Consider the following 105,767-nt stretch of genomic DNA (forward strand, 5'->3'; position numbering starts at 1 on the left):
AACAAGACTTAAAATAATCCAAGTGTGTGTGGGGGGGGGTGGTGGTGGGTGGGATGAACTGGGAGATTGGGATTGACATGTATACACCAATATGTATAAAATAGGTAACTAATAAGAACCTGCTGTATAAAAAAATGTATACATTCAAAAAAGAAAAGGTACATGGGAGGGTATTTTCATCTGTCTTTGTGTCTGATTATATTTCTATTAAACCTTTATTCTACCTTAAAAAAAAAAAAGAGTACCTTATGCTATGATAATTAAATATTATGTTTTCCAAAAAAAAAAAGAATCCAAATGACTTGCCCATAATAAAAAGCTGGCCGTTCGCTGAGCTGGAACTCGGTGCTGGACCTGGGCTCCAAGCACTGCGTTTCTGCAAGGGGTCGTCCTTACCAAGGCCTGAGGTCGTGAAACAGAGGCAGATGTGTCTCATCACGAGCTTTCATACTGAGGCAGGAGTGAACATGAAGCCGCATGTGAACTTGACGTCTGCGGTATTAGGGGACAAAGGTCACCGCAAACTTCAAATGACCAGGAGGCAAGTCCTCATAAGATTCCAGCCTGCGGATGCTGAGAGGTCGGAGGTACGGGTGACACCCAGACAAAACCCCCAGAAAGGGGACTCCCCACACCAGGTGCCAAACACAGAACATGGTGTTCAAGCTGAAGCTGGACAATTTGGGAATAAGAGAAAATAAGGACAGTAAAATATTACAATCCACTGAGAAAAACAGGAACCCGTAGGTCCAAGCTGAGGATGATAGATAAATACAGACATTCGCATAGACATGAACCCACGCCTGACGGGGAGGGGACCCTTGCTCAGAGCCGGATGCTGAGTAAGAAGCCTGGAGGGTGCAGCTGTCGGAAGCATCACCCTCCTCAACCATCGGAACGAAGATGGATTCAGACGAGACTTATCAGTGGGCGCTAAAATCCGGGTGCGAAAGCGCCGAGGAGCGGGGTGTTTACATGGCCCTAAAGTGCCCCCGCAGATGGTGGCCTGTGAGCCGCACAGGGACACAGAGCGGCTGCCCCGGGTCGCACGATGGAATTCAACTTCCAGTGAAAGACGGTGGGATATTGTGCTTCTGGATGTGCCCCCCGGGGAGGCCACCGCACCCTGTGGTAGTGGGCAGACTGATTGTGTGTGTCACCTGGGCAGGGCTGAGGGATACCCAGAGAGCTGGGAAAACAGTGTTTCTGGGCGTTTCTGTGAGGTCGTGTGTCTGGACGAGATCAGCATCTGAACCTGCAGACTGAGTGAAGGCCATCCTCCCAGTGTGGGCGGCCTCATCCAATCCACTGAGAGCCCGGACAGAACAAAGAAGCCGGGAAAGGGAATTCGACGGTCTGCGTCCGCCCTCGACTTCGGAGCGCCTTTTTCTCAGGTTTTGGACTCAGACCAGGAACCCCATCTGCCCCAGATTCTCAGGGCTTGGGACCCAGAGGGAATTTTACCACGGCTAAACAAAAATGACTAAACTAAAAATTAAGCAAGTTCTTTCTAACTAAATAAAGGCCAAATATAGAGAAATCTGCCTGGGTCTACCCTTGCCAACAATGTTCTCGGAAACACTGGTGGACTTTGCAGTAATAAGAAACTCGGCAAAAGATCACCTGTACGACAGAAGAGGTCAAAATGATTCTAAAAATTCGTATCGAGACTCACAGAAGCCTGCTCAGCTGGCTGGCGTCATGAGGGATGTACTTACAATTCAGGATTTCTTTGATTACCTTAGGAAAATATAATCCAATGTCATAGAGTTTGGATTGGCCTTCATGACACAGAGAGAGAACATTCTGGACTCTCAAAGCTTTCTCTGTTACGGAACAATATGTTTAATACAAAACTAAAATACGGACATAGGATTTTTATGCCAGAGGAATTTCAGCCTCTTTCCAAAAAAGGGAAAAAGTTCAAAGAAAGGATATGTTCACCCCACACATTTTTAAATCTTCACCAAGAGATCTTCTGCAAACACCCAAGTTTCGCTTTTCCCCCCATGACCACTACTGTGATTGTTTCCAATGAGTTTTCTTCCCTTCGAAATGCCTTAATTAGCACACTCAAAAAGCATGCAGCCGTCTATGTATTTTGTTTTCCTGACAATGATTTTACATCCCGTGGACATTTCTAAGCCCGCATGAGACGTCACCTTCCCAGTCCAGTAGCCTCGGGCCCAAGTCCTGACGGGGAAGCTGCTGGGGGCAGCGGGCTGTGCTGGGAGTCTGGTCCCCGCCCCAGGCTCCCCGCTCGGGGTGCATCACCTGCTTGTTCCAGCTGTGAAGCTGCACTGTGACCCCTAATAAAACAAGCCAGAGGGGAGCAGGCAGATGTGCTGGGGACGCGATGGTACAGGAGAGACACCGCAAGTTGCCTTTTAAAGTTTTATTCACCTGAAGCAAGAGAGAGCTGAGAGTATGGAGGCACACACGCTATCCCACCAGCATTTCAGAGCCCCTAGGCCTGAGGGCACTAGAGGGCACGACCCCAGCGCAACGTCAGCTCACCTCCAACCCACCCCGTCCAGCGCCTGCAGACACAGCGGTGCAGCCTCCCGGAAAACATCCGCCTTTCAGCTTAGAAGGACAGAAACCCCTAATCACCAAACCTGAAGACTAAAACCATAACGCACGATTGACTATCAAGCCACGCTGTACGCCGCGGGCCCTTGTCACCTGCTGGGAACAAGCACCCGCGCCGTCTGGCTCCTGGGCCACCCCTCACTGGGTGGGCGAGGACGCGGACGCGGGGAGGAGCTTGGGCTTGGCCTGCTGGGGTAGCACCACGTCGGGGATCTTCTCCCCGTGCTTGTATACGCTGACCGTCACGTCGATCTTCTCGCCCCCGTACTTGTTCTTGACATGGATGCTGTACTTGCCCGAGTCCTCGGAGGTCACGCCCTTTATGGTCATGCTGACATACTTGGCCTGCTCCACCTTGACCAAGAAGTGGTCGCTCAGCTCGATGTCCCTGTCGTTCTTGAACCACATCACTTCCGGGTCTGGGTTCCCGAACACCGTGCAGGTCAGGTTCAAAGTCTTGGGGGGAGGGTGGGCAGAGAGGGGAGAGTTAGAGAAAGAAAAGCCTGGCGGCCTCCGAGCAGCCTAGGCCCTCCACCCACTCGGCTATTGATCTGCCCTTCAGGATATTTATTTAGTCAACATGCTCTTTACATATGTAGGCACCACACTAGACACCAGGGATCCAAAAAGAGCAGGAAGTTCACAGCTTCCTGGGGCAGCTGGAGAGAAAACTCAAAGGTAATCTTTTCTATTTGTTCCCAGACCTAATCCATGCGTAAGTTGATTAAAGAATTTCAAGGCAATCAAGCTCTGGGTTTTTCAGTAGATATTTTTAGCCTGGTTCTAAATTTCCTTTATATTCAGACTCATGGATTCCCTTTACCAGTTCTTCTGGCAAATCCAGAGACTGCGTTGTCTTATGATAAACTGCATTGTGGACACTTAGCAAAGCATGCTTTCAGTCCAGGATAAAGTAAAACTACTGCTAATCCTCAATCCATGACCTGCAGGTACAGCTCGCCAGGTTTCCCTCAGCGGCTAAAGAAAAGGGCTCTACGTTTTCGTGTTTTGGCCTAATAAAAATTCTCTCAAGTAGCTATGTCCCCGTGACACTGAGATGGAATCACTCAAGCGCCCAGAGAAGTACCAATTAGATATCAGTAATTCCAGTGACAGGTGACCGATGATAACTCCAATAAATGGTTTCCCTTATACACCCCAAAATGACCTTGACAGCTGGAGCGGAGGTTGCTCTTTTTATTTCACACGAGGCGGGTGGGTTGCGTGGGCGAGGGTGTGGGTGGGGCCCGCCTGCCCCTTCATTCACGCCCTCGACCAGCCCCCGGGACCTGTGGCATCAGAGCCAGGTGGACACCGGGGTTGGAAACACCGGGTGTCACAAACACACCATGTAATGTGTCTCCCCGTGATGGGAAAGGTGCCCTGTGTGCATGCGGAGGGTTAGACTAGTCCCTCCTTTGAGGACACAAGTTTCCCAGCAGGACCCAGGACGCCCCCCTCCACACCGGCTGCTGGCACTGGGCCTGCCGTGGGGACCCCCCGCTTCGTTGCCTGCCCTCACCTTTCCCTCCATTATGGTCACCACGTCGGGTAAGCCGCCGAGCACCTTGCCGCGATCTGCAAGAGCAAAGCGCCTCTGCTGAGAAAACCGTCCACGGGGACGATCCCGGGGGTCGGGCCCCGGGCTGAGCACCGAGGGGCGCAGCAGGAGCTGGGAGGGGAGCACTGGCCCGGGAGAGGACACAGGGCAAGGCACACCGTAGCGGGGACCCGCGCTAAGGTGCAGGGTGGGAGCAGGGGGTAAGTGACTCCGAGCACGGGGGTCGTGAAACGGTCGAGAGGAAACGCGGCCGTGAGCCGGGCGTGAGGAGGAAAGTCTCAGCAGGGGCTCAACACAGGGCAGACCCCGTCCTTCTGTAATTTAGTTTGGGAACTGGGGGCCTGGCCTCTGGAGAGGGGATTTTGCAGGGGGATGTATTGCAGGTATATTTTCATTTTCTGTCTACTGTGATGCTCTGACATCTTAACTCCCGCCTGGCTGGGCAGAGACAACCCCCCACCAGCCAAGGGCCCAGCCAGGAGCCCGCCTGTGACCTATGCCGACAGCCCGGCCAGGCCCGGCCTCCTCCGCCTGCCCCGCCCCCGGGGAGGTGACCCTCCTCTGCCCGAAACACCCGGGCCGGGTGCCCGGCGGCTCGGGGCAGCCCTGTCACCCAAAGCCCGGCAAAATCACTAAAAGCAGCCAATCGTATGTGTTCCCCCCGCCCCGCCTGCCTTTCCTCTGGAAACCCCAGTAAAGGCCGTGCCCTCAGTCTTTCCTCCGTCCTGTCCTCTGTCCCCTGACCCCCTGGCCATCCCCCCACGTGCCCGGCGTGGCCCTGCCTCTAGGACCCAAGAGCCCAACAAACTGTCCTTCCTGGGCCTGTCCTGAGCCTCCTCCGGCGGCCGCTCCTGACTGACCAGCTCGTGAAAGGACACAGAACAGGTGGTGGAAGGTGAAGGCAGAAAGGAGGCCGGGGGGGGGGGAGGGGGCGGGGGAGCTGGAAGGCAGGCTGTGGGGAAGCTGGGGATGAGCAGCTGAGAGCAGCAGGGGCTGTGGACAGTCCTGAGGGTTTCCAAGCGGGCGACAGGGTTTGCTGTCTATCATTCAATGCACAAAATGAACACCCTTAAGTACAGACCCTCTGCCCCACCCAAAATAATATTTTGTGCTTGCTATAATCTAACATGTACTTACTTTTCTCTGCAAAAGCAGCTGCCCTGAAAATTAAAGGGGGGCAGAGAACAGAATAAAAGAGTCATGAGCAAATGCTATCAACCAAAAGCATCACACATTTCAGAGGTTTCTTAGAGATGAAAGCAAAATGAACGAGGAAACGTGTTTGCTTCTCCTAGAAGAACACATTCGGGTCACAGGGTCTGAGGACCCGTATGTATGTACTTTTCCTGCCGTTTCCCACTGCCCTGTCTTCCAGCTGATAAAACTCACAGAAAAGTTTCTTTTTCGCCAGATTACGTTGGAGATTTTTAGATATTTTTGAAAATGTTGGTATTTGATTTACCTAAATCGTCCATTCATCCATTCAACAAATATTTACTGAATAATCTAGTACGAGACAAAGACTGTTCTCCATGTCGGATGCTCTAAACATTACACACATGTTTAGAAATCCCCACTTATTCTTTAAAGTTGCTCTAAACACTGGGATATTGTTCAGCTAAAAAGAAATGAGAATTTTCTGTACCTTCCTCTCAATTTTGCTGTGAACCTAAAACTGCCCTAGAAATATAAAGTCTTAAAAAAGAACCTAAATATATAACATTAAAAAATTGCTCTGTGTGATGTGTTGCTACAATTATACCTATTTCAGAAATTCAGCATTTAAATTCATTTAAATTAACCCAGGGTTGGGCTTCCCTGGTGGCGCAGTGGTTGAGAGTCCGCCTGCCGATGCAGGGGATGCGGGTTCGTGCCCCGGTCCGGGAAGATCCCACATGCCACGGAGCGGCTGGGCCCGTGAGCCATGGCCGCTGAGCCTGCGCGTCCGGAGCCTGTGCTCCGCAACGGGAGAGGCCACAACAGTGAGAGACTCGCGTACCGCAAAAAAAAAAAAAAAAAAAATAACCCAGGGTTATTATAACTCTAAAATTAATTGATAGATGCATTTACAGTTTAGAAGAATGCCTTCTTCTAAACACGGAACGGCTTAAATTGTTATTTTTAATCCCAGTTCCTAGGAAGATCACATTCCTTGGGTCAGCTAGGCGTCCACAGATGTTCCCACACCCAGCCAGAACGACACCACGTCATCTGGACCCCAGACGGAAACAGAATAGCCAAGCATGCAAATCTTACTTGAGCTGCTGGAATTCGGCAAACGCTTCATCAAAAGCTGCAAGGAAATATTTTGTACATTAGTAACCGTTTGAACGTGCTCGGCTTTTACTCATTCCCTTAGCTGCCCTGCTCGTGACTTTGCTTCATGAAAACTGATTGGTTTGCTTAATGAAACAGCCAAATGAATGAAGTCATGTTCTCTGAATGAAAGTGGTAAAATCAGATAGCTTCCCTCTCAGCATCCTTGATCACTAAGGTCATCCCTAAGTACAAAATTACTAGGTGCTAAAGAATAATGATCTTACCTTGACCGGACAGGTCAAGTGACCGTTGATGGGTATCTTGGCCGTCAAAAATCTCGAAGGTGTATTTCCCTTTATCCTTCTCAGTGGGCTCGCAGATCTTCAGCCAGGCCATCTCCTCACTCCCACCAACTCTCATGTGCTCACCCGATGCAATCTTAGCATCCCTTTGAAAAAGTCACAGGGACATACTCAATTTAGAATCGCATATTATATGCACGATACCTGTGGGGCAATATTACATATCTTTCAGGGAGAGCCTCCTCTAACCGGCTGGAGCTGGTGTCATCATAGATTTTTCTGGATATTATACATTTACTAACTACATCAGCAGCTCAGCTCTGAAAACCTTCTGAAATTAAACCTGATACTTAGTTTTTAAAGATACCTTGTGGTTTAACATATGCTTATTGGTAATAGGCAATAGACTCAAATACTCTTGACTGTATGGCATTTTTCTGCTCAAAAAGTTAAAAATAGAGTCACCACGTGATCCAGTGGAGGCACACCCAGAAGAATTGACGGCAGGGGCTCGAACAAATATTCGTACACTCGTGTTCATAATAGCGCGACTCACAGTAGCCAAAAGGTGGAACCAACCCAAGTGGCCATCGACAGATGATGGATAAACCAACTGTGGCCCATCCCTATAATAGAATATTATTCAGCCTTAAAAAGGGAGGAAATTCTGACCCCTGCTACAACATGGATGGGCCTGGAGGACATTATGCTGAGTGAAAGAATCCAGTCGCAAAAGGAGAATGACCGCGGCATCGGCTCAGCCAGGACGAGGAGTGAACGCTGCGCTAGAGGGGGAGTCCACCAAACGCCAAACCACACGCAACCCGCTGGGCGCCCTTCTCAGAGCCCTAACCCCACCTGGGCTCTAGCGCAGGAGCCCACGGCCCCCTGAGCCAGCATGTGCACCGCCTGGCGCGTGACCCTGAGCTCAGCTCCAGAAAGGAGCCACCCGCCTTCCATGCTAAGCCCTGACCTGAGTTCTGACCCCGCCTCTGTCACAGCCCCGACGCCTTGCTGGACTGGGCACAAATGCTGTTCCCAGACACCATGTGAAGCTACCCGCCAGCAGAGGGCCAGCAGCAGACACCCCCCCACACACCTGGCTCCCCCTCCCAGCTCAGAGCCCCCAGCCTGGCTCCACCCCTGGGGTGAATTCCAGAACCCTCCCTGATCAGCAGTCCCACCCTCACCCTACACCCGCTAAGGCTGGCTTCTGCTGAATTAGCCAACTTATAAGAAGGCAAACAAGTCCTGGTAGCAAAGCACAGCTGCTGGCTGCACTGAATCTGTTATCACTGTTACCCCCAGACAGTGACTTTGCCTCGAAGGACTATTTGTTATTGTTTTGGGACTTAAATGGGCCAAGTCGGATAAAACCTCTTCCTTGGTTTTATTATTGGATCACAAAACATGCCCAAATCCCTTCACTCCCAGCTAAATTTAAAACATCTTATGTTAAGGTAAGAAAGAGGAGGATGGAAGAAAGCCTAGGTGTGTCTGCTCGTTTGTGCGAAAGAAACCCAGGAGATGGGTCCCTGCAGGGTGTGGGGAGGGGCTGGAGGAGAGGGTGGGAAGGGGTGGTGGGCGCACCTGCGCGGCTGCTCCACATCTCCCCTCCCCCAGGGAGCTCCAGGCTTCACTGAGATTTCAGGGGCCTCTGCATGTGAAATTTCCCGTTTGAATTAAAATCCAAAGCGTTTTCTTCTATAAAGAGGCCATGTGGCATCTTCAGTGGCTGTGATGCTTCTAAGTCTTCAGTGGTCCATACTTAGCAATTGGAGGTCTAGCCCTTTCTCGATGACAGAATAATTTCACCTTCGAGCAAGAGAACAAAATCCTTTTGCAAAGGGACATGTCTGCTGAGTTCCCCTTCGTATGCTTCTAACTCGTTTGAGATAGGTTTCAGCATTTCTTCTAAGTGGCCCTCGAAGTCTTACTCAGCATTTCGTCAAAGAACAATCGGCCTTGCTGACGCCCCCATTTCCCCAAATCCTCACCATTCTCTATTGATTTCTCGCCACCCACTGGCACAGAATGTTCAGGACCACAGCTCGAGTCTCCCTTGGGCGTCCCTGACTCTGTTAGGTGGGCCATTTAGCATCCAGCAGCACATTGTATTTCTTTCTTTTTTAAAAAATAAATTTATTTATTTATTTATTTTTGGCTGTGTTGGGTCCTCGTTGCTGCACGCGGGCTTTCTCTAGTTGCGGCGAGCGGGGGCTACTCTTCATTGCGGTGCACAGGCTTCTCCTTGCGGTGGCTTCTCTTGTTGTGGAGCACAGGTTCTAGGCACGTGAGCTTCAGTAGTTGTGGCACGCGGGCTTCAGGAGTTGTGGCACACGGGCTCAGGAGTTGTGGCTCCCGGGCTCTAGAGCGCAGGCTCAGTACCTGTGGCGCACGGGCTCAGCTGCTCCACGGCATGTGGGATCTTCCCGGACCAGGGCTCGAACCCGTGTCCCCTGCATTGGCAGACGGATTCTTAACCGCTGTGCCACCAGGGAGTTCCCGCAGATTGTTATTTCAACAAATGTGTTATATTATTCTCTATTTTTCCAAGTATTGCCTCACAAGAACTTACTTAATAGTGAAATAGTGAAAAATAACCAAGGTTATATTTCGGTGATAGAATATAACTATAAAATAAAGTTTAACATAGCATTGAATACTATGTAATAGTCAAGTAGTAAAAAATAACTAAAGGTTATATTTTAGTTATTAAAGAACTGAAGAAATACTTGTGTTGATTCTGCTTGGAGAAGAGAAGGCATGGCAACAACCATGCTCAGGAGTCCGTGGAAATCTGCAACACGACTGCGAGCTCTGTTGGTCTCTAGGGATGGTTTCTTCTGATACAACTTTTTTGATGAGGCAGACGTGTGATCTGAGCCCTTATCTCTCAGTCTGTCTGTCCGCCTGCAATCAGTCCCCTCCTTTCGGCTGGATGGCCCTCGGCACCGTAGTGGCCAGAATCAGACCAACTAGTGTTCGATCCCTGCTCTTTCACTTACTAGCTGCGTGACTTTGAACGAATGATTTATCTTCCGCTTGCAAAACCTCAGTTTTCACATCTATAAAATATGAGTATTAATACCAAGCTCATGGGGCTTTTGTGAGGGTTAAATGAAATCATGTGCGTGAAGTGTATAACACACGGTAACACAACATACAGGTACCCGCGTGCCCAGGCACGTGTTCCCGCAGGATGTGGCATGTATTTAAACTCTGCACGCCCGGCACCCAGCACAGAGCGAGCCGTGCCCTGGGAGGCAAAGCTGGAGAAGCAGCAGCTCCCTGCAGGGGACAGACGCCTTTACCAGGGAAGATAAGACCCTTATCACAGCTGCACACAACTTACTGAAAGATGATAGGCTGTAAATGACAAAGAAGCCCAGAGAAGGAAGTGATTCATTCTCCTTTTCCAGGAGAAGGTCTGATTCCGCTAGAAATAGACATTTACTCATTGGTTTTAAAAAATATATCCTTATCAACAATTACATCACAAAACTACACCAGAGTTTCAATCTTCAAAGCTCCTGTTGTTGGAATCCTCCAGAAAGAGCCACTTCCCCACAAACCCCTTAGTATGGGACCTGCAGTGACTGCACCCGATACAGATTTCCATACTAACTACCAAAAACAGAGATGCAGGATTCCAAACACAGATGCACTAAGACGTCAGTACATCTTCTTAGTTTATGCTTCTGATCATAACTAACATCTAAGACAAAAGCACAGCACGTCAAAATGTAAATAGGAAAAAGACATCCCAAGACATTTATCCATTCAGCACTTCGGTTTACTCACGAATAGATTCACCTCAATAATGCTTTTACAAGTAAAGTAGTCATAAGCATGAAGTTTGCCTCTTGAAATGTTAATTAGGGAAAATAACATCTAAAGGCACGACGTGGACACTCTGAGGTCCCAGTCCATGGAGGAGCAGACGACTTTGGTATATGGACATCACTGAAAACTTGGCCTGCAAGTGTTGATCATGTCCTCAGGTTAGAGACAGACACCATGGTCCCCGCTCCATCCGCCCCCTTTGACGGAGTGCATTAGAGATAACCCTGGGGGGATGGTCGGAAGGGCAAACTCCAGGGGGCTGGGGGCAGGCACTCGTCCACATGCTGTGACCATAATGAGATTCTCCAGTGTTTTAGTAGCGAACATGCCCACCTGGACAGGCAACCAGCAGCAGACATGAAATACAGAGAAAACCTGCTGTTTGTACAGGGTTTCATCCCTCTCGCTTTCTTCTTTTACGTACAATTAAGTTTGTTTTGGTCCTTTTCTCTTTAATCAATCTAGTGAGAAACCAACAGACTGGAAATCTGGAGCACCTTTTCCAAATATTATTTTTCCATTAGCTCTGCTGGATTCCAGACAAAATGTGTGTCACCAGTAAAACCACCTTTGTCCAAACCAAAACCCTGAAGAACTTTGTCTCCAGTACCTTCAGGCACATCTTTATCTTTCTCCTTCTCCACCCCCCACTCCCTGCCCCCCCAGTTTCTGTGATGGTCCCTCCCCGAGCCCAAGGCTGTCATCATTTCTCAAAACTACAAAGTCTTGAGCAGACTTGGCTATGAACGCGTGTCCCAGCCGTGAGCCCTGGGCACCGCCCCATGGATGGCATGGCCACAGTCCACGGCACATGGACACTTACTTGTGGTACCAGTTCACTTTCATTTCTTCGGTGAAATATTTCATGAAACACTGAAGTCTTATTTCTTCCGCGGTGCAAAGTATCTTCAGTGGAGAAGCAGAGGCTCCTGCAGAAAATAAAACATACTCAGATCTGAGGAAAGCCGTCTGTGCTGTGTGAGGATGGACAAGCCCTGTGGCCAGGTTACATCCTGCTGTAAATGCATCCTCACGCATATATTCTAACATCCGTCAGCCACAAATCCTTACCATTTGCCCAGGCCATGTTCATTCATTAAGTAAGCTTTTGCCACACCAAAATTATCTGAAAATCTCTTTGACAATAGCATCAAGGAACTCAAATGGCCCCAAGAAAATATTCCCTAAGGGCACTTCTCACATCCCTGACCACTTCCATCCCGTCATTACCACAGGAATCAACTTATAAATTAGACCACACACAAGCTTCCCATACAGATGAGATTCCAAACTGACGGGGTCTGCCCTGTCTGCAAGATTGCATCCACCTTCTTGCATCTCCCCACTCCTTCTTCCTGGCATTTGCTAAAATAACCTTTCCCCTGAAGGGAATGGAGCCCCTAGGCACTCAATCCCCTATAGAACTTTCTGGAAAATCCATGTAAATGATGTAGGGATGGGAATCCCCTCATGGAGCTCCGTGGCTGGAGCCCGTCTAGCTGAATGCCCCACCTCCATGGCCTCTGGCGTCCTCTTTCTCTCTACTCCTGCCCAGAGAGAAAGGCAGAAAATGATTTTTATTCAAACCCCTTCCTCCGCTTTGCTTCTCCCTACATGGGGGAGGGCAGTGGGCTGACCAGATGCAGAGGGTAACAAGCTGCCCATCCCTGAGCACAAAAATACGGAAATGTTGCAGTCTTAAAGAGGCCAAATAGCTTCAAGTCGAGGGTCATTTTTCAGACTACACTCGCAGTCGGTAAATGATCACAAGCCCACAAGGTTTTCCAATCAAGCGGGGAGGAGGGAAAGGTACCATCCGTGAAACGGACAGACAGGAGAGCAGTTCTCAGCTCAAATGCAAGGATGGTGCCTGGCATTTTCCCTAAATACTGAGAATCAAGCCCTGCACACAGAATTAAATGCTACCCCACAGAACCAGATGGGTTTCATTTCAGCTAGAAAATCAACAGATGATTAACTTCGCCCACCACAGGGAGGAAAGGGTGGCAGGATGCATGTTCCAAGTAATCAGATCACAAGAGCCTGACTTCCAAGAATGACGCTGACCAGGGCAACATGACCTAGGAAGCTGTAGCCCTATTTTCTGATTTTATATCCGCTGCATCCTTACTGAGCCTTGATTTTGAAGGCTTAAGGGGCATTTATATCTTATTAGACAAAATTTAACCAGATAGGTATTTAATCTACACAGTCGCCACACCGAAAGTAAGTTCTGCCATTGGTATTTCTGTTTCACAACTGATTCTTAAAGTTATTTGATTAGACATTTCAGAGTTCTATAACTATTAAAAATCAAGGTATACAGTTTAAGCTTGGCCCCCTTTAGGCAAAATACACCTTAGACATTTTTGTAAAATTGAAGGACTGCCAACGTTAAAGAGCTGGGTGGGTAACGTCTTAGAATACACATCTCGTGATGAGGGGGGAGTTCCGAAGTGCTGTAGAAGGAAGGCTGGACTCCTAATCTAGGGACATGAGAATACTCTGCTAGTGGTTAACTGAGTGACCCAGGACAAGTCACACAACTTCTCGGTGACCAGAGTCCTCATCTAGATAATGTGGGTCTCTTCCAAGGTTCTGCAAAAATACAGAGTCCCTCAGCACGTCTTGTCAGATACAGTTCATGGAGATGCCGAAAACCTAACCAAGGACTTGGAGTCTCCAATTGTGCTTTCTCCATCTCAAAAGTCAGCATGGAAATGAAGAGGAATGTCAAAGGCATGCACAAACATACACAGAAGCACGTGCACGTTCACACATACACACAGAGCATCATCCACGCAGAGAACTGTAACTTTGGCATCAATTTTTATAACGCGTTTGTTTGCAGCCAGAGAATTACAGAACTTTACATCTGGATGAGAACTTGGATGTCGCCTTGTCCAAATTCCTTATTATAAGGATGAAGAGGTTGAGGAACCCTAACTCTCTCTATAACAGCAGGTTTGCTTCACAGCCAAGCACAGCCTTTAACCTTCGGGACACGAAGAACAAACAGTTCTGTTCTGTGGGCTGCTAGCTGACCCGGCAGGAAAGCCTCCTACACTCTGCCACCCACAAGCCGCTGCAGGATCCTCTCTGTGGGATCAGGGTCGGGAAGGAGGAAGCCCGGGAGGCTGACGTGAGGATCCCATATTTATCCAAAGCCTCTAGTTGGCCCTGAAATTCGAACAAAATTTGGGGGGGGGTCCCCAAGAAGAGCCACTGATTGCTTCCCAACATGCAAACCTCAGAGGCTGTTTGGACTTAGAAGCTCCGGGAACACTATCTCCCCACACCGCGCCCCCCCCCCAAGCTGTGAAGGGAAATTTGGTTTAAAAGCCAAGAAAACGAATAGGGAAACGTTTCTGTGCTCCAGGAAACAGGAAATCACTGTTCTGACAGCTCTCTACTTGAAAATTCAGAAGTACTCCTTACAGCAACCCAGTATTACGTCTGACGCTGCTCCGTGGAACTATAGAGTTTGACCCAAAACGCCTCTCCCGGGTGGAGCTGGACCCTCGTTCAACAGGCAGAGGCCACCAGGCACCCAACACGCGTGGCGAGACCGTGACTCGCGTCACAGCGTCCACGTGACTGTCAGCAGAGCACGGAGGACGCATACCCATCTTCACTCCGGCTGTTTCAGGAGTGGCGCGCTCAGCGCTGTCTGCTATTGGTTAGACCAACTTGGGGCTGCATTAGGTCTAAAAAGCCACTGATTGCAGGTGACAAGAGCCCACTTGGAACCCGAGCAGGAATCATGGCGTTTTCAAGGATTAAGAATATTCCTGGGGGGCGGGGGGGCAGGTGGAGGAGAAGTGAGGGTGTGTGTACGTGTGAGCATGTCTGAGTATGTGCTTGGGCGTCAGCACCCCCAAGGGCTCCCAGAAGACACAGAAGAGGCAGAGGCACAGCTTCCCTGAGGTCAGAGGACAGAGGATGGAGGTGACCGAGGTCCCTGATGGATGCAGCAAGGGGACGTGGGAAGCACAGATGTCACACCCGGACCGACACCCCAGACGGCCACGACACCTCAAGGCTGCGAGGAGAGCCCACTGCAGCCTGAGCGGGACGGCCGGGAAGACGGGTAAGCTCTGGGATAACGGGGCGCGCACGTGGGCTGCGGAGAAGCCCCCGCTTGCTACTAACACAGCCACCTCGTAGATCGGGTAACGCTTGCTCTGCTCCTTTCCGGCTGCAACAGCACTGAACACGCAGCGTCCAGTAGACCCAGGGCCTGGCTCCTCGGGAGGACAGAGGCTGAAACGTGATGCCGTGTGTCCCGTGCCTTCTCTCTGCCCACCACACTCTCAGTAAGACACACGTGGTCCTTCCAGGCTCGGGCATCTGGGACCCAAGATCACGAGAATACAATAGGAAACTACCTCTGTCCCCTTCACTGGTACCTTCACTTTTCAAGACACCACGACCACTCGCATCACCAATGTTACAGGTCACATGATGCTTTAATGCAAGGTCATCCCATGGAGCATAAGCGTGAAGCCGCCTTTCAAGTGGCTTCATGTACCTGCGCAAAGTGGCGTGTACACCATGGAGTGGCATTCGGCCCATTAATAATCATCAGCAGTAAAACTCATTCAAAATGTGGTCACCTACGTGACAAGCAAAAGCAAAGAGGAACAGTCTATCTTACGGGGACGTTTTGAGAGAGTGATGAAAAAATAAACGTCAGAAGTTTTCCAGAAGAATGACCGAAAAACCTTACGGGGCAGCAGCTGAGCTCAGACCTGGGAGAGATGTGAGCTTCTGGTCCTGACCGGCTTCCAGAGCCCCGTGGTTAAGCCACCTAACTGCTCCGGGCCTTAGCTGCCTGATCTGATGACATCAATTAGGTCACCTCTAGAAAGCCCACAGCCGTAAAATTTTATTATCAGCAGAAAGCCCTTAAGCTATTATTATCAAATTAATAACCAACATCTTTGTTCTCACAGTTTCCATGGAAGGGTAAATAGAGAGGAAGAATTTATCTGCAAAGCTAAAAAGTGGTTTAGTATGTATGAAACCAGACACAAAACCAGAGGCTTCAAAATTCATTATCGCTATTCAGCATTTGTAACGCAGACGCTGAGAGCAATTATGGACAAAGCATCATCGGAGTTGACCTAAGGCAAATTATAAGAAGCGGCTAATTAGGGAGTCCAAACTGAGTTTGTTTTGTCTCTCTTTTTTCTTTTTTTAAGAAAAACATATTCTGCATATAATGCCGAAAACCCCCTTAAAAAGCATCACCGAGGCGGTCAGGTAACTGTTCCGCCGTTGAATCTGGGGCCTGTCCACAGGAGATGCACTGTGGTTCCATTAGCTGTGGAAAATGCCCTTCTCGGGAAATAGCAATTTTAGCACCAAAATGACTTGAAAGTTAGAAGGCATTTACTTACCACAGACTCTACTCATGGCCAAAATCATATCCTCGTACACTGAAAGGAAGAAGGAAACGTACCATTACGGTGTCTAATTTTATCAGCAGCATTTTCATGTTTAATTAAATTGATACAGGGAATCAGGATGTTCATTTGAAAAATGAAACATTAAAATGGCAATAGTTATCCATAAAGGGCTCACGTGTGGCGATAAATCCTTCTAATCTATTCACTTTTTAAACAAGGAACATTTTGCTCGACATAAATCCGACCATACATTTAACTGAACCTCTTCATCACTGTTTCAATCACTTTAATACATTTGTCACAAGATAGAACTTGGCTCCTGAAGGTGAACTAAGACAGCATTTCATTGAAGCCCAGAGTAATATCATACCTTGTTCTAAAACACTCAAACAGCTTTGAATGCAACTCAAGTACAAATCTGTTTTCTCTTCCTGTGTCCCCGCTAAAGAAACAATATGTACTAAGGATACAGACGCTGTGCCTTTATCACACAGTTCATCCTGCTGGCGAAGTGGATTTCCTTTTAGTAGAAGGAAGAAGGTTTTATTCTACCTTTGCCAGCTATCTCAAGGACAGACACATCTTGACCTCTCTCGTCTTTCAAGGTTGCCTTATATTCACCATGGTCCTTCTTTGACAACTGCAAATAAAACACATCCCATATGTACATAAAACTGACGCCATGATACAAAAGGTAATACAGGCTGATACGTTCTCTTTGCAAACCATGGAAATTTAGGAGGCAAACTGGGAGATAATGCAGAATTCACAGGTTGTTTGAGAGAACTTTCTTATCTTGTTTCTATCTCTTTTCTTTAACACAATGTACCTTTGGTAGGAACAGCTCACAGACCCCCTTCTCCAGATCAGGCAACTTTTCCGGTTCATACAGAGCATCATCCTTTAGCCATTTGAAAACGGTTTCCTTCTTGGTGTTTGCAACCTACAAGACAGGAATCTTACGTTGAGTATGTGAATCGCTGTGGCTCATGAGAAAAAAGTCTACTCTGATTTGAAATCACAGACCTAAAAAAAAATCAATTTTTTTTATAGACAGTCTCAGACAAATGCACATGGGAAAGCTGTCGGTTCTAATAATAGCAAATACATTTCTAAATTTCAGCTTCTAAAATAATTAAGCCCTGACAGTTCCATTCGGAAGAACAAATGATTCTTCTTCATGCTAACCCATGAAATTAGACGGTGCGAGGTTTTTTGGTTCATGTGAGATGTCAATAATAAAGACAAGATGTAAGCAGTGTATTTTAAATTTATAAATAATATAAAATATCATTATTGGCCTATAAAACTGTTGAGTGACTGCTTTTTTGGCAACATGACATTGCGGACACACAGACGCAGGGGAAAGAAACTTTAACACAAAACGAGCCCACTGGGCACGAGGACTTTCCTGCTACTAAAATTCCTCGAAATTCAATCTCTGCCATAAGCCTGAACTCGAAACTCAGCTTTGCAGAATTCCAAAGATGAGTAAGGATCTCAAGTCACATGCTCTGACCTACACGTCCCACAAAGAAGAAGAATTCTGGCTCTGTTGGAGCGGAATGTACTGATCACACTGAATTGTGTGACACGGACCATTCTGCATTCACATCCCATACAGACTCAACAACAGAGATGTCAGCGACAAAAAACAAATTACCAACATTGAGAGCACGTGATTAGTTCCGAGAGTGTAGCAGTGCAACGTATTTTAGACTTCCCGTAGCAGCTACGTCAGTTGCTGTCGTTGGTGACAGCCCTGGGGGACAATCCCCAGACGGCAGGGCTCCGGAATGTTCTACTCGCACTCGCACACGGGGCACAGCAGCGTGCCCGATACGGAGAATAATCCCATAAATGTTTCAGAGTAAGTGCAGGGCTGTCTCCCGCTGGTCTGGGAGCTAGGCTCTTCCTTCTGAAGCCAGGACCACGTGGTGACAGTCAGGATGAAGCGAAGCTAAGCAATTCCAGCAGACGATGTCCTTTGTCCTAACACCTCAAAATCTCCCTTGTGTCCGTTTCCACGCCAAGCCAATCCCCGACTCTCTCCCACCTTAATTCAGCACTGCTGCCTCTTACTCTCATTTTCCAAGGTATTTACACTGTCGGTCCTTGGGTGCTAAATAAAAACCTTTCCAATGACCTTCAGCCTCTGTTCTCTAAAACCTATATCCTCAGTTACTTTATTTGTCCTGTAGCTCGGGGTGCGGGTGGGGGTGAGGGGGGGTGTCTTCTGTCCCCAAATAACTCATTTGTCGCTTCTCTGAACTCTCTTCAATGTCTCTACCACTTTTTCTATTTTCCTCCCTCCTTCCTTCCTTCCTCCCTCCCTCCCTCCCTCCCTCTCTTTCTTTTTGGCTGCGTTGGGTCTTCGTTGCTGTGCGAGGGCTTTCTCTAGTTGCGGCGAGCGGGGGCTACTCTTTGTTGCGGTGCGTGGGCTTCTCATTGTGGTGGCTTCTCTTGTTGCGGAGCACGGGCTCTAGGCACGCAGGCTCAGTAGTTGTGGTTCACGGGCTCAGTAGTTGTGGCGCGCGGGCTTCAGTAGTTGTGGTGCACAGGCTTAGTTGCTCCGCGGCATGTAGGATCTTCTCGGACCAGGGCTCAAACCTGTGTCCCCTGCGTTGGCAGGCAGACTCCTAATCGCTGCGCCACCAGGGAAGTCCTCTACCACTTTTTCAATACGCGCACCTCACGTGCACGTAAGTATCTAGGAAAAGGTCACAACACGATCACTCCTGAGACACGGGGCCCTGCCCGACTCTCACAGTGTCTGAGGGCGCTCTCCCCAAAGCTTTACTGGAGGTGTGTGAGAAATCTCTCTCCCAGATCTCCTTCCGTTCATGACTGAGGTTTCTCTTGTCTTAAACTTTTCTTTTAAAAGATGGTTTTCTGTAAAGTTATAAGATGAATACGTCCACACATTGATTTTTCTCCATGTGTTTTGTTATGTAAGTAAATAGAACCATAACCACCTGCCAAAGTATTATTAGGCAAAAACCTATGTGGAAGAAGGGTTCACGGAACCCCAGGAGTGATGGGACATGAGTACGCAGGCTAGGTGGGTTAAACTGCAAAAGACTCACCTCTCAAGCAATAGTTATTCAGTTTCTCCAATAGCTGTGTTCAAAGACTTATGACTCACTTTGATCAGGGAACTTAAAATATTATCAAATATTCACAGGAGGGCCTACACCATGTCAGAGCACATGGGGAGCCTATCTGTCCCACCGCCATTGTGAGCATGTACTCAGGACACCCTCGTCAGAAAAAAGGCCAACTGACTACAACATAGCCGCTGCCTTAATTGACATTTACCACCATGTATGTTTAAGGTGTACGATGTACACAACTTGATACACGTATATATTGCAAAAATGGTTCCCACAATGAGGTTAGTTAACACATCCTTCACCTCACATGGTTACCACTGTGTATGTGTGAGTGGTGAGAACACGCAAGGTCACTCTCTCAGCAACTTTCAAGTATATAATACAGTGTTATTAGCTACAGTCACCACGCTGGGCATGAGACCCTAGAACTTACTCATTTCATAACTGGTAGTTTGTACCCTTTGACCAACATCTCCCCCACCCCTTAGCAACCACCACTTGTCTCTTTGCTTCTATGAGTTTGGCTTTTTTTAGATTCCACATAGAAGTGAAATCATGTCGTGTCTGTCTTTCTCTGACTTACTTCACTGAGCTTATTTCCCTCAAGACCCATCCATATTGTTACAAATGACAGAATGTCCATCTTTTTTATGACTGAATAATATTCCTGTGTGTGTGTGTGTGTGCGCGTGTGTGTGCGTGTGACATCTTCTTTAGCCATTCATTCGTCAGCAGACCCTTGGTTGTGTCTACGTCTTGGCCATTGTGAGCAATGCTGCTACGAACACATGGTGCAGGTGTCTCTCCACAACAGTGACATCACTTCCTTGAGATGGACTCCCAGAGGTGGGATCGCTGGATCGTAGGGTAGCTCTATTTTTTTTTTTTTTTTTTTGCGGTACGCAGGGCTCTCACTGTTGTGGCCTCTCCCATTGCGGAGCACGGGCTCCGGACGCGCAGGCTCAGCGGCCACAGCTCACGGGCCCAGCCGCTCCGCGGCATGTGGGATCTTCCCGGACCGGGGCACGAACCCGCGTCCCCTGCATCGGCAGGCGGACTCTCAACCACTGCGCCACCAGGGAAGCCCTGGTAGCTCTATGTTTAATCTTTTGAGAACCTCTGTACTGTTTTCCCACAGTGGCTGCACCGATTTACATTCCCACCAACAGTGCACGAGGGCTCCCTTTCCTCCACAGTTTTGCCAACATTTGTCATTTCTTGTCTGTTTGATGATGGCCATTCTTCACCCTTGATTTGTCTTCTGCTTTCCCACTCAGCGTCTAAACATGATTGAATGTCCCCATCCAGCCAGCGGGGAGAGAAGGACTTGACCCCCACGTCCACGACCCGCTGGGACTCCCAGGCTGTGATGGGCTCAGCTCAGTCTCCACCCATCTTCCATCCCATCAACCAGCGCCGTTCGGACTCCCAGCCCCCGGCCACCAGCCCACCCGGACAGGCGGCAGGCCCCGCGTCAGCCCTCGCCTCACTCAGGACGCCGCTGTGCGGTCTTCACTCCTTGAATTCCTCACCTTCCTTATTCCATGAAGCCGCTTCTTGTTTCTCCTCTCACTTCTCTGAGAACTTCCCCTCGGTAATTCCCTTAAAAATCCTTCTCTCCTGTTCTACTCTGACAATATGATATTTTCCAAAGTTCTCCAAGTTTCCGTTATCTTTCTGTCTCCAAAGGCTGCCCTTCAGCAAACCTGCCCCACGGGCGTCGTGCTCACCGCCACGCGTGTCCTGCTACCTCATAAGCCTCCACAGCAGAGCTTCACCTTGCTGTGAGGGCCAGGCTCACGGTGCACTGGTTATACCATATCGCCTGTGCTACAGGCGTAACCAACGAAGTACCTGCAAAGCTGAATTTATCCTCAAAATCCTCAGACTTGGTCCTGCCCCTGCAGTGCCGGTTAGTATCACAGCACCACCTGGTCTCCAAGACAGAGACCTAAGATCGTCCAAGACACTGTCCTCGCTCACATCCAATTACTCACCGACTCCTGCTGGAACCATAGCTCCCCAACAGTCTTCCAGTGTATCTCCTACTCTGTGCCCGTGGCCACTATGCTCGTCTGAGTTCCCATCTCTCATTGAGCCTCTTGGGCAGCCTCCCCTCCGGCCTTAAGAAACAGCCAGAGTCATCACGCTCCTGAAAACCCCAAAGGCAGGCTCCCCGCCGTCTGCAGACCAGAGTCCACCTCTGCCCTGCTGGATGCCCTCTGGTCCAGCCCCCAACTGTCTTACCAACCTTATGTATTTCTTATTGTGGTAAAATACAGATGACATAAAATTTACCATCTTCACCATTTTTAAGTGTACAGTTCTGTGGCACTACGCACATTCACGTTGCTGTGTAACCATCACCACCGACCACCTCCAGAACTTTCTCGTCTTCCCAACCTGATACTCTGTCCCCATTAAACACTGACTCCCTACCCCCATCCTTCAGCCCCTGGCCCCCTCCATCCTACTCTCTGTCTATGAGTTTGACTGCTCTAGGGACCTCACGTATGTGGAATCATACAGGGTCTGTCCTTTCGGGTCTGCCTTATTTCACCCAAGGGTCATCCGTGTTGCAGCAGGTAACAGGATTTCCTTCCTTTTTAAATGGTTGAATGACAGTCCGCAAATTTACCACATTTGTTTATCCATCCATCGATGGGCACTTGGGCCACCTCCACACTGGGTTATTGTGAATCGCGCGGCCACCATCATGGTGCACACGTATCTATCTGAGGCTGGGTCGTACCGTAATTCCACCCATTACTTCTGAGGAGCTGCCATACTGCTCTCCACAGCGGCCGACTCATAATTCACCCTCTAATGCTGCGGCTCCTAGTTTCCCATGCGGCTGTTTCACAGTTCAGCCTGTGGGAGCAGTTTCCACCCTCGTCGACCTGTATCCTTCTCGGTCATCCCCCCGCACTCAGCTCAGGACCACCCTCGCCGACCTGTATCCTTCTCGGTCATCCCCCCGCACTCAGCTCAGGACCACCCTCGCCGACCTGTATCCTTCTCGGTCATCCCCCCGCACTCAGGTCAGGATTCACCGCTTTGCTGACTTGTCTGCTTGTTTTCCTCTCTTGTCTGTGAGTAGCTTGGGAACAGAAATGATGCACGATCGCGCTTTCCCCACAGCCTCTTCTTCTACAGAGACAGCCATACAGCAGGGGCTCGTTAACTTAAAGTCTGTTCCCCAAAATACAGGTTTTTATAGTTAGTAGTGATTCAGGCTTACTTTATGACTGAATTGCTCCAACAAAAACTTAAGAGCATCTTATTCCCCAAACATACCTTTTATTTCCTAAAGAAATCATATGAGCAGCACAGAAATTACCAGATACATTTCACCATAGCATTCTTTCCCATATGTTCACTTACTGAAATCTTAAATAAATATTTTATAAACTACCTACTTGAATCTTCGTTCCGTTGCCCCTGTAATCTGTCGACAGAGACCACAGACGAGACTGAAAGTCTGAGTACCACCCGCCCCTAATCCAACCCCCTGCGCTTCACCACCAGTGTGACCTGAACGTAGCTGCTCCCTGACTGTCTCCACTGTCACGAGAATGGGAGTCTCACTCTCTTCTGGCTAGAACCGATTCCTCACCTTACAGACCAGCCGGACTTCACAATCTTCTGTAACATCCCAGTGCAGAAACTCAGCGAAATGAGGGCCTGGCGGGGAAAAGGGAAAGAAGTTTAAATAAAGGAAAAAAATGTATACATATATACATTTACACACACACATACAAATGCATTTTGGGCAGAAGAAAGTAGCTGTTCAGTCTGAAACCAAGATAATTTACTAAAACTAATTTTCAGGGCTCCGCAGTCAGTGTGTGCAATACTGATACTGAAATCTCTATTTCTAGCTGGGTGATGCTGTCTGATCTCTCCTTCTCGGTGATGTCTAATAGCTATTGCTCTTTAGCAGGAAGAATAATGAAATATTATATTTTTTTCTCAAGACGTGTGTCTAACAACATCCAACAGCATGGTATAAAAAAACGTTAAAATAGGAGAACTAATTGAGGTAAGATGAAGAAAAAGCCATTTGATCTAGCAAGTATGTCAACACATGGTATTTATATAGCATTTGAAATCAAAGATTAATTTATATATCTTTCAAAAATATCATTTTTACTTAATATAAATGCAGAAGTCATATGCTAATAATACATTCAACACAAAAATACAAAGCAGTTTTAGAAAGTATTTATTGATTTCTTCCATATAAATACATCCTACAAAGTTGTAGGAATCATATTGTAGGAAAAAAATCATATTGTAGAAATGAGTAAAATAAATATTTTTGACTACTAAAAATAACTTAAAACAATAAAAATAATGTCCTCATTTTATATTTTAAAAGCTGTATTCTAACTTCTTTTCAAAAACTACAGAAATCCCATATAAAAAATATTTTTCAAATAAACCCTTGGGTTGTAGTTCAGTTTCTCAAATTTATCCATTTTCCTTTGTCTCTAGTTAATATGCATTTTAATTTTTTACTTATTTATTTATTTTTAATATGCATTTTTAAAACGATATATTTAAAAAGTATTGTTTGTAATTAAAGTGAAAACATCTAAAAGTTGAAAAGTTCACACACTTTTAAGTAAAATAACAAGCTCCTGGCTATTGGAACTGGGTCTCCTGCCCTCTCTCCGTTTCTCCTAATAATCCCCCGAACTCACCCACCCCCATTCTTTATTCCTTTTTGTCACAATCACTGGACTCCATCTGGACGTGTAATGGAGACACCCGTTCCTTATGACTGCAGGAAAATACCAACACTCAACAATAGATTCCAGGGCTTTTCAAGGTAGAGGCAAGAGAAAATACCGATGAAATAAAGGGAAAGGTCAAAGAACAGAAGAGAATCCAAACTTCTACAGCTAAGAAGTGGTCTGACTTCTCGATCATTTAAAATCGAAGTTAGAGTCGTTTGGCATTAAGTAGGATCTGCTCCAAGCAAATGCTCAAATCCTAAACCTTTGTCTTGTGCTAGTGGTGGGGAAGCCAGCCAACCACCTACCTTGTTTCCTGAGAAATTCCTTTCTTTGAAATTCAGCCTCTTCTAGGACAGCCTTGAATGCTAAATCCAATATTTGAAGGGAAACAAATAGAAATGAAATACATTTGCTTCTCTCTGGTTGAAAGAATTCGCTTTGAATTTTCCTTTACAGACACATGAAGACCTTCCATGCAGCATACCGTCTCCGATGAGAACCAGAGAAGACTGACTTTTGGCTTTTCCGTCGTGAATCTGCACAGTGTAGGTGCCTTCGTTTTTGATGGTAAACTGATCCATCACCATCTCGATAAGGCCAGTTGACTTGTCACACTTGATTCTGTGTGTCTGGGAGCACAGAAGGAAGGGGAGAATTCCACCGTGAAATTCCTCCCTCCAGTTTTCTCGCTAGCACCTAACGGTTGCATCAACTATTGTATCTTAAGGGATCATGGTGCCCAAAAAACACACAAAAAGAAATTTCAGCCACTGAACCTCTCGGTGAACCAAAGAGCAAACGAGGGACCTCTTGGTGAACCAAAGATCAAACGAGGGACATTCGGCGATGAAGCCCTAGGTCTGCGTGGGGAGTGACCTACACATGAAGAACCCAGCAGAAACTCTGCACACTCCTCGGTAATGTGCACCTGATGTGAGATAACTCAGCACACGGGGGAAAGAGAACGGGTGCCCTTGGCCATGTCCGATCACAAAACCACAGGCAACAACCAACCATCTCCACAGCCACGAGGGCTTCAGTCGTGGGGACTCTGGGGACACGGGCATCACGACTGGTCGCCCCCACTCAATACCGCCACCAGCACCAGTGTTGAAGGTGCCCAGCCTCTGCATCCCCCATCCGGGCAGCCTCCAATGGGGACCCTTTCCCGGTGCCGCCCGTCCAGAGCTCACGTCTGCCTCAGACTCTGCTCTCATCGCTTCTGATGAGCTACAGAGAATGACGTGTGGTTGCGAATGGACCATGTCTTGTTATTCCACCCTTGGATACGATAAATGCAATCAAGCAGGGGTCAGGGAGGCAGAAGGAGCACATCCCAAGAATGACTCGTCTTCGATGCAGCCATCATTCAGGGCAAGGACAGCACAGGGACCGGGGCTCCCCTCAGGAACACGACTCACAACACCACAGAAGGGCTGCTTCCTCTGGCCTTGACCCCCCCAACGCTACGCCCAGAATGAACAAAAGCATGACAACCTTTGCTGGTGACCTTTCCTGCAGGCATTCCTGCTTCCTTCCAGAGGAGCCCAGCTGGGATTTACGCAAAGGCTTCCCAGCCTGAGTAATGAGCCGTCCCAGGAAGGTGGGGCTGTGGGGTGAGATGAGCGAGTCATTGCCAGTAACCTGTGGTCAGCAGCCAACAAACAGGACGAGAGGGAGGAAAGGCCACTCCTCGCCCCGAGAGCCTGCACTCCTCCTACAGCCCTTACCTTGATGAGACTATCACAAAGAACTCCTATCTGCGGGTAACTAACAGAAAATGTGGGAGATCGGCCTTTTTCTGACACATCGTGTGTATTTATTTTCACAGTGCTCTTCTTTCTCTTTCAGGTGACATTTATATTTTGGATTCCAAATGCCAGTGTCACAAGAGAGCTGAGAAGATGGATATTAGCAAAATAGCACCTTTGTTCGACATCCCTAAGCCCGTTTCCCTCAGCGTCGGGCATCGTTTCTAAACCCTCCTGCCTGACATTGGAAGCGGCACCTCTGCTGTCTGACCCCTTCCGTTTAATCCAAGTGTATTTCCAAGATGCCCTGTGGCCACTCCCCTGGTCAGCCCACCCTCCTCGCCCCCCGGTCCCCCACCTTGCTAGCTCTCGCGTGTGCAAGCTGCAGGGCCCACCTGTTCCGGGGCCCATTTTCTGCGTTCCTCCTCCGAAGGAGAACCCAGGAATCCACTGCTCTTGAAATCTCCCCTAACTACTCCAGCCTCTCCACACCCCCGCCTTCTCTGAATCGGTGCTCGCTGTACTGTTTTAACACGCTCTTCATTCTGTATTTTTTCTATATCATTCTCTGATTGAAGCTGTATTTCTTCAACTCTGGGATAAGCTCCAGGAAGGCAAGTTTACAGCTCATTTTTCTAGGCTACGGCGGACAATCAAAAACTATCTGCAGACTATAAGCTGCCGTCCACGGGGAAAGGAAGATGAGTGTCTGAGGTCCCAAGGGTTAACGTGATGCCTGAGGTTCTGTTTGATCAAATATGACTTTCAGGTTTTAAGTGAATAAAGCTCACCCCTGCCCACAGGCCCTGACTTCCAGGAAACATAAAAAAATCACCTGGAAATCGGAAACTCCAATATTGTTTCAAGTAAGTAAAGCATACACTGTGTACTTGTACAACATCGCTTAGATTTTTTTTCTCGATGGGAACTTGGGGTATATAAAGTGAGAGAGAGCAATGAACGAGAAGACATGAGCTCAGATTACATTTTGAGAGAGAGGCCATTTCAGGAGGCGGTACCGATTACAGGAAGCCTCCGGATTACGGCAGCAGGACACTGCTCCCTCCCCGGAGACTCCGGTAGTTCTTGGGGGCTGGCAAGGAACAGCAGTCTGAGGGCTGCAGCAGGTGTACCTCGCCGGGGTCCTTGAGTTTCTTTGCAGTTTTGAGTATTTGCTTTTGAATACGGGGAGCGAATTTCAAGTTGATCAGACAACGGTGCTGCTCTGGGTCTGTAAGACGCTCGCCCCCATCAAACATCTGTGAGTAGAGGCCTCTAGGAACCTGCTCTGATTAGGTCTGAGAAGTGAGAAGGAACCACGCTCAATCCAGAGCCTTCTCCATTTTCTCAGCTTCTGCACCGCAGGCTCTGGGCAGGTTTGAGAAAAGAATCAGGCTTCTAGCGATTGCCGTTATGCGGCGAGATGATGTTCAATGATTTTATGGGGGCCATAAACACAGGCTATTATGTGACTTTCACAAAACAGCATCAGTCTCCACATGGAAAAGTCACCTGTGGATTGCTAATTAAGGAAGGAAATAGTACAGCCGTATTCCAAACGATGAGCCGGGTAGCAAAGACATCCGTATTTAAGGCAAGCTCTCCACAGCAGGTAGGGATGTTAATCAAAAGATGTTCTACAAATAAAGTGCAATTACACTAAATTCCATTGCATTCCGTAGCATGATCTCTGCTCAAAGAAAATGTCTCCAATTACCTTGATCATGCGATGCTCTTCCATACACAGTATCCATACTGTGGGCTTTTTTTGCAGCCAGGAGGAAACTGCATGCTTTCTACTTACTAGCCAACTCCCCAATTTGTACAGTTCTCCAAGGATGCCATCATTCTCATGGGGAAGATGGACTGGATAAGAAAACTCGCGTAACCTTTCTCCATACACGATTTCTGCCCGAGGGACGTTCGTCTAACCAAGCTTTACTAAAAACCCATCAGACACGGAGGCCAGACTAGGGATGAGGTGCCCAGCTCAGAGGGAGAGTGAGTGGGCCGCGCACCTGGCATGAGCAATCCCTACATCTCAACCATCCCGTTAATACCCGTGCAGCAGACACACCGCTGAGGCACTGAGGACTCAGTGGGATAGCTAAATAGACACGATGCATTGGGTATCAAGGAAAAAGAGAGCGGAGGGGGTAAAGATGGTGGGATGTGAGAGACCCCAAGGGCACCACTGAACAACAAAGAAAGGCTCCATCAAACAGGTCATCTTTTAACTGGGTTCCCAGTTGTGCTGTAATAATTAGACAAGAGGACATATATGGAGACACAATGTGCCACAGGCAAAATATCTGTAATATATCTTGTAATATAATATATTACTATATATTATATAGTAATATATTATATATAATATATATAATATAATGTAATATAATATATAATGTAATAATGTAATATAATGTAATAATGTATAAATGTAATGTAATATATCTTGTAATATCTGTCAGCTTCATTCTACACAATTAAAAGTAGAAGAAGGGCAAAGTGTCTGTATCACAGCATCCTACACATTCTTCTCTGCTCAGGCCAAGGGGGCAGCCTAAAAGCTCAGGGAAGGTGCAGAAACTAATTTCCCAGCCGACGCCTTCCATGGGCAGCTCTCAGTGGGAGGGGGGCCTAGGGAGGCATTGCTCACACCAGGGCAAAAATATACCCCTTCAAAACTGTCATCAAGAGGGAATAAACTGATCCACTGAGGATAACCGCCGCCCCATGTAACCTGAACCTTTTCATAAGACCAGGTCTCTAAACGTAGTTGCTCATTTTTTAATTCCAACAGGCTTGGATTTAAAGGCCTCCTGATCTCTCACCTAACCGAGACCAAATCTCTGTACATTGCAAGAATCAACCACCTCTCATTCATGTTGTCAGCCTTCTAGGCCCCAACTTCTACAGCTCGAAAAGGGATGAAGACAGACCCAGAATACTGACTTTCAGGAACTGACCTTCCCAAGTAATACCTGGCCATCTCCAAAGCCAGAGGCCACGCACACATGAACTCACCTCGCTGTCGCTGACTTCTCTGTCATTAATGATAAAGCGGTAGCTGGCGTCTGGTGATAAGTGCTCAGCCTGCAGCCAGAAGCGGACCTGGCCCTTATCAAAAATCTCATAAGCTAATTCTGACTTCAGAGGAATTGCTACAGGGAGAAAAGAGATCACGAGTCAATAATGCGTGAATCCTTGTGAGAAGGAATAGCTGTGCACTATAGGAAAATATCAATCCTCGTTATTAAATTTTTGGAGAATGTGAAACCCCGGAGTATTGAACTGGATTATGAAAACCAAAACAAAGAAATGAGACTCTAGTTGGCCTGGCGCTGCATTCAAAGCCTCCATGCCCCGTGAAGCCTTGCACATGCACGGTCTGCTTTCCTGATGGGCCCGGTGACCACAGATGGATATATTCTTTCTGAATTCAATGTAATCCAATAACTGAAGATCCCATTTGATACAATTCTCACTTGGATTAAACAGCCACGCTCAACCCGAAATCCAAAACACTGCATGCAATGAAAATTGCTACACGTTACAATATTAGCTAATACTTGTTTTGAGCGAATTGTTGACAAGCGTGTAAAAGCTGGCGCACAAAACGAGGCCATCCTCTCCCCCGAGCGTCCCTTCCAGAGCTGCACGCGGTAACGAACATGCCTTCCCACAGCGCAATCCTGCTCTGAGCTCCAGGCTCACTTACTGGGATGTTTTATCTCATTGCTCAGCGTCACCAAACGTTCCATCTCTAAAATTAAGAGAAATATAATCACTGGTTTTGACCTGTACGTTCAGAAGCTGGCTTAAAAGCAAAGCAGAGATTAGACATCACATCACCAAGTTTAATTTGAGGCTGTGAAAGAAATTAGAACTGGGAGTTAAAAGGAGACGTGGGATGACTGTAACTTTGAATACTCCCTCCAGTGAATGGCTGCCTGCAACTAAGATCCTCACCGTTTAAAGAACCCACTTACTAACGGGACCCGTTAGGACGGGTTAGGGCAGAGGTCCCTGGGAGTGGGGGGCACTGGGGGGGCAGGTGTATTCCTCGAAGAGAGGAAGACCTACAGAGGGGGTATGTAAAGGGACCCATTTCCAGATCCTCTAATTCCATATGAACTCTTTCCTGAGATTGGTCGTTAAAAGCGTCCTGCTTCAGCACCTCTCTCACCCACCCAGAATTTCACTGTGGTGTATTACCATGAATTTAAATAATAATGATACATTAAAAAGTAAAAATGCACTGCTCCTGAGACTCCCAAGAGCAAGTTAAGAAAAACTGAAGGTTCTAAACCATTTCTTTCCTTTTCCCTCCTTCCTTCCCCCTTCCTTCCTTCCTTCCTTTCTTCTTAAAATTAGCATTTAGAAATGAGACCATGGTCACCAAGGTCTGTATGCACCTGTTTATTTGAAATGAACAATGAAGCAGACTTTCTGTGACCAGAAGTAACTCCACCTAGACGGCTGATCTGAGGGTGAGGGCTGACACCCCCATTAGGTCTCACAGTGGGAACTTCCATCCATCAAATGAGCTAACGGTGCAGCATCAAGGTTTTGCCTGAAATGTACTTGAGGTCCGTACACAGCATAAAATGTGCTGGAAATGCTCATCCTTCGCAACGATTTAAAATTAAGGTGAAAACGTCATCTGCAAACTTTCAAATGGAGCAGAGGAGTACAGCACTTGTCAGAAGTCTTTAAGGATGTTTTGCTAGTAAAGAGCTGTGTGAAGGCCACTGAGTGAGGGTCAGAAAGGGCAGCTTAAAATGCAGGTGAGCAGCTTCCGGTCCCTCCCCGCCTTGTCTGTGAGCAGTGAGCTTGCCAGGGAACCCAGGAAGCAGAGATGGTGCAGCCCCTCTGCTGTTCTACTGCTGGTCCCGTGAAATGCACATGGGCTCACCCCAATGCCCCCAACGTCTGCATGGGACCTGCGGACGCCTGCGGCCATCAGACCCTGCCCCCTCCCCACCCGTCCTAGGCGTCCCCCCTTGTATCCCTCTCCTGGGACCACACCCTTCACTGCAGCCAAGCAAGATGCCAGCTGATAAGGAAAGGATTAGACTATCAAACTTAAGGCATTTTAACTGAGGGCCCTCAGAGACTCAGAAGTTTTTAAAGGCCCAACGTGGAGTTTTGAGGGTTCTGTCCAATGCTACACAGTTCCGTCCACATCACTGACTAATCATCGTACAAACTTGTGAAACTGGCTCTGACCAGCACGGGGTGGTAGATAAGGGGTGGACACAAACATCAACCCAGGCAGTGGAAGAATCCTCCTGCTGAGGCCAGTTCATTGTCTGGGGGACTCAGACCCCGGCCCCTGCCTCAGAGAAATGGCTGCTTTTCCCCAGGTCGGAGTAAACCGACTTCCTTCACTTCTTTCTGCTGTTTTCTGTGTATAACAGAGCGAGTGATTTTAACTATGGAAATTAAATATTATTTCACACACATAAAAAATATATACATATAAATGTGTGTGTATATATATACATGTATGTGTTTTCTTCCATCATCTGATTATTCGATTATTCCATGTTGGGAGAAAAGGGAGGATTCTTGCATCTGTGCGCCTCTCATTAATTTTACGGACTTATTTGCTAATATGCTCCTTGCCAAACTAATGAAACGTAACTAAAACTCATCCCTAAAAGTACACGTGGAAGGCTATAAAAGCAATATATACAGCAAGAAATAAAATACTCCCGGACCAGTGATTTCTTTAGTGGCTAGAGTACAAACTCAAGAGTTTGTGTAATTTCCAAAGTAATTTTTGGCTTTAAAAAGGATTCCCCGCCCCCAGCCTCCTGCAAACACACACCCCTTTTCTAAGCAAATCAGTCTTTTCTCTGTTAGGGTCAATCTTTGAAAATGTTATAAAACCCCAAAAGGGAAGCCTATGTCCTACAGGTGTTACCTTTCTCATCCAAGACAAAGCTGGAGGACACACCATCCGTGTCACTGACGGACACAGAGTAAGTCCCTAAGTCCACTTTATCCAGATTCTTAAAGTACAGCTTCGAGCTGAAAGGGAAGAAAAGCCGGTATGTTAATTACTGTGTTTGCAGGCGTTCCTAAGAGGTGGTGATGGCCAACTCCAGAGTGGAACTTACTGGTCCCCCACGGTCTCGACCTTGAACCTCTCGTCACCTGCAATGTCCTCGTAGGATTTGCACCACGTGAAGTGAGAGGCGTCTGTCATCTCCTGGCAGTCAAAGCTCAGGTAGATGTCGCCTTTTTCATCCACGCCCGCGCTGATCTCCTTGGTGCCTGCAGGGCGAGAATGCCAGGGAGCATCTTAGGAACACGGTATCCTTCCGAGTCCTGTTTTTGGAGGAGGGATGGTCCAGGCGGAGGGCTTGTTTTACATCGAATCATCAGGTTTTGCCTAGGATCTCCCCAGGACATGGGGCAGATGTGAAAGAGCGAGCCCTCTGGGCAGCTGAAGGAAAGCAGGGAAGTTCAAGTTTGGGTTTTAAGTCATCACATGTCTGTCCACTTCCTTTTCTGCATCCAGCACCGCTGGAGAAAACCCTCTGGGCTGCCAATCCCGGCCATAACGATCCTTCTGCCCTTTGGGATCTGACCCTTCGCCACTCCTGGGGGCCCGGGCAGCGTGGTTAGGGCACTTGTTTCCCACACACCCGGGCTCTACTTTCTCCACTTTTTCCTTCGGGGGATTGTTTGTTTGTTTGTTCCTTTTTGACCAAGTGGACACCTGGCCCAACACAGGCCAGTCAGCATCTGTCCCTTAGGAATCAGAACTGGAGGAGAGACGCCAGCCTGAGCCAGGTGCACACAGACGCGCCCCTTCCAGGAGGACAGAGGAGCACAGAGCCGGGTGTGAGGGTATCCATGGAGCCAATCTCCAGGGAGGGGAGAAATCCAGAGATAACATGGTTTCCGGAGATCCTTCTCCCCACGTATCCCGAGAGCTCACCCCCCTCCCCTCGGAAGCACTTCCCCGCCAAGGTCCCCTCAGCTGGGCTCTTACTACTTTTAACCAAGAGGATTGCCAGCGGCTTTATAATTTCTGATCAAAACTCAGCAGTAACATAAAAGACCATCGTCATCCCTGCACGTTCTACTGCTGAAATGAAGACCCCGCCACCCTGGCAGAATGACCTCACGTGCCCCTTGCTGCCCAGGATGCTGGGGGGGGGGGCATGCAGTGGGTCTTTGAAGACATGCTGTACTGCGTCTGTCAATCCAACTCCTTCTATAAATGTGACGGGTACCGTCCATGCATCTGCCGTCCATTCACACACACACACACACGCATCCCTCCTCCCAGATCACCCTGCTGTGAGGTTTGCCCTGCTAACAGCCGAGCAGATGAGGCTCACCTGGCCTGGCCTCCACAAGTACCGGCTCTGACGTGTCTGAGGGCTTCCCCACCCCACTCGCATTTACTGCCCGGACACGGAAGATGTAGGTTTTTCCTTGGTGCAGGTCGCAGACCTTGAAAGAAGGAGGAAACGTCACATGTGAACAGACAGATGAAAATGACTTCATTCTTCATCACGTTTTATTACAGACGTGTTTTCTTTTTACAAATAGCCTATTCTTCCAGTCGGAACAGCCATACAGAGGAAATGCAGAAGGGAAAAGGAGACGGGCAGGCTCATGACCTCACTTGGCGAGAATAAACAGGGTTGCTACTGTTCTGATATATCCTCTTCTTTGTTCTTTGCATATTTTAAAGCAGAATTGAAATCATATCATCTAGTTTATAATCTGGTGTTGATATTTAACATAATTCTACGGGAGTAAATATCATTTCACATGTGATTTTTTAGTTTGTGCAAAATATCCTATCATTGGGGCAATATCAAAATTAAACCCATCTTGGGCTTCCCTGGTGGCGCAGTGGTTGAGACTCTGCTTGCCAATGCAGGGGATACGGGTTCGTGCCCCGGTCCGGGAGGATCCCACATGCCGCGGAGCAGCTGGGCCCGTGAGCCATGGCCACTGGGCCTGTGCGTCCGGAGCCTGTGCTCCACAATGAGAGAGGCCACAATAGCGAGAGGCCTGCGTACCACACACAAAAAAATTAAACCCATGTCTTATACATCTACGGATGACGTATATTGTAATCTGCATTGATAACCAAAAATAAAATGTATATTAGCTAATTTCTAACGAATTCATTTAGCTGGATTCTGAGCAGTTTTTATTCATTCAGAAGACGACACTGATCTTGTTTCATGTTGTCCAACTGCTCTCCAGAGGTTGCTGTCCATTTACCTGTCACTCAGGTGCGGCCTTTCTTTAAGGAAGCACATTGCCTTTCTGTCTAAGCCACACCCCAGAGCCCACAACCCAAAGAAGAAAGCCTCTGATGAGGGCAGCTGGGTCCCCGGGTCTAAGCCACTGTCACCACTAACCTGACCCCAGTGACTGGTGAATTGCAGGTGCTAAAAACAGAAGTACTTGGAGAAAGAGGGGACAGAGAAATTACACATCATAATTCTGTCAAATGTGTTCACACTGTGTGTACGTGTGTATGTGTGTTTATCAGATAGACGTGCATCAGCGATCACGGGAACTGAGTGAAGTAAACGTGGGCTTGGTGCGGAAAGACATAATTCTAGTCATCACTGTGGAAGGCACATCAACACAGTCCATGACCGTGAAGTGTCAGCACCACCGGGGGTTGTCAGACGGCAGGAAGCAGAGGAAACCCACCCAGATGGTCCCCACACGCAGTCGTTCCCCACGTCCACGGAGGGGCGGGCGCCTCCTGGAACCCCGCTAGCTGGCAGCAGGGGTACCCGTTCATGTGCACAGTTCCGTGGGGGCTTTGAGCTAGACCCCCGACAGGGATGAAACACGTTCCCCAGAAGACAATGCCTGAGAAGGTGTACCGTCACCTTTAGGTAGCGATGTGCTGTGGTGGCCTCGTTGACGGTGATCCACTCTTCGGAATCCTCTTCCTTAAGGTCCACGAAATACCCAGAGATGGGGCTGCTGCCCGAATACACCGGGGCCTTCCAGAGAAGCACCAGGGACGTGTCCCGGACCTCGCAGAACGTCAGGTCGTAGGCAGGACCTGAAAAGTCAGGTGAGCCTGTGGACTAGTTCACGGGTCCACACGCTAGCCCGGGACCAGCAGGTACGTCTCACAGAGAGAAAGGTGTGCAGGAGAGGATCCTGAGGTACCCGCCCACCTGCTGGGCTGGAAACCCGGGCATCACAGGACTCACCCAGGGAGTCTGACCACCCGGGGAACCAAGCTCTCACCAGCTCCACCAGCCTAGTACCCCAGGCCCGCCTGTGACAGTAACCAAGCCCAGGTCCAGGGGAGCCTTGAGCAGTAAAGGCAGGAGGGGTCCCACCCGAACCAACCACTCTAAGCCCCCAAAAGCCCCTGGGAACTTCTACGGCTTCTCCTTCCACTGACTCTTCCAAGGGGAAAAAATTAATTTCATTAAAACAAGTATCCCCCACCCCCAAAAAATAAAGAAGAAAAGAAAAAGCCACATCATCTGGCCACAGAACTGAACAGTTTCTAGAGCTTTTCAGCTTCAACTTCAGGTTCGTTGTTTCGTCTCACTTTGTTTTGTTCAAACCGTGAGCATATTATCCATGGCATTAGGGGTCCTGATGGACCGGATACAGAGAAATCAATGCCCAGTGCCTGCAAGTTTGTGAAAACAGTTTGAAAATGTGGAGCCGTGAGTAACTGCAGAGATTCTGTCAATGTTCACTTTAGAACCAGAGGCCCCAAGCTCCCATGTGCTCTGGGAGGAGGAGACCTGAGTGAAGACACAGTCAGTAAGGTCCTGCTGTCCCTACTCTGGCCCAGCTGGAGCCTCTCCTGCTGGGAGCTGGCCTCCCTCTGCCCCTTTGGGAGAAGTCCACCTGGCGCAGGCCTGCCCTGGACCCGCCTCCGGCCACAGCATCCTCGACTCGGGGGAGCAGCTGGGGGTGGGTGGCCCCACAGCCTCACACTTCAGTGCTAATGACTCCGTGCCTGTCACTGCCCTACCTGTGTGTCCACGGCCCAGACCACAGGGCGGGGCCACCTAAGGCACACCTCTGCCCCGGGCCTGGCACGTGGTAGTGGTACCAGGATCTGTGCAGAGTGACCGAAGCCTGCTGGCTGCAGAGGCTGGGAAGGCCCCCTCTCCGGCCAGCCCTGCGTGTGCACGCGAGGTACCCAGGGGTGAGTCCTGGAGAGACCGTCTTACCCGGTTCTGGCGCCGTCCAGGCCTCGCACTTGAAGAGCTCGCTGGGGTCCGACGGCTGCCCGATCCCCACGAGGTTGGTGGCAGCAATTCTGAATTCGTAGAGTGAGCCTTCTGCCAAGCCCTCCACCTATTCAGAGGATGTTTAAATTATAGATGAACCCACAGACGTAGAAAACAAGCTCATGGTCACCAAAGGGGAAAGCAGGGGAGGGATAAATTAGGAGGTTGGGATTCACAGGTACACCCTCCTGTATATAAAATCGATAAACAACAAGGACCTACTGTACAGCACAGGGAACCACACTCAGTATTTTGTAATAACCTATAAGGGAAAAGAATCTGAAGAATACATATATACACATATGTGTGTGTCTAACTGAATCACTGTTGTACACCTGAAACTAACACAACATTGTAAATCAGTCATACTTCAATTTATTTAATTAATTAATTAATAGGTGAAACAAAAGCTGCGTTACGACCCACGATCCATCGGGGGAAAGCGGGTATTCCTGGTTGATTTATAGATGGAACGGGAGGGTGAGGGACCTTGTCAGTAAGTCGAGTACGTGTCTGTGGAAGGTTATTGATCCACCTGCATGTTACAGTCACCACCTTCACCCCGACACAGTTTGCCTCATTCACTCCATAAACCCTCCCCCCGGGGATGATGTGATGACCCAGGCAGGAAGACAGGCTCAGAGACAAAAGCCACAAGGAGCCAGTGGAAGAACGGTGGGCGGGACCTGACCTCGGGCCCAGGCTCTCCACCCTCCACCCTCCACCCCCAGCGGCACCGCACCTGGGGTGTCAAGGGCCCGGGACGGGAAGCATCCTCGCCGGGGGCGGTGGGGAGTGACCTGTCTCCTCCCCGCACACTGGCTGGAGGCCCCTGAGGGTCCATTCTGCCTGGTCGGTGCCACAAAAGATGGAGGGAAGGCCCTGGACCAGACCATCAGCCCTGCCTGGCAGCCCGGCCACTGGATCAAACACAGCATCTGGATGACATTGTCTCTGAACACAACAGCTCCCAAAGCAAGCACGAGTCACGTGGAGCCGCTTTATCCCCCGGAAGGCAGGTCTGGCCTCATGGAATGCCGGCATTCAGAAAGTACGCGGGCATTTCCTCCGGAGTTTGGGACCTGACAGCCAATAGTAAGGTGTCCGGGGACAAGCGTGCACAAAACACCAGGATCTTCGCACCGAGCTTGAATTTTGGCAATACGCGTCATACACAATAAAACGCATGAGAAGTACGTATTGCATAAATATAGGTATTAGCACAGAATCTTGTACAAGACAGGGATTAGACCTCTTCTCCGCCGCCCGCAAAAAACCCCTCGCTTTACCGCGTGACTCCTGTGAATGAACAGGTGGGCGTGCTGCCCGGTAGCCGCATGAGCTACCATCACTGACCCGCGTGTTCCGTTAAGTAAACACCTTCTCCCTCATCTCTCTCACGAGAAGCCCCGTGTGGTGGCTCACGGGGAGGAGTGGGGGCTCAGGGAGGCGAGAGCTGTTGCCCGCGGGCTGTCGAGGGCTCGCCTGGAGACTTGGTTCTGCTCTTTCTTACTCCAAGTCCGTGTGGCTCGCGCTCCCTGCACCCGGATGGAACGTGTAGTTGGGCAAGAGGCTCACTGGGAAGCCTGAGCACACGCCTTCCTTGGGAAACGGGGACAGACAAGCAGAGGAGCCTCGATCGTCACCGTCTCCTGCGCATCCTGCCCCGAGGCTGAGAGCTCCAGCCTCCAGGCTGGAGGCCGGATGCCGCTCACATCAACACCTGCACCTGCAAACGACCCACCTGCCGGCTCGCCTCCTCTGCTTCCCTTCTCAAGAGAAGATGCTCCGTGACCCTAAGTTCTCATGGTGAATTGTTTCATTCATTTTTGTTTCTGTGTCAAATTGCCTAATGTCACTGAACTCTGAGACACAGAACGGGGACCCTGCCCCACAGGAGAAATTGCCTGCAAAAGGGAACGAGTCCATGAGCACCCACCGTCAGGATCCTCTCTTGGAGAGGCGAGGCGTTGACCTCATGCCAGTTTTTGTGGTGAGCCTCTCTCTTGTCTATGTAGTAACCGAGGATGGGTGAGCCACCGCTGAACTTAGGCACCTTCCAGCCCAGGGTCATGGAGTGGCCGTCACAGTTCAGAAGGGTGATCCCGTAAGGATGGGACGGGACGGCTGCAGGAAACACATCGGGAAAGTCACCCGGATCTTAGTGCAATAACCATTAACCTACCGCGGCCGGCTCCAGCATCTCAGAGGGACGGGCAGCAACGGGAGATGGCTCTGGGTGCCTGTCCCCTCTGTCCTGTCCAGGTCTCCCTGCTCACCATCTTCGCTTGTCTTTGCCTCTTCTTTTAAAGAGAGTAAGTTTTTAAAAAGCTTCTTTCATATATATTTATTGCAATTTCTAAATACATCTTCCAATACATACATCCATACATACATCCTCCAATATTTCAATAATACAAAGGCCAAGAAGGACACTTGAGACAAAAGACTCTCCTCCTCCTCTAAGGAAAACCTTGAGAGAGCTGCTTTCTCATCACGCCCATGAAGAAAGACAACCTCACCTTCCACAGCCAGCGATGACCGATAGCCTTAGGCCAGTGAGTCTTAACTTCCCCCATAGTTATAGAAACTTCAGATTAATTCAAATGAGTATGAATTCAAGTTTCCCTTTTGAACACCCTGCTCGGAAATGGACCATCTTTTCCTAACAGGTTGAAGAGGATGTGTCTCTGCTTCCCCCGCTCCCCAACTCCGAACAACCTACGTCCAATCATCCTCTGTTACCCGAGATACAGGTACCCGGGAATGAGCTGGTCTTATTGCATAATTAAAACATAAATGATTGGCTTTCATTTAGTAGGAATGACTTGAAGAGGCTAGTGGTAATGTTTGAAAGTCCCTCCTGGTAAAAACTGATAGATTATAATGAGCTTAAAATAAGAGTTAATCTTTTACTATACTACCCACCTAAGTATCATCAGATTTGACATTCCTTAGAAATTCCAGTAACGTTATTCTATCTATTGTTAGACGAGAAATCATAATTTCTGAAGATACTTTTAGATTTAGTTGAAGACAAAAATAAAAAGCAAAACATTTCTCTCAGAAGTGAACAGATAATACTATGATTCAAAATGTGTCTAAGAGGCGATCGTGGTTCTAAATCTTCTTGAATACTTTTAAGTCATGGGGTCCATTTTATATGAAACAACCAGACCAACATTACACAACACAGAGCTGCACAGATCAAGCTTCCTAGGGCCCATCACTGCAAGTTCGGCCCCGAAGTGTTCTGTGTGGTCAGAATGATAATTGTGAAAGATCACTATTTATGAACAAAGCCACAGAGTTACATAAACATTTGAAATCCTCTGGAATGACGTTAAGTTCCTTGAGCTAAGAATAGCTGAAAAGGCCATCGACGTTCTGTTTTGAACACACCGATTTTGAAAAGAGACGGTCACACCCTACAGCATACATTGTAATGGGGACACGTGCGCTTGGAAACCAGTGTGACCTCTGATAATATTTTCTATTTTCAATTTGCATTTTACTAGCATATTATCCTTTCTCCCTCTCACACTGGCATTTCCAAGCCAATTGATGAGAGGTTCCCACAGAACTGCATGTTCTCTGTTCAACAATTTACATCCACTTTTCCCCTCCGGTAATATTCTAAACGGCATCATAAAGGTTTGTTCATGCAGAAATGAAAACGTAGTGGAGAACCGAAAGCTGGCACAGAGTCGCCCATGAATTACTTACTGAGGGCGGCCTGGACTTTTATGACGTCAGACTCCTGAGAATTCTCACTCGTCCCAACAGCATTAACGGCTTTAACTCGGAAGATGTACTGCTCGCCGGTGGTTAGGCCGTGCACCACAAACCTGACAAAAACACGAATCGGGGGCGTGAATACAAGGCTCAATCCTTTTTCTTCCTACAACAGACACAGAGAGCATCTTGAACGCGCCACGAACATCCGTCACTGGGACTGAAAAGAAGTTTACTTCTTCGAGTGCCTCATGGATGCATATTAATTCCAATCAACACGCCACGTCCAAACATAAGCCAGCAACAGCCAACGACTCTGGGGCTGAAGGGAGCTGGACTCGGGGGGCGGCAGGGGCACCAGCTGCTGCCCGCGGGCCCCGGGGGGCGCGGGAAGCAAAGCCCTGGAAATCCTGAGTGACCTCACTCAGTGCCAAGGCTCCCCCTTCATTTCCAAGCCCTCTGGTTTTCTCTGCATCGAAGCTCTATTCTAAAGTAGGGTTCCTCTCCTTTCCTAAAAGAACTCACGTCTGTAAAACTTAAGGAGAAGGAGTGACACCACACTGGCTAAGATTTGGCTTGGAGACCGGCTTGGACACCTAACAGATTTTATGTCCTCAGTCAAGTTACCTAACCCCGGAAAGACTTTGTTTTCCCATCTGTGAAAGAGGATCATAGTACCTACTTCTCAGCACAGCCACCTCGCACACGGTAAGTACTCAGTAAACGTGAGCAATAGTTATTTATCTCCGAGTCTGCAAACATGTATCAGGCATTCACGAAATTCCTGCACTAGAATATTTGAGGTGTTTTGTTCTGGGAGCTCTTCCTGCACTTGCTGGCGTGGACTGTGCATAACATCTAACTTTAGCATCAGTTGTGTCTCTTCTTTTCCAGCCACAGCTTTTTCCAATTTATTGGTTTTTAAAGAGTGAAGAGGGAAGGGTGTCAGAGACATAATGGATAACCCGTCCGCAGTGGAGGATCTGACAGCTATTTTCCTAAGCGCGTCCTGCGGGAACCCTAACACACCCAGGCCTTCCCTGCAGGCCGTGAGACGGGAGCAAGTCCGTGTCGGCAGGAAAGATGCTCGGCCCCACTGCAGGCAGAGCCGCCGTCGCCCCTGCACAGGAGCCTCTCTCCACCCCCTCCCCGGCTTTGTGCAATTGGTGGCCAGAGGGAGGGCCTGTCAGCTTTGTGAACAAAGCAATTTTAAAAGTTCAAAACATCAATACAGAGAAATAAAACACCCTTCCCGTCCCTGTCGCTACTTTAACTCTCCTGTTCAGGGTAAGTCTTAAACGCTGAGTACGTCAGAGGAGATGCTCTGGGGCTTTTCTTCATCGACAGACAAAGCACTTCAGCCACGGGGTAGAACTAGCTCCCCAGCTTCCAGCTCTGCAGCCCCCATGTGTGGGTGAGGAACCCGGCCCGTGGTGTGGACGTCACAGGTGTTCCTGCCGTGGCACCTGCACCCGAAGGCCCAGTGGGTCCCGGGGGGTGTGAGTCTCACGTTTTCTCGGGGGCAAGGATGTCAGGTGGAAGGGGACCCAGGCAGGCAGCACCTGTTGTAGCCGACGGGCTTGTGGTTACAGGGCTCCCAGACAGTGGACCCGGCCACGCAGCAGTCCACGTAGTAGCCAAGCAGGTCCTCCTCATGCTTCGGCTGGTCCCATTGCACCACCACTGACGTCCTTGTGTTCCGGGAGGTGACGACGCGGCCGGGGGCTGAGGGGACCACTGTGCAGGGGGGACAGGGACACAGGCTCAACGACACGGGAGTCTGGGGGCACGCCAGAGACCCACAGGCCCTCCCGTCCGCAGAGCTTCGGGCTTTAGATGAGATTTGGACAAGGAAGACGCAAGGGGGTACCCAGGAGGTTCCGGGCAGTCCCTGTGCTCTCTGTCCCCAAGTCCCTCCCTTCCGAAGAAAGAGATTCCCATCACGGAATCTCCTGCCCCTGCCGCCCCTACAGACCCATCCACAAAGCTCGCCCAGTGACGCACGCGCTTTACTACCCGGAAAGGAACTATGTGGGGATATAAAAATAGCCATTTAAAAAAAAATAGGACACAATTCTATCAGATTCAAGGGACTCTGCAAGGGACTCAGAATCAAACCATGGATTTCTCCCCTCGCACAATTCAGAATTTCTCTAATCTGTATCTGACATCTTCTGAGAGGGAACTTCAAGCCATATGGGCAAGAAACGCGATGCATTTAGGGTTGGGTTTTTTGGGTTTTTTTTAAGTGGCCATTGCCTAAAAATATTGCTAATCCACTGATTGGTTTCATAAAAAGAAGATGGAACTTTGGAGAAATGTGACCAAAACAAGGCAGAGAGATCTTCATCTCTTGTAAAACGGAATTTTAAGGCAATTTGAATTTTAAATCACGTGCGACACTAACGTCTTTATCAGCGCAGGTGCTGGTTGTCCGACACGGGTGACGTTGTTCGGGGCCCATCCTACAGTTTGGTCACTCGCGCTAACTCACCGATGGTGTCCTGGGCCTGAATGGGGGCGGTGATTTCCGACGGGTCGCTCAGGCCATGCTTATTTGCTGACAACACTCGGAACACGTATGGCTTCCCCTCGGCAAGATCGAAGACAGCGTATCGGGGGGACCTCACGGCCGTCTGTGCGTTCACCCGCTGCCAGCTTCCGCTCCCGACCACGGACTGCAAAGACAGGGGCCTCGATGGAGCCATGCTCCCCAGACCCGTGTGGGATGCTCCGCTCTGGCCCTCAATTACACCGCGGGGGACCCACAGCCCACGGCACCTCCGGGGCCATCAATACCTCTGTTCTGAATTTTAGGAAAAGGAAGCCAATTTGGAGAAGGAGGTGAGAAACTACCCAAAGTTGGAAAGGTTACCAGAGAACATTTTTACGTGAAAGCCAATAACTTATGGAAATCTTCAGGGAATCAATACATAGGTCGTAGTTTTAGTAAAGACAGGATGAACTCTAAACAATTAGAGATAATTGAGGAGCAGACGTGTAAAATTCCATCATAACTGCTCGCATTCCAGTTTAAACCTTTTGCTCTTTCTCAGCTATTATAGTAATAACAAAGGGACAGCCACCCAAATGACCAGCAGTAGGGTGGGTACATTATGATACAAAATGACACATATACACTAAATGTAGCCGTTTAAATTACTGTATAAAGATCTTTACTCAGAGGAGAGGAATTGTATCATTTTGTTAAATGTAATACAGGATGCCAGTTGTACGTATGATATATCAAGATATAAAAACTGATGGAGAAAAAGACTAAATATGTCCCACATGTTAATAATGACTATTTTGCGTGATCAAATTATCGGTGATTTTCATTTTGTTCTATATAACATACACGTGTTTTCCAAATTTTCTACGCTACGTGTTTAAGTTTTATCATTGGCAATTACTTTTAAAACTGGGATTACATGTCTAATTTAGTTTTTTCCTATAGAGATAAGCTCCCTTTGTGAAAGGAATCCTGAGGTAGTAAAAGTTGGGTGTACACTGACCCCACTAAGGCTGCCAGAAAGGACTGGGAAAGCATTTCGAACAACCCAGGCTTCTAGAAATTAGATCCCTGTTTAGAGAAGTCTTCTCTCATTTCAGCAAAAGTGAAGTGGCTTTCTTGGACTGACACAGGCGTCCACAGTCAGAGGCCCCCTTGGGCCCGAGTATGTTCGCCATCTGGAGAGCAGGGGGAGGGGCAGCAGGGGAGCCCTGGGCACACTCAGCTGGGCCGATGGGAGAAAAGGACCCTGGGGCTGAAGGAGGCAAGACAGGGAGGGAGTGGGGAAAACACTGTTTGGGTCTTACAGCCAAGCTTCTAGAAAAGCTAGTGCCCATCTTCCAAGCAGGGCTGGAGGAAGTTCTTGGGGTTCTGCACCCCAAGAACCACAGGGCACCACTCCCTTCACCGCAGCCAAACTCTCAGCACATGAGCCCAATGTGGACAGGACAGGCCATGCGCCTTGGGCTGTGGCCACACGTGGGCTTTCCAAGCAGAGCTCACTCGGGGGAAGACGCGTGCTTCAAACTGTGCTCAGATGCCAAGCTATCAACCAGAGCGCCGCCGTTCCTAGCATCTTGTGCCTGGCCCCGACATAAAGTGGAAATACAGGACTAGACAGAGGACGCTGACTCATCCCTGTGGTTCCTTTTAGGCCTGATAGGAACCAAGGCCCCCAAAGACCACCTTGGATGGCTTGGGGCAGGACCGTCCTCCGTGAGCAACAGAGAGAGGTGGGTGCCTCGCCCGGCCAGCTCACTGGGGAGTAGCCCAGTCTAGCTCCCTCCCGGGCTCCGTGCTGCCCCTCCCTCCCGGAGTCCCTGGACACCATGGCTCCCCTCAGGCTGTCCTGGAAGCTTCCTCTCCCTGATCACACACCCTGTATTGCTGCTCACCACCCGTGGCAGCGGGTAGGGAATGCAAGGGTGCCCTCGGTGAGGCAGGCCTCTTTTTTTTTTTTTTTTTGCGGTACGTGGGTCTCTCACTGCTGTGGCCTCTCCCGTTGTGGAGCACAGGCTCCAGACGCGCAGGCCCAGCGGCCATGGCTCACGGGCCCAGCCGCTCCGCGGCATGTGGGATCTTCCCAGACCGGGGCACGAACTCGCGTCCCCTGCATCGGCAGGCGGACTCTCAACCACTGCGCCACCAGGGAAGCCCGAGGCAGGCCTCTTTTTAAAAGTGGGTTTGCTAGAGGGGGGTTAAATAGGGGAAGGGGAGTCAGAGGTACAGACCCCCAGTCCTGTAGTAAATAAGTCGAGGGATATGATGTACAGCAGAAGAAAGATGGTCAATAATACCGTAATTACCTTGTATGGGGACAGATGGTGACTAAACTTGTGGTGACCACCTCATAATGTATGCAAATGTCAAATCACTACATACTACACCCGAGACCAACATAATACTGTACATCAACCACGTTTCAATAAAAAATAATTTAAAATTTTAAAAGATTTTTAAATGCGTTTGCTGAAACTTGGTCTTTCCGGCACTGGGTAGGTGAGTAGGAAAATGTCTCTGAAGAGGGCCTGAGAAAGCGCCTTTCCTCCTGGGAGGGCTGACCACTAGATTTTCATGATGCAAAACAACAAGCTAGCACCCAGCAGCAAGAAGTTAACACTTGACTCTGCCCACAGGTAAGCCTTGCAGATAAGCAGAGAAAGCTGAGGGTCATTATACCGTCAGGAGCCTGAAAACCGTTCATTTCCATTCTGCCTTCCTTCACCTTGTTGTATTACACATTACTACTGTAGGAGACATACATGCTCACATTAAGAGTTACAGACTTTATGTGTATATTACACGTATTGGATTGCCTAGTACATTGTAATATAAGTTTAGTATCACAAAACCACAGTTACAAGATTCGTATGGTTATACAGGTTTTTCAACAATGGTCCACAGCCCAATCACAGTCCAGCGATCTGAATGACTGTGTCACAACCTGCATTTTTAGTGCAACTGGATCTCAAAGCAGGAGAGAGAACACATGGCACGGAGTAAGGATACTGTGTTTGAAATTTAGTTGGTGATGTACATTCAGTGTGTGTGTGTGTGTGTCTGCAACACACAAACTATTTCTTCCTACGCGTCCAGATCTAAGAAGTCTGCAAACCAATGATTCTGTGTAACCCTTCGCCATCTGAAGTGTGAATTCCTCAACACGATCGCCACCAAGTGGCCACTCGGCTTATGAGCAAACTGAGAGCAGGGACTGCTGTCCCCCTGCCCACATCCGGAATCCTCAGAACTTGGGAGCCTAGAATGTTCCAGCAGGAAGAAAGCTGGCGGCCGCCTCAGTGCGAGGCCCTCGTGTACAGCGGGGAGCCGGGAGCCTGACGGGCCCCCGCGGAGGGCGGCACAGCCTGAGCGGGACCTGCTCCTCGGATGCCACGCCCCTCACAGAACCCCTCAGGCATTCACAGCTCAGCCAGTGTCTGCAGCTTCACGTTAAATAACTGATCTGAGAGCTGCCCATCCTTAAAACACACGACACAGCACCATGGGAAAGCCTACAGAGATCCGCTGCTTCAGGAAACCCACCCGGGGTGTACCTTCTCAATGAAATACATCAGCGGCTCCTTGCCACGGGGGACAGGTGGGTCCCAGCTGAGGACGACATATGTCCTGCTGATTTCTGAGGCGTGGACGTTGGTGGGAGGTCCTGGAACCTGAACATCACCTGGAGGAGGAATCAACACCGTGAGCGCTGACAGGAGCCGGGTCCGCCCGCTTGCCGCAGCCCATCTTGGGAGCACGACCCTCGGCTACTTTCCAGGCATCAAAGGCCTCACGCATCAGTGTCGGCTTTTGCTTCATTTCTATTCTGGGAAAGCAAGCAAGCTGCAAGGACTGTTTTTCCAAAGCCAAAGTATAATGAACTGGTAAAGATCGTCCAATTACTTCTGTTTCCAATATAAGCCAATTCGTAAGAAAGGAATCTAACCCAAAATTCATCCAGAATTTCAGCTGGAAGTGGGAGAGGAATTTACCCAGAAGAAACAGGGCATTTAACCAGAAATGCAGCTCTGACTGTATGGGGGATTTGTGCAGAGAAGGTACCAGCAATGGTGTTCTGCAGCAGGGAAGCCTTCCACGATGGGGGCCGTACTTTCTCTAAGGGCCCTCTCTGGTTGTTTTCCTCTCATTATGCCCTTAAAGCATGGAAACAATATAGCGACTTCCAAAGCACATGGCTTCCCTTCCTGGGTAGATCTGTTCCACATCCACAAGCATTGCATCTATGTCTATATACTTAAAATTCCAGCGTGATACCAATTAGCAAGTAACTATAATAGAACAGACAGTCGCATCAAAGAAGCCCACTGAGTCTCTTCTGACACACGTCTCTTTTTAATAAAATACTAGGTGGGGCTTCCCTGGTGGCGCAGTGGTTGAGAGTCCGCCTGCCAATGCAGGGGACACGGTTTCGTGCCCCGGTCCGGGAAGATCCCACATGCCGCGGAGCGGCTGGGCCCGTAAGCCATGGTCGCTGATCCTGCGCGTCCGGAGCCTGTGCTCCACAGCGGGAGAGGCCACAACAGTGAGAGGCCCGCGTACCGCAAAAAAAAAAAAAAAAAATGCTAGGTGTCAGGCGTGTTATGTTTGGATGTGAGAACTTTTCATGAGGGGTGGAGGTTTTCCAGACGCACAGTCCCAGTCATTGCGATACAAAATATTATGAGCTTCCAATTAGATTAGCACAAGATTAAGATGGTTCAAAACGTCCCCAGGACACCTGGGAGCCCTGCTGAAGATCCAATGGTTCCCTCTGGACTGCACTGCCGGGGAGGAATTTAACAGCCGCGTGGAAACGGCCCAAACAAGCCTGGGTTTCATTTCATTAGAGTCCTGTTACCGCGCTCATCACATTTGACAGGCAACAGGGGCGCAGAGGCACAGCCGTGGGCTTACCCGGGAGCATCTGGCAAATGGGTTGGGTTTCAAACAAGGAGCGAGAGAATGTCCAGACAGGTGCCAAGTGTGCCGGGCAGAGCAGGGCCCCGGCACACCCTACACGCCTTCTCTGCATCCACCTGCCGTGTCCACACCTAAAGAGACCCAGGGAGAGGCCCTAAAGAGAGAAGACACAGATCACCCACCCTTGGGTGGAGCAGACAAGCTTCCAAACTGAGTGGCGGTGCACCTCAGAGGTACCAGATGACACAGGAGCAAACCAAGGGGGCAGAGGGGAAATGACGCACATGATAAAGCAGCGTAAGCGTGGGAACACACCAGTGCAGCGTCGCCTTTCCTGCACGTTCAGATCTGAATGCCTCGCTGTGTTTAGACCTGGCACCTAACTTCGAGACCCAGAGGAAAATGGAATAAGGAGCACTTTATCTGAGGCCAAGACAAGAAGGAAGAATCCGGCTTTTGTCAGCAGGGACTCCCCGATCCGGGAGGAGGCTTGGGTTATGCGGACTCTCCGCCCCACCCGGGGCCATGCACTAATGAGCCTTGGAGATCTGCAGATGACCCCAGCCCCGGACAGAACAAGAGGACATGCAAACTGGCCCCGGGAGCCAAGGGGAGGACCAAGGAAGTAAACTGATGTCTGTTACCGACACTCCTACCGCTGAGAGGGTCCTCAGAGAGAGAAACAGCAAATGGAGGCAAAACAAAAAGAGTGGCCACGGCCATGTGCCTTCCGGGGTGTGCTGACCACAGCACTGCTGGGGGCGGGTCCTGCGCTTGCCTCTGCCTCCGGGTCACGAGCCTCCGGGTCTGGAGGCTCCGCGTCTGGAGCCTCCGGGTCTGGAGCCCTGTTCTAACGAGCCACGTCAACACCGGATGAAGGTGGACATATGAGATGGAAACACAGCTCAGAAACGAGCTCAGGAAAACACAGTGCTTTCCCAAGATCACACAGCTAGTGGGCGGCTCTGCAGGGGTCCAAGCCTAGGCCTTCGAATCCCAAACCCAGCTTTTCGTTCTATTGACCACAGCCTCCAGAACCTGCCCCAGAGACTCGCCTCTAAGTCAGTGAAACGTAAAGTTTGTTCGGAATTGTTAGAACGCCCAAGAGGACAGAATTCAAGAGAATGAACAACTGTAAATGAGTTTGCGGCATTCAGAGCAAAGGATGAATTCAATGCGTTAGCTACAAATGAGCTTATCCAAAACAGTGCGGTAAATGCTTGGATATATAATAGTAGAACAAAAACCATCTCATTATATCTGCGAGAGCCTATTCGGGCCTTTCCAAGAATGAGGTGCCTATTTTTCCATCGAGCAACTCAAGAGAGATAGGAAGATTTGGATGATATTAAAAGGAGAGCATGGATATTAATTTAAATGTTTGTAGGAAGACACCAACCAAGAGTAAAATGATTAGAAAAGATCAAAAGAGGGACCTTCAAGATGGCGGAAGAGTAAGACCCGGAGATCACCTTCCTCCCCACAGATACATCAGAAATACATCTACACGTGGAACAACTCCTACAGAACACCTACTGAACGTTGGCAGAAGACCTCAGACCTCCCAAAAGGCAAGAAACTCCCCACGTACCTGGGTAGGGCAAAAAAAAAAGAATAAACAGAGACAAAAGAATAGGGACGGGACCTGCACCAGTGGGAGGGACCTGTGAAGGAGGAAAGGTTTCCACACACTAGGAGCCCCCTGGCGGGCAGAGACTGCGGGTGGCGGAGCGGGGGAGCTTTGGAGCCGCGGAGGAGTGCACAGCAACAGGGGTGCGGAGGGCAAAGCGGGGAGATTCCCGCATAGAGGATCGGTGCCGACCGGCACTCACCAGCCCGAGAGGCTTGTCTGCTCACCCGCCGGGGCGGGTGGGGCTGGGAGCTGAGGCTTGGGCTTCGGTCGGAGCGCAGGGAGAGGACTGGGGATGGCGGCGTGAACACATTCTGAAGGGGGCTAGTGCGCCATGGCTAGCTGGGAGGGAGTCCGGGGGAAAGTCTGGACCTGCCTAAGAGGCAAGAGACTTTTTCTTCCCTCTTTGTTTCCTGGTGCGCGAGGAGAGGGGATTCAGAGCACCGCTTAAAGGAGCTCCAGAGACGGGCGCGAGCCGCGGCTATCAGCGCGGATCCCAGAGACGGGCATGAGACGCTAAGGCTGCTGCTGCCGCCACCAAGAAGCGTGTGTGCGAGCACAGGTCACTGTCCACACCCCGCTTCCGGGAGCTTGTGCAGCCCGCCACTGCCAGGGTCCCGCGATCCAGGGACAACTTCCCCGGGAGAATGCACGGCGCGCCTCAGGCTGGTGCAACGTCACGCCGGCCTCTGCCGCCGCAGGCTCGCCCCGCACTCCGTGTCCCTCCCTCCCCGCGGCCTGAGTGACCCAGAGCCCCCGAATCAGCTGCTCCTTTAACCCCGTCCTGTCTGAGCGAAGCACAGACGCCCTCAGGCGACCTACACGCAGAGGCGGGGCCAAATCCAAAGCTGAGCCCTGGGAGCTGTGAGAACAAAGAAGAGAAAGGGAAATCTCTCCCAGCAGCCTCAGGAGCAGCGGATTAAAGCTCCACCATCAACCTGATGTACCTGCATCTGCGGAATACCTGAATAGACAACGAATCATCCCAAACTGAGAAGGTGGACTTTGGGAGCAACTGTAGACTTGGGGTTTGCTTTTTGCACCTAATTTGTTTCTGGTTTTATGCTTATCTTAGTTTACTATTTAGAGCTTATTATCATTGGTAGATTTGTTTATTGATTTGGTTGCTCTCTTCCTTTTTTTTGATTTATATATACATTTTTTTCCTTTTTTTCTCTTTTTGTGAGTGTGTATGTGTATGCTTCTTTGTGTGATTTTGTCTGTATAGCTTTGCTTTTACCATTTGTCCTAGGGTTATATCTGTCCGTTTGTGTGTGTGTGTGTGTCTGTGTGTGTGTGTCTGTGTGTCTGTGTGTGTCTATGTGTGTCTTTTTTTAGTATAGTTTTTCAAGTTCGTTATCATTGGTGGATTTGTTTTTTGGTTTAGTTGCTGTCTTCTTTCTTTTTTTAATTATTTTTTTAATTTTAATAATTTTTTAAAATTTTAATAACTTTATTTCGTTTTGTTTCTTTTCTTCCCTCCCTCCCTCCCTCCTTTCCTTCCTTCCTTCCTTTCTTCTTTCTTCCTTTCTTTCTCTCTTTCTCTCTTTCCTACAGGGTCTTGGTGCTCTGGCCTGGTGTCAGGCCTGAACCTCTGAGGTGGGAGAGCTGAGTTTAGGTCATTGGACCAGCAGAGACCTCCTGGCCCCAAGTAATAGCAATCGGCGACAGCTCTCCCAGACATCTCTGTCTCAACACTAAGACCCAGCTCCACCCAATGGCCAGCAAACTCCAGTGCTGGATGCCCCATGCCAAACAACTAGTAAGACAGGAACGCAACCCCACTCATTAGTGGAGAGGCTGCCTAAAATCATACTAACTTCAAAGACACCCCAAAACACACCACTGGACGGGGCCCTGTCCACCAGAAAGACAAGATCCAGCCTCATCCACCAGAACACAGGCACCAGTCCCCTCCACCAGGAAGCCTACACAAGCCACTGAACCAACCTCACCCACTGGGGACAGACACCAAAAACGACAGGAACTACGAACCTGCAGCCTGCAAAAAGGAGACCCCAAACACAGTAAGTTAAACAAAATGAGAAGACAGAGAAACACACAGCAGATGAAGGAGCAAGGTACAAACCCACCAGACCAAACAAATGAAGAGGAAATAGGCAAACTACCTGAAAAAGAATTCAGAATAATGATAGTAAAGATGATACAAAATCTTGGAAATAGAATGGAGAAAATACAAGAAATGTTTAACAAGGACCTAGAAGAACTAAAGAGCAAACAAACGATGATGAACAACACAATAAATGAAATTAAAAATTCTCTAGAAGGAATCAATAGCAGAATAACTGACGCAGAAGAATGGATAAGTGGCCTGGAAGATAAAATAGTGGAAATAACTACCACAGAGCAGAATAAAGAAAAAGGAATGAAAAGAAATGAGGACAGTCTCAGAGACCTCTGGGACAACATTAAACACACCAATATTCGAATTATAGAGGTCCCAGAAGAAGAGAAAAAGAAAGGGTCTGAGAAAATATTTGAAGAGATTATAGTTGAAAACTTCCCTAACATGGGAAAGGAAATAGTCAGTCAAGTCCAGGAAGCGCAGAGAGTCCCATACAGGATAAATCCAAGGAGAAACACGCCAAGACACATATTAATCAAGCTATCAAAAATTAAATACAAAGAAAAAATATTAAAAGCAGGAAGGGAAGAGCAACAAATAACATACAAGGGGGGCTTCCCTGGTGGTGCAGTGGTTGAGAATCTGCCTGCCAATGCAGGGGACATGGAATCAAAATCAAAATCAAAAACATTGATTTCTCTTGCATTCCTATACACTAATGATGAAAAATCTGAAAGAGAAATTAAGGAAACGCTCCCATTTACCATTGCAACAAAAAGGATAAAATACCTAGGAATAAACCTACCTAAGGAGACAAAAGACCTGTATGCAGAAAACTAGATGACACTGATGAAAGAAATTAAAGATGATACAAACAGATGGAGAGATATACCATGTTCTTGGATTGGAAGAATCAACATTGTGAAAATGACTATACTACCCAAAGCAATCTACAGACTCAGTGCAATCCTTATCAAACTACCCCTGGCATTTTTCACAGAACTAGAAAAAAAATTTCACAATTTGTATGGAAACACAAAAGAGACCGAATAGCCAAAGCAATCTTGAGAACGAAAAATGGAGCTGGAGGAATCAGGCTCCCTGACTTCAGACTATACTACAAAGCTACAGTAATCAAGACAGTATGGTACTGGCACAAAAACAGAAATATACATCAGTGGAACAGGATAGAAAGCCCAGAGATAAACCCACGCACATACGGTCTCCTTATCTTTGATAAAGGAGGCAAGAAATACACAATGGAGAAAAGACAGCCTCTTCAATAAGTGGTGCTGGGAAAACTGGACAGCCTCATGTAAAAGAATGAAATTAGAACACTTCCTAACACCATACACAAAAATAAACTCAAAATGGATTAAAGACCTAAATGTAAGTCCAGACACTATAAAACTTTTAGCGGAAAACATAGGCAGAACACTCTATGACATAAATCACAGCAAGATCCTTTTTGACCCACCTCCTAGAGAAGTGGATATAAAAACAAAAATAAACAAATGGGAGCTAATGAAACTTAAAAGCTTTTGCACCACAAAGGAAACCATAAACAAGACAAAAAGACAACCCTCAGAATGGGAGAAAATATTTGCAAACGAAGCAACTGACAAAGGATTAATTTCCAAAATATACAAGCAGCTCATGCAGCTCAATATCAGAAGAACAAACAACTCAATCCAAAAATGGGCAGAAGACCTAAATAGACATTTCTCCAAAGAAGATATACAGATTGCCAACAAACACACGAAAGGATGCTCAACATCACTAATCGTTAGAGAAATGCAAATCAAAACTTCAGTGAGGTATCACCTCACACTGGTCAGAATGGCCATCATCAAAAAATCTACAAACAGGGCTTCCCTGGTGGCGCAGTGGTTGGGAGTCCGCCTGCCAATGCAGGGGATGCGGGTTCGTGCCCTGGTCCGGGAGGATCCCACGTGCCGTGGAGTGGCTGGGCCCGTGAGCCATGGCCGCTGGGCCTGCGCGTCTGGAGCCTGTGCTCCACAACAGGAGAGGCCACAGCAGTGAGAGGCCCACATACAGAAAAAAAAAAAAAAAAAATCTACAAACAATAAATGCTGGAGAGGGTGTGGAGAAAAGGCAATCCTCTTGCACTGTTGGTGGGAATGTAAATTGATACAGACACTATGGAGAACAGTATGGAGGTTCCTTAAAAAACTAAAAACAGAACCACCATATGACCCTGTAATCCCATTACTGGGCATCTACCCTGAGAAAACCATAATTCAAAAAGAGTCATGTACCACAATGTTCACTGCAGGACTGTTTACAATAGCCAGGACATGGATGCAACCTAAGTGTCCATCGACAGATGAATGGATAAAGAAGATGTGGCACATATATACAATGGAATATTACTCAGCCATAAAAAGAAAAAAATTGAGTTATTTGTAGTGAGGTGGATGGACCTAAAGTCTGTCATACAGAGTGAAGTAAGTCAGAAAGAGAAAGACAAATACCATATGCTAACACATATATATGGAATCTAAAGGAAAAAAACATGGTTCTGAAGAATCTAGGGCAGGACAGGAATAAAGACGCAGACGTAGAGAATGGACTCGAGGACACAGGAAAGGGGAAGGGTAAGCTGGGAAGAAGTGAGAGAGTGGCATTGACATATATATACACTACCAAATGTAAAATAGATAGCTAGTGGGAAGCAGCCGCATAGCACAGGGAGATCAGCTGGGTGCTTTGTGACCACCTAGAGGGGTGGGATAAGGAGGGTGGGAGGGAGACGCAAGAGGGAGGGGATATGGGGATATATGTACAGGTATAGTTGAGTCACTTTGTTATAAAGCAGATACTAACACAACAATGCAAAGCAATTATACTCCAATAAAGATGTTAAAAAAAAAAAGAAGCCATTGCTAGGAGGGAAAAACAAGTATCGTATATTAATGCATATATGTTGAACCTAGAAAAATGGTACAGATGAACCGGTTTTGCAGGGCAGAAATTGAGACACAGATGTAGAGAACAAACGTATGGACACCAAGGGGGGAAAGTGGTGGGGGGTTGGTATGATGAATTGGGAGATTGGGATTGACATATATACACTAATATGTATAACATGGATAACTAATAAGAACCTGCTGTATAAAAAAATAAATAAAATAAAATTCAAAAATTCCCCCCAAAATACGTATTTTATACAGGCTGGTCTCCTGCAGCAAACATCTCTTCTAATATAACTGGGCCATTTTTTACTCACTCAAACGTCTGTGTTTTCATGAGCTGTTTAGGAGGTCATAACATCCACCTTTCCTAAATTGTTTTCTTTTGTTACTTACTTGTTGGGCATCTTTCCCAGTTTCTGAGTTTTTCTGGAAGCAGAGGTTTTAACTAAGACTTTATTTTATTTTTTAACTTTTTATTGGAGTACAGTTGCTTTACAATGTTGTGTTAGTTTCTACTGTACAGCAAAGTGAATCAGCTATAAGTATACATATATCCCCCCTTTTTTGGATTTCCTTCCCATTTAGGTCACCACAGAGCACCGAGTAGACTTCCCTGTGCTATACAGTAGGTTCTCACTAGTTATCTATTTAATACATAATATCAATAGTGTATATATGTTAGTCCCAATTTCCCAATTCATCCCCCCTTCCCCCTTGGTATCCATACGTTTGTTCTCTATGTCTGTGTCTCTATTTCTGCTTTGTAAATAAGATCTTCTATACCAGTTTTTTCAGATTCCACATATATGCGTTAATATACGATATTTGTTTTTCTCTTTCTGACTTACTAATTTTTAAGTTTTCACTCACTGTCCTCTGTGAACTGTAGTTACAATTCCAATTAAAATCTTTGGATTCCTGGTTAATGATGCTAGATTCTCCTTCTCAGTAAATTTATCTTCCCAGATATCTAAGGACTATTAAGAAGAAGTGTGCACAAAATCCAATAGAAAAAAGGAAATGCAAACTTTCAAACCACAGGGACATTATTTGATAGAAAACTAGTCCCTTTTAGTCAAAATGTTAGAAATAAAATTTTTGCTTAAAAAAATAATAAAATAAAATACTGTTCAGTCGTGGAGTCTGGGAGAAAGGACCCCAGCCTCGGCCAGGACTTAAGTCTCAGGTTGGGTCTGGTTACTCCTCTGTAGGTCCCCGAGGATGCCTGAGAGATCCCACATGAAGCCATGAAGCCAGGACTCCACTGACCTCCACTCTCACTTTCATTCCCGCCCTCTGCCCTGCTGACTTTTTAAATTCCATAGACCTTAAGCTTGACCCACAGTTTTTATTTTTACATGTGAAGAGTGTACCCACCACTCTCTAATTACAACCCTAAATCCCTAGGGTATAAGCAGCTGAAAGGAAATGGTAACGAGTTCCTTACCTTCAAGGTCCTCCTGATAGATTACGATTTCTTTATCTCCCTCCCAGTGGACTGCTGCGGAGAGAAAGGTCAGTGCTGAATTTGACGTCCAGAAAGCGCTGGATTCCCAGAATCACCTTTATTTTTTGCAATACACGGGCCTCTCACTGCTGTGGCCTCTCCCGTTGCGGAGCACAGGCTCCGGACGCGCAGGCTCAGCGGCCATGGCTCACGCGCCCAGCCGCTCCGCGGCATGTGGGATCTTCCCGGACCGGGGCACGAACCCGTGTCCCCTGCATCGGCAGGTGGACTCTCAGCCACTGCACCACCAGGGAAGCCCCCAGAATCACCTTTGTATTACGATGACATCATTCGCACTACTCTGAGGTCCTCAGAGTTGATGTTTTGGAAGTGGTCTCAGAGATCCAGTGCTTCTTGGCTCTTTGTACTGGATTCAAAAGGCCACGCAGGGGGCCTCCCTGGTGGCGCAGTGGTTGAGAGTCTGCCTGCCGATGTGGGGGACGCGGGTTCGTGCCCCGGTCCGGGAAGATCCCACATGCCGCAGAGCGGCTGGGCCCGTGAGCCATGGCCGCTGAGCCTGCGTGTCCAGAGCCTGTGCTCCGAAGGCCACGCAGGTAAGGAAAATGCAGTGACCCACTTAAAACCATAATTAAGGGCCCAATCCCGTTAAGGAATCTGGGTCATGTGAAATTAAAATTCAGAAAGGGAGGGGCTTGGCTTCACCGCCTTCTGAGCCTCATCATGTGTTGAAATTACAACATCAGTGGACTAAGAAAAGTCTAATTCTGAACCAATTTAACTGGATTTCAGTGAAGAGCCTTAGGAAGATGAAGCACCTTCGTTTCAAGGTGTAAATGTCAGCCTGGCATCCCCACCCCTAACGTGACCTTGACGGCCATCGGAGCCCATGAGGCACAGCTGTGCTGTGCTCAGCTCTGAAGATGTTCTCGAGGCTCAGATACAAGATGGGGGGAAAAGAGAAAGAACAAATCACACAGAACTGCTGGAACTTGAAGTCTGCGCGCCCTACCTTGTAACGGTTTGAGGTCAAGGGGGTCGAGGGCAGCCACAGCCTCAGAGACTCTGGAAGGCCGGCTGATCCCTGCATTGTTGACAGCCCGCACGCGGAAGATGTAGGACCTTCCTTCAAAAAGTCCGGTTACGGGGTATTTACAGATCTTCACGGGGCGGTCATTGCACTGAACCCAACTGTCAGTTCCCACTTCACATCTTCAAATAAAAAATAAGAGTAGAGAATAACAACTATATCAGTCTAGTAAGTATAGAGAGCTGTATACATACATTACGCGCATATATTATATATATATAATTATATATATATATATATACACACAGTTATATATACACAGTTATAACAGGAGAACATCTCTCACTGGTAAAATGAATGCTGTCGAAATACTGATTTACACAAATAGTAGTATAAATAAACTTTAAAAGACAGAGCTGTCTAGGAAATGTGGTATATACACATATCGTCCCTGAGTCTTTCTAACTTACAGCTGAAGCTCAATTCCCCCCTTCAAAAACATTTAGTCAAAATCTCCTCCAAGGGTTATTTCAGATCTATCCCTGACAGTTCTCTTTCAATTTACACCACAAAATCTCTGGGTGCCCTAAGCTCCCTGGCACGTCTGCTGCCTAGAACCAGGAAATCAACGGTCCTTCACCCGGTGTCCCAAAGACGCATCTTTCTCCACCGGGACACAAAGTGAGTCCTCGCTGCGAGGCTGGCTCACCGTCTACTCCAATCACGTTAACATGTTTCTTTCTAGAACGCTTGTCATGAGGAATTTGGAAGTCTTTAGGAAATATTAAGTCCTGACCAGAAATCTGAAAATGTAGAAAAGATTGACCTCCATTTTTCCCAGGTTGAGAAATGTCAATACAGAAACTGCATGTCAAATTCCTGCTGGCATCCTCAGCCCGACGTCACCATGCCCAGGCCCTCGTCCTCGGAGGGGGGAACAGGGCTGAGCACAGACCTGCCGGCCGGAGCCCCATCCTAGCCCCAGGCTGGACCCTCAGCGGAGCCTGCAGGCTGGGCTCAGAGCAAGCCTGGAGAGGCAGGGTGGGATTTGATACTTGTACCAGTTACGCAAACTGAGCCTCAGCCAGCACACACGGAACCGCGTGTGGGTACACGAGGCCCCGCCTGGCAGGTGATATTTCCAATTACCCAGCCAGGAATGACTAATAACCACATAGTGAAGTTATCTATATCCCATCAAGAACGGCGTCACAAACTTGAGATCAGAGAAATACCTACACACCTCGTCCTGGGTAATACTCTTTTGAGGAACGTTTCCATCCCCAGAGGAATCAGTGGACACTCACCGATCAACAAAATAGCCGATGACCGGGCTCTCCTTGGTCGTGTTGGGTGGCTTCCAAGTTACGATGACATAATCCCGGTTTACATCGTGGCACTGCAGGTCCATGGGCGCGCCAGGGGCCCCCGTGACCAGGGGGTCAGCGTCTGGGGTGGGAGAGGAGAGGGGAGTCACGTGATCAGGGTCCTGGGTGCGGGGGGGACAGCTGAGGCCAGCTGACAACTTCTTCAAACTCAGTGAGCTATCTGCTTGCTCTCCTCCCCCGCCTAGTCCTCACGCCCTTGATGGACTGGTGACAAGAGACATACATGTACTGATGAGTCTTTAAACTCGAAACACTCTGTCCTCTAGGACACACTCAGTCTGTGATTTTCTGTAAACGAATCCAAGTTGAAGTTCACCTTCTGCTGATGGCATGTCATCACATAATGTCATGTCGTCCAAAACCGACCGATGTAATGATAATAACAATGGGGCCATTTGAACACCTGAGAGACAGTACCTTAGACACTTGTGTGTTTCAGAGTCCTCCGAAGGTCTGAGGACTTAGATTTTTTTTCCTGCAAGTCGTGAGCACACTTTGGGTCCGTACCCATGCATCCCTTCCACCGCCAATTATGGTCACAGTGCAATTACGTCTGTTTTCAACTGTTAATTACGGCGGCCCTGAAGGCCAACAGAGCCATTTAGAAAGTGAATACACTGCACATTTAATTTCCCCATGTAAAATGTGCATTTCTTCAGGACCTAGGGCAGCTGGACCTTCTTAGCAGTGTAAGCACTGTACACTTCCTTGTTCCCCTCTCCTCAGCATATTAAAAGCTAAGGATTTCTTCACACCAAGTCAAATATTGTCTCTCATATTCAAAGTCCTCAGAAAGTTGTCAGAACACTTAAACTCCCCATACGTGCATTATTTTCCTCCTGCTGGCTGCACAAGCAAGGCAATGTCAGCTACTGCTTTTACTGTGCTTTCATGGGGCAAAACACCTTGCTAGAAGGCACGCACGGAGAATGGAAGGCACATTTTAACGCCAACCAAATAAAAATGGTAACACTTTGTGGACGTGTCTAAAACCCCAGGGATCTAACGGAAATGGTTTGGAAAAAATAATATACTGACGGTGTCATTCCAGGCACATATAACCTGGAGCCCGAGGTGGGCATACAGGTGCAGGAGACACGGAGAACAGGGCAGGTAAGGCAGGGGTAGGGAATGGAGGGCAGAGTGGCCAGGGCCGCGGGGAGAGGAAGAGGGGCGTCCCGGTCAGGAAAGCAGCCGCCGGCCACCCAGAAGAGACTGGTGTCCCGGGGAGGGGCCGGCCAGGCCTCAGCCAGGAGGGGCCTCTATGCCCGAGGCCGCTGCACGAGCCAGGCCGGTGCAGGGTGAGGGCTCGGCTGGGGGGCACTCACTGCCCCGCACACAGGGCCGGGGCTTCGCAGGGGGCGAGCTCCTGCTTCCCAGAGAAGTGCCCAGGCCTCTGCACGCTACACCTTCCCTGGAGAAAGAGAGAGTATTTTCTTCCAAAACTGCTGTGAGAACTTTAGATTATATATACATATGTGAATATGTATGTGTGTGTGTACACATATATACACCTGTATGTATGTGTACACATATACATATATATAATATTATATATAATTTTATCCATTTTATACATCCCTTACATAAGAGTGTGTATATGTGACGTATACATCGACACACGTATGAATATGTACACCCACAAGCCTATATATGATAGGCATTTATAGATAATACACAAATATCTATGTTATACATATACATAAAGATAAATACACGTATATGTATAACATCAACCACTGTGCCTGGGATATCACGAGCTTTGTTTTCCTTTCCATGAGTGGGATGGGCAGGCTCTCATGGGCTGCTGGGAGGATGAAACATGACAACACGCGTGTCTCCTGGTGTAAGCGCCCCGGAGGTGTGGCCCCCGTGGTTACTGTCTTAAACACACATGTGACTGAAGTCAGTGGTCATGACAGTGTCAGTCCTTCCTGCCACGGCCCTGGCCCTGTCACAAGGCCTAAGCAGGGGGAGAGGGGAGGGAGGCCCAGGCGGCCCGGGAACGGGCCCTTCCACTCCGGACCCCACTCCCCGCGTGGATTTCCTCCAGAATCAGCAGTTCGGGGCTGTTCACTCCAAGGAGTCATCCTACGAATTCCAGCAATTTATCAGCGACAGGGACACAAAGCTCCGCCTCTGCTCCATCCCCAGTGACACCTGCTTATGTCGCGGATGTAATCGGGACGCGCCCAGGAAACACCTCCCGGCGGTCAGGCCATCTCTGGGGAGCAGCCTTGGGCTCCGTCTGGGCCCCGTCCCACCCCACCCGTAGCCTGCGCACCTCGGACAAACAGGTAGGCGCTGTGGTCGCTGACCCCTCCCCTGGACACGATCCTCAGGGTGTAGAGACCCTCGTCGTCCTTGTTGAGGTGACTGAAGGACAGCAAGGCCTGGCCGTCCCCAAAGAACATCTTTATCCACTTGGACTCCTTCAGCAGCACGTCTGGAAGACGATCAAGGGAGATGGGCTTCAGGGACACGCAGGGACCCGGGGCACACGCGGAGGACAGAAGTGCCCGCCAGTCTGACCCGGAGCACAAACACACACGTGGGGCTGGGGGGACCGGGACACGCGGGACAGGACAGAGGTCAGCACGCGGAGTGTGAAAGGCGGGACTCGTCTGCAAGGGGCCCTGCTGCGGCTTCGAAACGCACTTCACCCAGACGCTGACACCAGGAAGTCCCCCACCAGCGTTCCTTAGAAATTAATAATACAGTGCCAACAAACCAGTCAGAAGGCGACGAAACCAAAGAGGCAAATTTCGGGAGAAGAAACAAGGGAAGTGACGAAAAATACTCAACACTGGATATCAAGGAGACACAAAATAAAATCATGAGAAATTATTGTTCACCTACTGATTTGCCAACATCCGTAACTGGAAAGTGCAGAGAGGACAGCCTGTCAGGTGCAGCCTTGAACCTGCCTGTTCCATTCGAATTGGCCAAGACTATGAAACTGCGGGTCCCCAGAATCCCGGGCACTTCCTAGTCACGGGAACACCTTCTAAGATCCATGCCAACATCCTCTGGGAATGTTAGGAGAACGCTCCTCGAACCCATTTCATTTCCAGAAAGAGTAACTTAGAATCTTATAACTTAACTCTTAAAGTAGAATTGCAAAGGGGAAATTAATCTCCTTTGCCACCACAAAGAGGTTCTCTCCCTTCCTCTCTCCCTCCCGGACCATGAAGATCAGACACAACTATCCTATTCCAACCTAAGAGCACAAGCCCAGTGCCCTCGGATCCCAGCAGCGGACTCCCGGGGGTTGCAAGGTCACAGGCATCTCCTCTGCACCTGGGACGCGTACCTGTTCCTCTCCTCTGCGCTTGGGCCCAGGGGTCCCCCTCCCCCTCCGCCAGCTCAGAGCCCTTCTCATCTGTCAACGGCCTATTTTTTCTTTCCATAAAGCTCTCCATCATCACCGCAAACCTGCTTTCTTGGCTAACTTGAACAGTGCGCGGGGCCAGTGCCATGCGTTTGGCAAAATATCACAGCCTGTTCTGGGACACTCCTTACACTTCACAGAGGCTCTGCTTTACCATTTTGTGTATTTTCCCCAACTGGATTATAAACACCTCATGGCAGGAATGGCGTGTGACTCTGTGCTATTCTGCATTGGGTTAGGCCCTGAATAAACACAGGCAGGATGTTCTGTGACTGAATCCATAGGGAGCGACCTCCCTTAGAAGCAGCAGCCCGAGATGAAGCTTCCTTCCACAGTCTACCCACACACGCCACACACACACACGTCACACACACGTCACACACACACACACGCCACATACACACACCCCACATACACACACCACATCCACAGACACCACACACACACGCCACACATACTACACACACACACACGCCACACACACACACATCACACACACTACACACACACCACACATACACACACACACGCCACACACACTACACACACCACACACACACACGCCACACACACACACCACACACACACGCACCACACACCACACATACACACACCACATACACACACCACACACACACGTCACACACACTACACACACACACACCACACATACACACACACCACACACACCACACATACACACACACGGCACATACACACACACACACACACCACACATACACACACCACACACACACGTCACACACACTACACACACACACACACACCACACACACACACCACATACACACACCACACACACTACACACACACACCACACACACACGTCACACACACTACACACACACACACGTCACACACACTACACACACACCACACATACACACACACCACACACACACCACACATACACACACACACCACACACACACCACACACACTACACACACACACGCCACATACACACACACACCACACACACACACGTCACACACACTACACACACACACACACACACACCACACACACACACCACATACACACACCACACACACTACACACACACACCACACACACACGTCACACACACTACACACACACACACGTCACACACACTACACACACACCACACATACACACACACCACACACACACCACACATACACACACACACCACACACACACCACACACACTACACACACACACGCCACATACACACACACACCACACACACACACCACATACACACACCACACACACTACACACACACACCACACACACACGTCACACACACTACACACACACACACGTCACACACACTACACACACACCACACATACACACACACCACACACACACCACACATACACACACACACCACACACACACTATACACACACACGCCACATACACACACACACCACACACACACACACGTCACACACACTACACACACACCACACATACACACACACCACACACACACCACACATACACACACCACACACACTACACACACACACCACACACACACGTCACACACACTACACACACACACACGTCACACACGCCACATACACACACCACATACACCACATACACACACGTCACACACACTACACACACACCACACACCACCACCACACACACACACACATCACACACACACACACACACCACACACACACACACCACACACACCACACACACAGAGACACACACACACCACACACACACACACACACACACATCACACACACACACACACACCACACAGCCGCACAGGGCAGCCCATGCTGGCTGGCGGAAGCAGTGGAGCAGGGCCCCGGGAATGGGGGTGGTCCCAGCCCTGCCACTTCCCGGAGGTCGGGGGTAGGGCGAGGAAGTTCCTTGTCTCAGCTGCCCACTTATGAGGGGGTTGACAACACTTCCCTCCCAAAGACCTGATGAAAATCAAGTGAGTTATCACACTCAGAATAGAGTCGGGACGCAACAAGCTCTAATAAATGGTAGCTCCTGCTTCAGCAGAGGAAAAACATAAAGACACAGACACCCCGCTCATTCCTCCTAATCTCACGGAGACCCTCTTTATGGAGGTATAACAACCCCCCATGACTCATCTACCTCCAGGCCTCCCTGCTAAACCCATTCCCAGGGAAGTTCAAGGTCAGCGCAGGTCCAAGCTGCCCCAGGCTCGCCTGCTCTGCTGCCCGCAGCTGTCACGGAGGTGGAGAAAGCGCCAGGTCACCATCACCCCAGTGAGGTCGGGGTCCGAGCCCAAGCACGGCGGGTGTGGGCGCAGAGCGTGCAAGAGGCCGCGACACTCACCGTCCCGGTACCACTCGGCCCGCGGCTGCACCCGCTTCAGGTCCGGCGTCACCAGCAGCGTGCACTTGAGAGCCAGCGTCTCGCCTTCCCTCCGGAAGGTGACACCGAATTTCTCCAGAAACTGGACGTCGAAGTGCATGTGCGGGATCACGGAGGGCAGGGGCACTGCACGGGGCAGACGGCGCGGTCACACGGCGGGCCGGCTGGGCAAAGCAGGCCCCTCACCACCGCCTGCGCTCGCATCCTCACGGGCTGCGCTGTGGCCCGAGCGCCTGTGTCCCTCCCGTTCTCAGCTCGAAGCCCCGCCCCCCGGTGTGAAGATATTGGGGGTCGCCTTCGGGTGATTAGGCTGGATGAGGTCGTGGAGGTGGGAGGTGACCCGGGATGGGTCAGTGCCCTTGTAAGGAGAGGACGAGACCACAGCCCTTTCTCTCAGCTCTTCATGAGGACACGGCGTCCCACACCTGCTAGCTGGGACACGGTGTCCCCTCCCTGGTGGGCACCTCGACCTCGGACCTCCAGCCTCCAGAACTGAGGGAAGTAACTGTGTGATGTTCAAGACCCAGGTGAGCTGTTTGTTATGGTGCCCGAGCTGACTCAGCCACTCCTGAAGAATCAGAAAACCAGTGTGGAGTGGAATCTGGTCATTTGTGCCAAAGGAGGATGGAAGGCAGAGTGAGCAGGGGGTGCGTGCTCTGAGCCACGTGCAAAGCGTAAAGGGTTTAAATCCTGCATCAGCCCCAAGATGTGTGAGCCCCTGAATCTATGGCAGCGACGGTCAGCACATCGACCCCAGTCAGGAGAAAGGGCCTTTTGCAACACAGTTTGAAAAGAGATCTGATGCTTAGGAAATATTTTTCAATGATATGCTATGTCAGTACACATTTTTCTGCACAAAGAAGGAACAGAATCAACTTACCTCTGATCGGGAGCCCCACAGAATGCAACGGCTCCTCGTCACCTCGGAATCCTGCAAGACAGTCCGGCGATCACGGCAGAGAAAGAGGACAGAAGGTGGGGAGACAGCGCCCCATCCCCGCAAGACGGCAGACTCACTTCTCACCACCACCGCCGCATTGGTGGACGCCTGTCCGTGCACGTTTGTCGCCACTGCCGAGTAGGTCGCAGTATCGTCAAAGTCCACCCTTGGAGGGAAAAAAGCAAGACAGCGTCCTGAACGTGCTGTCGGGGGCCGGCCTGGTCTCTGAGAGTCAGCGACCCGAACTCGAGCACAGCCTTCCTCGACAGCAGCTCGTGGGACCTGGACCCCTGGTTCGTGAGTGATTTGTTTGAGAGCAGTGCCAGCTGTGCCCTCGGAGTGAGGTATTAACTACAGACACGGGTGACGTCTGATCCCATACGATGCCTTGGCTTTGGCTTTGCGGGGGAAGACGGTGTACTAGCACTTCCGGAAATGCTGAACTGCACTCTCAGAGAGAAGCTTGTATTCCCTCTGGTTCTGTTTGTCTACCTGCAGCATCCGTGGTTTTATCTTGTCAATGGGCAGCTCCAATGGCCTCAACCTCCAGGAGAATCAACCCCACCTCCCTCCCCACCAGGGGTTCCCTGCGCAGACCCCCAAAGCAGTGGGATTGCCCAGACAGGAAGCACCCACTCATGGGCGTAACAAAGGTGCCTGGACTGGACCCACCTGAGGCCTCCGGGCCCGGAGCGTCGTGAGGGACGCATGTCCACCTCCGGGAAGGACAATGGCCCAGGGACCGCGGAGCCCAGTTTCTCAGGGGTGGGGCTCCTCAGCTCCCCACATCCATCCCACAGAAGCTGAAGCTTAGCTTCTGGCTATGAACTGTCTTCCCACCAGCTTCCCCCCAAAACTTGACGTGAGGACTCTTACTCAACTGACCCTCTGCTAGTTACTTTCCGTTGGCTACTCTGTATAAAAGTCTCAAGTGCCCAGCAAGACAGTACTATTACCCTATTCACTTGGAGAGAAAGTAGAGCCTTTAAGAAGTTGGGTAAACAAGGTCCACAAAACTCTGAACTCTGCAGGTTTCTGGGCCTTCTGCCATCTCTCCAGGCATGGGCATCACAGGCACAGTGACAAAAACACAGAAAAAGTTTACTCAGACTTCACGTTTAGATGCTTTAAGCATCCAGCGACCCAGAGACAAACCCGTTCTTTGGAAGTCCTTCGTCATCTTATTGTATTTTCTATTCCACTTGGAGCTGAAAATAGTTTCTTTGACCAAAACATACAGTGTCTCCAAGAAACGAGAGAGAACATTTCAGGGACCCACGCTGCCTGGGAAGAACCCCGTCCCTGCCTCGACGAGGTTCTAATCCAGTTCCACTGCGCCCGGTGATGCCACCTGGCCTCCTGTCACGGCCGCTGCTCAAGGGAGAGAGAGCCGCGACCGCAGATGTTCGAACCAGTGCATTACGTTCAGGCCCACCTTGGAGGGATACAGGCCAACCTCAAGGCCCCTCAACAAAACTGCAGTTCTAGCCTGAACGCATCACATTCCTTTGCCGTGCCATTTCCACGTACACTGCGGGTACAGCGTATCGCCAGGGGCAGAGTAAGAGTGACGGTACAACATGTAAAAATCCCGTAACCATAACACGGATGCTTTCCCCATCACTGGCCATTAACGTTCTCTGCTGATCTACACACATGCTGAGCACGCGCGCGCGCGCGCACACACACACACACACACACACACACACACACACACATTCACCCAACAAACAGGCCACAGCAGCTACCTCTGGGAACACGGCTAGGGCTGGGGGTCTAGGGACGAGTGGAGAATTTCTTCTCTTCCATAACCTTAGGCTTCGCTTGGATTTTTTTTAACCTTGCCCTTGGGTTATTTCTTCTAAACAATGAAACCACTGTGTTTTCATAAACGCATTCTTCAAACAGGAAGTATTCTTCTGGGATTAGCCCTATACCTCGCTCTACAAAGATCCCTCCCCACTAGCGGGACTCACCCTCCCTGCAGACCGGAGGGTTGGGCCGCCCACGGGCATGGGCTGGGGAGTCAGGCATGGGCTGGGGAGTCGGGAGCCAGAACAATGCAGGGGAGAGGCAAAGGCTCCTGTACAGACCTCCGCACCAAATCCCCCGACCTGGAGGCTGGGATGGAACCTGACTGTGACACAGACTCAGAAGTAGGAGCCGTAAGGCAAAAACAGACACCCCACCCAGAGCCGACAGACGGGGCAGCCCAGCACAGGAAGTGGCCCTCCCCCCGCTGGACCTGAACCAAGGCTGTCCCTGGGCCCAGCTGGTCAGCTTCGCTACCACTGCTGAGTGAGGAGGTTACTGGTGCCTGAAGCACGTCAAGTGCTCGAGAAGACCGTGTACAGACGTCACTCAGAGTGTGTCCATCCGTCACCATAAACCTGTTTCCGTCTTCTTCAATACCTCCCTCAAAGGCCTTTCTGGACGTTACTTAGTCTAGGTAGTCTCCAAACTGTGTCCCATGGTTTTTAAACCAAATCTCCCAAACGTGCTACCAATTTCTTCTTCAATATGAATTTCAGCAGTTTTTAAAACAACAGTAGCAACACACCCTGGACACACCACGTACTGGCCACTCACTGAAGCCCAGACACAGCTCTGTGCCGCGCGCAACGGCCCTCAGGCAGAGCTGCTCACGCCTTCCCTGCTTAACTGAATTACACTCTGAGATTTCAAGGTCAAACTTAATGTTCCCATTTGCGACCACTAATCGCTGTGAATCAGGACTTTTCTTCAATATTGTGCAATCAGAATAAAAGCCGGGGCAAAATTATGTTTACTCAGACTATTACAAGACTGCAGTCGTCAGCCGCAAGTTCTGATTTCAGGTCTGTGCCCTCGTCAGGCCAGCCTGATAAGTCTCATCTACTGACTTTTTAACAAATAAATAGTATGTATTTAAAACGTCTCAAATACGTTTATTGAATACCTACACTTTACTTGGGGGACACTGACGATTAAATAAAACAATGCATTTGAAAATACTCTGCAACTGTATAGTACTGTATGAACTGTGTATATTATTCATTGAAATGTATAGCTGAATTCTTGGACTGAAGTTCAAAAGAGGTTCCCTTTCCCTCCCCGGAGAAGGTCCTCTCCTTTGCCTTTACATTCCAATGAAACAGCACGGATTTCTAAGCGTTTTGAGAACTGCAGTGAATTGCTCTCCATCGTTTCTTAGCTGAGAACAGCTGGAGGAACCCAAGAAGGAGGTTTGTGACACAAAGAAGGGGCAGGAGAAGCCCCAGGCACCAAGCCCACCTGGACAGCGGCGTCTCCCGCCGGAGTCTGAGCTGCTCTTCAGTTGACTCACAGAATTAGGACCCCGGAGGCAGACGTACCTAACACTCTAGCGCCGATAGCCGGTCAGGTAACCAGTTAGCACTTGGCACTTAGCAGGAGGGACCAGGCTGGGGAAAAGGCGCCTTGGAGGCAGGATCTTGGTGCACCACACACGTGCACACCTGCTCACGTGCACCTATGCAGAAGAGAGGCTCCACGTGGTCGTCTGATTTGTAAAGAAGCCCATGCCCCCTAAAAACCTCCAGACCCACTGATTTACTACCACAGACCCCAGGCAGGGCGCACCCGGCTGAGGGAGGATGCAGGCGAGAGTTAGAACTTCCGGTTATGCTTACTCTTGTCTCGTTCTTTTTGCACATCTCTTTTGTAAATGTTTTACATTCTATAAAATACAGTAGAACATATACAGATTATAAATAAACACACGTGCATGTACTGGGGGAGGGCTCATATATATTTGTTGGCTGCTTTTGCAGGGGGTGGGCTGCAGGAAGCATGGCGCCTGGGGGCACCGGACAGAGGACACAGCAAGGGACCAGGCAGGCAGGACTTTGCAGATTCGGAGGAGACTGTGCCCAACTTAAAATTCTGTTCACAGGTCACTTGGAGACCCACATGCCTGACCACAGCCCAGGGGCCCCCAATCTTCCTCTCCTGCCCGACGCCACGCTAGGAGAAGCACTTTGCCAGCCCACAGAGTCTATTTCGAGCCTCTACTTCATGCTGTCAGAAATTGCAAGCGAGTGATTAAGGGGCAAACGGGTTTATTTTCTCTTTGGACCTCATCCCAGAATAGGCAGAGGTGGTATCCTTTGGTCTCAATTTTTACAAACTTCCGTGGGGCACATTTGCAGCCCAAAGTCTCCATCTGAAGTGCTCCCAAAACCACTCCAGGGGAGAAACTAATAACACTTCATCTATTTTAAAGAGGGGCAGGCAAACGTTTAAGTAGCACGTGAACTTCTCTTGTGTAGTCAGGCCCCATGTACTCAAACTCTAAGCGGTGTTAACACGGGATTTACAACTTAATTCAAAGTAGAATTTGAATATCAAAGTCTAAAAATAAAGTGTAAGAAGAGATTAGCCCTGGAGTCGCCCTGCGAGGAGTGGGGAGCGCAGAGAGGTGAGGTTAGAATAAAACACAAGATAGGATGTTCTAAGCACCTTTATAAAAACACGAGAGCAGCATGAAAATTCTTTGAAGAAACAGAACTCACCCTATGAGTCCCAAGAGAAAATCTTATGAGCATATAAAATCGTATGAATTACAGCTTAAATTCGAACAGTACCAAAGGGAACTAAGCTCTCTTTTTGGCACTTCAAGAATTCGGCGACAGTGGCCAAAGAATATTCATAGGAATAAATGTCACTCTTGTAACAGAAAGAGCTCATTCCCCAGCCAGTGGAGCAAAGGAGCCAACATATTCCTCACCACTTAGCCGGCCACAGGTCAGATGATGGTAACTCAGCAGTTTGGAATGAACAGCTGAGGTCAGCTGTAATTTGCGGGCTTCCCCCTGGCTCTTTTTTCTGAGGACTCTCTACATTTCATCTGTTAAGAATGTCCCAATGTGGGTAAGAATACTGAGAGAAAAGTTAGTCTCAAAAATTTCCTTGTCCCAAATTCCTTAACTCTTGGCAAGCTGAGGCAAACTCCAAGTAATAGATCTGAGGACACCTGGATATACTGGGGCCTCACTGATTTAGTTCTCATGGTTCAAAGCTTCTCTTATTCCCAGTACAAATTTAAAAGTTGCCAACGTAGTGTGAACAGGACTTTTTCACACTTGAGAAAGGGAATTCGTTTCTCTTTTCAAAACGATGACTAAAATTCAGCTTGCAAACAAACCAGTTGCTAGGGCATCCCAGGTTAGAAAAGAGTCACCCCACACACACACCAAATAAAAATACTCTTCAAAAGAAGGAAAGTTTCTCTTTCTAGATAGTATGGCTTACTGCCTGTGGAAATTTCTGGAAATTTTGGAAATTGAAGGAAAGTGGGATGCCTAGACCCCGCCCACTCTCAGCCTTCCGCACCTCAGCTGACGCAGGAGCCCCCAACCCTGGGGCTGATTCCGACCCCTCTTTTTCACTGACACCCACATCCAATCCATCAGCAAATCCTACTGCTCTAACTTCAAAATCGGTCCCCGCCCACCTCACTGGTTCCACCTCATCCACGGCGGTCCAAGCCCCACCATCTTTCTTGAATTTCGGCCAAGCTGTCCAAGTCTGCCCTACTATCCGTTCGCAGTCAGTGACCCTTTGGAAACACATCTTTCACTTCCCCTTTGCCCCCAGTAACAGCCTTGTGACGGTTACAGGGTCTGGGGTGATCTTCACGGCGCTGGTGACATCTCTACCCTTCTGTCCTATGACTGCCACCAACTGCTGCAGCCCTGGGGTCCTGAAGCTCCTTCTCGGAGCCTCCGCCCCACGCATCTGTCCCCTCCTCCATCCCCTTTGATGTCTTCTCCTCTAAGGCCTGCCTGGCCTCCCTTTAACACCACACCTGCCCCAGCCCCAGGCCATATGCCCCGACCCCTGCACCCAGCATCGTCACCCTGATCTACTGTATGATTCCCTTTTTATTACACTTAAGGCTTGCCGCCATGTTCTGGACCTCCAAGTCAGGAATCGAGGTTTTGGTCGCTTTAACACAAGTTCCTAGACTGTGTGGGGCACAGAATAGGTTCTCAATAAACAGTGCCAGTGGGGCCCATGGGGCCAGGGCCTCCAGCTTTTCTAAACACTCTCAAATTTACCTAGAGAAACAAGGCTATGACTCGACACAAATTTTAATCTTAACTGTAACCTGTTAGCCTCTGTCCTAATTAATCTGCATAATGTTACGATCTTTTTGTAAAAAATAAAAGCTGTGTATACAGAAAAGCAGAGAGTAAATGAACAGCGGAATCTCACTTTTGTGGAAAAAAAAAATCAAAACGTGCTTGTACGGTTCTACACGTGTGTTGTGTAAGGGAAACAGCAGTGCTGTAAGTACAGCAAAATACCGACCCTGGAGGTTGGAAATACGGATGAACTTTACCTTCTTTTAGTTATCTGTATTTACTGCATGTTTTCAATTTGCTACGAGAAGAAAATAAAGGTCATGTCTCCTTGAAGAGTTGAGCTTAGGAACCGTTGCCCAAACCTGCAGGAGATGCAGCCCGGCTGCTGAGCAGGCTGTGAGGGTGTCTGTGCGTTTCCCCGTGGCCCTCACACCTGGCACTGTCGTCCTTCCTTAGGCCATTTTCTCCTTTCGTTCCCAGAACAGGAGCCCCGCAGAACCAACCACTGAATCCACATCCCTCTGGCCTGACCCCAAGGAAACAAAGGGAAGCCTCTACCACCCATATTTAACTCAGAAACACCAGGAACGTCACGTGGAATCCAGATGTGGTGTGAGCTGCCCGCCGCTTCTGTGTTTGGGAGGCTGCTCACCTGGGCAGGTGCTGGGGCGCGGCCGTGCCCGCCAAGCCCTTACCTGTTGATCTCCAGCGTGTGCACCCCGTACTTGCTCTCAATCTTGTACTTTCCCGGCTCCCCTGCCTGGCAGATCAAGCTGCCGTCTTTATACCTGAAAGAGGGAAACACCTGTCTGAGCGTAAAGGCCGACTGGCTGTTTTGCACGTGTCCCCACCTTCCTGTTTCCCATCCCTCGCCGCCCCTTGTGGGCAGGCGCGCGCGCGCACACACACACACACACACACACACACACATGCAGCACACTTTCGCTCTGATTCACCACTCGGATCGCAGGACGGGAGCAGCTACGGGAAAGGCTCAGAGCCCACTCTCGGCTGTTTAAGGGGAGGGGGCTCTGGCAGGACTCAGACTACCTGGGCAGCCCTCAACCTGCATGGGACAGAGCGTGGGCCAAAGGTCCCCTGGAACTTGTCAGGAACTCTGGATACATCACTCCAAGGACAAACGTAGCCAGTTGGTTAGGCCCTGGCCCAGCCTCTGGAGGGAGGCCGCGGTGTAGCTGGAGTGCACGTGGAGAGACCCAACTGCTCTGCACCCTGCCTGGAGGAGGCTGGCCTCGGTGTCCCCCCAGGACAGCAGGGCCACGGCTTCCCCTAGGGCAAGGGTGGGCAGCTCTCAGCCTCCCCGGCCCACCTCGTGAGCAGCCAGAGGGCGGAGGCACTACTTTTCTGCTCTGCTGCTGAGAGCCCTAACCCAGGACGCACGTGAAAGCACGGTGTTGTGGCCAACGACAGACCCTGGGGACTCGGTACCAGCAAGTGGGAAAATAAATGAACATACAAGTGAGTTTTAGCAACGTACGTTGAAACTAAAAGTGTCGTCGGTGGGGCTTATTTAATTTTCAGCATCACGAGGCTCGAGGAACCCTCTCACTGTGGTTCCAGAGCCTTGGAGTTTAGGGTCTCCACTTACATGAGTAAAAGCGGAGCTGCAGGTAAACACAGGTCATTTCCGGGAACCTGGTTTTCAATAAAAGTCCTCTGGAAAATCATTTGGGTCAACTGCGCTAAAATGAAAACGCCTGCCTAGGATTTCCAGGGGCCTCTCCGTGTTTTCATGCACGCACTTCCTGGTGAGTTTCAAGAGCATCGGTCCCTGGAGTAGGTGCCGTGCGCTCCCTGCAGGTGCATCTTCTCCACCCGCTCAGGTGAGTCAAGGGCTGCAGATCCTTCAAAGGAAGAGCAGCGGGGCCTCCGCCCCTGGGAGGCGCCCCCACTCACCACTGCACCACGGGGGTTGGGAAGCCCTGCACGGTGAAGCACAGCTTGACAGACATCCGCTCCCAGATGGTGTGTGACCGGAGCTGCACCAGGATCTCGGGGGCTCTGTTCAGCCACTCCTCACGTAAGTGCCTCTCCCAGGCCAGACTGTCATCCACCTGCCCCGGGAAGCAGCGCGTCAGGGTGCCAGGGGCGCGAGGCTCCCGCCACCAGGCCCGCGGGCATCGTGCTGACGGCACAGCTGCACCCGGCACCCGCCCACCCCTACCGCGTGCTGCAGGGCGTATCTGTCCACGTGCTGCAAGGCGTATCTGTCCAGCTTGTCCCGCGCATGGGTGCGGGCCAGGTGCACGTCCTCCTCCAGCTGGGCCAGCTCGCTGAGGAAACGCTGCCGCTTGGCTTCCCCATAGGAAGCCACCAGTGACTGGTACCTGCAGAAGCCAAGACGCCACAGTATTCTCGGGACACGTGCAAAGGGCATGTGGTCACTGAGGGCCTGGGACCAGACACGCGGTCCCCGGGGACTTCCTAAGTGGGCTCGAGGAGAGGGTGGGAGAGAAGCTACTTCTGCTTCTTTTGCAAGCTCTCCTCTGTGCCGCGACTCACAGGACCCACTCGTTTTCCTTAGAGGCTGCCGTTTCTGAGTGAATTTAAGACTGAAGTGAAGCCTTCTGAACTAATAGATTCAGATTAAGAAATAAGTCTGTATTCTAGAAAAAGTAAAAGGATACAGTCAGCAGCTTCTTAATCTGTCGGGGCAGAGAAATGAGGGGCACCTCCTTTCTGGCCCGAGGGCCACCTCTGTGGGCTCCACAGGTTACATCCTGGCACTGCCTGGCCCAGCGGTGCGTCCAGCCAGCCTGTCACCCCTCCCCGGCCCCATCCCCTCCTTCACCACCGCGTTCCAGAGGCCCCAGCAGAGCCAGAGGCTTGCTGTTCCCTGGGCTGCCCGGGAAGGGAAAACGGCAGCATCACGTGTGCAGCCGGGGAGGCGGGGACCAGGTAGACGTGGCTCATAACGGTGGGGTGTCAGACTGGAGGACTTCCTGCTCTGTGTGGCCCAGCGGCGTGGGGAAAGCCGTCCTAGAACCCGGGCAGCTCCCCCCCATCCCCAACCTCTCCCGCAGCCCTGACTACCAGTTTGCGCTTCTCCAGACACAGCGCAAATCGCAGGCCTGGTGCCAGGTGTCCGGGAAGTTGGAGATTGAACACAGAGTTTCAGGAAACTCTGCAGCTTCTTCAGGCAGAACCGTGGAGACAGGAACTATAATAAAAGCTAAACCCCGAGCCAGTGTTGATTCAGCCTCGTCTTCACTTCCGACCAGCCCAGCCCAGCCCACACCTGCCTGCGTCCCCTCCCCGGACACACACCCACAATCTCCTCGCCCCTCCGGCCTTTCCCCACACCCTCTGCTCATGGTGATTCTCCACGGAGGAGAACAAGCGTCTAGGTTTTTAGGTACGGGTGCACACCCGTCACATCACCCTAATCTCAACTGCCCGGCTCCCCTTCGCTCTTGGAGCCACACGCACAGAAATGATTTTGTAGGTCCCGGTGGGAGAAACAGCGAGCGCTTTGCTAAGAGGGCTCGCAGGAACCGAGCTTTCCTGTCTGCAGTGAATCCCACTAAATGACAGCGTGAGCAAAGGCAAATCTCTATTCGTGCGGCAAACTGTCCTGATAAGCTTAAAGGATCAGAAGTCCCACCTGGACCTCGTTTAGAATGTCTATGTGAATTGCACTTGTCAATAGCACCGCCAGTCCCGAATGTTTTATAATAAATATTAGAACTAGAATTGCTCCCCCTGGCCGGCCCAGCCCCAAATACTGTGATCTGGGACATTGAGAAGGCACCCCTGCTAGTCTGTGATGGGGTGACTGTGACACTGCCCCCTTGTGCAGAATGATGTCACTCATCGTGCATTTGCCCTAAAGACAAGCCCCTCCGACAGCTGCATAACGCAGGGAGGCCCACTTTTCACAGGACAGAAGTAGAGGCGTCAAAGGACATTTCTAATCCCCTGTATCTTCCAGGAGGACATTTCCAGACCCTTCAGGGCACACCGATGCCTCACTGGTATTTATTTTACATGAAGACACAGCTTAACTCAAACTGATGAGCCCATAACTTCATCTCTCTCCAAGGACCGATTTGTCCTGTAGGTTAAACTCATATCTGCCACAGGAGGTAAGGAATAAATACGTACTTTCAGGAAGGCCAGCAAGAGTAGTGACTTATCATAATAAAGACTGGAATTCATCGAACTCCTCAAATCACCCTACACCGGGCTCCCTCGAATGGCAGGGACAGAGCAGGGCTTGCGATAAAATCTCCATTAACTCCGGCCCCGCTCACCAAAACCTCCAATTACTTAGATTTACTTTTAAAGGAGGAAAGACCTAATTTCAATAAGACCTTTCACATGGGAGATATGCACATGGGTTGTGAGAATAAAATACTGTGAGGGTCCTAAAATGCAGAATCCCAAAGCATGGGTGCTGGGCTCCGTGGAGAGCTGACACAGCCCTGACCTATATCCACTGTGCTTGCCCAGAGGGACTGACATTTACCCTGGGCTCCAGGGACACAGTAACGTTATAATCAGTCATCAAGAATCAAAATACATTCTTGAGTCAGATTTGCTATTGCAAGAGTAGCTTCATGTGTTTTAGGAAGATTTCCAACAGCCGGGATTGTCACAAAAGTCATTTTTGCTGAACCACGTCAATCATGGTAACCCACTCCCTGACTGTTCAGATTAATACACGCTTCCTTTCCCCATTTATTTCACCCCAGGAAACTGAGGAGTAGGAACTTTATGGGATAAGATCACACCAAGGTATAACTGATTAAAATAAAATTATAAAGCTCTGGTCTTCTCACTCCCTGTGCCAAAACCTTAAGCATAGTAGAACCCTTTCTGAAATAATCCAACACATAAAAATCCAGCTCCTTAATGTACACATTCTGAAGTGATTCTTTCACAAAAGAAGTCTTCACTTGACAATAAAATAAATTTTCAGGGCAAAATTCCCATAAGGCATCTAAAAAATGATTCAAAAATTTTTTAAAATAAAGGCTAGGGCTTCCCTGGTGGCACAGTGGTTGAGAGTCTGCCTGCAGATGCAGGGGACGCGGGTTCGTGCCCCGGTCCGGGAAGATCCCACATGCCGCGGAGCGGCTGGGCCCGTGAGCCGTGGCCGCTGAGCCTGCGCGTCCGGAGCCTGTGCCCCGCAACGGGAGAGGCCACAACAGGGAGAGGCCCGCGTACCACAAACAAATAATAATAAATAAATAAAGGCTAATCTTTTCAGCTATACAATATTTTCACTAAATAGATTCCTTAGTCATAGTGCAACTTTCAGACTGAAACATGTTGAACCAAATCTCATTTTCCTTCCAGTTTTGAGTGTTTTAGCGATACAGAGAAAACTTTCTAGAAGTAAGTAGGAGGAGAAGGTGAGGGGTAAAAACAGAGCAGATACGAAATGAAGCATACATGAGATGCTCGAGTCCTCTGCTCTGAAAAGATCCAAGTCAGTTGACCACCTGTTTCTCTGTGACCTGGAAATAATTTTAAGACCGAGGTTCTTAGTCACCCACCCCATTCCTGTGACATATTCCCCATGAGCTGAGTCTGTAGAAATGTGAAGCATGAGGGTCTACAGAAGCCTCTCCCTTCAGCTCTGTGTCCACACGGACACGTGGCTGGAGTCCCGGCCTCTCTTTGGAAGATTCCCCACTCAAGTCTCCAGCCTCACAGCTGTTCCTTAGTAGCCGAGGAGGCTGGTGGTGGAAATTCGAAAACTCCAACTCAGCCCTTGAGGTCTTGAGGCCTCCGAATGGGACCAGCGTGCTTTCTGGGGAAAGGGAGTGAGTCTGGGGGCAGAGGACAGAGGCCTGAGGCCAATCCAGCTGCAACGTGTGGACAGTGGCCGTGGGTCCTCTGGACCGCAGGGTTCTCTTCTGCACGAGGATGCAGAAAATCCACCCCCAGTCGTTTCCTTGTCGGGATGAATCAAGACGATGATGGTGGAGAATAAGAATCGACTGAAAACGGTCGTGCGTGGCTTTCACTGCAGCAAGTGTTCCCTTCCCAGTTTGCACACGTCCCCTTTCAGCTATGCGCCCACCCCCACCCCCGCCGCCTCATTCTCTGACTGCAGAGCCCCTGCCCAGGCCCCAGGGCAGCGCGCGGCCCCCGGGGCTGGCCCAGCTGCAGGCAGAGAGGGCAGGGCGTTACCTGTGCTTCCTTTCCTGCTCGTCCTCTTCCAGCGCGGAGCTCACCTTCCTGGCACACAACCTGCAGGTGGTCCCCCCCGGTGCCGTCTGGCTGGACTCTCTCTGCGAGGACGACTCCTGAGTGACAGATTTCTGGGAAGACGTCTGGGTGGAAGCGCGCCTTGGCGAACATGGGAAAAATCACATGTGGTGGAGAAGTGTAAAAATGCATCGTCACAAACAGCATCACGCCCCCAAACCATCCTCGAAATGCAGGGCACCCACACCTGCACATGCGGACACACACACATGCACATGCCTACAGGCACACCTGCATGTATGCGCTTACTGGCACATGTGAACACACACACACACACCCCCCTAAGTGTGGCCTCCAGCCCGACTGCACAGGCCCATCCCCCACAGGGACGTGCCCCCAGACTCAGCTGCACGACACCCCTGCCCCTCCCTCAGGCCAGCCAGTGCCTTCCAGGCCCTTTTGGCCTGAGGCCATGATTATATATATATGTAAATCTTAAGGGATCCGAAGCTCCCTGAGGCTGCTGGGAGGGGCACAGAATGTTTGGCTTTGTTTGTTACCAGGATGGCAGCTAAGCACAAAGGACCACAGGCGGTTCTAAATACAGGGGCCTGGACGGGGACCTGAGGCCGGAGCCTGTGCCCGGCGTCCACCTCCTAAATTAACACCGGGGAAACGTGGGCGGCCAGGGCATGTGCCGCTGGCCCCTGCAGACGCAGAACCTCAGAAACTCACAGATGAGCCTGCGGCTTGACACCAGCCTATCAGGCAGTGAACGAAAAGTCTACCTTTTGCAACATTATTATTAACATAGCAAAATTATCATTGAGATGGGCTTCCATCCCATCTTCACTCGGACCCCGTTAACTTCTGTCCCACCGACATTCTTGCCCATGGGTTTCCTTCTCATCGCCCTCGCTGTTTGGTGACCTTTTAGATTCTAGCTCTGGAAGGCATATGAAGAAGAGTGAAGTCAAGGAGCAATTACTGAAGGTCCAGGACTCATGAGCTAAACCAGGGGCTAAGAGCCAGTCTACCAGGACCTGCCGGCATCTACAGGATTTGCCGGGATCTCCCAGGATCTTCCAGGACCTGCCAGGATCTACTAGGATCTGCCAGGACCTGCCACGATGCCATGCAGTGCCCCACATAAAGTTTGCTGTGCAGCCAGGTCAGCCACGTTCCCCGTCTGGCTCTGGACACGGGCATCGGGAAGCACGGCCCTCCCTACCTCCCCGGCTAAACCAGTTCACCTCCAGTCTTCAGGGGACTGGATAAAGCTTCTTGCCTTGAAAGTCAGACAAAGCTCGTCATCAAGGCTCGGCCTGCCCCCATCAGTGAATTACAACTTACTTTTTCGCTGCATATTCATCCACAAGGTACCTTGTTTGAATATTACGGTATGACTGGTCAAAGTGTTTGTGTCTCTTTTGGTAGAAGGGCACGGCAACAAGCGACATCTTTGTGGACACCTAGGAAAAAGAGTAACAAACAGAGCAGAGGTCCTGGAATTTCTAAAGTAATCAGGCTCCTGCAATTCACACTAACCTTTTAGGTTGTTCCAAAGAGGAAAATCAACTCCAATTAGCAAAACCCTTGTGGGGGAAGAGAATGTAAGAAAGAGTCTATAAGAGGAAATAATCCTGGATGCCTATTAAGTTCCCTGGGACCTGACTTCATTTCTCTTTGCTTCCATAAAAATTAGAAGATTGAGCCGCACGTTTCACTTAATTGTAAACTCACTCCATGTCTATAAACTACCTTGTGAGCAATAAGGATAAAAATAATTAAAGCACAGGTCACAGAAGTAAACAAACAGAATACAAGAGAGGAGGAGATAAGAGCAAAGGAGACACAAAACGTGCTGGGAAGTAACGGGGGGTGGGGGGGAGCACGTGGCCCAGGGCCACGGCAGTCAGAGGCCCTGAAGCGGGTGACATTTGAGAAGAGCCCAATGGACTGGGGAGGTGATGGGTGGAGGTGGGGCGGGCAGAGGGCATCCCAGGGGCAAAGTGGGAAGCAGGAAAACCCTGGGGCTCAGGACCTCGGGAAAAGCAGACAGGAAACGTCGCCCCGGAAAGCATGCAGCCGCATGGAGGTTTCCGCATCCACGCAGGAAGTGAAGACTCTCCTGCTCTGAAGGGGGGTTTGAGAACAGAACGGTCTCCAGGAAGCCTTCCAGACCCAGCCCCCTAAAATCCCATCTTACTGGCTACTTGTCGGCCTGCTTGGTTGGGAGGGGCAGGCCTGGGGGCTGAGCCCAGCTCCACAGTCTGGGGGATGCGGGGAAGTGAGCGCTCTTTGGCTAAATTCTCCCCAAACAAGAAGTCTTCGAGACCCACCCTGCAGCAAGGATGTGGGGATTTGAGGCAGTGCAGGTATTAGACGGCCGTTTGCTGCACGTGTTCACCCAAATAAGTAAAATGCCAACTTACCAGGCTGCTTGACTCTCTCTAAAAAGGGACGCAGACAATGTCCCTAAATCCCTGTGATTTTTTTTTTTTTTTTTTTTTACGGTACGCGAGCCTCTCACTGTTGTGGCCTCTCCCGTTGCAGAGCACAGGCTCCGGACACGCAGGCTCGGCGGCCATGGCTCACGGGCCCAGCCGCTCCGCGGCATGTGGGATCTTCCCGGACCGGGGCACAAACCCGTGTCCCCGGCATCGGCAGGCGGACTCTCAACCAGTGCGCCACCAGGGAAGCCCGCCCTGTGATTATTAACCTCCCAAATAAAGGGGCACAAGAACTCCTCCAAACCCGAGCTCCATTTTTGTCCTCTGTGTTGAAATTGGAATAATCTGCCCCGATTTAAAGAAGGACCCTTAGGAGGCCTCACAGCACAGCCCCAGGGGACACGGGGGTGGAAACGGGCAGAAAATGCCAGGTCCTGTCCTGAGACGAGCCCTCACCCTCATTCCTCATTGCAGCGCACACCTCTAAGCAAATGTTAGAAAACCTTACAAGCATAGAATTTGCTCGAAGTCTATGTCTCAGGATCCGTTCCCTTTAGACTGTGATTTTCTAGAATCACAGAATTATAGAGCTTGGAAAGATCCTTGGGGATTATCCAAACCCCTATTCTATGGGGGAGGACGAGTGGGGCAGGGGACCCGACAGCCAGAGAGGAGAAGTGATTTCCCTAAAAACATACAAAAAGTGCCTGCCCATCCAGAGGCTGCCAGACTTCTCCTTCGGGGTCTTCTATACTTCTCCACACTAACTCACCTCAAAATTCCCTCCTAAAAACCTCTCCATTGAGGGTCCAGTGTGTGGCTGGCATACATTTGACTATAAATATATAATAGAGTGCCTGCACCTCAAAGAACCCAATAAAAACATACCCCCTCCACTCCACCCCCGGTTTGAAAGAGGTACCATAACGTTGAGGTCAAGCGCACAGGTTTTGACACCTGACAGGCTTAGGATTGACTTCCGACTCCAGCACTACTGTGAAGTGACCTTGGGCTGACCTATCATTTCTCTATCTTGGACATTCTACTGAATCTGCACGGTGCTGGCACCGTGCTTGGTAGGGAGGAACAAACAACTGGGGGCCGCCCCTAGCACACTATCGTTTGTTGCTGTTAAGTTGAATTCTGCAGGTGTCTGAAAACGTGCACTTATCACTTTAACACTTGCACAATATCCTCGACTGCATCTCTGGGATTTTCCAATGAGTTACTCAGGGTGAATCTTCAAGGAAAGCTTCCGTCCATAAGGTACACACTCCGTTGCTGGGGACAGGTCACTGGATTGATGTGTTGGGGCACACGGGTCGCCACTTGGAGCCAGTGTCATCTAGACGCCTTCTCCCATCACCCCTGCACTCATGGAGGAAAAGTCAGCTACAGCAGAAAAACCCAGAACAGCCCCTGCACCTGCTGTTGCATGGTCCTGTCCCGTCACAGTATTTACTTACATCTGTGTGGAGTCACCCTGCAGATCCGGGTGTGTTTCTTGGCAGAGGGAAGAATCCAAAAATGGCCGAGGTGACCGGAGAGGATAAGCTATCTCGACATGTGTAGAGTGTGGCAGCTAGCACCGTCAGAGCCCCCCCTTGGTGGGACCCTGCTCCTGCTCAGAGCCAGCAACCTGCGGGCTCTGAGTGCAGTCAGCACCCGGCGTGTCCTGGGCTGACATGACGCCAGTGTGGCCGCTGAGTCCTCGCGCCTCCTGCCGGGAGCAGGCGCTTTTTGGCGATCAGGGGCAGGGCCGGAGTCGAGTGCACGTGGTTCCCGTGCTCTCGCTCTGACCGTGGACTTGCTGGAGGTACGACCCCCAAGACACCATGGGACCGCGGCGGTACCCAGGGCTCAGCCCACGTGATTCTCTGCTAACTGAGTGGACATGATGCTGACCCACCCGCACTTGGAGCACCTGCCCTGCCCCGCGCCGGCCAAGCCTGGACCGGGGGGCCATTGCATTTCAAGGACAGAGACATCTTAGGGACGCCTGCTCCGGGGAAGGCAGCAAACTCCCACCTTCTGTGCATGGGGCCCCCTGCCCACACTCACTGACTGTATGAGCCTCAAGCCCAGCCCAGGTGCACAGGAAGGGCCACCACACAGCCCAAGCCCACGCCAGGCCACCCATTTGGGCTCTGCTCAGTGGACCTCAAATTCCAGAACCTGGGGACTTCCCTGGTGGCACAGTGGTTAAAAGTCCGCCTGCCAATGCAGGGGACACGGGTTCGAGCCCTGGTCCGGGAAGATCCCACATGCAGCAGAGCAACTAAGCCCGTGAGCCACAACTACTGAGCCTGCGTGCCACAACTACTGAAGCCTGTGCGCCTAGAGCCCGTGTTCCGCAACAAGAGAAGCCACCACAATGAGATGCCCACACACCACAACGAAGAGTAGCCCCCGCTCGCCGTAACTAGAGAAAGCCCGTGTGCAGCAAGGAAGACCTAACGCAACCAAAAATAAATAAATAAAATTTAAAAAAAAATTCCAGAACCTGCCCAGGTGTCCCTGTCCCCACTGGGGACCTGCAGACAGGGGGGAGGACGCCTCGTGGAAGCGAGTTCCCTGCAGGCTCAGCATGGGCTCCAACCCCCCTCAGCCTGGGGCCGTGAGGGGCGTGGCCAGCTGTGCTAGGGGGACCCCACCGAGAGGAGGGCGTGGCGGGCGGTGTGCACAGAGCTCCCTCCACTTTCTCCTCTTTAGGGAAACGACCCCCAGCTGACGCCTCAAAACACAGCGAAGACAGCGGCCCCCAGCACAGTTCTGGGGGGTGAGTCCCGCATGGAGGGGGCGTCGGGGGCGGGATTCCAGCGCTGACCCTGCCGCCCACCCAGCTCTCGGGTCTCAATTTGTTTTGCTGAGAACAGAGGGGCCAGAGGAGGAGGCAGGAACATTCCTTCAAGCGCCAGCGGCGCCCGGATCTGTGGCCAAGTTTAAAACCACCGGAGGCAACACTGCTCCGCCCACTGACCGCCCTCAAATACCACAGAAGCAGAGTCGACCTTGGTGAAACACACAGGTTCTGGTGTTTTCAGCGATCGTGAGTGACTTTACACAACTTGAGATGCGTCACCTTATTCTGTCCTGGTTCGAATCTCGACCTTTCCTATGAGGAAACCGCTTCAGATGATGAAACTAACCCTCAGGTCACTGGTTCCCGGTGACGAAGCCAAATTTCCATCCCGGCGTCTGACTCGGCACCGGCCTGCTTCCCACCCACCATCGCTCCTGACACCTTTGGGAATCATGACACTGAAATGAAACGCGAGCCTGTCAAGCACTGGGGGCCGTGCGTCCGTGACAGGCTCCACCCTGATCCCTTCCTGAGAGGACTATTTGGAACCGATCTCTCATGTCACCAAGAAGGGTTTTAATCTGTGAAAACGTTTCAATGAAAACACAATTTACTTCCATTTAATAAAAGAAATGGTTGTTTGTGCAGCTAAAGTTGTTGAAGTCCATGAACACACCAAGGTAAAGCTCTTTTGGAGAAACAGAACGGGTACAGTCTGTCCACAGCCCCAAGGAACTGTGCCCTCGGTTCCCAAGACGGGTTCCATTCACATCGGGGACTACTTTCCCCAAGGTTTTTCCAAACTACTCAGCTCCAAAAGTAAATATAACTGAGCACAGCATAACTCTCAAAATCCTCACCATCCGACGTGGCCTGACGTCTAACGTCTGTCAGCCAGCTTCCCAAGTGTCCCCCAAAGAGCCTCTCAGCCCCAGGACTGAATGTCTTAGCAGGTCGCTCAGCTACCTCTCTCCCTGAAGCTCCAGGGTTCTTCCAGGCAGCCTGACCCACCCGGGCCCAACGCTTAAGCAGGATCGAATTAGATGGAGAGACAAGATAATGCGCTGCTTCCCGGACAGAAGCTTTCCAGCAACCCAGCGACTTACCACATTTTTCATAAATGGCGAGAATTAAAAACAAATCAACGGTGACACAAGTATTTCATCCCATAAACTTTACCCTTGTTTTCATGACGCACAGGCACATGGGTGAAGGTCCCTAATTCAGAGTTAGCGTCATGCGAATTTGCTGCACATAGAGCCCAGACTTAGTCCAGTAAATAGCTACTCTAAATGATCTTTGCTGCGTGTGCTCTTCGACGCCTGTCTTACTTCTACTCAGTGAGGAAGGACCTTGAGACCAGGAGGTGGAGAGAGCTAAGCGTTTCCAAGCACTGAGACCCCACGTTCCTGCCTCACTGCCCCTCCCGGGCCTCCTGGGTGCAGGCATCCAACTCCACTGCATTTTTCTGGGGCAGCGTTTCAAGAGCATGACCAGAGGAAGCTCAGGCTCTCTTAGGGAAACCGAGCCTGAAAATCCTGCAGGATCATAACGCATGAAAAAGCACAAAGGAGAAAAGCATCACTGTGAGGGGAGAACTTAGAAACAGTGACAAGAAGTACTGTTTTTGTCCCCTGCCCTAGATGCTACAGTCAGGTCTGAGCTGAATAGCCCTGCTTTCTTTCTGTTTCTCTTAAGGAAATATCCAATTTTATTTCACACCATTTCAAACCTGCCCTCTCCTGACAGAGGCTCTCATTTCTGTGACTCGTGAAAATTGCAGACATCCATCAACCAACTCAGGGACCAAAAGGAGATGCTGCAAAAACCAGGGCTAAAGTGCGAGGGCTGGGAAGGGGCTCAGAACCTCCTAACAACACAGAAAGTATTCGAATCCAGTCAAAGAAACCCAGACCTTGGCTCTAATTACTGGCTGGCTTTCTGCATGGAGCGGAGTTCGTCGGTTCCCATGGCTTCACCCTGACACCCTCTGCTTAGGAAATCTGAGTGCAGCCAGCTTCTGCACGCTATCCTTCCTTCCTCCAAAGCCTCACATCAGAAAAGGAAAGAAGCGGAGGAAACTCACCCAGAGAGAAAGGAAGGGGGCGAAGAGGAGACAGCGTCTGCCCCACGGGCTCACCGGGCTGCAGGCTCTGGCCGAGGGAAGCAAAGCACGTCTCCCTCCAAACGTCCAGCCTCCCTCCCATTTATGGCTGAGGAGATGCTATTTATAGACCCTTGGGAAGCCTGGCCCCTCGCTGATACCTGCATCATAAATCATCAGCCTGCTCTTAGGAGGGAAAAAGTTTCATTCGAGGCGGAAAAATCGAAAAGTGAAAAGCATCCTTCCCGACTCGCAAAGTGCATTTCTCACGCCCAGGAAACTGAGGAAGCAGCTACCGACCGAGAAAAAGAGGGCAGGGCCCTGACATCCCCCGCCCGCCCTCCCCAGACTCCGCTGCACCCCGAACAAAAATTTGCAGACGTATCTTTAATGCTTTGGGGCTAAAGTTTCCCTGGTACCTAAACGGACGCTCGCAGATGAGTCTCTAACACAGACTTGATTGCAATAAGCATTTTCACTGTTTTGACACCAAATCCCGAGGGTGCTGTTAGCCGTGGATGGAGGGAAGGTGGCCTCTGGGGTGCATGTGTGTGTGTTTGGTTGGGTTTTTAAAAATTTATTTCAGAGATGACTCAAGCTCTGACTTGGTTTCATCCTGGGGTTAATTTAGCCAGAACTTCTACCTAAAAGAGGACCCATGCCTAGTCGGCAAGTTACGTCTTATTTATAGTTATTACCACCGGCGTGCGCAGCATCTAACCCGCCCAGATGACTGCAGGGTGCAGCATGTGTCCAAGTATAAATAACACACGACTGGCATGATTGATCAGGGCTGTCACAGGGAGCCTATCGCCGAGAGGCGGGCCGAGTCGGGATGCCCCGCCTCAGAGGCCAGAGCTGACTGCAGCCATGTCCCAGGCTCAGCTGCAGTGGGGCTGTTTCCCCGCTGGCACAATGTGTGTGAGAACAACTGGCTTTTAAGTCTGCTGCAAAAATTAGTGAGAATAATATATAGGAAGTGCCTGGGAGTCCAAGAAACTCCCTGTTCCCACATCTGGCTTATCGGGAACGTAGCCAAGGACCAGCAGCACAGGTCAATGGATGAGCGAGATAAATACCACAAAGGCACACAAGACACGGAAGCAACCCCAGTGCCCATCGACAGATGGATGGATAGAGAGGACGTGGTACATACATACGATGGAATACTACTCAGCCATTAAAAAGAATGAAATCATGCCATTTGCAGCAACGTGGATGTACCTAGAGATTATCATACTAAGTGAAGTAAGTCAGACAGAGAAAGACAAATATCATATGATGTCGCTTATATGTGGAATCTAAAAAGATAGTACAAATGAATCCATATATAAAACAGAAACAGACTCAAAGACATAGAAAACAAACTTATGGTTACCAAAGGGGAAAGGGGGGGAGAGATAAATTAGGAGTTTGGGATTAACATATACACACTGCTGTATATAAAATAGGTAACACACAAGGACCTACTGTACAGCACAGGGAACTATATTCAATATCTTGTCATAACCTACTGAGATAGTGGAAAATAATCTGGAAAAGAAATATATATTGATATATATGCATAACTGAGTCACTCTGCTGTACACTTGAAACTAACACAATCTTGTAAATCAACTATACTTCATTAAAAAAAACAAGATATCACAAAGGCACAGAGTAAAAGCTGTTTACTTCACCATCTGAGCATCCCTGCATCCTCTCCATCCAGCCATTCACTGTCCTCCCTAAACACTGCCATCTATGTTCCGAACGTGGGCTGAACCTGCAAGCAGACAGGAGCCGAAGAGAGGAAACCCGGAGGATGTGGTCAGAGGTGTGAGTTACAGCCACCCTCCCCGGCTTCCCAACCACAGGGATTCCCTTTTTTTTTTACTGAAGCCACTTGGCATTGGGTTTCCATCACGTGTGACCTAAAGAATCCTGACTAATGCAAAGAAAAGCTTCAGTGATTTTACTTCTACAAATTTAGCTAAAATTTGCAATAAGATGGAGGAAAAACATGATATCAAGGAGAAATGTCAGAGGACATAAAAAAGGAGACTGAAAGCTAAAACGTGGCATCAGAAACGTTCTGAATCATGGAAACCTCGGGGTCACATGGATTACGGGGCAAAGTTAAGTCCTAAGGATTTCATGAAATTATAGCACAGGGCCAAAATAGATGCTCAATGCAGAAAAATCTGTTCGAATACTTGAAAAAAGTAAAATTATTCTAAGATATTTTGTTAACTTCCATACATTCTGTCTCAGAAAGCACCAAAAGAAATGGTCTAACGCAGTTTAGAAAACGTCTATCCAACTGGCCGGATATTCGTGACTATTTCATGTTGCAAAGATCGAAGGCCCGTCAAAAAGAAGCTTCCAGGCTTTGGCGAGAACACGAAGCAGAGCGTCAATGACGGTGGAAACGGCGCTGCTGGCCGTCTGGAACGTGTGCTGGCCTTTATCTCCTCATGTCCACAGTGGGTCCCCCCTAACAGATGGCTGCCAGGAGGGGCGCCCGGAGAACTGGGCCCCCTTAGCCCCAAATGCGCAAGCTCTTTCTCCCGACTGCTCAGCTCTCTGTTGTTGAGGGTTTCACTTCTCACCAAAGAGAACTGATCCTGACATTCTTGCTGCAGTGGCCCATCCTGAGCCTCTAAGCTGGACACATGCACTGCCCAGCTCACTGCCCTGCTCAGCCATCTTCCCAGCAGACGCCACCTGACAGGCCCCACAGGGGAGGGGGGCAATGCCCATCACAACTCCCCCATGAATTTCACTCCCTTCAGACTGCTGGCCTGCCTGTATGGGGGCTTAAGCCTGTCCCCCCAACCCTGCCCCCTGGACCCTGTCCCCCGGACCCTGCCCCCTGGACCCTGCCCACCCTGGACCCTGCCCCCCTGGACCCTGTCCCCCCTGGACCCTGCCCCCCCTGGAGCACAACCAGCCTGTGAGGCAGCTGCCCCACTGAGGCAGGCATGTCCTAGAGGAGCTCAGTAAATAACTCACCCAAGAGAAACCACAGAGCAGGATTTTAAACACCAGCTTCCTGTCTGGCTTCCTGTCCATGTTCTCAGCTGCTCCAAAGGGCAACCAGAATTTTCTCAGCCCTCTCAAACAATCTCACATTTTAGGCAATGAAGCAGCACCTCGAATGGTAAGCAAACCCTGCATATGAGAAACGAGAACCGTAGACCCGGACAACTCCATTAGGCCATCAGCCCCATCACTGGCCCTCCCTTTCAAGCCCCGGAAATGTGAGTACCACAAAGGAGGTACACTTGGAGAAACGTGCTTTGTCCTTCTCTCTCTCTTCAGAATGTCTTTCTTCCTAGACATGTGTGTCTGTGTGTTCCATATCTGGATTATACGGGAGAATGGTTTAAACCTCAAGAAAAGCACATGTCTAGATGAGAACTTTCTGAAAATGTTCGTCGTACGAGTGTGACCTCGTTCAGAGAGATGAAACCACCCCTTTTTTAAAATATCTGTGGTCAAGAAAAAAGACTACAGAATGGAGAATTTCATCAGAGAACTGGAGTTTATTTTTTTAATAACGTATATTTTTTTGGTAATTTATCCTTTACTCTTTTTTTTTAATTAATTTATTTCTTTTATTTATTTCTTTTTGGCTGTGGTGGGTCTTCGTTGCTGCGCACGGGCTTTCTCTAGCTGTGGCGAGCGGGGGCTACTCTTCGTTGTGGTGCGCGGGCTTCTCATCGCGGTGGCTTCTCTTGCTGCGGAGCACGGGTTCTAGGCACCCGGGTTTCTGTTGCTGTGGCTCGCGAGCTCTAGACGCAGCCTCAGTAGTTGTGGCGCGTGGGCTTCGTTGCTCCGCAGCATGTGGGAACTTCCCGGACCAGGGCTCGAACCCGTGTCCCCTGCATTGGCAGGCGGATTCTTAACCACTGCGCCACCAGGGAAGCCCTACTCTTTTTTTTTTTTTTAAACAGACTTTTTTAGAGCAGTTTTAGGTTCACAGCAAAATGGAGTGGAAAGTATGGTGGTTTCCATCTACTCTGGTCCCCCCACATACACACCCGCCCCCATGACCAACACTCCACAACAGGGGTGCCTTTGTCACAATTATCACTCCAAGTCCTCTTACATTCGGGGTCCCTCTTGGTGTACTTTATATGGGTTTTGGCAAATATATGACATTTATTCACATTACAGTAACATATAGAGGAGATTCATCGACTAAAAATCTTCTGTGCTCTATTCATCCCTCCCCCCAACCCCTGGCAACCACTGATCTTTATACTATCTCTATAGTTTTGCCTTTTCCAGAATGTCACACAGTTTGTGGACTTTTCAGGTTGGCTTCTTTCACTCAGTGATATGCATTTGAGGTTCCTCCATGACTTTTCATGGCTTGAAGGTTTATTTCTTATCAGTGCTGAATAATATTCCATTGTCTGGATACACCACAGTTTATATTATCCACTCACCTACTGAAGGACATCTTGGTTGCTTCCAAGTCTTAGCAATTATGAATAAAGCTGCCATAAACTTCCCTGTGCAAACGTTTACGTGAACATGAATTTTAACTCGTGAAACTTGTTTTCATGAGTCTTCCAACTCATCCAGCACCATCGCTGGATCACAGGGTAAGAGTATGTTTAGTTTTGTGAGAAACTGCCCAACTGACTTCCAAAGTAGCTGTATTCCCACCTCTGCATCCCCGCCAGCAGTGATGAGCGTTCCCGTTGCTCCGCACCCTCACCAGCATTTGATGGTGTCAGTGCTCTGGGTCTTGGCCCTTCTAATAGGTGCGTAGTGGTGCCTCCTTGTTTTAGTTTGCACTTCCCTGATGACACGTGATGTGGAGCATCCTCTCATATGCTACTTGCCATCTTTGCATCTTCCTTGGTGAAGTGTCTGTTCAAGTCTTTTGCCCAGTTTTTAATCAGGGTTTTCATTTTCTTTTGTTGATTTTTAATAGCCCTTTGTGTATTTTGGATGAGTCCTTTATCAGATATGTCTTTGGCAAATCCTGCTCCCAGTCTGTGACTTGTCTGTTCATTGTCTTGACAGTGTTCTGCACAGAGCAGACATTTTTAATTTTCACCAAGTCCCACTGATCAATTATTTCTTTCATGAATCGTGTCTTTGGTGTTGTACCTAAAAAGTCATCGCCATGCTCAAAGTCATCTAGACTTTTCTCTTAGAATTTATTGTTTAAAAAGAATAAAACGAAAATTCTAGAACTGAAAAATCCAACTATAGAAATTAAGAACTTAATAAACATTTTTAACCACACTCCCTTTCTCTCCTCCGCTCCTAAGGCTAATACCCACACCCCCCGTGCTGTGGACCCCATCCCTCTCGTGCGGAATAATCCCCAGAGCTCATAGAGGGTCAGGAACACTTTGTGAGCCCATCAGCCAGAAAGGAAAAGCTCACAGTTCACGGGACATGTGAAGAGGTCCTCAACAGGGCACAGACTAAGCAACACATCAAATTACCCTAAGGTAAGGCTGCTCTCACATCTCTATAAGCTCAAGAAGGAGGGAATGCATTGAACATGCTAAATAAAAACACAGACGGTATTGAGAAGATCCAAGTGAAACTTTTAGAAAGTTCCACGTCTGAGGTTTTTCAGGTACTGATGGGATTGACGGCACATTACTTCAGAAACAAATATCGCTGAATACTGAGGATGCAACAATAGAACATATACAAGATAAAAGACACAGAGAAAAAAGATGGGAAAAAATAAAAAGAGACTCAGAGAGCTGCAGGACATCTTGAGGCAGGTAATTGCACACATGGAATTCGGGTCCCCGAGAGATCGGGCTGCACAGAAGAAAATATTTGAAGAAATAACTTGCAAAATGTTCCTAAAACTGCTAAAACTATAAACCCACAGCCACAAGAAGCTCAACAAACATCAACTTCAAGAAACATGGATGAAACTATGCAAGTCATATCGGTATCCAAGCGCTTAAAGTCAGTGATTAAGAGGAAAGCTTAAAAGCAAAAAGAGGAACAAGACATTTTCTGCAGAGGAATGAGGCTAGGAAGGAGTTTTCACGGAAACAACGCAAAGGACGGTATTCAGCCAAAAGAAGGAAAAAACCTTTCAGAAACGAAGGTGACCCCCGCCCATGCACACACACAGCCAGGGTGCTGTGAGTGGGAACCCCAGGAGACACCCCTGCCTCACACCCAGGGTGTCGGCCGAGGCCCGGGGGGCGCCTGGTCTCACCCTCCTGTCTGCTCAGGGTGTCCACGCTGTCGCCCCGCAGCCGCATCACTACCCGAACGTCCTTCCAGCGTCCTCCGGCCGTGGGAACAGGGCCCCCAGCCCCACACGCGCTCCAGCTGCAGCCTCGCCCTCCTGGCCTGGCTCCCAACCTGCACATGCTCGCATTCCCCGTTTATCCCCTTTCCATTCGTCCTTTGGCCTCTTCCAATCCACCTTCTGTTCCCATCACATCACTCACCAAAATAGCTCTGTCACCCACGACCCCGTGTCACCACCTCCAAGGGACGTGTCTGCTCTCAGGTTCCTCAACCTCCGGCCACCGTCTGACCCCTACGGCCACCTCCCTCCCAAGACATTTGATCCCACCGTGAGATGTCAAAGCTGCCCCAGGGCACTGCCCACGGCCCCTTCTCTTCCCACCTGGGCCCCCTCCCCTTACCCTTCGGAGGCTCCACCTGGAAGCAGGTGCCTCCCCGGGCGGGGGGCGCCCAGAGTCTGTGTCCAGCTGCCCTCCCTCCCCCATCGGAAGCGTAGATGGAACCTTACACTCAACAAGGCGAAGACTGAACTCGGGCCCCCTCCTGCTGCCCCGTCTCCGTGTCCAGCGGTCCCCACCCCACGAGCAGCACGAGGCAGGGAGCACGGGCGCCTCCCCCAGGCCCTTCTGAGCCTGCACAGTCTTCCTCCTGGACACCCTCAGTCCCGCCACCTCGGACCCCCTCCAGGGCCATCGCCCCAGGCCAAGTTGGGACCGGCTCCTGCTGAACGGCGACAGCCTCTCTCCGCGCCCGTTGGCTCCTCTGACGCGTACTCTCCAGACCACGACCAAATAAATGTCTCAAAAAGTCACCCCACGCCCCTCAGAGCCCTTATGTCTTAATCTGAAGACCAGCACCTTGACGTCTGAGCCCCGCCCACAGGGTCCTGGCTGGAAGGCTCCAGGTTGGTTGCACGGCCTCCCTCTTTCCGCTCAGGTAACCCCTGTTCAGACCTCATCTCGCGCACCCATTTTTCAGGCGCCTTTTCCGAGCCCAGTCTGAGTGGGGTTCCTCCGTTACGTCCTCCCCAGGGCCCTCGGGGCGACTGGTACCCGCGCATGCGCACTGACTCGCGCGCCGGTCTGGCTCGCCCATCTCACCGGCAGGGCTCTGAGCACCGGGTGCTCTGCTGGCCACGAAAATACAGGGGCTCAGCTCCAAACCCACTCAAAAAACACTCTCAACAAAGGAGAGCTTCCTATTGAATACACCAAACTAGTTAACGTGCCTCCTTCACTGTGAGCAAGAAACTGTGTGGTGACCCGACCAGTGTGCTCGTCCCAACATCAAAGCAACCGGGTGGCCTGGAGCATTTCTCAGCGTCTCTGTAATGGAGCCCGAAGTTTTTCCATCTTTTGTAAATCAAAACTAATCCTAGGAAACCTGGCCCCAGCTCTCGGCCTTGTACCTTGCAGGTATCATGTGCGCATTCTCTTCCGTGTCACCTCCGTCACACTCCTCACCGAGATGGGGGTGCCGGGAGCCCCCAGGGCCATGGGTGACGTGCAGCCCAGCTCACCCGGGGTCAGATGTCTCCCAGCTCGTGAGGTTCATCTGGACCAGACAGAGGATAAAAATTGTCTTAGCAGAGGAGAGACCCAAAGAGGCTACGAAAACCCATGTGGGAGAGGAAAGGCTGACGTTGAAGCCGCTTATAGTTGTCAAGGCAACCACAGATGTCTACATCTCGGCAACGTTCAGGATTACAATGCGATCCTTAATGCAATATTCACGGCTGTGTTTTAAAACTCCGAGAGCTGCCACCTGACTGTTAGAACTGTACCCTGTAGGCCTTTCTTCTAAACCAACTGTCCCCAACGGCCAAGGACTGGCGCAGAGACAGGAGCTGGTTTAGATCCAGACTCTCACTTTGACCAGATCGTGCCTGGCCCATCGTACAAGCTCAACAATATATTTTTACTAAATGAGAAAGCATGGCCTTTATCCTGTAGACGCTATTTACGGGTTCCTGTGTACAGCTATGGCCCTCAATTAATGGGAAGTTAATCTCTACCCTGTCATTAAATAATCACAGCAAGGGCAGAGGAGGTAAGACGTGGCCAGAGGGCCCTGAGCTGTTGTCAAGGGCACTGGCTCCGGGCCTGGTTTTCCTGTTTGTTAATCTGTTGCTGAAGCTGCGTGCCTTGGGCAGACTCTCTCCACCCTCCCAGACCTTGGCTTCCCCACTGGGAAAGTGAGACTTAAATTAGATGATCCTCGTCTAAGCCCAGATACGCTATGATTTCAGTCCTGAACGATCACGCCAGGAGAAGAGAGCCTCACCCACTCCAACACGGTCGCCAGCGGCCTGGCCCAGAATAGGATCCAGGAAACAGGAACCAGAGCACAGGATGGTCCTGCCAAGAGGATTCTGAAAGTGCTTAACGGCTTAAAGATCACCAACAACACAACAAGCCAGGTGCTTGTAACTAGAGGCTGTCATAAAACAAAGGCGGGTGGAAAGTGCAGGAGTGAGTTCAGCTGGCAGGGACCACCTGTCCTGTGCACAGCAGGAGACAGACTGCGTGCCCCTGGGCTCCGGGGGGCTGCACGCGGTGAGGACAGAGACAGGCCCAAGGCCAGCCCACGGGGGACGCTCAGAACCAGACAGAACATCCCGTCCGGCCCTCACTTCACCCTATAAACTCGGAAACTGAGGCCCAAAAAGGTTAAAAAACGTTGGCAGGGTCACATGCCTTGCATGGGTTTGAACTAAAATTCAAATAGCTTTATTTTCAGGCCCTCATGATTTAGCCTCCAGGGAGGAGTTGGTTCCCACAGTGGGTGTGTGAGGCCAGGTCAAGGTCAAGGTGACGGCCACGACCAGTTCAGCAAGCGACTTGGGCCACGACCCACGCAGGGAAGCCACAGCCAGGGTGAGTTACGGGGTGATCCACACACAGGTCAAGTCTGCTGAGGGGCCAGGCCCACAGGACGCATCCAGACATGGGCTCTGAGGTCCAATCCTTTTTTTTTTATTATTCAAGTATAACTGATGTACAATGTGACACGTTACTGGTGTACAATATAGTGATTCACAATTTTTAAAGGTTACACTCCATTTATAGTTATTATACCATATAGGCTGTATTCCCTGTGCTGTACAGTCTATCCTTGCAGTTTATTTTATACCTAATAGCCTGCACCTCTTACTCCCCTCTCCGTATCGTGCCCCTTCCCCCTTCCCTCTCCCCGCTGGTAACCACTCGTTTGCTGTCTACATCTGTGAGTCTGCTTCTTTTTTGTTATATTCACTAGTTTGTTTTTAGATTCCACATATAACTGACATCGTACGGTATTTGTCTTTCTCTACCTGACTTATTTCACTTAGCATAATGCCCTCCTGGCCCACCCATGTTGCTGCAAATGACAAAACGTCATTTGTTTATACGGCTCAGAAGTATTCCATTGTATATATGTACCACATCTTCTTTATCCATTCATCTGGCGATGGGCACTTAGGTTGCTTCCATATCATGGCAATTGTAAATAATGCTGCTCTAAACATCTTTTCTAATTAGTATTTTCATTTTTTTTTGGATGTATACCCGGGAGTGAGATTGCTGGATTATATGGTAGTTCTATTTTAAGTTTTTAAAGGAACCTCCACACTGTTCTCCATAGCGTCTGCACCAATTTACATTCCCACCAACAGTGCGCGAGGGTTCCCTTTTGTCCACACCCTTGCCAACATGTGTTATTTGTGTTCTTTTTGACGATGGCCGTTCTGATAGATGTGAGGTTATCTCTCACGGTGGTTTTGACTTGCATTTTAAGGTCCAGCTCTTCCTAAGCACGTGGAGGTCAGGAACAGGTTCTAGAATCCAGTGCGGCTCAGTTCTCACCTCCTTGTTCCTGAGAGCAGACACAGTCAGGGCTGAGAACCAGGGTGACATCTGGGCCCAGAGACCTGCTCTGACAATAACTAGGCGTTTGAACAAGACAAGGCCTGGAAAACCACAACGATTTTCCCCAGGACGTTCAATTCTGTGTTTACTTGAACTCAAGAATATGTTTGTGTTGGCTCCCCAGGCTTCCTGGAAAACCCCAGATTCTCCCATTCACAGCCATGTGTCCACAATTCTGTTATAATGAAGGACCTTACAACTTATCACCCAGGCTGAAACCATATATGGAATCTAAGAGAAAAAAAAAATGTCATGAAGAACCTAGGGGTAAGACGGGAATAAAGACACAGACCTAGTAGAGAATGGACTTGAGGATATGGGGAAGGGGAAGGGTAAGCTGGGACGAAGTGAGAGAGTGGCATGGACATATATACACTACCAAATGTAAAATAGATAGCTAGTGGGAAGCAGCCGCATAGCACAGGGAGATCAGCTCGGTGCTTTGTGACCACCTAGAGGGGTGGGATAGGGAGGGAGGGAGGGAGACGCAAGAGGGAGGGGATATGGGGATATATGTATACGTATAGCTGATTCACTTTGTTATACAGCAGAAACTAACACACCATTGTAAAGCAATGATACTCCAATAAAGATGTTAAAAAAAAAAAAGAGAGCAATGACCATAAAAAACACTCTGAGACAACAGGCATGTACCTACTGTCACCTGGGGAGTCCGATTTCATGTGTCACCCGGACGGGGCTGAGGGATGCTGGGAGAGCTGGGGAAACGGTATTTCTGGGGGCGTCTGGGTGGGTGTGTCTGGAAGAGATCAGCATTTGAGGTAGTAACTGAGTAAGACCACCCTCCCCAGTGTGGGCGGCTTCATCCAGTCCTTTGAGGTCCTGAATAGAACACACGAGTGTAGGAAGGGACAACGCTCTCTCTTCTTGAGCTGGGACATCCATCTCCTTCTGCCCTCAGACGTCAGGGCCCCTGGTTCTCAGAAATTGAGCTTGGACCAAGTCCCACCACCGGCTGTCCTGGTCCCCAGCTTGCAGACGGCTGATGGGGGGCGCTTCTTGGCCTCTGTAACCCCACGGGCCACTTCCTATAATAAACCTCCCCTTGTGCCCGTCTGTCCGTCTGTCCTGTTGGCTGTCTCTCTGGAGGACCCTGACTACCACACCCTCACTACAACCAGCATAAGCTCAGCCCCACGAATGGGGAAGTTGTCACTTCACATCTTGGGGAACCAGAACCGTTTGGGGGCCCAGATGTACTTCATAAAAAGTGAAACACTCGAGAGGCGCTCTCTCTGTGAGGATGACTTTTTTCCTCCAAAAGACTAGTATTTTTCCTTCGGGTCTGATTAAAAGCTGAGTTCACAGGGTTTTGCCATCTTCCCCATGAGCGCTGCACTTTCTTTTCTTCATGCTCACGAGGAGCTTTCACAGAATCATCTCGACTTGAGCGTTACGTTGTCCTCCTTCTTTAAAAGATTCCTTTTCTCATCACAGACTATTTTACTTGGAGAAGACGCTGAGAAAAAAATGTACAGATGATGCCCCCAGTGGAAAAGTATCCTAAGTTCATGGAACGGTTATTCACATAAAATTCTAATTTCAGCCAATTAGGTATAAAACTGCAGACCTAGGGCCTGCAGTAGGCCTAGCGCCTAAAATTACTCAATTATTCATAAATTAAAAGATGACCTTCCGGGCTTCCCTGGTGGCGCAGTGGTTGAGAGTCCGCCTGCCGATGCAGGGCACGCGGGTTCGTGCCCCGGTCCGGGAAGATTCCCACACGCCGCGGAGCGGCTGGGCCCGTGAGCCATGGCCGCTGAGCCTGCGCGTCCGGAGCCTGTGCTCCGCAACGGGAGAGGCCACAACAGTGAGAGCCCCGCATACCGCAAAAAAAAATGATGACCTTCCTGAGTTGAATTTGGCACTGATATTAGAAAGTTGAGCAAATTATTTTCAATAATGCACATAAATAAGGCTATTATTATTCTTCCCCAGGAGAGGTCGAAACTGTGTCTCATTTTCTTTTTATTTTAAACAACTATTCCTGGGGCTGGCATAGAATAGACATGGGATAAATACTCCTTATTTGATTGTTTGAAAGAAAATTAAATGAACTGACCTAAGAGATGTGGTCCAATCAGGAGTGGAACCTGCTTTAATGCTGTGAAAAGGAAAGATACAAGTGTCAACTCTTGACTTTTTTGACGTACAAATGAAATGATGTTAAAGTATCAAAAATTAACAATATATAAACATTATTATTATTACCCCATTCTAGTTTTGTAATTCAGCATTACATTTTATTATGAATTGTATGCAGATTATCAAGTAGTCCTTTAGCCCAAAGTTTCTTGAACATTTTTGTCAAACTTTTTGGACCCCTATGTGCCCTTAAAAATATCCCAAACAGCTTTTACTTATGTGGGTTATATATCTACCTACATGTACCACACTAGAAATTTTAATTCACTTTAAAGTAACAAAACCTAACCCATTTTATGTTAACACAAATAATATATTTATGAAAAATAACTGTATTTTTGAAAACAAAAAAATAGGTAGAGTGGCTCTCTTTTATGTTTTTACAAATCTCTCTGATGTTTGGTTTAAGAAAAGACAGCTGAGGGTGTGTTTCTGCATCCAATTTGTTGCAGTCCAATTCTTGGCTGAAATGTGGGGGAAAGATCCAGTCTCACGTTGACAGACAGTTTAAGACTGCGCGGATCTGAGCAGCCTTTTCAGAAGTGAATAGTGTTTTCTTTTACTGCAAACACCATCTGGTAATTTCTTAAAGATTAGTTGCAATGTGGAATCCGAAACCATAGCAATGACCTTTACACGCCTGTTACGTTACATTCTTTGGCCTCTCTTGCAGCTTGGGTGCGCCTTCTACCCTATGCACGATTTGTGACATCCTGTGTTGGCCACTGGAAAATAAGACTTCACTGAATTTACACAGAATCTTCCAAATCCCATCATACAGTAGCAAAAACTCACACTGTTGATATAGCCACCGACCTCATCAGTATTATGAAAATGATTCTTGACACCCGGACTCTGTAAGCGGGCATCAGAAACTTCCAGGCCACTCGGGACCACCTTCAGAAGTGCCGTTTTAGCCTCTGCTGAAGCTGCGAACCTTCCAGGCTTTGGAAATCGTGACAAGGTGACTATTCAACGTATGGCCACTAGAGGGCGCACAAAACTGGCAGAACCGTCAAAAAATGTATTCATACCAATTTCTTTAAGAAGAAATTCAAAAGCGTTTTATAAGAGAGAGGAAAAACACCATAAGCAAATTTAAATAATTATATTACCAATAATCTTTTGCAATTTTGAAAAAAAGTTACATTAATCCTAACTTGGTTCCAGCGAGTCACAGTAGTTGTGTCAGAAACACATCAGTATAAAAGCTCCAAGCTGAGTAACGGCAGGTTAGTTACTTGTAGTAACTCTTATACTGAAAGTAAGCCTTTAAAAATCTGAGGGGGGGTGTGTGTGTGTGCGCGCGTCTGTGTGTACACACTGGGACATTCAATTTTATGTGTTAACTTGGCCAGGCCGTGGCACCCAGATGTTTGGTCAAGCACCCACGTAGCTGTTCCTGTGAAGGTATTTTTTGGATGGGATTAACATTTAAATCAGTGAACTCTGAGTGAAGCCGGTTATCCTCCGTGATGTGAGCGGGTGGGCCTCGTCCAATCAGTTGAAGGCCTTGATAGAAAAAGACCAAGGTCCCCATAAACAGGGTGTCCGCCAGCAGACCCCCTTCAGGCTCGAACTACAGCTCCCCCCGGTCTCCAGCCTGCCGCCTGCCCTCCAGATGCTGGACGTGCCGGCCCCGCAGTCGTGCAAGCCAGTTTCAGTCTCTCTCTAGCTCGGTTTTTACATTGATTTTATGTGTTACATCCTGTTGGTTCTGCTTCTCTGGAGAACCCTGCCAAGCACACACATGCACACACGTGCACACCCACACACAGGCCGACAAGGAATTCCACAAGGAACAGCAGCCTGAAGCGGAGGGAATAAGGAAGCGCCGTCCATGACGGCTGGTCACATGTAACTGTCATTTGACAGCCTCACGTAGAAGGCAGAAATCAAAATCCCACGTCCTGAATGAGGTGAGGAATCCAGTACGTGACCCCCCAGGAGCTCCCCAGGGACTCCCTCAGGATGGGGACACAGTGGGTGCAATAGTACAGGCTCAGGTCAGGTCCCGTGTACCCTCAGGAGGACCATAAGCCCTGACCTTGGCTAAAGGGAGTCCCACCCACCCACCCGACGCCCCGCAGACGTAAATGTAAATAACATCGGAAAAAGGGCATCTCATCTGTGGGGAAAATTATTCCTCCAAATACTTTTCCAAATACAATGACTAGTATCTTGTCAAAGATAAAGTAACGTCCGTGAAAACTACCGATGAAAACAGATCTACAGAGACTTCACTTATGGCCACCGTCGGGCAGACTGTAACAAAAACGTTACAGCCTCAGCCGTCAGGGAAACGCAGACCAAAACCACAGCGAGGTGGCCCTTCACCCCCTCCACGGCAGTGAGCAGGACAGACGGGGACAGGCCGGGGGGGGCCGAGGAGGAATTTCAGTGATGCACCCACGTTGGCGAACAGTCTGGCCGCGCCTCAAAGCATCTGACACAGAGACGCTGGGTGAAACGATCATGTGTCCACACGACACTGGGATCCTAGCGTCCCCAGAAGCATTCCTCATAATATCCCAAAGAGTGGAAACAACTAACTGATTCATGGATAAAACAAAATGTGGTCTAATCACAAAGACCACATGTCGTGTGATCCCATTTTATGAAACGTCCAGAACAGGCAAACCCACAGAGGCTGGAAGTAGATTCGTGGTCGTCTGGGGCCGAGAGATTGAGGAAAAATGGTACAGGGTCCCTTCTGGGGTGATGCAGATGTCCTAAAATGGACTGTGACGGTTGCACAACCCTGTAACTATACTAAAACCCGTTGCATTTTATACTGTAAATGGGTGAATTGTATGGTATGTGAATTATGTCTCAACAAAGCTAGAGCAGAGTGAAAAAATATGTGAAAATGTTGAAATAAGTAAGAGACAATCTGAAGATATCTAAGATAACAGGAAAACATATCAGATTTTAAAAACAACTAAATAGAGCTTTCAGAAATAAAAATTAAATGACCCAAATCAAAAACACAATGGATGGATTCTACTGCAGAGTTGGCACAAAAATATAAATATGTGGCATTTAAATCAGAATAAATTATCCAGAGGCAAAAATTAGAGAGTGACACGGAGACGACAGATGCAGACAGTGGAATCTTTCCAGAATGGATGAAAAATACCGACCCTCAGACCCCAGACTACTAACACATCCCAAGAAGGTTCAATGGTAGAAGTCCACACCTAAACTGATCATAAGGAAACTGCAGAAAACCAGATACAAATTAAATCCTATCAGAAGGCAGAGGAAAAGAAGGGATTTCCTCCAAGTCATGACGTGTGGAAACGAGCTGACCTCTGACCAGCCACAAGGCCAAATGGCACCCACGGTGCACAGAGAGCACACAGCCACCAACTTAAAACTCCACAGCCAGAGACGTGATCTTTCAAGAATGAGGCAATGTCAATGGTTTTCTCAGACAAAGAGAAAGGAAGACATTTTGCCACCAGCAGAAAATACTAAAGGACGCAATTCAGGCAGAAGGAGCACAGCCGGAAGAAAAGTCTACAGGACAAAAATACATAAGGGACGGAGAAAGTAAGAAATGGTCCCAACTCTACAGAAACGAACACCCATCAAATTCATGGAAAGTTTTAAAAATTGGGATGAATTTTTAAGACTTTCATGACATCCTCATGGGGTATTTATGAGGAATGACCCACACCACTGGAATTTACCTCATTGGCAGGACGTATTTATTTTAGAAAAATTAGGGAAAACTCTTCGGGTCATGCCTGACCCAGGGCTGTGTATTCCTTCAGGCCAAGTTCAGCGGCCTTTAAGCCAAAATGGCTTTTACATTTTTAAAGGGATGTTAAAACAAAACAAACAAAAACAAAGAAGGCTATGTCACAAAGACCAGTAGGTCCACCAAACTTAAAATACTTATTCTTTGGCCCTTGACAGACAAAGCTGGCTGCCTGCTGGTCCAGATCATCTAAGTTATAGGATGGTGTTTTTTTCTTTCCTGTCGTAGATGCAAAAAGTTAATTAAAAGAGCAGTTTGTTGTCCTCAGGCAGAGAAAATGTGTAAAGTGTGCTGGGGGTAAGTGGTAGGAGATCGACTTATGAATTAACCCCCCAGGCGCCCATGCTGACCTGCCACCTGAAAGGGATGTCCCCAGACCCCTGTCGGGTAGGCAGCCAATCGGCATCACTATTCACCTCATGCTTCTGGCCCTCCTGCCGGAAAGCACAGCTTTCAAATCTTAAGTGACACACAGAAAGTCTATCGTGCAGGACTTCCCTGGGCGCAGTGGTTAAGAATCCACCTGCCAGTGCAGAGGACACAGGTTCGATCCCTGGTCCAGGAAGATCCCACATGCCGCGGAGCAACTAAGCCCGTGCGCCACAACTACTGAGCCTGCGCTCTAGAGTCCACGAGCCACAACTACTGGAGCCCGCGTGCCACAGCTACTGAGCCCACGAGCCACAACTACTGAAGCCTGGGCACCTAGAGCCCGTGCTCCGCAACAAGAGAAGCCACCCCAGTGAGAAGCCCGCGCACCACAACGAAGAGTAGCCCCCGCTCGCCACAACTAGAGAAAGCCTGTGCGCAGCAACGAGGACCCAATGCAGCCAAAAAAAAAAAAAAAAAAGTCTGTCGTGCAGTCAAGCAAAGTCTAGAATCACAATGACCAAGGGGTGTGGATTCAGCGTGAGTGTGATGCTTTCACTCTTCCTAAGTCAGGTGTGGAGGATGAAGCCATGGGAACTGGGTGACTTACCTGTCAAAAGTCGTCTTCTCCAAATAAATGGGAAAACCAATGATGACTTAACAGCAGCACAGAATTGGTATGTGTGGATTTACATTTGAATATACAAATGAAACGTTTTACAGGTAAACCCTTCTAGAAACATTTGAGGGTGTGACGGAAGAATGCAGTATAAACGCTACAGACAGTCTCTGTATGCCAACCTGGGGGCGTCGCCTTTCAAGTGACAAGTCAGCATTGGCTCCTGGGGTTTTAATTAGTGCCTCAACCCCTGCCACATACGCCAGCTCTCACCACACACTCCCTTTGCCTGAGAGAAACACTACATCCCAGGCACTAGCAGGGAGAAAAGGACCTAGAATACTCAGTCTTCTTTCTTCTCTCCAACAATGTCAATTCAATTCGTGTTTGTTGCATTCCTCTATCAAGCAACCTAATTTTCAACCACGTCAAATATTTACGTGAAGAACATTAGCTGGTGTGTTAGCTGGGAGTTTCGGGATCATTAGCTCAGAATAATCTATAACATTCGTAGTATTTACCCCGCTGCTTCAGACAGTCCAGGACCCCACGCCCGCTGGAGGGCTCCGTGTCCCAGCGCTTACTTATTCTTGCAACAAAGAAGAAACTGGGCTTGTGCTCTAGGTTTTCCCGCCAGCAAAATTCTGTGTTGAAATAGTTGACCCATACCAGCTGGTGTACCCAAGACACTACATAATTTTTTTTGCAAAAACATAACTGTGCTCCTGGAAAGGAGGTGACATTTCAAACTCCACCCCTCTCTCTCGTGCGGGCTGCACAGGATCCCAGAGAGAGAAAATGGCCCTAAAGATGTAGCCCGGCCCCTCCTGGCACAGATTAAGAGGCTGACGTCCTCAGGAATGAACCCTGCTCACCCAGAGCCCGTGGTACCCACATCCGCTGCCCCGAAGGTCCCCATCACTTCTCTGGGTCAGCTTCCGGGAAACCCAAAGGGACGGTGTGCCAGCTTCCTCGGGCCAAGTTCCTCCATGAGTCTTTATCCTATGACCGCCTGTCATTTGCCTTTTAAATTAAAGAATGGCCGCCACATGTAAACCTTTTCCCCCGAGAGAGAAGGATGCTCCAGAAATATACCTACGGGAATATTCGCCTACTTAACTTTCAACGTGATTTGAAATTTTGAAGAGAGAGATGTTGGGTTAACACAGATGAACAAATCCAGTGCGTGTGGGGGCCAGGCCCTCTGCTGGGGATTAGCCATTTCAGACAAACTGTGCGTGACTTCTGAAAACTCGTCTGCCAGGGCCAGAGAGGGCCGTGAAAGGAAGGGCCCAGGACACGGGGGTGTGTCATGAAGAGGACGTGGGCCTGACCGGCCCCCTGGAAACCACGTGGGCCCTTCCGAAGCCCACACCCGTCCACCAGCCCCTGCTACTGTGCACCCGCTATGTGCGGGCACTGTTCACATTTGTGGTCAAAACACCAGAGGTCACAGTAAGACAGGACCCAGACAGTTCACACAAACACGCTGGCCGGTGGTCTGCACTGCGGGGAAGCAGAGCAGGGAAGGGGCCCGGAGCCTGGCCGGCTTGCGGGCTTGGACAAGCAGCTGGAGAAGCATCTCGTCAGAAGGAGATACTGTCGGATAAATGAGACAGAGGCATCACTTCCTCAACATCCCATGAACTTGTGGTTGCCAAATGGGAACACTTCCTCGAGTGTTCTGCTTAGGTTCCTAATTTTTTATATTATAAATCCTGGATATAATTTTTCTAGCCTCCTTAATAACTGTGGGCTGCTATGTGGGATTTTCCAAAAGGCCCCTATTGATAGCAGGAAGCCACGTTTGTTCACTCCTGAGGGTGACTTTCACACACCGTGGTGGGCACACATGAAGGAGCCTATCGTGTGTCGTGTTATTAACAGACATGTGTGTCCCTGGAGGATTTAACTCGTCGTATGGCGCGTCACCTTTGAAAATAGAGATGCATCTCTATTCTCTAATTAACATGCATTTATTGTGTGGATGCACATTAAGTAATGTTAAGTGTACATAAAAGGGTTTTGAAAGTATCTTACATGCCCTGATCTATGTTATAGTAGCTGTAACGTCATTTAAAACATCTGGCTCTTTCCCCAATTCAACGTCCTGAGTATTCAGTTCACACTTGGCTCTAAAGTGTAATGTCTCCCGTTGTCCAGCAGATGGTGGTATTGGACGCAGCGCTGCCCATCACAGCCTGGGACGCGGGGCCTGGGGTTCTAGACAGACCCCCGGAAGCCCCAGAATCGTCCCATCCGGCGGAGGAGGCCCGAGCATTTCCCCCCTGCTTGTTCTGAGGCGAAAATACTGCACATGGAATTCGGAACGGAAAGGTATAAATTATCTCTCTAAATAGAACAGCAGCAGTGGGACCGGCTGCGCCGGGTGGGCACCGTCCGCCGGCTTCTTCGCCCGGGTTCTCTCTCCACCTCCAGGGCTGCCTCTGTCGTGTCAAACGTATTTGCCTCTGTGATGGTTGGTTTCACGTGTCGACTCCACGGGGCCCAGGGCTGCCCTGATTTCTGAGTAAACATCATTTCTGGGTGTGTCTGGTGGCATCCCCCCATCCACTGCGGGCCCGAACAGAACCAAAAGACAAAGTGGGGTACACGCACTCTCTCTACCTTTCTGCTTGAGCCCAACCTCTGTCCCGGGCACTCCTGGCTCCCAGGCCCTCAGACTCGGACTGGGGTCTACACAGCAGCCCTCCAGCTCTCAGGCCTCAAGCTGCCCCCTCGGCCACCCTGCACCTTCAGCTCCAAGACAGCCCATCACAGGGCTTCTCTGTCTCCAGCGTCACGTGAGCGAATACTTCACAAGTCTCCTTCTAGAGACAGATGTAGTTATGTATGTATACAGACACAGGTGTTCATCTATGTATCTATACTGATATCAGTATCTATCTATCTATCTCTGTACCTCCTACTGGTCCTGTTTCTCTGACGCAGTCTCCATGATCTCTAACTGGAAATCACAAACGATGCAAAGATCACTGGGCGCATGGCACCAGACGTCTTATGGACAGGAGAGGAGGGTAGACAGGCAGGCACAGGAGGGCAGCAGATGCAATGTTAAAGGCCTCTTCCCATTGCCCCAGAGGGCACGTGTGTGTGAGAGAGAAAGAAGCTCTGATATTGGTAATTCTGCCTGTTTCAACTCGTTTGTGAGGCTGCATCCCAGCAAACTGATTTCCTGACACGTGAGCCACAACGTGAGGTTTGAAAACACTGATCCGTAAGACAGCTGATTCCTGCTGGCATTTCTGTTGCTTAGAAGTTGCCCAGCTGTGTGGGGTGGGACTAAGTACTTGCTATTAGAACTGAAAAAAACAAAAACGAAACAGAAGTAGGAGGTGGGCAGGGGCATCGCGGCAGCTCCGCCTCCCACCCCCTCAGCTTCCCATTCTGTCTGCGCTCACTCGGGATGCACGTGGCGGCTACAGCATCACCCCCTCCTCCCTGTAGCGGTGCAGCCCTAAGACTGAGTCCAGCTTGTGCCTAAAGGAGGGATGCCTGCCCCCGCCCCCACCAGCCTGTGACTCAGATGCAGAGCTGAGTTCCTCCTGTCACAGGAAGGAAAGGGACACACACTTCTAAACCCCTTAAGCTGCTGTTGGCTTGAGTCTCCGCTATTCGTGGCTAAACCTGCCTCAGCGCTGACACACCAGCCATGTGAAATGCACCGGGAACTCAAAAATGAAACCACGGACACGTCTCTGCCCTCCAGGGACTCACGGTTTAGTAGGATGGACTAAAAATAAAGTAAATAGTAAATGGATGGACTGACGCGGTGAATTGAGCATTGATCAGTTTTATCAACAGTTAAGTGCATGTAATCATTGGTTTTGATTAACAATTTGATTATAAGCAACTAAGTAGTACAATTACAAGTTGTGACCAACACTGTGAAGGACAGAAAGAGATTCCGGGCTGAAACACACCAGGCGGCTGGGGGGGGAGGGGGGTGTGGTTGGAAAAGGTGACATCCCGAGCAGACACCCCCCCCCCACGACGAGCAGGAGGGTGGAGGCCCCCAGAGACGTCGCAGGTCTGGGCTAAGGAGGATGAAGCAGTCGGGGTGGGGGTCAGAGGTGGCAGCCAGGGAGTCGCAGCTAGAGGAGTGAACTTTGTCTCAGAGACAGTGCATCGTCCTGGCTTTCATTTTCTGTCTACTGTGATGCTCTGACATCCTAAGTCCCGCCTGGCTGGGCAGAGACAACCCCCCACCAGCCAAGGGCCCAGCCAGGAGCCCGCCTGTGACCTATGCCGACAGCCCGGCCAGGCCCGGCCTCCTCCGCCTGCCCCGCCCCCGGGGAGGTGACCCTCCTCTGCCCGAAACACCCGGGCCGGGTGCCCGGCGGCTCGGGGCAGCCCTGTCACCCAAAGCCCGGCAAAATCTCTAAAAGCAGCCAATCGTATGTGTTCCCCCTGCCCCGCCTGCCTTTCCCCGGGAAACCCCAGTAAAGGCCGTGCCCTCAGTCTTCCCTCCGTCCTGTCCTCCGCCCCCTGACCCCCTGGCCATCCCCCCACGTGCCTGGCGTGGCCAGCTGTGCCCTCTTTCCAGGGGACTGTAACATGAGACCGATTTCTCCCTGCCATCACGCAGTCACCTTTATAAATGAAGACCCAGAACAGGGCAGAGAGGAGGAGAAAGTCAGCCCCCTCTCGATGTCTCAAATAATGAATTCAACATTGGTTCTGGTTGGCAGTGTTTTCTAGGAACAGTCAGCCTGTTGGTGGCAGACAAAGAGGTGACAGGAGAGAGGGGGGAGGTGGGGAGTGCGTGA

General features: G+C 49.6%; 1 protein-coding gene across 4 annotated transcripts; it reads right to left on the reverse strand.

Moving 5' to 3' along the window:
* Nucleotides 1–1,950: 1,950 nt before the first annotated feature.
* Nucleotides 1,951–96,202, reverse strand: MYOM2 (myomesin 2). 4 transcript variants are annotated; one of them, XM_060291635.1, is made up of 37 exons: nucleotides 96,141–96,202; nucleotides 77,909–78,027; nucleotides 76,538–76,696; nucleotides 72,561–72,723; nucleotides 72,293–72,450; nucleotides 71,071–71,163; nucleotides 64,346–64,434; nucleotides 64,209–64,259; nucleotides 63,290–63,454; nucleotides 59,832–59,993; nucleotides 57,467–57,608; nucleotides 56,142–56,341; nucleotides 55,112–55,165; nucleotides 45,647–45,774; nucleotides 42,075–42,258; nucleotides 41,143–41,317; nucleotides 39,572–39,693; nucleotides 37,785–37,972; nucleotides 35,786–35,912; nucleotides 34,466–34,644; nucleotides 32,939–33,053; nucleotides 31,706–31,862; nucleotides 31,510–31,616; nucleotides 29,299–29,343; nucleotides 28,605–28,741; nucleotides 24,311–24,455; nucleotides 24,132–24,191; nucleotides 22,701–22,768; nucleotides 16,801–16,914; nucleotides 16,524–16,611; nucleotides 15,963–16,001; nucleotides 11,384–11,489; nucleotides 6,697–6,860; nucleotides 6,410–6,446; nucleotides 5,291–5,313; nucleotides 4,115–4,170; nucleotides 1,951–3,048 (listed from the first exon to the last, which is right to left on the reverse strand). In XM_060291635.1, exons 2-37 carry the CDS (start codon nucleotides 78,013–78,015, stop codon nucleotides 2,731–2,733), a joined length of 4,425 nt encoding a protein of 1,474 aa, XP_060147618.1. In that variant the 5' UTR covers nucleotides 78,016–78,027; nucleotides 96,141–96,202; the 3' UTR covers nucleotides 1,951–2,730. The 4 variants fall into 4 exon arrangements, with proteins under 4 accessions (XP_060147618.1, XP_060147617.1, XP_030686094.2 ...); XM_060291634.1 differs by lacking the exon at nucleotides 96,141–96,202 and adding an exon at nucleotides 91,558–91,673; XM_030830234.2 differs by lacking the exon at nucleotides 96,141–96,202 and having other exon boundaries at nucleotides 77,909–78,513.
* Between the last annotated feature and the right edge of the window lie 9,565 nt (nucleotides 96,203–105,767).

Source organism: Globicephala melas, chromosome 21 (assembly GCF_963455315.2).
Source record: "Globicephala melas chromosome 21, mGloMel1.2, whole genome shotgun sequence".
Taxonomy (NCBI): domain Eukaryota; kingdom Metazoa; phylum Chordata; class Mammalia; order Artiodactyla; family Delphinidae; genus Globicephala; species Globicephala melas.

Excerpts from the sequence above, each read along its gene's own strand:
- MYOM2 (XM_060291635.1), bottom strand. The coding sequence starts at position 78,015 with ATGTCGCTTGTTGCCGTGCCCTTCTACCAAAAGAGACACAAACACTTT. Across the intron at positions 55,166-56,141 it reads TGACCTCAAACCGTTACAAG|CAGTCCACTGGGAGGGAGAT; the intron begins GTAGGGCGCGCA and ends TTCTCTCCGCAG. Across the intron at positions 6,447-6,696 it reads ACTTGACCTGTCCGGTCAAG|CTTTTGATGAAGCGTTTGCC; the intron begins GTAAGATCATTA and ends ATTTCCTTGCAG.